We start from the raw sequence: 118,980 nt of genomic DNA on the forward strand, positions 1-118,980 counted from the left end.
AAGAAAAAAAATAGGGTGCAAATATCCAGCTAACTCTAGATGGCAGCAAAATGGTTTTTTTTTAAATCCAACTTTCCATTGCCACCTTGTGGGAATCCAGTTACTTACAGCCCAGAAGTGTTTGTCCCCACAATATTATTTCTCCTTAACCTAAGACCCCAGTTTGCCTAAACCAGGGGTGTCCAAACTTGGGAACTTTAAGACTTGTGGACTTCAACTCCCAGAATTCACCAGCCAGCATGGCTGGCTGGGGAATTCTGGGAGTTGAAGTCCACAAGTCTTAAAGTTCCCAAGTTTGGACACCCCTGGCCTAAACCTTCCCCCAAGAAAGACACAACATGCATTTTAAGATGTGTATATTTATTATACAAAATATTTTTTTGTGTACAAATATAGAAAACACACACTGGGAGATTGTACAGGAGACGTAGGTATCAAAAATAGAACATTTTATTTGTTTAAGTTACTTAAAAATTCTGTTTCATGAAGTCAATTCATCTCTACAAAGGCAAAAGTCTTAAAATGTAAAAAACAAAAAAACAAAACAAAAACCTCTAGATAGCAAATCTGTGCATGAATTCCTCTGGAGAATTCAGTCCTGAACTTTTGTATAAAATCCATATTAACTTTGAAACAAGCATAGAGGTTTATCCGGTATCAGTAACTATAGCTGCAAATATCAAATGATAGAACTTCATTATCATGCATGTTTCCTTGTACCATCTTCATTTTGCCGTTTATTTTTCCATTGTTTTTTTTATTCTTTTTTTTAAAAAAAAAAATCACACATGTTGTTTTTTGGAACAGTTTTAGCTCATGGTAACTGTTCTCCGAAATACCAAAACATCTTCGACTAAGTAAAGACTTAAGGAAGGCTTAAGTAAAGACAAAATCCCCTTCTGTGCTCTATCATTAAATACTATATAAATAACGCATCTAAATATCTCTATAATATAAATTATTATTATTAATATTATTAATGTTGTTTTGTTGTTGTTGAAACAGTCATTGCATTTTACCCCAAACAGGACTCCCAGAATGACTAAAGAAGACCTACCCCAAAGGTCAAAAAAGTCAAGATGGCAGCTACAATGACATGATTTAAGCCGCATCCCCTTTTTTAAAACATGCTTTACATGCAAAGGGGCAGGGTAGGACTCTGATCACATGGTAGAGGCCATTATTTTCACTTTTGGGAAACTGAAGTAGGGAAAGAGAAGGCAAAGGAAATCCGCGCAATGTGGTCAACTTCTTATACAACCCACTGAAATCAAAAGCCTTCTAGTAGCCAAGAATCGCTGATTCAGCAAATGAATTGATCTAACATGTGGTATGACTCCTGCCCCATATATTTGTGTGAGTGCTAAATTCTTCATCCTTGTCCATGTGGGCATCTACCAATGCCTGGCATCACTCTAACCTCAGATGCCAACTTGGCTAGCAATAAAACTCAGCCTCTCACGCCCTGCTATCCATCCAAAGAGTTTGAAAACAACCTCTTAAAATATGTCAGTATAAGCATATAAGGGAGGTCTGAAAGACTTTGTTACACATTTGCCTCAAACCAGAGAATACAGGTAGTCCTCAATTTACGACCAATTGCTTAGCAACCATTCAAAGTTATGACAGATCTCCCCAGAGATACTTACAACCTGGTTCTGAAGTGCCAATGGTCAGGCTCTCCTCTGTGGTCACATGTCCACATTTGAGGTGCTCAGCAATCAGCCCCTACTTATAGCCATTTGCAGAATTGTATGGTCAAGTTTTATAACATTTTTTGGCAAAACCCAGCATTTTTCGCAAAACTGGGCTACGTTGAAAAATTGGTTGGTTTAATAACCCTAATAAGACCACACCTGAAATACTGCAGCCAATTTTGGTCACCATATTGCAAAAAGTATGTTGAGACCTTGAAAAAGTTTAGAGAAGAGCAACTACGATGATCAAAAAGCCTGGAGACTAAAATATATGAAGAATGACGGCAAGATTTGTATTTGGCTAGTCTAAAGAAAAGAGGGACTAGGGGTGACATGATAGCTGTATTCCAGTACTTGAGGGGCTGCCATGAAGAGGAGGGGGGTTAAATTATTCTCCAAAGAACCGGAGGGCAGGACAGGATGCAACGGTTGGAAACTAATCAAAGAGAGAAGCAACCTGGAATTAAGAAGAAACTTAATACCAATGAGGACAATTAACCAGTGGAACAGCTTGCCTCTAGAAATCATGCTCCGGAATTGACTGTTAGTAACATTACAAGAGAGCCAATCAGCACCATGCACAGCCAAGAGAGGCAACCAATTAGCTCAGAGCATTCTTGGTTTCTTCTTAGAACTTGAACATTGGGATTTTTCCAGAACAGAAGTTTGAGTTTACCTAGCAAGAAGGTTCCCAGATTAATCCCATTATGGTGTACTTGTCTTCTGCCTACACATAAATTCCCTGAGAAATCTGCAATGGGGTGTAAGAAACAGTGGGGTGTAAGAATTATCTTCCCCTCCCGAAACACTTCGAATAACTCTTAAACAGGGTGTGTCTTCACAAGAAGATTAAAATCTCGTACGGTCCGATCGATCCATTGCTTATACGTGGAACACACCACGTATCCCCGAACTTTTTTCTCAAAGGTGTTGGTTTTAACTACGTCCAACGTGAGAGGGTCAGTAACAGGTGAGGGTGGGGCCCTCAAGGCAGATATGATGATGGTCAAATTATTAACAAGGCCCTGGACTTGCATCCGGGTATCTTTCAGCATATTTAGAAGGCTATCTTCGGTGGGGTTGAGTTCAAATTGATCATCCCAGACCAACTGCAAGAATTCCGAGATAATGCTATAAGCCTTGTAGTTCTTGTCCAGACGGTTAAGATCATTGAGGATTCGCCATTCCCGGAAAGAAATGGCAGCCACTGGCAATCCGTCATAACTTAGTCCCTGGACTTGGAAGTCTTTATCTGTAAATGGACGACCTTGGTGTTTGAGCTGGGAAGAAAAAGAATGATACAGATATCAGGAGAAAACATAAAGTGACCATGATATACATGCATCTGCATTTCATGTGTCGGATGAGGAGAACACATATTTCTCCTTCTGTCCTGGCCACTTTTTATAGAGGCGCAATTGAGAGCGTTTAAACAAACAGCATCACTGTTTGGTTTGGTAGCAGCAGTGCCTCAGGTAGAAAGTCCATACAGAGAGTAGTAAGGACAACCAAGAAGATTAGAGTAAGCTCACTTCCCATCATTCTGCTTATATTGCTTATAAGCACTATGCGCTTAGCGCTCAAAGCATTGTTAGAGACCCCACACACCCACTTCACAGTCTGTTTCTGTTGTTGCCCTCTGGAAGGAAGTTTCGAAGTATTTCTAGAAGGACTACCAGATTCTGTAACAGCTTTGTTCCCTATGACTGGTAAACTCATAAGATTTGTTTCTCTCACCATGTACATGTATACACATCCAAACTAGATTGTATTTTTTGTCCGTGTCATATAATATATATTGGTCATGGGTGGGTTCCTGCCAGCATTACTACTGGTTTGGCACGTAAAAAAGCCCAAATGATGCCCACTAAAGGGAATGTTGGCAGAAATTATTAGAATACTCAAAGTTTTCTAGAAATAGAGCAAAAACCTTCCAAAAAAATAAACCTTAAGAGAACTATCTCTCTTGGTGTGCTGTTAAAAGTATTAGAATGTCCTTGGAGAGACAGTGATTTTAATCCATTCTCTGTTATGGGCATTCACTGGGTGACTTTGAGCTGTTCTCCTTCTCTATGTCCAGCCTATTCTCTCTGTTGTGGCTGTGGATCAAAAGAGATGCTATGGCGACACAGCTAGGACCATTGGCTTGAGCGCCTAACCAAAATGCAGAGTAAAAATCTAATTTTAAAAATAAACAACATCAGTGGGCACGAAACGGTGATGGAGCTCAAGGGGGAATTACCAGAGAAATAAAACCAGGGCACTCTATTTTACCATGTGTTCTTGGGGGTCTTTTATCAGTTTTTATGATTTCAGGATGTACAATGCAGCCACCTTGTTGAAAATAAGCCAATACGAGTTGGTTCAATGCTCAATCAAAGACCACCCAAGAACCCTTAAGCTCACTTTGCATTGACTGAAAAACTTAATATACAGGTAGTCCTCAACTTACGATCACAATTGAGCCCAACATTTCTGTTGTTAAGTGAGACATTTGTTAAGTGTGTTTTGCCCCATTTTACAACCTTTCTTGCTACCATTGTTAAGTGTATATCTCTCCAATATGCTATCCTATCCCCTTAGATATTGGAGAGCTGCTATCATGCCACCACTAGTCCTTCTTTTCATTAAAGTAATGGTGAGGTTCCCCTTGCACATATGTGCTAGTCGTTCCCGACTCTAGGAGGTGGTGCTGATCTCCGTTTCTAAGCCGAAGAGCCAGCGTTGTCCGAAGACGTCTCCGCGGTCATGTGGCTGGCACGATTAAACACTGAAGGTTGTTACCTTCCCACCAAGGTGGTTCCTATTTTTCTACTTGCATTTTTACATGATTTCAAACTGCTAGGTTGGCAGAATCTGGGACGTGTAACGGGAGCTTACTTCATTATGCAGCACTAGGGATTCGAACTGCCAAACTGCCAACCTTTCTGATCAACAAGCTCAGTGTCTTAGCCACTTCCCCATGTTTCATTAAACTAGACATACCCAATTCCTGCCATCGTTCTTCATTTGTTTTAGCAACCATTCTTCATATGTTTTAAGGATGGAGAGCATCAAGGCAAGAGTCATCCTTTTGAAGGACCTGGGGCCTTAGCCAAACGCCAGTGAGGCTGATTTCAGAAACCTAACTCTTCTTCAAAATTCAGCCTCCTCTTCCCACCCAAATGCCCTGGTAACTTTTGCAGTTCTCCTGACCTTCCTTCTGTTATCACTTCTTGGGATTGCAACAAGAGACACTCCTTCCCATCAACACGAAGACCTGAGATGGGACCAAACCAACAGGGTTGCAAACTCACCTTTGCTACTGCCACCATTGTTAGAATAAATAGAATAAAATAACAGAGTTGGAAGGGACCTTGGAGGTCTTTTAGTCCAACCCCCTGATTAGGCAGGAAACCCTACACCATTTCAGACAAATGTTTGTCTAATCTCTTCTTTAAAACTTTCAGTGTTGGAGAATTTATAACTTCTGGAAGCAACTTGTTCTATTGATTGATTGGTCTAACTCTCAGGAAATTTCTCCTTAGTTCTAGGTTGCTTCTCTCCTTGATTAGTTTCCACCCATTGCTTCTTGTCCTGGCCTCAAGTGCTTTGGAGAATAGCTTGACTCCCTCTTCTTTTGTGGCAATCCCTGAGATATTGGAAGACTGCTATCATGTCTTCCCTAGTCCTTCTTTTCATTAAACTAGACATACCCAATTCCCGTAACCGTTCTTCATATGTATTAGCCTCCAGTCCCCTACTCATCTTTGTTGCTCTTCTCTGCACTCTTTCTAGATCTCAACATCTTTTTAAAATCATGGTGACTAAAACGAATCTTGGTATCAGGTTGTGGACAGTGGGCATTACACTTATCCAACTCTGGAGAACATCACGCGGGCGTGTGTGTGTGTGCGTGTACTTTAGGAATGTCAGTTTCAAGGTGTTAAGTCAGGGGTGTCCAAACTTGGGAACTTTAAGACTTGTGGACTTCAACTCCCAGAATTCCCTAGCCTAGCATGGCTGGCTGGGGAATTCTGGGAGTTGAAGTCCACAAGTCTTAAAGTTCCCAAGTTTGGACACCCCTGTGTTAAGTGAATCACTGCAGTTGATAAGCTTGTAGCCTTGTAGCCTTGTAGCCTTGAATCTGTCTTCCCTATTGACTTTGCTTGTCAGAAGGTGATTCACACGACCTTGGGACACAGCAACGGTCATAAGTGTAAACCGGTTCCCAAGGATCTGAATTTTGATCACAAGATGCTTCAAAGGTCGTAAATGTGAAAAATGGCTATAAGTCGCTTTTTTCAGTGCTGTTGTAACTTTGAATGCCCACTAAGTGAACTGTTGCAAGTGGTCTGTGAAAGCTACCGAGAAAATGACCAAAATCTACAGAATCTCTCTCTCTCACACCCACACACGAAAGTCTACTTCAAGATGGGATTTCCAAAAGTTTCAATATTTTAAGTGAGTTGTCAGGATGTGGATGCCTGCTTTGTCACTTCTCAGTCATGTTGGGGAGAGCATCCTAGCCTCTTCATCCCTTAGGAATTCCTCGCAGAGTGGGCTGAAGGGCCCAGAAACAGATCTGGTTGTTTCCCAGACCACTCAATCACAGTTCCACTTTGAGCAATTAACAGGGATCCCGGAGGCATCTTGGCTGCCTGCCTGGGCCTAGGTGGTAAGATTGTAATGACCTCACTCCGTCTGGTATCTGAGGCCTTGAAGAAACGAGGCATGGGAAATAGTTGGGCACCCAGCCACTCTCTGCGGGATGAAAATAATGCCAATTGAACGGGTGGCAGATTGGAAGGGGAACGGGTTTCTCTTCTCCTCCCACCCACCCCCCATCCCTGATCGTGTTGCAAAGCCAAGACGCACTAAGAAGAACAATAGGCTAGTGACACCCAGCCTTTCTTGGCTGGTTCTGATGGCAATAACAAATTGGATCATAGAATCATAGAATCCTAGTGTTGGAAGTCAGAGGTCATCTAGTCCAACCTTAAGGGGCGTGCATAAGTGCATCATTGTGCCTACCATCCTTGTCCTAATGTTCCCTTTTATTCATACCCATTTCATGCATTCAAAATAATGTTTATACTTGCCTATGTTATCTAATACATGCTTAATTGGAGAACTTTTTTTTTTAAATCGTAGAATCCTAGGGCTGAAAGTCAGAAGTCATCTAGCCCAACCCTCTGCCCAAAGCAGGAGTCCTTATATCATCATGGACAAATGCCTGGACAATCTCTTCTTCAGAACCTCCAGCGATGGAGAACCCACAATTCCAGGAGCAAACTTCCTTCCTTCCTTCCTTCTTCCATCCCTCCCTCCCCTCTCCCTTTTTTTGTTCCTTTTTTATTTATTTTTATTTATTTTGTCAAGCATGTATAAGATAAAGAAGAGGGAGTCAAGCTATTCTCCAAGGCACCTGAGGGTAGAACAAGAAGCAATGGGTGGAAACTAACCAAGGAGAGAAGCAACTTAGAACTGAGGAGAAACTTCCTGACAGTGAGAACGATTAATCAGTGGAACAGAAGTTGCCTCCAGAAGTTGTGAATGCCCCAACACTGGAAGTCTTTAAGAAGATGTTGGATAGCCATCTGTCTGAAACGGTATAGGGTTTCCTGCCTAGGCAGGGGGTTGGGCTAGAAGACCTCCAAGGTCCCTTCCAACTCTACTATTGTATTGTATTGTATTGTATTGTATTGTATAACAGATAGAAGTATAAGCATGATTATGAATACAGGAAATGGATATGAATAAGTTGGGACAGGAGGACAGTAGGCACATTGGTGCGCTTATGCACGCCCCCCCCCTTACAGACCTCTGAGGAATGGGGCGAGGTCCACAGTAGACAGTCTAAGGTTAAAGTTATGGCGGTTTGGGGAAGAAACCGCAGAATCCACAGAATTTCACAGAATCACAGGCTCCTATTGCTGGAAGGGACCTTGGAGGTCTTCTACTCCAACCCCTTGTTCAAGCAAGAGTCCTTATACTATCCTGGACAAATGGTTGTGCAATCTTTTCTTGAAAGCCTCTAGTGACAGAGCCCCATAGCACATAGAGCCATTGTGTAACACGACGTTGCTCTACAAAACCACAAGTTCTCACAAACAGGAAGGGCACACAATGACAGCTGCCATTCTGACATTGCTGTGTAGCCCCAAGGGGGCTCTGGTGGCTGCAGAAGCCCCCCCCCCACCTTCCCTTTTCTCCTGCTACTGGGGGCAGGAAGCCTTGTGCCCAATTTGACGTCCCAAGAATGAGACAGAGCTGGCTGGGAACTCTGGGAGTTTTTAACACACCTGGAAGGCATCCTGTTGGGTACAGAAGTCTTCCGCCAGAGGTGATATCTAGCAGGTTTTGACCAGTTCTGGAGAACCGTTAGTGGAAATTTTGAGTAGTTTGGAGAATTGGTAAATACCACCTCTGTCTGGCTCCTTCACCATCTATTCTCTGCCTACCGAGTCCCAGCTGATCGGGAGGAAATGGGGATTTTGCATTATCCTTCCCCTGTCACGTCCACCAGGCCACGCCCACCAAGCCACACCATGCGCACCAAGCTACACCACGCCCATATAACCGGTAGTAACAAATTTTGAATCCCACAACTGTCTTCAACCCAGAAGCGCAAAACTTCCCACGTGCATTTATCCTTTATTTACAGTATTCAGTTGAGAGGAATATTTCTGGCTGATAGTCTGAAGATGTGTCCCAGCTCAATTCTCCCCAAAAGGCACACCAGGGCCCACCTCCTGAGGTTGGGCATTCCCCCAGTGGTGGGATTCAGCCAGTTTGCACCAATTTGGGAGAACCAGTTGTTAACTTTCTAAGTAGTTCGGAGAACCGGATGTTGGAAGAAATCTCCTTTTGTTTTGTTTTTTTCCACTTTACAGGGCTAATCCTGTAAGGAAGGCAGGAAAGAAACATTCTGGTGTTGTTTCTAGCCTAATCTTTATTGCCCTGCTTACAGAAACTGCCTCTTCGGTTAACCCTTATTACATTGTAACAACTAAGGAGAAGTGCCCATTGACTTGAGTGACGTTGAGTTGGCCATGCCCATCCAGTCACATGACCACCGAGCCACGCCTACCCAGCTGGTCATTAGATCAGAGAACCGGTTGTTAAATTATTTGAATCCCACCACTGGCGTCCCCCCAAGAGGGTCTCAAGTGAGAGGCTTGTGGGGGAAGGACCCATCCTGGGTTCTGCCTTCTCTACAACATATCCAGAATTTTCCATTATAGATAGACCTTGACTTACAACCATTCATTAAGGGACCATTCAAAGTTATAACAGCGGTGAAAAAAAGTGACTAATGCCAATTTTTCACACTTATGACCATTGTTGCAACCTCATAGTCATTTGATCAAAATTAAGACCCTTAATTGACTCATATTTATGACAGCTGCAGTGTCCCAGGGTCATGTGATCACCTTCTGACAAGCAAAGACGGTAGGGAAGCCAAATTCTCTTAACAGCTGTGGCAAGAAAAGTTGCAAAATGGGGCAAAACTCATTTAACAACGACAGTGAGACATCGCACAGCAACAGACATTTCGGGGACAATTGTGGTTGTCAGTCAATAGCTAACTGCATTCAGTTTTGGTCGCCATGATGTAAACAAAATGTAGAGATTCTAGAAAATGTGCAGAGAAGAGTAACAAAGCTGATTAGGGGACTGGAGGCTAAAACATATAAAGAACGGTTGCAGGAACTGGGTATGTCTAGTTTAATAGAAAGAAGGACTAGGGTAGACATGATAGCAGTCTTCCAATATCTCAGGGGTTGCCACAAAGAAGAGGGAGTCAAGCTATTCTCCAAAGCACCTGAGGGTAGGACAAGAAGCAATGGGTGGAAACTAATCAAGGAGAGAAGCAACTTAGAATTAAGGAGGAATTTCCTGACAGTTAGAAGAATTAAACAGTGGAACAACTTGCCTCCAGAAGTTGTGAATGCTCCAACACTGGAAGTTTTTAAGAAGATGTTGGATAACCATTTGTCTGAAGTGGTGCCTAGGCAAGGGGTTGGGTTGGACTAGAAGACTCCAAGTCCCTTCCAACTCTGTTATTCTATTCCTTCACTTGATTCCATCAATGGGAGATCTACACTTTGCCCTAGTATTTTTAGCGTAAGGCAAGATCAGTCTTGCATGTCCTACTGGCACTCTGGAAGGACGTAGGGGCTGATTGGAGACCAGTTTCTAAGGTGCTTAAGGTCCTGGTAGCCCTTCCGGGCAACCTCTCCGAAGGCATGTAGGTGAGCACGAAATATGCCTTACAATACAACCTCTACCCCTCAGATTCCTTTGCGTGACATTTGGGCACCACTACAAAAGAATGCTACCTGCTTTCTGATGCCACAAGACGCATTTCATGATTTTGGCAACACCGCGGTTAGATACAAACACTCCAGAAATGCAATTTCAATTTACAGACTTCTCGGGAACTGATGTTTACTCCCAACGCTGAATGTATGATGACAGAAATCCACTTCAGAGTTTGCCAAACTGCCAAGCTGCCCACTAGATTACAGTGTAAATTGTGGTTTAACAACATATGAATAGTTGCGTGAGCTCCACCACTACTGAGTCAGTCCCTTTCTTAGAACTATTTCCTGACAAAAAGGTACTTATTGTGCAATTACAGAAGGACTGTTGCCTTTTATAATTCAAGTATGAAGCACTTGACCTAACGGCTCCTTGTCAATCAAAATACATGGTAGAGCTAGTTTCTCCTTTCTTTTTCTGATGAAAAGAAAGATGGAAGAAAGAGTGAGAAACATTTTCCTATCTTGCACCCAACCTCTCCTTGGTGTGAACGTTGGGAGGGCCAGTCAAGTAACACATGGATTATCTAGAGCAGGGGTCAGCAACCAGCAGCTCTAATCTTTCTTATTAAGGAATTTTGCAGGATATAACTCAGGGAATTCGCCATAACATTCAGGGTGGGCACACTTAGTACAGGTAATCCTCGACTTATGACCACAATTGAGCCCAACATTTATGTGGCTAAGTAAGAAATTTCTTAAGTGAGTTTTGCCCCCATTTTACGACTTTTCTTTCCACATTCATTTAGTGAATCACTGCAGTTGCTAAATTAGTAACCTGGTTCTTAAGTGAATCTGGTTTCCCCCATTGACTTTGCTTGTCATAAGGTCGCCAAAGCGGATCGCATGACCCCAGGACACTGCAACCACCATAAGTACGAACCAGTTGCCAAGCATCCGAATTTTGATCAGGTGACCATGGGGATGTTGCAAAGGCTTATGACGAAGAAAAATGGTCATAAGTAACTTTTCTCATTGCTGTCGTAACTTTGAATGGGCACTAAGTGAACTGTTGTAAGTCAAGAACTACTTGTACATACAGGTAGGGGGCTGTTCTGTTCTCTTGGACCTTGCATCAGAGGCAGTATTCTGATAGTTCTGACCGCCGCGCCCGAACTGGTAGGGGAAATCACAGGTGACCACGCCCACCCACACCGGCTCTATGACATCCCATTTAGTCCCTTTTTTTAGGCAAAGCACGTGCACGGAAGGCGGTGCGCATGTGTGGACATGGCACAATCAAGTGATGTGAGCACGAGCATGCTCACACTTGCGAACCAGTAGGGAAGGTAAGTGAATGCCATGCCTGCCTAGCATCAATTGAGGATGTCACCTATTAAATACCAGGTAAGGCTTCCTTGTTCCAGTGGGTGCTGAGAACAGAATCAATTCCCAAGGAAGGTTTAGGATTCCCCAAAAAACATTTATGGACTCCCTGATGGGAAAATCTATGCAACCTGCTCAAGGTCTCCAGATCTTTCAGGATCAATGACTTACGTAGGTCTCAAGGAGGACGGAGCTATTGCCTTTCAGGTGAGAAGCCAAGTTGAAGGTTTGCAGGATGACAGTGTTAACAGAACCATTCCTTTCAGGAAAGACAACCTGGATCAGGCTTGCACAAATTAGGCAGAGGCTTGTAACTGGGGAGGGGGGGAAAAGAGAAAAAAGCCAATGAGCCATTGCCACCCATGTGTTTGCTCTCTTCAGTAAGAGGTTTTAAAAGCTTTTTATTAGATAAACATTAAAAACATTGGACATATTGTGACATTTCTGGCATAAACGTTCCCACATAGTGATTAGATCTTACAACAATTACATTTTATATCCATTACATAAGTGTGTGTAGTCAGATTATCTGTCTGTCGATCCTTTCTTTTACATAATTACTCATCATACAAATACATATCCAATTCCTACCTATCACACATTCTCAATTCCATATCTTCCCATTCTTAACTTGTCTGTATTTTTCTACCCTGGCCTTTTCCCCTCGTTTTTAACCATCGGTACCATTTGTCCCAGATTTCGTGATATTGCGTCTCACCCTTGACTTTGGGCTCTAGAGTCAGTCTGTCCATTTCTGCACACAGTAAGACTCATCTTTATGACTACCCAGAAGATCATAAAGAAAAAGGAAGGGGCCATAGAAGGTAATGAACCAGTAACAATAGAAAGAAGGAATAACAGAATAACAGAGTTGGATGGGACCTTGGAGACCTTCTGGTCCAGAGGTCTTGAAACTTGGCAATTTTAAGACTTGTGGACTTCAACTCCCAGAATTCTCCAGCCAGCTCTGGGAGTTGAAGTCCACAAGTCTTAAAGTTGTCAAGTTTGGGGGGTCCTGTTCAAGTCCAACCCTCTGCTCAGGCAGGAAACCCTATATCATTTCAGACAAATAGTTGTCCAGTGTTGGGGCATTCACAACTTCTGGAGGCAAGTCATTCCACTGATTAATTGCTCTAACTGTCAGGAAATTTCTCCTTAGTTCTAGATTGGTTCTCTCCTCAATTAGTTTCCATTCATTGCTTCTTCTTTTTAATATTTTTTTTTAAATTTTCAAAACAAACACAACACATCCTTCTTCACATACTGTAGAAAGTGTATCAGTTGGTTACAAAAAGGCTTTCGTGCATCTCTTCCACAGTCAACAAACATAATTCATATTAACTCAACTATTTTAACTCAGATATTTATACATGTTACCATCATCATACCTCCATTTTCATTTGACTATAATTGTTTAAAGGTCCTTCATCATAAAATATACCAAGATTTAATACATAACCACATACTGGCATTTCATTTACTATTTCTAAAATCCTCCAATAACACTGAATCCTTATGTCCTATTCTAGCTAAACATCCATAATATTTAATAACAAAATTTTCTAATCCTCCTTTCCAAACCACTGTTTACAATTTACATCCAGTTTCCTTATGTTGCACCTATATCTGTATATACGTTGTTATCATTATCCCTCCTTTATTTGACTATATCCTGTATCATAACATTTCCCCCCTAATAATCAAGACTTAACTATATCTAACTTAGTTCTTTTTTATTAACCTTTATATATAATCCAAAAGGATTTCTAATCTTCCTTTCATGGGTACCATTCAATATTCATATCCAATTATTACTTACCATAACATTACACATTGTATACATTATTATCATTATCAATTATTTATTTAACTATATCTATTGTCACTAAATTTCACTAAGTTTAACTAGTTTAAAATTATACTCTTCCATCTATCAACCTGTATCTTTCAATTAGCAAAACAGTCTCATATCTTCTGCCATTTGTGGTGTCAATCCTCTAATCAGCTCCTTAATCAAGTTTGTATGGACTCCTCTTAGCAACTCCTTGCTTATAAAATCTCTCATGTAATTTTGATGCCCTTCTTCTGTTTCCTTAATCAGCTTATCTTTAATTGTCAGTAGTGTTATCAATGATGTTGCTAATAAAATTTCTCTCTTTAAATCCATAAATTCTTTTGTTTTTTTCTTCTTCTGTGTCTTGCCATCTGGGGTAGATTTCCCCTCCACTTAATTCCTCTTTCAGTATTCCACTCTTTCCATTTCCAGAAACAAACCAATCACCATAGATATCAGCAAATTTAATTTCTTTGTGGTCATTATGGTCATTCATTGTTTCTTATCCTGCCTTCAGATGGTTTGGAGGGTAGCCTGACTCCTTCTTCTTTGTGGCAGCCCCTGAGATATTGAAGAGCTGCTATCATGTCACCCTAATTCATCTTTTCATCAAACAGGCATACCCAATTCCTGAAACCATTCTTATTTTTGTTTTAGCAACCATTCTTCATATGTTTTAAGGATGGAGAGCATCAAGGCAAGAGTCATCCTTTTGAAGGACCTGGGGCATTACCCAAACGTCAGTGAGGCTGATTTCAGAAAACTAAGTCCTCCTCAAACTTCAGCCTCCTCTTCCCACCCAAATGCAAAGCCCTGGTAATCTTTGCAGTTCTCCTGAAACTTCCTTTTCTTTTATCTTCTTCTTGAGATTGCAACAATAGACCTCTTCCCATCAACACAAAGAGATGGGACCAAACCAACATGGTTGCAAACCCATCCTCACTACTCCACTCCATCCATGTTGTCTCACGAGGAACAACCTCTCTTCTTAGGAAATGTGAGACCAGAAATTGGTGAATACTGTTAACGTGCAACAGCAAATTGTTAATGCTTTTGCTTATTATTTTAGGCTTTTCCTCATGGGGAATCACCTAGGAGATTCACTTCCAAATATTTCAGGTTGTCTCAGGCATTTACACCTCAAGTAGCAAAGATACAACCGAAAGCTGGGTTTTTCACCTTCTTCATCAAAAGGGGGGGGGGATCGCAATAGATACTCCTCACTTTAAAGATACCAACTCTATCCCCAACAGCAGAGTAACAACATTCTTCAAAGTTTTCCACCCCTTCCCCAAAGAATTTGCAAGCCCCACAGATTTATCAACCTCAAAGTGACCATCCTGAAGACTTACCTAAACACGGACTCATGACTAGCTTTCAAGACAAGTTGGCCAACGTCTTGACTCCCTCGCAAAGACCAGCTCCTATCTGTCACCCCCTAATGGTGGATGAAGGTATCTCTTCTTCCAAAAGAAAAAACTTTCTGAGTGAAAGATGCTCAGGTGCTTTTTCTCCTCCTCTCTGTTCTCTTCCCCCACCCTCTCTCTTCAGACCGGGAGCTCCCTTTGCTGGAGGAGATGGCAGCTCGTGGTTGGTACATGAGTTCCCAAGAGTCAGCTCTTTATAGACAGTCCCCAAGGTGTTATCCCCTCTGAAATTTCCCAGCCCTGAAAGGTCCCTCCCCTTGGTAGCAAACACTCCCACTGCAGAAACAGGGGGGTAAAATAGCCTCATTCTTCCTTCTAGCTCCTAAAACAGGAGCAGGGGGGGGGTGCCTGCAGAGATGCAAAGGCGTGTGAGAAAGGGTGTGGCTGCTAGTGAAAGCTGTTGAATTTCCTGGACAGGTGAGAAAGAAAGGAAAAGTATGCACGAAGGTCACAGGGCAGATTATTTCACCTCCAAATAGTTACGAGCTGTCAAAAGGATGCGATGCTTCAGGTTGCTTTAGCATGATTGGGTTCTCTTAGGCAGGATCTGGCTTTGGATGCTGCAGGCAGGTGCTAAGACCTAACTGCTCAGGACAACCAATCCTAGCCCTTTGCATTGCCTTCCTGCCTTCCTGCCTTTCTTCTTTCTTTCTTTCTTTCTTTCTTTCTTTCTTTCTTTCTTTCTTTCTTTCTTTCTTTCTTTGCATTTTTAAAAATTAAGTTATAGAGTATTATAAAATACAAAGTACAAAAGTTAATAGAAGAACAATGGCAGGGGAGGGGGGAAGGAGGGAAGGGAAGGGAGGAAAGATAGGGAAAAGAAAAAAGAAAAGGAAGCATTGACTTCCACCTCTCCCTGTTACAGTAAAATAAGGCATTCACATCAAATCACAGCCTTTTGCTTTTCCATAATATTGCGAGCAAGCCGTTTTCACATCAAGCATGAAGCTCAGAAGCGGTTTCCACGTGAAAACAAAAGTCCTTAAGTTCTTTTCTTTAATCAAAGTAGCCAGTTCCACCAACTCCACCAACTTCTCCAACTATTCATCAGAAGGGTGTGAGAGTGGCAGGGAGCCAGCCTGTTCATCTTGCACTAAGGATGGGCAAATTGATCACTATCTCTCAAAGCAGCATTCTTTCCTCAGAACTGGTTCCCGAGAGAAAGATAAGCCTCCGGTGTTAACTCCACAATGGGGACAACTCTCCGTCCAGTCATTTGCTATGAGAGGGGCAGCAAATAAATTCAATGAATGAATGAACAAACAAACAAACATTTCTAGCTGCACATAGTGAGTGGCACCTGACAGGCAGAACTCCAACAGCATTAGAAGAGCATATCTGCAGCTCAGGGCTGAACTGTGGGGATCACCAAACTATGTAACATCTTCAGCACTAGTAGGAAGAGGCAGAGAGAGCAAACCCTGTCCCAACTGGCACTGATTATGTTGCCTAGTTTGGTAATGAAATGTCCAAGCTCAGAAAGCAGCAAAGACCCCACAGGAAAAGCTTTTCCTGTCGTAGCCAGTTAATACCCTGTTTAATTTCTGCCCGCTGTTCAAGCCATTCAAGCCACCAGATCAGTGGTGAAATTCATTTATTTTTTTACTACCGGTTCTGTGGGCGTGGTGGTGGGCATGGTGTGGTGTAGCTTGGTGGGCACCGCAGGGGAAGGATATTGCAAAATCTCCATTCCCACCCCACTACGAGGGCCAGCCAGAGGTGGCATTTGCTGGTTCTCCGAACTACTCAAAATTTCCGCGACCGGTTCTCCAGAACCTGTCAGAACCTGCTGAATTTCACCCCTGCACCAGATCTTCCAGCCTTGAAGTTTGAGCCATCCGAGCCTTCAATCAAAACCCTGACACTGTTTTGGTCCAAATGTTTCCAGGAAGAAACACTATTGACATGGATGGTGTCAAGACTCAGATACTGGCACTTCCTCCCCCTGAGAGTGGGGCAGGGGTGGGGGGGGGGAGTTTGCTGCTGCTGCTGCTGTCATACATCACTCTATATACCTGGGGCTTCCTGGACGATGGTGAAATGAGGGAAAGTTTAAATGCCACTTTTACTAACAATGGGCAAAAATACCCTCTCAGCAGGAAATAATCCATGGGGCATCAGAGCTGGGGAAATGAGATGGCGAGAGGGCAAATAACTCTGGACCGGGTTGAGCCATACCAGCTGCCAGTTACAGGCCTCTCCGCACGTCCTGGCATCAGGTTACTATTTGCATAGAAATTGCAGAAGACAGAGAAAGAGGAGCTGCTGAGGGAGCTGGGCAGGCTGCCACTCCTGAGTTTTATTCCAACTCCATGGGGTACACGGGAGGCACTGGGGAGGGGGGGAGCAAACACTGTACCCTTCTTGGCCTGGCCCCAAAGGAGGAGGAGATGCCCGCCTGCTTAATCGTCCTGCAGCCCAGCAAAATATCAGCAGGTGATGCCGAGGTTCCTGGTGCCACAAGGGCATCCAGGTGAGAACAACTAAATCCTCCAGGTGGGAGGAACAGACTTGGCACCTCATGAATGCGACAAAAATAGAAGGTTGGGTTGACACTCCCCACCACTACCAACACAGACACACACACGCGCACACACGCACACGCACGCACCTTCCCCAGACAAGCTCCTAAGCTTGCATGGTAGACCAAAATCCAACAGGTGTGGTTTATTGCTGCAACTGGCTTTTCCTTCTGGCCTATTCCCTTTCAGACTGCCTTTGCCACATTCTCCATCATATGTCAACAGAAACCAGCTGCTGGGAACTTTTTTAGATGCCAGGGCTTATCCCTTAACCGAAGAGGGCAGCAAGTGACATCAGTTCATTGACTGCCTGGATTTCAGCCTATCAAAAAATCAGCCGAATGGCATTTCCACCTTCTCGGTTATTTACAGAAAACTCCTGCAGGGAGATGGGCTGAATTCATCCGTCCAGGAGATTAATCAGATTTGGCAGAAAATCTCACATTATGTCATTGTCCTGTCTCTGACCTCCATCTGTGTGTGTGTGTGTGTGTGTGTGTGTGTCTGTCTTAGCCTCAGTGTGTGTGTCTTCCTTTGGCAGGTCTGCTAGTAGAAATACCCACTCCATCCCTCAGGATTCTCAGCCTCAGTTTCTCCTCCCCAGTCCTTGCAAGTAGATTCTACCAGATAATCTGAAAAACAAAGTAAATTTGATGCATGTTTGGCCGGGCTCTCTCTATTCTCAGAGGGACTTTGTTGTTGTTGTAAGTTGTGAAGTCCTGTCCGACCCATTGTGACTCCATGGACAACATTCCTCCAGGCCTTCATGTCCTCTACCATCCTCTGGAGTCCATTTAAGCTCAGGCCTACTGCTTCAGTGACTCCATCCAGGCACCTCATTCTCTGTCGTCCCCTTCTTCTTCTTTTGCCCTCCATCTTTCTCAAGCATTAGGCTCTTCTCCAGTCAGTCCTTCCTTCTCATTAGGTGGCCAAAGTATTGTTTCATCTTCAGGATCTGGCCTTCTAAAGAGCAGTCAGGGTTGATCTCCTCTAGGACTGACCGGTTTGATCGCCTTGCAGTCCAAGGGATTCTCAGGAGTCTTCTCCAGCTCCATAGTTCAAAGGCCTCCATTCTTTGGCACTCAGCCTTTCTTATGGTCCAACATTCACAGCCATCCATTGCAACTGGGAAAACCATAGTCTTGACTATATACACTTTTGTTGGCAGGGTGATGTCTCTGCTTTTTAGTATGCTATCCAGATTTGCCATAGCTTTCCTCTCCAGGAGCAAGCGTCTTTTAATTTCTTGGCTTAGGGACTTAGCTGCTATCAAATTGTACAAAGTTAGCACCCACCCCTCTCCTAGAAGAATGAAATATTTTAGGAAATATTAAAAAGGCAGAATATTATATTTCCCCCAAAAGAGAAAGAGAAATCTTGAGAGACCGAAACTCAGAGCCACAGTTCCTTGCCCTCAAGTAGATACTAAACTGAGGCTAGCTTTTACAAATGCAGATTTGGTAATCCATTCAAGACAGAATATTTTGAACAAAGGAAGAATTTGGTAGGATGGTAGGATCAGCCCTCACTCAAGATCTAAACCAGGAAAGCCATTAAGACACAATAGGAATGGCTCTTCATTGCATCTCCCAGAAGGCTTGAGTGAATCAATTTGATTCAGACAAACTGACCCCACATGACCACATGGGAGTCTGATTACAGCAAACAATAGAATACATTTATTACACAGGAACAGGAAGCTCAAGGGCAAGGCCCAAGGGTGGGTATAAATACCTCTGTCTCTCAATTCCGTGTGTTCAGCTGCACCAGGATCTCAAACCCTTGTGGTCTTGTCCATCAATAAACCATCTTTGCAATCAGCCTCCATGTTTCCAGTGTCTTTCTCCCCACTTGGAACTGAACCAGATCGATATTTCTTCCAACAAAATGTCAGGAAAGGACAGCGCATTTTGCACCTGTATAGTACTCAGTCAGGATGTGCCACCAGGTAGGTGAAGGTAAGTAGGAAGTAGAGGTATACATCTCCAGAGAGTCAACGATGCTGCCCAAAGATGCAGCAAGATTGGTGATGTAGAGCCAGAGCAGTCTTTCTTAACTTGACAGCATTAAGATGCGTAGGCTGGTTGTTGAGGAATTCTGGGAGTTGAAGCCCCCACATCTTAAAGTTGCCAAGGTTAAGAAACATTGAGTAAAGAGAGCTGGTCTATATCAGGAGAGATGGGTCTCAGCCACCTCCTTTTGTCAGTCATGTTCCCTCAACCTCATTGACTTTATTTGGGATATAAAAAGTGGAAGATGAAAGACAAACAGCCTTGAATTCCTTAGCACACTCGTGATAATTAGTGGTGAGCATTGGCCTTGAACTGCAATTAGATGTACCTGCAGTGCAAATACCAGTAATGATAAAAATAATAAAATATTATTAAATCATAGTCATTGTACTAATGACTTCCAGGTAACGATTTGGTTGGTTGCCCTTTAAATGTTAGCAAACTAATTCTGTATTATATTTTCTGTATTATCCTGGCTCTGCTTAGCACTTTCTTAAACAAATATACTTGTGTATTTTAGTTCTTCTCATTTAACTCTACGATGTATATTTCTATACATTGTATAAGTATATAAGTGTGTGTGTGTGTGTGTGTGTGTGTGTGTGTCAGTGGTGGGTTGCAGGCGGTACGACCTAGTATGCGCATGCTGGAGCCAGCCTGGAGCACCGGATACTGTTCCGGTATGGTGCTCCGGAGGGCCCACCCGCCCGCCCAAGCTCCTTACTGGTGTTTAAAGGCTTTTGCACTTCTGCGCAGGCGCATAGCCCGTACAGCACTTGCGTGACACTCCACGGAGCAGCTAGAGCACCACAGAGCATTGCGGAGGTGCTTGAATGCATGCTCGTGCTGCGCACATCCATGAGGACGCCACCGGCCCCGTATGGAACTGGGTGGAAACCCACCACTGGTGTGTATGTGTGTGTGTGTATATATATTTGTGCTGATAAATAAATAAAGGGAGACTAGTATAGATCCATTTCAAGCTATTTAGCTCTCATCAGCTAGCCATACCCTTACTGGGATTTGAACCTGGGCATGGCTAAGCTGATATATAAGGGTATGGCTAGCTGATGAGAGCTAAATAGCTTGAAATGGATCTATACTAGTCTCCCTTTATTTATTTATCAGCACAAATACAACACAAATATAAAAAGGCAGCATTAAAAATAAAAATATGGTTTTCTGCCTGGATGGTTTTCTGTAATGAGCTGAAGGACAGAAAGAGGGAGTAGTGAGCTTCCTCCCATATTTGAGCATACCAGGAGTTGTAGCACAAATACATATATATAGCGCTGGTTTCCAGATGTTTGGTAGGTGGGAGGTATCATCACGTTTATTCATGCTGTGGGGGTGTTTCTCTATTTCGATGGCTTCCATAATTATTCTCTTGTTGAAGTGTTCTGTTTTGGAGATTAACCTGGTTCCTTCAAAATTGATTTCATGTCCTGTAGCTTTAAGGTGCTGGAAAAGGGAGGAAGTTTTTTTCGTTTTTTTCTTACTGCGTTCTTGTGTTCTGTGATGCGTGCATTTATTCTCCTGTTTGTCTGTCCTATATATGTTGCCGGGCAGATTTTGCATGGTATTTCGTAGACTCCTTGGTTTTCTAGCTGGATTTTGTCTTTGGGGTTTCTTAAGATGTTGGCTATTTTTTGGTCAGTGGTGAAGGCTGTCTTGATATTGTGCTTGTGGAGAATTTTGCTGATTTTATCTGTGGTGCGTTTGATATAAGGGAGGAGGGCGATGCCATTGTCCTGTTCTGTGTCTTGGTTTTTTTGGGGAGTCTCCTTTTGGATTAGGTTGGTGATTGTTTTTCTTTGGAATCCGTTGGAGATTAATACATTTGTGAGTTTGTGTAATTCAGTTTTCAGGTGGTCTTTGTCAGCTAGGCGTTTGGTTCTGGAGATGAGGGTCTTGGCTACAGAGTTGATCTGTGCAGGGTGGTGATGGGATTGTGCATTTAAGTAGCGGTTGGTGTCTGTTTTTTTCTGGTAGATGGTGTGTCCTAGGGAGCCATTGGGTTTTTTGTAGATTAGGACATCCAGAAAGGGAAGTTGTTTGTTTGTTTCTATTTCCATGGTGAATTGTATTTTGGGGTGTAGGCTGTTGAGATGTGTGAGGAAGTTGTCCAGTTTTTCTTTCCCATGTGGCCAAATCACAAAAGTGTCATCAACATATCTAAGCCAGAGTTTGGGTTTGGGTTCAGATTTATCGAAGGCATTGGTTTCAAAATGTTCCATGTATAAGTTTGCAATGACAGGTGAGAGGGGTGATCCCATGGGTGCTCCTTCTATCTGTTTGCATCTTTGTCCATTATGGATGAAGTGTGTGTTGGTTAGGCAGTGGTTGGTCAGGTCCAGGATATGTTTAGGGGGGTTGTGTTTTTTCTGGATGGCTGTCAAGGCTTCTTTTATGGGTCTTCACCTCTTCACCCAAGTACCCATAAAAGAAGCCTTGACAGCTATCCAGAAAAAACACAACCTCCCTAAACAGATTCTGGACCTGACCAACCACTGCCTAACCAATACATACTTCATCCATAATAAAGGGAGACTAGTATAGATCTATTTCAAGCTATTTAGCTCTCATCAGGTAGCCATACCCTTCCTGGGATTCGAACCAGGGCTGTATTACATATTAGTCAGTTGTATTAGCCACTAAGCCACAGGCTCTCCACCTTATCAGCTGAGCCAGGGAAATAGGTATGTATTTGTGTTACAATCCCTGGTATGCCCAAATATAGGAGGGAACCCATATTTGTTTGAATCCCAGTAAGGGTATGGCTAGCTGATGGGAGCTAAATAGCTTGAAATAGATCTATACTAGTCTCCCTTTATTTATTTATTTATCAGCACAAATACAACACAAATATAAAAAGGCAACATTAAAAATAAAAATATGGGTTTCTGCCTGGATGGTTTTCTGTGATGAGCCGAAGGACAGAAAGAGGGAGGAGTGAGCTCCCTCCCATATTTGGGCATACCAGGGGTTGTAACACAAATACATACCTATTTCCCTGGCTCAGCTGATAAGGAGGAGAGCCTGTGGCTTAGTGGCTAATACACCTGCCTAATATGTAATACAGCCCAGGTTCGAATCACAGTAAGGGTATGGCTAGCTGATGAGAGCTAAATAGCTTGAAATAGATCTATACTAGTCTCCCTTTATTTATTTATCAGCACAAATACAACACAAATATTAAAAGGCAACATTAAAAATATGGTTTTCTGCCTGGATGGCCTCCTGAAGTGAGCCGATAGACAGAAAGGGGGAGTAGTGAGTTCCCTCCCATATTTGGGCATACCAGGGGTTGTAACACAAATATATACTATATATATTGTCGACTTTGTCGAGCATACCATAGATTATGGAGATCTATGAAACACAGGTCATAAACTATATCCTCAGCTTCACACAGTGTGCTGAGAGCAAATGTAATTATAATATTAGAATAGAATAGAACAGGGATGGCTATAACCTTTTTGGTGCCGAATGCCCAAAGGGCAGGTGTGCATGTGCGAAATCCCAAAATGCAATGCAAACTCCCCACACACATGGGCCCCACTTCCCTGTGCATGCACCCACCCACCCACCCATTTTCAGCTTCCAGGTTGCTGCAGGCAGCCTTCCAGGCCCAAAATGGGGTGCAGAAGCCCCCCAAATGCAATGCAAGCTCCCCCCAGCACATGAGCCTCCCCCCCCCCCGTGCATGCACCACAGAGACCTGAAGACCAGCTGGCTGACTGGCGGGACAGGCGCGCACATGCGTGGTGGAGCTGGGGTGGGGCGACGGCTGACAGTGCCCACAGAGAAGGCTCTGCGTGCCATAGGTTCGCCATCAGAGGAATGGAATAACAGAGTTGAAAGGGACTTTGTAGGTCTTCAAGTCCAACCCCTGGCTTGGGCGGGAAACTCTATACCAGGGGTGTCAAACTCATTTCATTGAGGGCCGCATCAGGGTTGTGTTTGACCTCAGGAGTGGGGGTGTGGGGCGTGGCCAGCTCAATGTCTGTTTCCTACTGCGACAGCTTCTGCCACAAAAATGGAGATCAGGGGGGAGCATGCAGCTCTCCCAAGCTCCATTTTTGCTGCCAGAGGCACCATGGGCCAGTCCTTTGCTATTTCCAAGGCAGCCCCATGGGCCAGATCTAAGCACCCACTGGCCAGATGCGTCCTGTGGGCCTTGAGTTTGACACCCCTGCTCTATACTATATTAACTAGAGAGTTTGAATATATTTACCGAATGGTACAAGTTGCTTTACGAAAGAGAGGGAATGGTTGGGACCCTCATTGGCCCAGTATCTCTAGGAAGAGTTGGGGAGAATGGGAGTTGTTATCCAATATTCAGAGACACATACAGTTCATTCCCCACACTTATATTGAGACTAAGCCCCAACCGAGTCCAGTAGAAATAAGATGAAACTCCAATGTACAAAATCACTTTGAAAATGTGAAATAGAAGGAACCCAAACAGATTTTAGAGAAACTGGAAAGTCCAGAGGGAGCAAGGAATTAATTTCCATTGCCTGGAAATCCTGGGGGTCCCTTGGTGCTGAGCTAACTAAGCAAAGCAAAAGGGACTTTTTACAAAAAGATTTCCCCTCCCCGTTCTTCCTTAATGCCATCGTTAGATCAAAAGGAAGCTGACGCTTGTCATGAAAGACTTTCAGAGGAGTTGTGTCTGAATGGAGGAGGAAATAAGGTTATGTTTTTACAGCTTGTAAAACAAACAACCTGTCAGGCATCATCCCTTTAATGTTACATTCCCCGGATGATTATTTTATGTTCCTTATCGGTTTCACTTTCTCCACATTCGCTGCTAGAGGTGAGACGGGTTTCTAGGCTGCGCATCTAATGAATAAGATATTCCTGTGGTGGGATGGCACTTTTTCTTATGGGAAGAGAGTAAAAAGAAGCAAAAATATTTCCATACACATTATATTAGAGAAGCATTGATTCGGGTCTGGAACAAAATTAAAGCAAAACACTATATGAAAATACCGACATGGCTTTCCACCATGGAAGCCATGACACACCCCAATACGCTAGATCTATCAAAAATGGTTAGGTATAGTGAAATTTTAGATAACCAGGGAAATCTGAAAACGAACCAAGAACTAAAAGAGAATAATATAAATATAGATTGGTGGCTATACCTCCAATTACAATCAAGATACAAAAAAGACATAAAAGAATATGGAATATATACAGAACTACAACAAATAGACAAAATCTTAATTGGCCCAGAAAACAAATTTATAACGAAAATGTATAAATATTTACTAGAAATAAACTTAGAAGAAGAAATAGTTAAAGGCTGTATGATAGCATGGGCCAAAAATTTTGGTTATAATATAGATCTAGCGGATTGGGAAAAAATCTGGAATACAAATTATAAATTAACGAGATCAGCAACACTGGAAGAAAATATATACAAAATGTTTTATCGTTGGCACCTACCACCAACAAGATTGGCAAAAATGTACCCAACACTGAAACCGACCTGTTGGAAATGTGAAAAAGAATAAGGGACCTATTACCACATGTGGTGGACCTGCCTGGAATCGCAAAAATATTGGAAAAGAATCTGGAAGTGGGCACAAGAAATTACGGGGGAACAAATAAAGTATAAACCCGAAACCTTCCTACTAGGAATAATTAAAGGGAACTATAAAAAAAAAATTAAATATCTACTAACACATATATTAACCACAGCTAGAATAGCTTTTGCCCAATGCTGGAAGCAAAATAATATATCACCGGATGAATTAGTGATAAGAAAAACCTTGGATTGTGCAGAGATGGACAAACTAACCCTAAAATTAAAGGACAAAGAAGAATCGGAATACTACGAAATTTGGAATAAATGGTATGAATGGTTGGAAAATAAGAAAAATAATTAAGCCGAAAACAATATACATAAATAAACATAGAACTGTATATAAAAGTAGGTAAATATGTAAAAGATCATAAAAATGTATAGATAAGATGACATAATGATGTAATAAATGGTAAAGAGAGGAAAACGTATACAGATATGACGATGTAACATTGTACAAACTGTTGATATAAAGATTGTAATATGTGATGAAAAGACAAAAATAATAAAAAATTATTATATATAAAAAAAGATATTCCTGTGGTGGCGAACCTTTGCATGCGCTGGGGTGGGTGGCGGGTCATATGCGCATGCACAGGGGCAGGGAGAAGCGCAAGGGGTGTGGCTCCCTCTCGTGGTCCGTTTTGGTCCCAGGAGGCTTCATGGAGGCCTGCTAGGTCCAAAATGGGGCGCAGGGGGTGCAGGTGCATATGTGAGAGGGCGGGGAATGCATGGGGGTTGCGCACATGAGCAGGGAGCGGCTACGTGGGGTATATCATGCACGTATTGCATTATTGATGTAGGCTAACACACACACGTCCTGTCACGCATGTGCTTTCACGCCCATGCGCATGCTTTCGGCACCCAATGACAAAAAGATTAGTCATCACTGAGATATTCCTTGTGATGTTGGTGACCAAGGCAACTATGTTGATAACAAGAGCGGTGTGGAGGGCCACCAGATTTGGCACTCATTTTTTGGCAATTCAGTTTTTCCCAACCTCAGCAACTTTAAGATGTCTGGATTTCAACCTCCAGAATTCCCCAGGCTGGTTTTGTACATTGATCTGGTCTAGCTATTCACAGCTGAAGTCTGGTTGTCCTAGGAATGGGAAGCATTTAGCAGCAGTTAAGCCTGGAGCAGGTAGCACAGGTACTGCACAGGTACAGTATAGGTGGTACCTTGCTCAGTAGTAGTAACCGTGAAAGGGATCTTGGGGTCCCAGTGGACAACCATTTAAATATGAGCCAGCAGTGTGCAGCAGCTGCCAAAAAAGCCAACACTGTTCTAGGCTGCATCAACAGAGGGATAGAATCAAGATCACGTGAAGTGTTAATACCACTTTATAAGGCCTTGGTAAGGCCACACTTGGAATACTGCATTCAGTTCTGGTCGCCACGATGTAAAAAAGATGTGGAGAGTGTAGAGAAGAGCAACAAAGATGATTAGGGGACTGGAGACTAAAACATATGAAGAACGGTTGCAGGAACTGGGTATGTCTAGCTTAAGAGAAAGAAGGACTAGGGGAGACATGATAGCATTGTTCCAATATCTCAGGGGTTGCCACAAAGAAGAGGGAGTCAAACTATTCTCCAAGGGACCTGAAGGTAGAACAAGAAGTAATGGGTGGAAACTATTGTATTCTTTCCTCCCCGACTTACGACCGGGGAATTCCCCCTGTTGTCAGCCAGCAACAGCCATGCTGCGCCTTAGCCAATCAGGCGCGGCATGGCTGAAGGCGGGCTGACTTGCGCTCCTGATTGGTTCCTTGGCCTGACAGCTCTTTGTATAAATAGCTGTCAGGCTAAGGAAAGGGGCTTCTCTCCTGTATTGCTTGCTATTGTTAAAACGCGTAATAAAATAGAGTTGGACGTTCCTCAGTTGTCAAGCCTCATCTTTCCCCACACGTTTACACTGGCGACGAAGGTGGGATCCTGCTGAGGCGACGACCCTGACGGAACCCGACCTCTGCTACACAGCCGCTTGAGTTTAGCTCCCCGAGCCGCACAACTCCAAGCCGCCATGTCTTCACTGCCCCCGTTCGCTCCCTTCGGCACCGACGGAGAAGGATGGACGGGGTTTTTGGAGCGTTTTGAGTGCTTCCTGCGAGCCAACGGAAAACGGGGTATTCCGATGGAGGAGAAGTGCAGCTTCTTCCTCAGTAGCTGCGGAACCCCGATGTTCAACGCCGCCCGGGCATTGGCAGCCCCTGTGCCAGTCCACGACCTCGACTGGGACACGCTGATGGCCAAGCTGAAGGGACATTACGCCCCGACCCCATCGAAGATCACCAGGCGATACGCTTTCCGCCAGTGCGTCCAGAAGCCGCACGAAGACATCAGCCAGTTCCTCCAGTCCTTGCGGACCACAGCCATTCCCTGCGAGTTCCCTGACTTGGAGGACAATCTGGTTGAACAATTCGTCAGCGGCATCAGGGACCGACGGCTGAGGAGGCGTCTCCTGGCCCGGCCAGAAATCACCCTGTCAGAGGCGGTCGCTGATGCACGGGCGGCGGAGTTGTCGGAGCAATCCGTCGCTGAGATGGACCGCCACCCGTTTCACCCTTCCCCAGCGCAGACCTGCCTCATTGATCAGCTGGTGCCCATTCCGAGCCCGGCTGAGGAAGAGGAAGAACTTGTGGCTCGCCTGGCAGAACTACAGAGACGCCGCAATCCGCGACCTCCGCGCCAGATTGTGACAGCCTGCCTGGGCTGCGGGGGCAGCCACGACCGGTCAGCCTGCCCATTCCGGGCATCCATCTGCCGCCGGTGTTCGAAAAAAGGGCACCTGGCCCAAGTTTGCCGAGCTGTGCTACCACCGCCGCCATCCCAGGGAGCCACAGGCCAGCAGATGACAGCCGGACCGCAGCAGCAGCCCCGCCGCCAGCCACGCTCGAAGGCCAGCTGTTACACCGTGGAGCCAGGCCCTGCAGCAGCCGCCCCTGCAGAGGCTATCTACCAGGCCTCCGCAGGTGCGGACAGAATCAAGGCGTCAGTCCTCATTGAGGGCACGCCTTGTGTAATGGAGGTGGACTCCGGCTCGTCCCGCTCCTTAATCGCCTGGGCTGACTTTCAGAAACTGTGCCCCGGCGTCCTAAAACGCCAGCTGTCTGCTAGCCCCGTGGCCTTGAGGGACTATCAGGGGTCACTTATCCCAACCCTGGGCTGCCATACAGTCAGGGTTGAATACGGGGGGTTTTCGGGGTGCCTGCCAATCCTAGTGGTTGAAAAGCCCCTCCCCGCTCTATTGGGGCTAGATTGGTTCCCCGCCCTTGGTCTCTCCGTGCAGGGGGTGCACTCCATCTCAGACACACCCCCTGACGTAGCTGCTGTCATCTCCGCCTACGCGGACGTCTTTGACGGCCAGCTGGGACTATACAAGGGCACCCCCATCTCTCTTAATTTAGATCCCCAGGTTGCTCCCATTAGGCTGAAGGCCCGCAGGGTGCCTTTTGCCTTAAGGGCCAAAGTTGATGAGGAGATTGACCGCTTGTTGGCGCAGGGCGTACTGGAGCCTGTTGACTACTCGCGTTGGGAGACCCCAATAGTGGTCCCTGTGAAGGCCGACGGTTCCATACGCCTCTGCGCCGATTTTAAGTCAACCATCAATTTGGCCCTTCAGGCAAACCCCTATCCAGTCCCTGTCGTACAGCATCTGCTCCACTCCCTGGGGCAGGGCTGTATTTTTGCGAAACTGGATATGGCGCAGGCCTACCAGCAGCTCCCGGTGGATGACGAAGCGGCGGCTGCGCAGACTATCGTCACCCACCGAGGGGCTTTCCGTTGCCGCCGCCTCCAATTTGGCGTTTCCGTGGCCCCGGGGATCTTCCAGAGCCTCATGGAGCGTTTGCTCCATGGGCTCCCTGGCGTTGTACCCTATTTCGACGATGTCCTGATCGCTGCATCCAGCCGCTCAGGACTCCTCGAAGTACTGGGGAAGGTCCTCGACCGTTTTAGGGGCGCGGGTCTCAAATTAAAGCGCAGCAAATGTTCATTTGCTGTGCCTAAAGTGGACTTCCTAGGCTTCTCCATAGATGCCCACGGAATCCACCCCACCCCTGCAAAAGTCGCAGCCATCAAGAACGCCCCCACCCCCGCCACTAAGGCGGAGCTGCAGTCGTTCTTGGGGCTTTTAAATTTCTACGCGCCATTTTTGCCACACAAGGCGTCACTAGCCGAGCCGCTGCATCGGTTGCTCGACCGATCGGCAGCCTGGCGCTGGGGCAGCCGCGAAGCGCATGCGTTCGCGGCTGTCAAAGACATGCTGACGTCAGAGGCAGTCCTAGTCCAATATAGTGACCGGATGCCCCTGACTCTAGCGTGTGACGCCTCCCCCGTGGGTTTGGGGGCTGTCCTGAGCCACGTCCTTCCCAACGGCTCAGAAGCCCCCATAGCTTTTTATTCCCGGACACTCTCTCCAGCGGAGAGGAACTACAGCCAGATCGACAAGGAGGCTCTGGCTGCCGTGTCCGGGGTTAAAAAGTTCCACGAATACCTCTACGGACGGCATTTCACGCTCTTCACTGACCACAAGCCACTCCTTGGGCTTCTGGCCGGTGACCGTCCGACCCCTCCCATTCTGTCACCCCGGATGACACGTTGGGTGGAGTTCCTAGCGGCATACTCGTATGCCCTGGTCTACCGCCCTGGCAAGCAGCTAGGGCATGCTGATGCCCTCAGCCGCTGCCCCTTGCCCGTCTCCAACCCTCAGACAGTGCCTTGCATGTCTGTTTTGGCCATTGCAGACCTCGCCTTGCCGCTCTCTGCGGGCGATGTGGCGGCAGCGTCTCTGGCCGACCCCACCCTCTCCCAGGTGATGACCTGGGTTCTGCGGGGGTGGCCTGAGGGGCCGGTGTCCGACGGCCACCGCCCCTACAAGGCCAGGCAGTTAGAGCTGTCCCTTCACAGTGGGTGCCTCCTGTGGGGGGACAGGGTGATCATTCCACCCACACTGCGTGACCAGGTGCTATCTCGCCTCCATGAGGGCCACCCGGGCATAGCGCGCATGAAGGCATTGGCGCGCAGCTATGTCTGGTGGCCCCGGCTGGACGACGAGATAGCTACCTGGGTTGCCAGGTGCTCGACCTGCCAGGTCTCCCGTCCAGCGCCTCCGGCGGCCCCGCCGCGGGAGTGGGAGATTCCCCGCGGCCCGTGGTCACGCCTCCACCTGGACTTCGCCGGGCCTTTCCGAGGTCAGGTTTTCCTGGTTGTGGTGGACGCTTACTCGCGCTGGGTGGAGCTCCTCATCATGACCTCCACCACAGCCGAGGCCACTGTCCGAGCACTGACGCGCCTGTTTGCCACCCACGGCTTGCCAGACGTCGTTGTGTCGGACAATGGTCCTCAGTTTGCGTCCACCGTGTTCCAGGGTTTCCTGGCCACCCAAGGCATCAGGCATGCCCTCGTCGCTCCCTATCATCCGGCCAGCAATGGCCGGGCGGAACGCGCTGTCCGCTCGGCCAAAGACGCCCTTGGCCGAATGGACAAGGGCGACTGGCCCACGAGGGTGGCTGCTTACCTCCTGGTTCAGCATTCCACCCCGTGTCCCTTGTCCGGCAAAACCCCAGCTGAGCTGCTGATGGGCCGGCGCCTGCGGACCACCTTAGATAGGTTGCACCCAACCTATTCTGAGGCACAGCCGAGCAACCTGGGGCCCCCTCCCCGTTCCTTCCGTGAGGGCGATCCAGTGTGGGCTAGGGCTTTCTCCGGGGATATTAAGTGGGTGCCTGCCACCGTCACTTTTGTAACCGGCCCCTGCTCTTACAGGGTCCGGACCGCCGACGGTGCAGACTGGCGCCGCCATGTGGATCAATTAAGGCGCCGTGAACCTTTGGATCCACACAACAACCCCGCAGAGTCGGCCTCGCCAATTCCACCCGAGGCCCTGGGGTTGGCGCCGCACCCGTTTCCCCAGCCGTGGCAGTTGCCCAGGCCGCAAGGAGTTTCGCCAGAGACTGTTCCAGGCGCCTTCCGCCTTCCACAGCCCTCCATCGTTTCAGCCCCCGTTGGGCTACCAGCTCCGCCGTTGAAACCGACTTTGGCCTTCCCTCAATCAGGCCAGCCTGTCCCTCGCAACAATTCAAAGTTCCCTGACTCAAGCCCGCCAGCGGCCGCGCCTCCCTGGCCCTGCCTACCTGTTCCTGAGTCTCCGCCTCCTCCTCCGGCTGGGGTAGGCCTTCAAGATGGCGCCCGGAGCTCCACTCCCTTCAGGGAGGAGCTCCCACGGACACCACCTCCTTCTCCGACGGTCTGCCCAGTTCTGCGGCGTTCTGGGCGTGTCCGTCGCCGCCCAGCCTATCTTAGCGACTACGCATGCTCCACTGCTACGCATGCGTACTCGTTGGGGGGGAAGGAGTATTGTATTCTTTCCTCCCCGACTTACGACCGGGGAATTCCCCCTGTTGTCAGCCAGCAACAGCCATGCTGCGCCTTAGCCAATCAGGCGCGGCATGGCTGAAGGCGGGCTGACTTGCGCTCCTGATTGGTTCCTTGGCCTGACAGCTCTTTGTATAAATAGCTGTCAGGCTAAGGAAAGGGGCTTCTCTCCTGTATTGCTTGCTATTGTTAAAACGCGTAATAAAATAGAGTTGGACGTTCCTCAGTTGTCAAGCCTCATCTTTCCCCACACGTTTACAGAAACTAATCAAGGAGAGAAGCAACTTAGAACTGAGGAGAAATTTCCTGACAGTTAGAACAATTAATCAGTGGAACAGAAGTTGCCTCCAGAAGTTGTGAATGCCCCAACACTGGAAGTCTTTAAGAAGATGTTGGATAGCTATTTGTCTGAAACGGTATAGGGTTTCCTGCCTAGGCAGGGGGTTGGACCAGAAGACCTCCAAAGTCCCTTCCAACTCTGCTATTGTATTTTATTGTAGCTACAAAATGGGGCAATTCTTGATGTATACACATTTGTGGATTGTGGGATTTCCAAAACTGGAGGTTTTTAAGAAGAGATTGGACAGTCATGGCTCTCCTTCTTAAGCAGGGCTTGGACTAGAAGACCTGGAAGCTCCCTTACAACTCTATGATTCTGTTAATTATAAATCATAATTGGCTTTAACCAATATGTGTTAAACTAGACACAACAGGTTCAGATTACAAACCAGACAGGCCCCAATGGAAAGATTAACAATAGTGGTTTAAACAATGTGTACAGGCGCCCATCTGATCGAAATGGCTCTGGACAATCTACAAGGATCACAATAAAGCCTACAATAAAAATTAGCAACCCCGCTCCAAATGACTAGAGTTAACAGGCCTAAATACCTGGGGAAAGAAAGGAAGGAAGGAAGGAAGGAAGGAAGGAAGGAAGGAAGGAAGGAAGGAAGGAAGGAAGGATCTGGCAGAAGTCAAAATATCTCCAGGTCAGTGTTTCTCAGTCTTGGAAGTTTTAAGATGTTTGGACTTCAACTCCCAGAATTCCCTAGACAGCTTGTTGGGAAAGTAACAGCAGGCCTAACTGTTGTTAAATTCTTCTCATCCTTAGGGCAACCAGACTTAAGCTGTGAATCACTAGACCAGATCAATGTCAGCCTGGGGAATTCTGCGAGTTGAAGTCCATACATCTTAAAGTTGCCCCTGAACCGGTCCCCTTGCCGCCACTGGGCAGCCGCCATTTTGGTTTTTAGTGATCGCGCATGCATAGTTCACTGTAAATTGTTCTGCACATGCGTGTAGAACAATTTACATTGTTTGGGTTGCTCGCGGGTTGCATGCAGGTTGTGCATGGGTTGTGCACGGGTTGCAAACCAGGAGTAAAACTGGCAGCAACCCACTGGAGCTACCATAGATACCATTCTACTCTTTGAACAAGGCTAGGACAATGTATTCATTTCAGAAGCTCCCGGTGCCTATCCAAAGATTCAGGAACTGCAATTTTCTGGGTTCCTCAGGGGCCTTAATTTCTGAGAAGATCAAATCATTCTTCCAAACATTTCTTCCAACTCTTCGCTGTCTGGTGGTCCACTTAGAGGTGACAGCAATGGCCTCCAAGGCTTAGCACTGCTTAACTTGCACCCAACATTGTAAGATTTGAGACATCAGAGGGCCAGTCTTGCCAATATCATAGTGCGAGAAGAAAAATACATCTGCTTCAGTTCCAAGCCAGGAGAAAAACACTGGAAACATGGAGGCTGATTGGAAAGTGTTAGATCCGTAGTGAGGAGACTGAGGCAGAGGTCAGTTCAACGTATTTATTAAGAACAGGCTAACTGACAACGGACAAAACGCGAGCCGGCTGACAGCTATTTATACTTACAGCTGTCAGCCGGTAGAACCAATAGGGAACCTTGAATTCTCCCGCCGGCTGGAGCGCGCGCCTTGGCCAATCAGAGGGCTTCCTCCGAACGCCCTCTGCTGGCCAGGCTCCTCAGTACTCAACACCCCTTTCCCCCGGATTGCGCATGCGTAATCTTCCAAATATCTTGGTCGTCTGCGCACGCGCTGGGAACGCCTTGGCATAGTTGGAGTGGCGTTCGAAAAGGAAGGAGTGTCGGCCCCGCCCGTGTGACGAGGCCCTGGAGGAGCGGCCGCGACAGGCCCAACCCTAGGAGATGGATGCGTCAGAACAGGTAAGGAACCAAACGCACCGGGGGCAACGTGCGCCGACTCGGAGCTAGAGTTTTCTGTGCTGTTGGGCCGGCAGGCGGCGTTGTTAGGGCCTGGCTGTTTCTGTCCGCTGGTTGCAATTCCGGGAACTTCTGCCGGTCGTCGCCGCAACAGGTCTACATGGCGCCTCCAAGATCTCCCATCGTTGAGGAGGACCCTGTAAGAGCAGGGCCCTGTTACGTCTGAGATCTTTCCAGGCACCCATTTGGGTTCCCCCGCATAATTCCGGGCGAAAACTTCCTCCCCCACTAGAAAGGATCTCGGGGAGGTGGAAGGGTGAAAGGGGGGGGAAGAACAGAGGGGATGCAGGCGGTCTAAAGTAGACCTGAGGCGGCGACCCATGAGTAGCTCGGAGGGGGCTTTACCCGTGGAGGCACAAGGGGTGGTGTGTTGGGTGCGGAGATACGTGTGAATGCGGTCCGGCCAGGGTAGTGCTGCCATACGGGCAAAGGCATCTTTTGCAGAACGGACCGCACGTTCCGCCAGGCCATTGCTGGCCGGGTGATATGGTGATATTGGGGCATGGCGGATGCCCAGGGAGGTGAGGAAGGAAAAGAATTCGGAGGAGGCGAATTGGGGCCCGTTATCGGAAACGATAACATCGGGCAGCCCATGGGTCGTAAACAGGGAATTTAGGACGCGGATAGTGGCCGCGGAGGTGGTAGAGGTCATGGGGAATAACTCAACCCATTTTGACCATGCATCTACCACAACTAGGAAGGAATGGCCATCAAGGGGACCCATGAAGTCGACGTGCAATCGACTCCATGGGCCTGAAGGTTGTTCCCACTCGCGGGGAGGTGCAGTGGGGGGGGCAGCCTGTACTCGTTGGCAGGCAGCACAACCTTGGACGTAGGAAGTGATGTCCGCATCCATAGATGGCCACCAGACATATCCGCGGCCAAGGGCCTTCATTCGGACAATGCCTGGGTGGCCGTCATGGAGGCGAGACAGCACAGAGGCACGCATGGACGAGGGAATTACGACGCGGGAGCCCCAAAGGAGGCAATCCTGCATCACAGAAAGTTCGCAACGGCGGCGGAAGAACGGCAGAAGGAGGGGGTCTGTAGAGTAAGCTGTCCATCCTCGAGTTACGGCTGCCATAACTCGGATAATGACAGGGTCGGTAGCAGACGCCGCAGCTATGTCCGAGACGGACATAGGAAGGGACAAGTCATCAATTAGGGATACTTGAACAGTAGGAGCCGGGTCAAGAATGGGCGTTGGCAAGGGGCAGCGGCTCAAAGCGTCTGCGTGGGAGATATGGCCGCCAGGGCGATAGGCAAGATTATAGGAATAGGCAGAGAGGAATTCAAGCCACCGTAACATGCGCGGGGAGAGGATGGGAGGAGTGGGTCGATCCCCGGCAATAATACCTAGAAGGGGCTTGTGATCCGTAATGAGGGAAAAGTGACGCCCGTATAGGTAGTGGTGGAAGCGCTTTACTCCCGCAACGGCAGCCAGCGCCTCCTTATCAAGCTGGCTGTAATTTCGCTCAGGCCTTGATAAGGTGCGGGAGTAAAACGCTATGGGACGCTCCGAGCCATCAGGGAAGGAATGACTAAGAACAGCGCCCACCCCAAAAGGAGAGGCGTCACAAACCAAAGTTAGTGGAAGGGACTCGTCATACTGGACGAGGACTGGAGGAGTAGTGAGGGATTGCTTGACAGCCGCGAGCGCCTCCGCTTCGCGGCTGCTCCAGCTCCAAGGGACTTTGGTGTCCAGGAGGCGGTGAAGGGGCTCGGCGAGGGAAGCTTTGTGGGGAATGAAAGAAGCATAAAAATTTAGGAGCCCCAAGAAAGCTTGTAGCTCTGCTTTAGACTGAGGTGGGGGGGCAGCTAGGATGGCGTTAAGTTTATGTGGGTCGGGGTGGATGCCCGCGGCATCGATGCGGTAACCTAGGAAGGTTACAGCAGAGACCCCCAGTTGGCATTTTCCGGGCTTTAAGTGGAGGCCCGCAGCGCGGAAGCGCTGTAGAACAGCGCGCAGCGTCTGAACGAGGCTTGCAGTGTCGGGGGCTGCAATCAAGACATCATCGAAGTATGGGGTGACCCCGGGAATGGCATGGAGCAGGCGCTCCATTAATCCTTGGAAAATTCCCGGGGCCACGCTGACTCCGAATTGCAGCCTTCGACATTTGAAAGCCCCGCGGTGGGTTACTATGGTTTGCGCAAGCGCGGTGGCCTCGTCAACGGGCAGCTGCTGATACGCCTGCGCGAGATCTAATTTTGCGAAAATGCGCCCGTTGCCTAGTGTGTGCAGAACATGCTGCACCACGGGCACAGGATAGGGATGCGCTTGCAGGGCTTTATTTAAGGTAGATTTAAAGTCCGCGCAGATCCTCACGGATCCGTCGGACTTAAGGGGAACTACGATTGGAGTTTCCCATGGAGAAAAATCCACGGGTTCCAATATGCCTTGGCGGAGAAGCTTATCTAGTTCCGCGTCCACCTTGGCTTTAAGAGCCAGCGGCAGACGGCGAGCCTTTAAGCGTATGGGGGCTACAGAAGGGTCGAGGTTCAGGGAAATGGGGGAACCTGTATAGCAACCCAGGGAGGGGCTGAAGACATCAGCGAATTCATTTAGGAGAGAAGAGAGAGAATTAGAAGAGGGGAGAGGAGAGGGAAGTAAGGAATGCACCCCCGCTATAGAGAGCCCTAGTGCCCTAAACCAATCTAAACCCAGTAAAGATGATAGAGGGTTTTTCACTATGAGGAGCGGAAGCCTGGCGTGGCGGGAACCGTAGGCCACTTTAAATCTGCCACAGCCCAGTAATTCAATGGAGTTCCCCTGGTAGTCACGTAAGCGACAGTCTGGGGGCGATAGGCTAGACCGCTGGATTTTAGGTAGCAGAGAGTGAAATGTGTCCCATGACATGATGGATCTAGCCGATCCCGTGTCCACCTCCATGGATGTTGTCACTCCCTCTAGGGTAATTGGAATGTGCAGCTTACCTCGGCCCTCCGCAGAGGAAGAGGCCGAGTCCACCAGCCATTCAGGGAAAGCAGCGGCCGGGTCGCCAACGGTGAGGGAGTTTTGGCGACGGCCAGGGAAATTGGCTGGATTGCGGTGAGTGTGAGGAAGTTGTTGAGCGGGTCTTCTGTCAGGAGGCGCGGAGCGGCACACGGCAGCCAGATGGCCCTTTCGGCCGCAATTGTGGCAAAGAGCCTGACGGAATCGGCATTGGGATCGTTGGTGGCGGCCGCCACAACTCAGGCATTGTCGTCCGTCTCTGGTGGTGAGCGACTGGAGGCGGTCGACGGCCTGATCGACCTCATTTCGGAAAGCAGAGTCTGTAGAATGCGCGTATGAGGCGGTTGAAGGCGCGTATGGGGACGGCGGTACATAGGCAGCGTGAGGGTGCTGGCTGATGTGGCTGAAATCTGGGGTGGATTGGTCAGCCATCTCATAGGCTCTGGCATCATCCACCGCGATTTTTAGAGTCAGTTCGGGTCGTGCGAGAATGCGGCGATGTAATTTTACATCGCGGAGCCCGTAGATAAACTGCTCCAGCAGCGCCTCTTCTAGATCGCTGAACTCGCACAGACTTGCCTCAGCCCGAAGAGCAGCGATGTACTGGGCAATGGTTTGGCCCTCTTTCTGGATGCAACGCCGAAAGTACTGTCGGCGGGCGAAACGGGACGGCGCGGGCTCGTAATGATGCTTGAGGCGAGTCATCAGGTCTTCCCATGGTAGTGAATTTGCTGGTTCTGGGGCCGCAAGAGCCCTAGCCGTGGCGAACATTTCCGCGCCACAGTAGTTGAGGAATATGCCGCGTTTTCTCTCCTGAGAGAGGTTTATGAGGTCATGGGCTATGAGGAAGCAATCGAATCTCTCTAAAAACGCTTCCCAAGCCTCAGCCTCTGGCCTGAAAGGCGAAAAAGCGGCAGAGGTAGCCATTTGTGGCACGACGAAGGGGTCCGTGTCGCCCGTCCTCGTCGCCAGTGTTAGATCCGTAGTGAGGAGACTGAGGCAGAGGTCAGTTCAACGTATTTATTAAGAACAGGCTAACTGACAACGGACAAAACGCGAGCCGGCTGACAGCTATTTATACTTACAGCTGTCAGCCGGTAGAACCAATAGGGAACCTTGAATTCTCCCGCCGGCTGGAGCGCGCGCCTTGGCCAATCAGAGGGCTTCCTCCGAACGCCCTCTGCTGGCCAGGCTCCTCAGTACTCAACAGAAAGGTAGTTTGATCACGAAGCAGAACCACATGGATGGTTCTGGTGCAGCTGACCACATGGAGTTGAGAGTGGGGGGTGGTTGGGGGGAATTGTACATTCTCTTGGGCTTTGCACTTGAACTTCCTGTTCCTGTACAAGAACATGTATCCTATTTATTGTATTCTTTCCTCCCCGACTTACGACCGGGGAATTCCCCCTGTTGTCAGCCAGCAACAGCCATGCTGCGCCTTAGCCAATCAGGCGCGGCATGGCTGAAGGCGGGCTGACTTGCGCTCCTGATTGGTTCCTTGGCCTGACAGCTCTTCGTATAAATAGCTGTCAGGCTAAGGAAAGGTGCTTCTCTCCTGTATTGCTTGCTGTTGTTAAACGCGTAATAAAATAGAGTTGGACGTTCCTCAGTTGTCAAGCCTCATCTTTCCCCACACTTTTACACTGGCGACGAAGGTGGGATCCTGCTGAGGCGACGACCCTGACGGAACCCGACCTCTGTTACACAGCCGCTTGAGTTTAGCTCCCCGAGCCGCACAACTCCAAGCCGCTATGTCTTCGCTGCCCCCGTTCGCTCCCTTCGGCACCGACGGAGAAGGATGGACGGGGTTTTTGGAGCATTTTGAGTGCTTCCTGCGAGCCAACGGAAAACGGGGTATTCCGATGGAGGAGAAGTGCAGCTTCTTCCTCAGTAGCTGCGGAACCCCGATGTTCAACGCCGCCCGGGCGTTGGCAGCCCCTGTGCCAGTCCACGACCTCGACTGGGACACGCTGATGGCCAAGCTGAAGGGACATTACGCCCCGACCCCATCGAAGATCACCAGGCGATACGCTTTCCGCCAGTGCGTCCAGAAGCCGCACGAAGACGTCAGCCAGTTCCTCCAGTCCTTGCGGACCACAGCCATTCCCTGCGAGTTCCCTGACTTGGAGGACAATCTGGTTGAACAATTCGTCAGCGGCATCAGGGACCGACGGCTGAGGAGGCGTCTCCTGGCCCGGCCAGAAATCACCCTGTCAGAGGCGGTCGCTGATGCACGGGCGGCGGAGTTGTCGGAGCAATCCGTCGCTGAGATGGACCGCCACCCGTTTCACCCTTCCTCAGCGCAGACCTGCCTCATTGATCAGCTGGTGCCCATTCCGAGCCCGGCTGAGGAAGAGGAAGAACTTGTGGCTCGCCTGGCAGAACTACAGAGACGCCGCAATCCGCGACCTCCGCGCCAGATTGTGACAGCCTGCCTGGGCTGCGGGGGCAGCCACGACCGGTCAGCCTGCCCATTCCGGGCATCCATCTGCCGCCGGTGTTCGAAAAAAGGGCACCTGGCCCAAGTTTGCCGAGCTGCGCTACCACCGCCGCCATCCCAGGGAGCCACAGGCCAGCAGATGACAGCCGGACCGCAGCAGCAGCCCCGCCGCCAGCCGCGCTCGAAGGCCAGCTGTTACACCGTGGAGCCAGGCCCTGCAGCAGCCGCCCCTGCAGAGGCGATCTACCAGGCCTCCGCAGGTGCGGACAGAATCAAGGCGTCAGTCCTCATTGAGGGCACGCCTTGTGTAATGGAGGTGGACTCCGGCTCGTCCCGCTCCTTAATCGCCTGGGCTGACTTTCAGAAACTGTGCCCCGGCGTCCTAAAACGCCAGCTGTCTGCTAGCCCCGTGGCCTTAAGGGACTATCAGGGGTCACTTATCCCAACCCTGGGCTGCCATACAGTCAGGGTTGAATACGGGGGGTTTTCGGGGTGCCTGCCAATCCTAGTGGTTGAAAAGCCCCTCCCCGCTCTATTGGGGCTAGATTGGTTCCCCGCCCTTGGTCTCTCCGTGCAGGGGGTGCACTCCATCTCAGACACACCCCCTGACGTAGCTGCTGTCATCTCCGCCTACGCGGACGTCTTTGACGGCCAGCTGGGACTATACAAGGGCACCCCCATCTCTCTTAATTTAGATCCCCAGGTTGCTCCCATTAGGCTGAAGGCCCGCAGGGTGCCTTTTGCCTTAAGGGCCAAAGTTGATGAGGAGATTGACCGCTTGTTGGCGCAGGGCGTACTGGAGCCTGTTGACTACTCGCGTTGGGAGACCCCAATAGTGGTCCCTGTGAAGGCCGACGGTTCCATACGCCTCTGCGCCGATTTTAAGTCAACCATCAATTTGGCCCTTCAGGCAAACCCCTATCCAGTCCCTGTCGTACAGCACCTGCTCCACTCCCTGGGGCAGGGCTGTATTTTTGCGAAACTGGATATGGCGCAGGCCTACCAGCAGCTCCCGGTGGATGACGAAGCGGCGGCTGCGCAGACTATCGTCACCCACCGAGGGGCTTTCCGTTGCCGCCGCCTCCAATTTGGCGTTTCCGTGGCCCCGGGGATCTTCCAGAGCCTCATGGAGCGTTTGCTCCATGGGCTCCCTGGCGTTGTACCCTATTTCGACGATGTCCTGATCGCTGCATCCAGCCGCTCAGGACTCCTCGAAGTACTGGGGAAGGTCCTCGACCGTTTTAGGGGCGCGGGTCTCAAATTAAAGCGCAGCAAATGTTCATTTGCTGTGCCTAAAGTGGATTTCCTTGGCTTCTCCATAGATGCCCACGGAATCCACCCCACCCCTGCAAAAGTCGCAGCCATCAAGAACGCCCCCACCCCCGCCACTAAGGCGGAGCTGCAGTCGTTCTTGGGGCTTTTAAATTTCTACGCGCCATTTTTGCCACACAAGGCGTCACTAGCCGAGCCGCTGCATCGGTTGCTCGACCGATCGGCAGCCTGGCGCTGGGGCAGCCGCGAAGCGCATGCGTTCGCGGCTGTCAAAGACATGCTGACGTCAGAGGCAGTCCTAGTCCAATATAGTGACAGGATGCCCCTGACTCTAGCGTGTGACGCCTCCCCCGTGGGTTTGGGGGCTGTCCTGAGCCACGTCCTTCCCAACGGCTCAGAAGCCCCCATAGCTTTTTATTCCCGGACACTCTCTCCAGCGGAGAGGAACTACAGCCAGATCGACAAGGAGGCTCTGGCTGCCGTGTCCGGGGTTAAAAAGTTCCACGAATACCTCTACGGACGGCATTTCACGCTCTTCACTGACCACAAGCCGCTCCTTGGGCTTCTGGCCGGTGACCGTCCGACCCCCCCCATTCTGTCACCCCGGATGACACGTTGGGTGGAGTTCCTAGCGGCATACTCGTATGCCCTGGTCTACCGCCCTGGCAAGCAGCTAGGGCATGCTGATGCCCTCAGCCGCTGCCCCTTGCCCGTCTCCAACCCTCAGACAGTGCCTTGCATGTCTGTGTTGGCCATTGCAGACCTCGCCTTGCCGCTCTCTGCGGGCGATGTGGCGGCAGCGTCTCTGGCCGACCCCACCCTCTCCCAGGTGATGACCTGGGTTCTGCGGGGGTGGCCTGAGGGGCCGGTGTCCGACGGCCACCGCCCCTACAAGGCCAGGCAGTTAGAGCTGTCCCTTCACAGTGGGTGCCTCCTGTGGGGGGACAGGGTGATCATTCCACCCACACTGCGTGACCAGGTGCTATCTCGCCTCCATGAGGGCCACCCGGGCATAGCGCGCATGAAGGCATTGGCGCGCAGCTATGTCTGGTGGCCCCGGCTGGACGACGAGATAGCTACCTGGGTTGCCAGGTGCTCGACCTGCCAGGTCTCCCGTCCAGCGCCTCCGGCGGCCCCGCCGCGGGAGTGGGAGATTCCCCGCGGCCCGTGGTCACGCCTCCACCTGGACTTCGCCGGGCCTTTCCGAGGTCAGGTTTTCCTGGTTGTGGTGGACGCTTACTCGCGCTGGGTGGAGCTCCTCATCATGACCTCCACCACAGCCGAGGCCACTGTCCGAGCACTGACGCGCCTGTTTGCCACCCACGGCTTGCCAGACGTCGTTGTGTCGGACAATGGTCCTCAGTTTGCGTCCACCGTGTTCCAGGGTTTCCTGGCCACCCAAGGCATCAGGCATGCCCTCGTCGCTCCCTATCATCCGGCCAGCAATGGCCGGGCGGAACGCGCTGTCCGCTCGGCCAAAGACGCCCTTGGCCGAATGGACAAGGGCGACTGGCCCACGAGGGTGGCTGCTTACCTCCTGGTTCAGCATTCCACCCCGTGTCCCTTGTCCGGCAAAACCCCAGCTGAGCTGCTGATGGGCCGGCGCCTGCGGACCACCTTAGATAGGTTGCACCCAACCTATTCTGAGGCACAGCCGAGCAACCTGGGGCCCCCTCCCCGTTCCTTCCGTGAGGGCGATCCAGTGTGGGCTAGGGCTTTCTCCGGGGATATTAAGTGGGTGCCTGCCACCGTCACTTTTGTAACCGGCCCCTGCTCTTACAGGGTCCGGACCGCCGACGGTGCAGACTGGCGCCGCCACGTGGATCAATTAAGGTGCCGCGAACCTTTGGATCCACACAACAACCCCGCAGAGTCGGCCTCGCCAATTCCACCCGAGGCCCTGGGGTTGGCGCCGCACCCGTTTCCCCAGCCGTGGCAGTTGCCCAGGCCGCAAGAAGTTTCGCCAGAGACTGTTCCAGGCGCCTTCCGCCTTCCACAGCCCTCCATCGTTTCAGCCCCCGTTGGGCTACCAGCTCCGCCGTTGCAACCGACTTTGGCCTTCCCTCAATCAGGCCAGCCTGTCCCTCGCAACAATTCAAAGTTCCCTGACTCAAGCCCGCCAGCGGCCGCGCCTCCCCGGCCCTGCCTACCTGTTCCTGAGTCTCCGCCTCCTCCTCCGGCTGGGGTAGGCCTTCAAGATGGCGCCCGGAGCTCCACTCCCTTCAGGGAGGAGCTCCCACGGACACCACCTCCTTCTCCGACGGTCTGCCCAGTTCTGCGGCGTTCTGGGCGTGTCCGTCGCCGCCCAGCCTATCTTAGCGACTACGCATGCTCCACTGCTACGCATGCGTACTCGCTGGGGGGGAAGGAGTATTGTATTCTTTCCTCCCCGACTTACGACCGGGGAATTCCCCCTGTTGTCAGCCAGCAACAGCCATGCTGCGCCTTAGCCAATCAGGCGCGGCATGGCTGAAGGCGGGCTGACTTGCGCTCCTGATTGGTTCCTTGGCCTGACAGCTCTTCGTATAAATAGCTGTCAGGCTAAGGAAAGGTGCTTCTCTCCTGTATTGCTTGCTGTTGTTAAACGCGTAATAAAATAGAGTTGGACGTTCCTCAGTTGTCAAGCCTCATCTTTCCCCACACTTTTACACTATTGGCTGTTGTAGGGGCCATAGCTGGCTCTGTAGGTTATCTGAGCTCACAGGTTTAGTTGAAGCTTGGACTGCTGATGCAACGAAGGGGCGTTGGGCAATTCCTATTGTGGGTGAGGGCAAATCCTATCTTTGTTCTGACCTTGCTGCAGGAAATTTTTTGCCTATGAATAGAGCTACCTAAATACTTGGCTTCTTCCAATAAGCTCTTTATTGTTTATTTATTTATTTATTTATTTCGTCCAGCATGGATTAGAGAACAGATATAAGTATAAACATGATTATGAATACATGAAATGAATACAAATACAAGGGAATATTAGGATAGGGGCGGTAGGCACATTGGTGCGCTTATGCATGCCCCTTAAAGACCTCTTAGGAATGGGGTGAAGTCTAAAGTAGACAGTCTAAAGTTAAAGATTTGGGTGTTTGGGTAAGGGTATTCACTTACCTTCCCTACTGCTTTGCAAATGTGTGCGTGCACTTTTGGCTAAAAGGGGGCCTAAATGGGATGCCGGGGCCAGAGGTGGATTGCTGCCAGTTCGGCCCAGATTGGCCAAACCAGTAGTAATGGTGGTGGGCGGCCCACCTGCCTGGACGCACTCGCATGCTTCAGAAGCATCGTGCACACGCCGGAGCAAGCAAGGGAGTGCACCCGAATCGGTAGTAAAAGAATTAGCAACAAACCTCTGGCCGGGGTGGGTAGGGGGGGGCTACCTGCAATTTTGCTATCGGTTCTGGCAAACCACTCCAAACCATTAGAACCACCTCTGCTTTTTATCTCTTAAGTGCTGGCATCTGCTGAGGACTATTAAGAAAGGTGGGAGCTGCTTTAAAAAAAACCATGTTTCTCAATTTTTCCCTTTCGGAAAATATAATAATCTGTCCTTTTTAATATTCTTCAAAATATTTCATTCTTCTAGGAGAGAGTGCTAACTTTCTACAATAGAGAGTTACAGTTGGATGCTTGGCCGTAGTTTCTGTAAATCCTTTTTTGTCACTAAATTCCCGCTCCTCTTCAAAGAAAGGAGGCCAAAACATCCTCTTTTCCTTATCTCAGAAAAAATGAACACATTTCCTATTCCTCACCCTTAAAAAAAAAAAACCTCAAAATGATACAACTGCTGAAACAAGAATCCCCTAAACTTTAATCATCAATCAACAGAACATGTCTGATAAACAGCGTAGGCAAGAACCGTGGGTTTTTCAAATCATTCTCTACTGCCCAAAGCAGGAAATGCTTTAATGATTTAATGGACAAATAAACAATTGAGGGTGTCCCTCAGTTCTTTGATGGAATGCTAGATGGCTAAAAATAGATTTCTTTTTCCGTTTAGCAGAATGAATCATCATTGTAACTTTAAGGAAAAAGAATGACTTTAAAAAAGGAATACAAATGAAATTCTTCGGAAAGGACTTACCTGGTAAACTACCGGGTATTTTTTTTTATTTTTAGGTAGGACTGGCTGAACTCCTAAAGCAACTGTTAAGAGCACTTAAAAAAAAGTTGTCATGTTTAAAATATATGGATTTCAACTCCTAGAATTCCCCAGCCAGCATGCTAGCTGGGGAATTCTGGGAGTTGAAGGCTACACATCATAAAGTTGCAAATTTGAAAAACACTGGTTTAAAAAAAAGATTGCCATTGATTGGGAAATACAGGGCAGAGAACATCAACTATAAAATTTATTTTTAAAAAGGGGGAAACTGCTTCAGATTTTTCCTTGGTCTTGGTGATTGCATGGATACATTCATATAGTTTTCTTGGGAAAGTTTCCACCCATTGCTTCTTGTTCTACCCTCAGGTGCTTTGGAGAATAGCTTGACTCCCTCTTCTTTGTGGCAACCCCTGAGATACTGGAACACTGCTATCATGTCTCCCCTAGTCCTTCTTTTCATTAAACTAGACATATCAAATTCAAGCAACTGCTCCTTATATCCAGTCCCCTAATCATCTTTGTTGCTCTTCTCTGCACTCTTTCTAGAGTCTCAACATCGTTTTTACATTGTGGCGACCAAAACTGGACGCAGTATTCCAAGTGTGGCCTTAGCAAGGCATTATAAAATGGTATTAACACTTCCCATGATCTTGACTCTATCCCTATGTAGCCTAGAACTGTGTTGGCTTTTTTAGCAGCTGCTGCACACTGTTGGCTCATATTTAAATAGTTGTCCACTAGGACTCCAAGATCCCTTTCACAGTTACTACTGTTGAGCAAGGTATCACCTATACTGTACCTGTGCATTTTGTTTTTCTTGCCTAAATGTAGAACCTTACTCTTTTCACCATTGAATTTCATTTTGTTAAATAGCACCCAATGTTCTAGTTTGTCAAGATCCTCCTATATCTTAAGCCTATCTTCCGGAATGTTGGCTATTCCTGCTAGCTTAGTGTCGCCTGCAAATTTAATGAGTTTTCCATGTATTCCCTCATCCAAATCATTGAGGAAGATGTTGAACAGTACTGGGCCTAAAACAGAGCCTTAGAGTACTCTATTGATTACTTCCTTCATGCATCACTCCTGATGCAATTCCATTGAGGACTATATGTTGAGTGCGGTTGGTCAACCAGTTACGAATCAATCTGGTGGTGACGCTGTCTAAAGAGGGATGAAATCCACTTACCTTTGCTACCGGTTCAGTAGCAATGTGAGCACACGAATTCCAGTATTGCATGATCACTTACCCCCAAGGTTCCTGTAGCTTCAACACCTTCTATCATTTCATCTCTGTTAGTAAGAATTAAGTCCAATATGGCTGATCCCCTTCTTCCAGGGGTGAAATCCAGCAGGTTCTGACAGGTTCTGGGGAACCGGTAGCGGACATTTTGAGTAGTTTGGAAAACCGGCAAATGCCAGCTCTGTCTGGTCCCAGAGTAGGGTGGGAATGGAGATTTTGCAGTATCCTTCCCCTGCCACACTTACTAAGCCACACCCACTATGCCATGCCATGCCCACCAAGCCACGGCCACAAAACCGGTAGTAAAAAAAATTGAATTTCACCACTGCCTTATTCCCTTCTCTACTTTTTGGGAAACAAAGTTGTCTGCTAGGTTTGTTAGGAACCTGTTGGATCTTCCACTTGGTGCAGAGTTTGACTCTCAGTTGACGTCAGGGTAGTTAAAATCCCTCATTACAATTATGATGTGCTTCCTACATACCTTAGTTAGATGACTAGCAAAAAGCTCATCTATTTCCTCTGTTTGGTTGGGTGGCCTATAGCAGTGATGGCGAACCTTTTTTGGCTCGCGTGCCAAAAGTAGGGGGAGCGCAGGGGGGGCGTGCGCGGGCATGCCACACCCATAATGCTATGCACATGACCCCAGCATGCATGTGCGCACAACCAGAATTCCCCCCATTTTTGGCATGCTTTTTTCGTTCTCCCCAGGCACCAGAGGCTTTATAGTTTCCTCGTAGGATCTTTTTTTGCCCTCCAGAGCCTTTAGGGAAGCCTCCTAAAGGCTCTGGAGAGCTAAAACCGGCCCTACAAGCAAACCGGAAGTACGTTCCTGAACTTCCGGTTTGCCCTTAGGACCGGTTTTTTGTGCTCCGGAGGCTTCAAGGAAGCCTCCGGAGGGCAAAAAAATGGCCTCAAAAGAAGACTGAAGTGCGCACACTGGCCAGCTGACAGGTCAATGCCTCACATGCCCTGACAAATGGTTCCGCATGCCATCTGTGGCACGCGTGCCATAGGTTCGCCATCATGGGCCTATAGTATACACCTATTGCAATGTCATTCCCCCCCCCCCATTAATATTGTCACATTCAAGATAATGGGTCACCTAAAAGAGGGTGAGGTCTTGCTCTCACCCCAGCTCCTGCCAACCTAGCAGTTCAAAACCGTGTAAATGCAAGTAGATAAATAGGTACCACTTCGGTGGGAAAGTAATAGTGTTATGTGATATCATGTTGGCCATGTTACTGTGGAAATGTCTACAGACAGCACTGGCCCAATGGCCTTAAAATGTAGGTGAACCCCTCCTCCATAGTTGGCAACAATTAGCAGAGTAAAATCCTCAGGGATTCCTTTACCTTTGCCTTACCTCCAGAACTGGACACAGTGCAGGTAATCCTTGACTTAACAATAGTTCCTTTAGTGACTTTCAAAGTTACAACAGCACTGAAAAAAAAAGTGACTTATGAACATTTTGCACACTATGACCATTGCAGCATCTCTAGGGTCATGTGATTTAGATTTGGATGCTTGACAACTGGTTCCTATTTCTGATGATTGCAGCATTCTGGGGTCATGTGATCACCTTTTGTGACCTCCTGTCAAGCAAAGGGGAAGCCAGTTTCACTTTACAACCAGGTTACTAACTTAACAACTGCAGTGATTCACTTAAGAACTGTGGCAAGAGAAGTCGTAAAATCGGGCAAAACTCACTTAACAAATTTCTCACCAAGCAACCTAAATTTTGGGGCTCAATTGTGGTCGCGAGTTGAGGACTACCTGCATTCCAAATGGGGTCTGATAAAGCCCTGTATAGTGGGATTAAGACCATCTAGTTTAACATAACTTGCTGGTGCATTGGCACTTGAGTGGCCACTCTGCTGAAAATTTAACCAGGAATACTTTATGATTCTTGACAAATGTATCTTGTCTCTTTATGTACACTGAGAGCCTATGCACCAAATTCCATGTGGGTCCAATCACATTTGGCCAATAAACAATTCTATTGTATTCTGTTCTATTGTATTCTGTTCTATTCTATTCTAATTTTCTATTCTATTCTAATTTTCTATTCTATTCTATTCTATTCTATTCTATTCTCTGCCTGGCCCAATTATTAAACCAAGTAGTGACCTCTAAATGTGTGAAATGTCAACAATGAAATTGCACAAAATCTGACCTGGGTTTTCAAGCTTGAATTCAGGACCCTGAACAGAGTCAAAGCAAACAGCATTTTGCTAAATGCAAACCCATGCAAGAGAGTCGCCAAGCCAAGAAGGAAAGCAGGAGGGTTAACATTGTGCAGGGATGACACAATCAGATTCTTCAGGAACACTCAGGCATTGGTGATGCAACACCGAGGAAAAATTCTATGAATCTAAAGGCAGCTTGTCCAGAGAAAGGGAAGTTAGTCACCTCCTCCTGCTTAAACATAAAGCCTGAATTAAGGGCACTTTCGATGATCGGTGTGCGTGGGTAGATCTGAGTGTTTAGCAGCGGGTGAATAATTGGACACACTCTCCCTGCAATATTGCCATTGCCATACACCCATGTGCCAGGGATTTCAGCACATTTGCGGAGCAAAAGTCCAACAATGATCTCCAGTTTTCATTGAAAGGCAATAAGCAGCAGCTGCTGCCATTTCCTGTAAATTATTTCATAATTGCTCTACTATTGTCATAAGAGTCATGGTGGTGCAGTGGTTAGAATGCAGTATTGCATGCTAATTCTGCTGACTGCCAGGAGTTTGATTCTGACCGGTTCAAGGTTGACTCAGCCTTCCGATGTTGGTAAAATGAGGAGCCAGATTGTGCTGGGGGCAGTATGCTGACTCTGTAAACCACTTAGAGAGGGCTGTAAGGCACTGGGAAGCAGTATATAAGTCTAAATGCTATTGCTATTCATTCTGGTCACATGCAATTATTTGCAATGACCTGTGAGATAGGTTAGGCTAAGAGAGGGCAATTGATCCAATGTTCTCCAGGGAGCTTCTGTGGCTGGAGGGTGATTAGAAACTGGGTCTCCCCACTCCTTAACCAACATAACCATACCCTAGAAACCTAGATAGATCTGCAGGACTTTGGTCCTCTGAATACTTTTTCTATCTGTTCCAAGAGCTTTTCTCTTACTTCTTTTTCATTTGTAGATTATGCCATAAATTTCAAAATGAGTACTCCACACTTTTGACGTGCTCCCAGATTGCACTCTAACATACTTTGCCTAATCATGGTTTGATTCAAATCCTGGTTCCCAATAGGCCAAACCAGTTTTTCAAACTGATCAATTTTAAGAAGAATGAATTTCAAGTCCCAGAATTCCCCAGCCAGCACACTGCTGAGGAATTCTGGGAGCTGAAGTCCATTCATCTTAACATTGATAAGCTTTTGAAATCTGGGCTAAACTACAGGCCTATAATCTTTGTTGCTAAAGAAGTTGCTAAACAAAATCAATCCCATTGCTGTGATGGATGGGTCACTCCCTTCTTTATTTATTTATCAGTTTTATAGAGCCTCTGATAAAACAAGAGATTCTTTTTCCTAGGAATTGAGATAGCTGTGGCGTTCTCAGTGATGTCATAACCTGAAGCTCATCCAATTTCCACCCACCCTCTATGACTTCAATGGAAAGAAATGCATGGTTATCATTCATAGAAACAGCCACACTTCCATTCAGTCACAGTGTTTTTTTGGAGGGGGGGGGGCTATTGTAGATTATACAGATTGCTGGAAACATATCTTAGTTTTGATACTATATCTGAGTGCTGCCCCCTTGTGGACCAGTTGCACAACATCTGGCTCATGATCTTCAACCTGTAGACAGTCATTCAAATAAATTTTCTCTGTGCTGGAGACTTCCAGGTGGATGAGCCGTTCATTCCCATAAAATCCTGCAAGCGAAATTAGCTATGAATTTTGGGGAAACAAGGTTTTTTTGGGTGCTGTTGTTAGTTGCAAAGTTGTGTCTGACCCATGGACAACACTCCTCCATGCCTTCCTGTCCTCTACCATGCTCTGGAGTCCATTTAAGTCACTCCTACTGCTTCAGTGACTCCATCCAGCCACCTCTTTCTCTGTTGTCCCCTTCTGTTCCCCTCAATCGTTCCCAACATTAGGCTCTTCTCCAGTGAGTCCTTTCTTATCATTCAGTGGCCAAAGTACTTGAGTTTCAGGATCTTCTAAAGAGCAGTCAGGGTTGATCTCCTATAGGATTGACCGGTTGGACTGCCTTGCAGTCCAAGGGACTCATAGTAGTCTTCTCCAGCACCAGAGTTCAAAGGCCTCAATTCTTTGGCGCTCAGCTTTTCATATGGTCCAACTTCCATAGCTATACATTGCAACTGGGAAAACTATAGCCTTGACTATATGCACTTTTGTTGGCAGGGTGATGTCTCTGCATTTTAATATGCTGTCTAGATTTGCCATAGTTTTCTTCCCCAGGAGCAAGCGTCTTTTAATTTCTTAGCTGCAGTCCCCATCTGCGGTGATCTAGGAATTTTTTTGGTAACCAACCACAATAAATAAATGGAATTCTTCTATCTACTGTGGAAGACAAAACCCAATGAACTAAAATTAGTTTTAAGGATAAAAGTGGTGATTAAAAGACACCATTATTTTTACATATTACCATAAAGTCGGGTTTTTTTGCACTATTAATCGCAAGTGGCTTTTTCAGGCTCTAAAAGATTAAGAGTTGGAAGGGACCTTATAGGTCATCTAGTCCAACCCACTGCTCAAGCAGGAGACCCTACACCATTTCTGACAAATGGCAGTCCAATCTCTCCTTGAAAGTTTTCAGTGATGAAGCCTCAACTTCTGAAAGCCCACTGTTCCATTGGCTGATTGTTCTCACTGTCAGAAAATTTCTCCTTATTTCTAGGTTGAATCTCTCCTTGGTCAGTTTCCATCCATTATTCCTTGTCTGGCCTTCAGGTATCTTGGGGAATAGCTTGGCTCCCTCCTCTCCATGGCAGCCCCTCAAACATTGGAACACTGCTATCAAGTCTCTCCTGGTCCTTCTCTTCACTAGATTAGTTCCTGTAAAAGTTATTCATATGTTTTAGTCTCCAGTCCCCTAACCATCCTGGTTGCTCTTCTCTGCACTTTTTCTAGAGTCTCATCTTTTTTTATACTGACCAAAACTGGATGCAGTATTCTAGGTGTGGTCTTACTAGGGCTTTATAGAGCGGTATTAGTACCTCACTTGATCTCGATTGTATCCCTCTATTAATGCAATTTAGGATTGCATTGGCTGCTGTTGCACACTCCGGCTCATATTTAGCTGGTTGTCCACTAAGCTAAGACTCCAAGATCTCTCTCACAGTCACTGGTATTAAACTTACCCAGTTTATATGTGTACTTTTGGTTTTTCTTACCTAAGTATAGGACTTTACTTTTCTATACAATTTAATTTGGTTAGATACTGTATGTCTCTGTCTTTGCATTATTCAATTACTATAACTTGTTGAAGTTTTCAAAATGAAAAGTTCCTCCTTTAAACAGGCTGTTAAGTCCAAATTAATAACCAGGACACCAATGCAGCCAACTTTCAATTTAATGGGCTGATGGGAAGCAGAGTGGTGTCCATTAAAGAGAAATGTCCATTAAACACAAATGGGACTTTATGTGTGTGTACAAGCAGCAAATGGGATTTTACACACAGGCAAACACATTTTGAGCAGAAACAGATTTTGTCTGTCACCTGTGTCTGTTAAATGACAAGTCTGATGTCTGTTAAACTATTTACTGTACAGGGAAACAAGAAGAGTTAAAGAATACACAAATAGCCATAAATACATTTGTTGTCTTCTGGAATGGAGAAAGTCCAAAGTTTCCACATTTTCATCTAAAACGGTTTATTCCCAAGCTGGATACCAGCCCCAACCGTTAACCATTAACAATATTTATCCTCCTCCTTTTCCCAAAAGCTTAATGAAAATTGGCAATTTCCAGATGTGTTGGATTACAGCTCTCATAACCGAAGGAACAATTTAATTATTGTCCATTGGAGAAGGGAATTTCCCGTGGAGAATGGAGGGCACTGGAAATTTAACAACTGTAGGAGGGGATGCCTAAATTAGAAGTTGAAAAAATGTCATATATAGTCCTCCACTTATGGCAGTTCAAAGTTATGACGGACCTGAAAAAAGCTACTTACTACCCAGTTTTGAAATTCTGACATCTACTTGCTCTCCCCTCCACCTCGCAGTTCCCACTTCAGGCACTTTATAAGTAATTTGCCGTGACTGTGATTGGGGAGAGGAAAATCAGTGTTTAACTTGTTATCTGAGAAAAAACGCCCTATAGAGAACAATAGGTTTATTTAATGAAAGCAGGAAAAAAAAGGGCGTAACATCGGAACTGGTTACATGATGGCCTGCTTTTGGGCCATCAGGACTTAAGACCGTCATTGCAGAGCTCAATGACTGTCGTAATTCAAGAACCACCTGTAGTGCATAGTAAAGATGGCAACCAAACCTGATTCTTTCCTCTGCCCATTGATTAGGGCAGTGTTTCTTAACCGTGGCAGCTTGAAGACCATGTGGACTTCAACTCCCAGAATTCCCCACCTGACAAACTGGTCTTCTAAACCCCTAGTGATTGTTCTGACCGAGGCTTCCCAAGAGCATGAAGCAAATTCCTGGTCCCCACAAAAAACCCTTTTATTAATTGACTATGAATTCTGCTCATTCATATCCAGCAAAGTCTTTCGAGGGGGGATTTACAGTCACAGACCTTATCTGGCTTGGAGAGCTGCCAAGCCAGTATCTGCAGACCTTGGCAAGGAGTCTAAGAAAGTCACTAACCAATTAAGCGAACTAATTGTCTCCTGCAAACTCCCTTCCCCTTTGGCTCCTCTTTTATTTCCTCTGGGAGGGGCCATTCACCGTCCACCTGTGGCCTTCCTCCCAAGTTGACCCCTGTTCTTTAGCTGTTCTCTTCTTCTGGCAACTCTGCACATGTGCACACTGGGAATAGGCTCCAGCTGTTCCTCTGCCTCACTGATGTCTGACTTTGAAGGCAGCTGATAACTGGCATACGGCTCTGGCCCCCCTCTCTGCCTCCAACACAAAGCCCTCATCAGAGCCTTCCCCAGACTCCAGGACTAGCCCATCTTCCTCCCCAACCTCCTCACTGTCCGAATCTGCTGCCAGCTCCACTGGCCACTGGCAGGCCACAACAGTGATATCCTGGTGTCATACAAATGAAACATTGCTGTGAAATTACCAATGTGATGCTGGGATTCTGACTTTCAAACAACAGCCAATTTCATCCCTTATGCTTCCAAGGGTTTGTAGGAAGATACAGCTAGTCCTTGACTTACGACCACAATGGAGCCCAAAATTCCTGTCGCTAAATGAGACATTTAAGTCAATTTTGCCCATTATATGACCTACTTTGCCCCAGTTGTTAAGTGAATCACTTCAGAAAGGTAGTCTCAACTTACAACATTTCATTTAGTGACCGTTTGAAATTACAACGGCACTGAAAACAGACTTGTGACCGTTTTTTCATGCAATCCTTGCAGCATCCCCCATGGTCACGTGAGCCAAATTCAGACGCTTGGCAATTGAATCATATTTATGACGGCGTCAGTGTCCCAGGGTCACATGAACCCCTTTTGCGACCCTCTGACAAGCAATGTCAATGGGGAAGCCAGATTCGCTTAACAACCATCTTATTCACTTAATAATTGCAGTGATTCGCTTAGCAGCTGTGTCAAAAGATCACAAAGCTAAGTTAACAAACGTCTTGCTTAGCAACAGAAATTCGGAGCAAAATGGTGATCGCAAGTCGAGGACTACCTGTACAATGTTGCCCTACCCACCCTCTCTGTAGCTCTACGCAACTCTGCACAAACAGTCTGATCACACAACGTTGAGATCGTGCAGGGCAGGGCAGAAAGTCTTCCTCCAGGCAATCCTGGGCATGTCCAGGAGGAAGTCAATAGAAGTTCTAATAGAGTAATATGCGCCGCTTAGGTTGGATGACAAGAGACGACGGTGTTGTCTACTTGCGTAGCGAAAACATCTGCAAGCAAACAACCAAGTTCAGAGAGCACCAAGGACTCTGCAGTCAAGAATAAGACCTCCCTGAAGACCCACCTCCAAGCAATGTAGGCAACACCAGGCGTGAATGATCGATGATCCACTCCCTTCTCACAGAGAGCCTAACCCTCTCCAGAAGGACAGTCAAAGACGGTGACGCAAGTTTAGCTCGCCTAACCATTGTGCAGCATGGCTTTCCCCCAACTTTCCACTTTATTCGGGCAACTCAGCAACGCCTAGGCCAGTGATGGCTAATCTTTTTGTCGTCGTGTGCCGAAAGTACACGCATAATGCCACCTCCGGTGCGCCCCGCCCCCTGCATAGGCGCACCTGATCCTCCCCCCTGCGCCGCCACCCCGTGCGTGCGACACCCCCCCCCAATGCCCCATTTTGGGCCTAGTAGGCCTCCCTGCAGCGTCCTTGGAGCTAAAAGGGGCCATGGGGGAGGGCACACCGCACACACCTTATTTTGGGCCTAGTAGGCCTCCCTGCAGCCTCCTTGGAGCAAAAAGGGGCCATGGGGGAGGGCACACCGCACACACCTTGTTTTGGGCCTAGTAGGCCTCCCTGCAGCCTCCTTGGAGCAAAAAGGGGCCATGGGGGAGGGCACACCGCACACACCTTGTTTTGGGCCTAGTAGGCCTCCCTGCAGCCTCCTTGGAGCAAAAAGGGGCCATGGGGGAGGGCACACCGCACACCCCATGCTCCCCCTGCAGATGCATGCGGGACCCCTCCATCCCACCACCCATGCACACATGTCTCCTGCAGGTGTTCTGCCCCCCCCCGCCCCCCCACGTGTGCGGCAGAGACCCGAAAATTAGCTGGCTAGTGGGGGGGGGGTGTGTGCACGCACAATGGAGCTGAGCTGAGGCGACGGCTCGCGTGTCCATAGAGAGGGCATCTCCTAGGCTGACCTAGAGTGATGGGAGTTCTAGTCCTATGCACCTGGAAGGCACCAGCTTGGGGTAGGTGGGTATAATAAACCGGTTAAAGCAGAAGATGCATTTGGATTCCAAATCAGCAAACATCAAGTCTTATATAAGCCTATGCTGACGTTTCTGTAAGCACCACCACATAATTGCTGAACATTTCATCTCAGTCAGCTGTCCTCCCAACCTTTGGTGAAGCAGCCAAATAAATCCAATCATCCAGTCCCTTTATTTCCACCCCTTTAGCCATCCCCCCCATTTCATGTTCTTCTATCGCCATGACAACCAACCATGTACAATGGCATGGCCATTTTTTTTTTAATCCTCCTCTTTCCACAACCAGAAAGGGTTTTTCTTTTTTAATTCTAAAATCTCCACTGCTTTAGTTAACCGGATACCAAGGCAACATTCTTTCCTCAGCTTCCAGCTGCCCAAAACAAACCTATTCTCGCCACGGGATGGCAACTCTCCGTGCAACTGACAGGTCAACAACAGTCTCCGTTTTCAATGTTGCTTCAAAAACCAAATTACCGCCTCACCTTGGCAATCAACACATCCTTCTCCTGGTGGCTAATTTACCCCAGCCAAATCAGGGGACTCAAATTTTGTAACTCAAGTCAATTGATCTTTTGCTTTGGAGTGCTCTCCTGTTGTGCTAAAACTCCGTAGAGATTCTCAAGTCATCCAGGTCATGGTTGTCCCCAAAGGTGCTTTTTTTCAGGAGGCAACTGAACTTCCTTGTTTTTTTCTTTTTTGAAGATGTTTCGCTTCTCATCCAAGAAGCTTCTTCATCTCTGACTGGATAGTGGGGGAATGGAAGGATTTGTATTCCTTGCAGACTGCAGGGCATTTGCCTCCTTTTAGAAGGTTGTTGAAGGAAAAGGATGCAGATTACTTCCATTCCCCACTATCCTGTCAGAGCTGAAGAAGCTTTTTGGATGAGAAGCGAAACGTCTTCAAAAAGAAAAGAAAAAAACAAGGAAGTCCAGTTGCCTCCTAAAAAAGCACCTTTGGGGTGTCTTATGGGGCCTTTCTGATAATCCCCAATATTGAATTATCCTTAATAAGCAAAAAACCTCACCAGTTATTTAACTCTCGTCATTCCCAACTATGAAATACTTCTCAGCTAAGAAGCTGCTTCTACCCTCCATCAGCCTTTTTGACGTGGTCCATCAGCTCTCCCAAGGAGTTATTTCTCCATTGGACCCCCTTAGGTAACCCTAGCAACCAAGGTGATCTCCGCTATCCATCCAATCCTTGGTCCTCCTCTTCCAACAGGCTCAACTCCATTTTGATTCTCTGCCCTTCGACCAGCCTTATTTTTATTCTATCCCCCATTGCCATCCCATAATCCTCATGGAACGGGGGTCCATCTGGGGAGGGGGCGCCAGGGACAGCATAGACGACGCAAGGGATGGCGCCGGTGACGTGGGCTTCCTCTGAGGGGAGAGAAGTGGCTCTGTGTCCCCGTCGCCCGACAGGCAGGCGAATGCTGTCCAAATTCCTCGGGGACATGGTTTGTCCCCAGGGAAAGGCGCTGGTTCCCCGTGGACCCGTTGGTGACGGATGAGAGTCGAGGATCGGCCAAAGCTCTTGCCACAGCGAACGCAGCGGTAAGGCCGAGCCCCCGTGTGAGCTCGCTGGTGCACCGTGAGGTAGGAGCTGTCCCCATAATGCTTGCCGCACACGTTGCACTTAAAAGGTTTCTCCCCGGAATGGATCATCTGGTGGCGAATGAGGTGGGAACTTTCTGAGAAGGATTTGTCACACTGGCTGCAGCGGTAGAGCTTGATCCCGGCGTGTGTGCGCTCGTGGCGCACCAAGTCCGACCGCTGAGAAAAGCTCTTGGTGCAGGATTGGCACCCGAACGGTCTCTCCCCCGTGTGCACCCGCTGGTGCCGGATCAGGTGGGAACTCAGAGTAAACCGCTTCCCGCAATCGGGGCAGTCAAAGAATCGGGGGGAGGCGGTACCCGCATAGCGGTAGCCAGGACGACAGTGTTGGTTACCCCAAGAACATCTCCCTCTGGAAATTTTTTCCCTTTTGGGTCTGGCTTTCCTGTCCCCATTCTGGATACTCCTGCTGTGTAGAGCCTCACATGCCTCCTCCCAGGCCAGGACTTGTGGGGGGACCTTGAGGTCCTGGCCTTCATGGACAACTGGAGATCCTTCCTCTTCCTCCTCCTCTTCTTCTTCTTCCCAGTCTTCATTCTCCATGGTCATTCCATCCTCTAGCAAGATCCAAAAAGATTATAAAGGAATAAATATGAATATGTAGGGTTTTTTTAATGAAATGTCTCTCTCAGTTACTGAGAGAGAGAGAGAAATGGGATCTAAACCTATAAACAAATGATTCAATAAATGTCTTGAACTCCATTTTAGGTTTCTACTATGAGTTGTGGTGGCGCAATGGTTAGAGTGCAGTACTGTAGAGGACTTCTGCTGACTGCCGGTTGCCTGCAATTTGGCAGTTCAAATCTCACCAGGCTCAAGGTTGACTTAGCCTTCCACCCTTCCGAGGTGGGTTAAAATGAGGACCCAGATTATTGGGGCCAATATGATGACTTGTAAACCACTTAAGAGAGGGCTGTACAGCACAGTGAAGAGGTATATAAAGATAGAGGTTCCCCTTTCACATATGTGCTAGTTGTTCCCGACTCTAGGGAGCAGTGCTCATCTCTGTTTCAAAGCCAAAGAGCCAGCGCTGTCCATGGTCATTGGCTGGCATGACTAAACGCCGAAGGCGCATGGAATGCTGTTACCTTCCCACCAAAGGTGCTCGCTATTTTTCTATTTGTATTTTTACGTGCTTTCGAACTGCTAGGTTGGCAGAAACTGGGACAAGTAACGGGAGCTCAATCCGTTACACCGCACTAGGGATTCGAACCACCGAAGGCTGACTTTTCTGATCAACAAGCTCAGTGTTTTAGCCACTGAGCCACCGCGTCCCATATAAGTCTAAGTGCTATTGCTATTGCTACTGCCAATAGTACATACTGTAGATATCATCCACCCATCCATTCATTTCAGAGTTTTGCTGTCCCCTCACCTGTGCGGGCATCTTGCCTGATTTCCTTTTCTTCTGGTTCTTGGCCAAGGTTTTCATTCACAGCCTGTAGTTCTTCCCTTTGCTCCATCAAAGAAATCATGCTGGTTCTTCCTCCAGGAAATCCTGCCCAAGGCAGAGAAAGAAAATAGGCTATGAAATCTGTTCATCTCCCTGTTCCATTGATCTTTCCTCTCCACAAGCATCTCTAGTGGGCCATCTTCTGGGATGCAGGAATGGATGGACCGTCGTCCAACCCAGGGTAACAAAAGTGGAAAGAGTGGAAGATAAAGACTACAGACACCAAATTCAAAATCCTCCATTATCAAGGTTTACCTCCAAGCTTCATAAAAGGTAAATATATTCCTTGGCTGTCAAGCCACCTCTGACCAGCATAGAAAATTTGCTTCCATTCTCAAAGTTGAATTTAGAGCAAGCTTTCTGCTTTCTGCTTCATAAAAAGTTTATATTTTATTTCTTATTTTACTTTCGTCAGGGATTCCCTGCTTTACTTCATTCTTTCCACAAACCCTGAAAATGAGCTGGGACTGAATATGTACTCAACTTGCAACAGTTCATTTAGTAACTGCTCAAAGTTAGAACGGCACTGAAAAATTTGCCTTGCGATCATTTTTCACACTTACGACTGTTGCAGCATCCTCGTGGCCACGGGATCAAAATTCTCATGTTTGGCAACAAGTTCATTGCATCATCCTAGGAGGGGGTTGGCACACAATCCTCATTCACAACTTTCTGACCAGCAAAGTGAATGGGGGAGCCAGGTTCACTGAACAACTATGTTACTAATTTCACAACTGCCCTAAATTCACTTAACTGTGGCAAGTCACAAAATGGAGTGAATGAACAAATTTAGAATAGAATAGAATAGAAATAGAATAGAATAGAATAGAAATAGAACAGAATAACAGAGTTGGAAGGGACCTTGGAGGTCTTCTAGTCCAACCCCCTGCTTTGGCAGGAAACCCTACACCACTTCAGACAAATGATAATCCAATCTCTTCTTAAAGACTTCCAGTGTTGGGGCATTCACAACTTCTGGAGGCAAGCTGTTCCACTGATTAATTGTTCTAACTGTCAGGACATTTCTCCTCAGTTCTAAGTTGCTTCTCTCCTTGATTAGTTTCCACCCATTGCTTCTTGTCCTGCCCTCAGGTGCCTTGGAGAAGAGTTTGACTCCCTCTTCTTTGTGGCAACCCCTGAGATATTGGAACAATGCTATCATGTCTCCCCCAGTACTTATTTTCATTAAATAAGACATACCCAGTTCCTGCAACTGTTCTTCATATGTTTTAGTCCCCATTTCTCCCTTAGCAACATAAATCCAGGGCAGAATTGTGGTCGTAAGTATACCATTTCAGACAGGCAAGTGTCCAGTCTCTTCTTAAAGAGGGAGAGGAAAGGAGGGGGGGAGGAAAAAAGAGGAGGGAGAAGAGAAAGGGGGAGGGAAAGGGGAGGGGAAGGGAGGAGGGAGAGGGGGGAGGGAGAGATACATGGGGGAGGGAGGGGAGCGAGAGATATCTCCCCATTTGCAACCTACCTTCCCAGATGCCACCCACTCACCCACCCCAAATTTTCCAGCTCATGCCCAAACTCTACCCAGCCCAGTTCTGCAGGGCAGTTTTGCTAGGAAAAGCCAGCAATACTCACGCATAAAAAGTCTTTCTTTGCAATGCTGGCTGGCTGGGTGGAATCCAGCTCTTCTGTCCACCCAGCCCGCTCTTTTCTTGGGCAGGGGGCTCTGGGGAGGAGGGGCTCTCAGAGACCTTCTTCCTTTCTCAACCCCCACCCCTCAGCTATTGGAAAGGCACGTAAGCCTCACTGCCTTCTGTGTGCCCATTCGCGCATGCGCACGTTCCAAATACCCCCCCTCACCCGCTTTGACAGGAAGTTCCCGTCCCGATTCAATGTCCCTCCAAGCTTCGTCGGCTTCCTTCTTTCTGTCTAGGAAGTGGAGGAGACTCCAGCTCTATCATTTTAACTCTTCCTTCTGACCCAGAGGAGCTTTTTTGCATCTGATGGTTTGGGTCAGACAGGATCCCTGACAGCGGGGGATGCATTACAGCCTCAGATTTTGCGAGAAAAGAATGCGAGAGAGAGGGAGGCAGGGAGGGAGAGAGAGAGATGGGAGAGAGAAAAAGATGATAGAGAGAATATAAGGTTTAAGGGTTTCCTCTTGAGCAGGGGGTTGGACTAGAAGACTTCCAATGTCCCTCCCAACTCTGTTATCAAATCCTGCTTGCAGAATTTCCACAGTGCTCATTCCAGCTTTGGGAAGAATGTGTTTCATTGAGGATTTGGACTCTTGCAGTTATAGATGCATCCTATGGGGCTTTGGAACAACACTTGAGCCAGGGTTCACACAACCTGCTCAACCAAAACAACACTTTGGCTTAATGTGGCATGTGAACCTGAATGAAGGTGAGAAAGCCTTACACTTCCACATTAGTATATTTTGGGCTGTGGGTGCTGCGTGCCCCCAAATCTTAATTTGAAGCTACTGTATGTGGTGTGCCTGAAAAGGTGTGTGTTTGGTTGGTACCCTCCCTATGACACTTACTTAATTGCTATTCTATAGAATAGAATTCTTTATTGGCCAAGTGTGATTGGACACACAAGAAATTTGTCTTGGGGCATAAGCTCTCAGTGTACATAAAAGATACAAATGATAAATCATGATCATAGTCATCATAAATACATTCATCATGAATAATAAGATACAACACTTAGTGATAGTCATAGGATACTAAATAAGTAATCAAAATTATACCAGGAAACTAATTAACACAATATACATCGTAAAGATGCAAGCAACAAGGTTCTAATCATAAGTAGAAAAGGAGATAGGATTAGGAGGGATGAGAAAAAGAATAGTAATGCAGTCTTAGTAAATAGTTTGACAGTTTTGTGGGAATTGGTTGTTTAGCAGAGTGATGGCATGTGGGAGAAAAACTATTCTGATGTGCAATGCTCTATAACGTCATTTTGAGGACAGAAGTTGAAACAATTTATCCCAGGATGTGAGGGGTCGGTAGATATTTTCACAGCCTTCTTTTTGACTCGTGCTATTCATTCCTAGTAAAAGACTGTAACTTAAAGTAAGTTTTCCTTTGAGTTGAACTCAAGTTTCCAGGAATCCCACAGAGGAGCAGTCACCAACCGGTCAAAAGATTTTGGTGGCCCGCAGATAAATTATTTGCATTTTTTATATTGCACTAAATACTATTTATCTTTTTTTAAAAAAAATCATATTAGTGGTCCATGGGATTTAAAATTATGAATTTAGTGGTCCCTGAGGTCCGAAAGGTTGGTGACCCCTGCCATAGATCAGTGTTTCTCAACCTTGCCAACTTTAAATTATGTGGACTTCAACTCCCAGAATTCCTCAGCCAGCCATTACTTAAAGTAATAACATCTTAAACTTGCCATGGTTGAGAGACACTGGCCTAAATCAGCCATCAGCAGTGAATGTCCTTCAGTTCCATTCATGATAGAGAACATTTTCCACTATTCCTTTGGAAGACTTATCAACTGGTTTAGATGATGGTGCATGTACAGAGGGCATCAGGCTGGTAAAAAAATTATCTTGATCTCTCTTTAGCTTTACATTTGAAGAAGATCTTCATCATAGCATTTGTCCAGCCAAGCCTATCTCTTTGTGGAGAACTATTTAAAAATTAATGTCCTTTCTGTAGGAGCGTCATGCCTATTTAAGAAAACTGTTTTCCTTTGTCAAAAATGTTCAGAATACATATATTCTTGTTTCCTCCTTATTCAGTTTTTCACAATAATTAAAGGCATCTTCTCTCCAATTCCTTCCTTAAAGATAGACCTTTAAGTTGCAATAAGTGGTTAGGGAGCAAGTTAGTTAGGTTAGACTTATAGCAAGCAAGCTAAATTAATTAGTGTATAGAGAATTGTTGATTATTATTATTTTTTCCTGGAGTGCTCAGGCTAAGACAAAATGACTGGTCCAAATCCTCCTTAAATTTAATGGCTGAGTGAGAATTTGAACAGCACATCAGCAGTTTTCCAAACTAGCTTAACATTCTCAATTAAGATACCGGTATGACCCACTATGTAGAAAACAGTGTCTGTAACTGTAACACTGATGATCAGAACTATTTTATTTTCCAGAGTCATGTCTGACAGGTTTCCAGAAAGATTAATATTTACCAGCCTCACTCCATGTGGATGCAGTAGTAAACCATCTATTTCTCACAATGTTGCAGGAGTATTGTAATACTTCTGTAGTACTACTATAGTATAGTACTGTACCAAATCCAGGGCATTATGGGAAATCAAGACACATGTCAGCAACAGCCTCTGCCTTCTTTTATCTCCCAGGCCTATTGGTTATTCTGGAGTAGGATGTAGATATGGCTGTCAGTAAGGCAGAAGCATAGCTGCTTCTACTACTATTGCATGGCGCTGTAGGCTGCTTCTCGTTTAATGAACGGATCACCTGAGAACTTTCAATTTTAGTATGCTTTGAATCTTTCCTGCCTGACCAAGAAATACCTTGCCCAGGATTATCTGATGAGGCCCTGGAAGATTAAGAGAACAGAGCTGTCTACCAACTATATGAATGCAGCAAGGGAGAAGGGAGATTAGTAATGATCAATTGAATTAGAAATCTGTGCCATTAATAATACCCAGGTTTCAAAATTTGTTAATCAATCTTCAAAGGTACCAATTCTCCCGGGCTTTTTGACAGTTTCGGAAGTTATCAGTATGTCTATCTCCATGGTGGCAAACCTATGGCACACCTATCACCGGTGGCACATAGAACCCTCTCTGCAGGCACGCCAGATCAGCACTACTGCGCACGCATGCGCACCTCCCACTGGTCAGCTGGTTTTTGGGTCTCTGCCCAGCATGCATGGGAGGAGGCACGCATGCGGGAGATGCGTGCACACGTGTGGGGGGGTGGAGTGCATGCGGGGGTGCACATACATGCACGGGTGGGGCACAGGGGTGGGTTGTGTGCGCATGCGATGGGGCAAAGCGCACACAGATGGGTCATGCACGTGCTTGGGGCAGGGCGCATGCACAGGGGCGCGGCACACATGGGGGAGAAACTGGAGAGATGCACATGCATTGCATTATGGGCGTGCACGCACGCTTTCGGCACTTGGCACCGAAAAGTTTAGCCATCGCTGGTCTATCTGAAACACTGTCTTTTCTTTTTTCTTCTTTTTTCATAAGGACCAGTTTGTTAAGGTGCCAGGTGGGTTCATATGACCAAGGTATCCACATAAGCTAATGTTTCTCAACCTTGGCAACTGTAAGATGTGTGGAGTTCAACTCCCAGTGTTCATTGTTCTAAACAATAAAAGGAGATAGCTATGTTAGCCTCTGGTGGGAGTAGTACCTTTTCTGACATTTGATTAACGGACAGAAATTTTAGTGCACTCAACTTATGCCTTTTAATAAAATGTGTTTGTTGGAAAAGATGCTTCCAGACTCCTGATCTTTTTCTCTCTGTTGCGATCGTGATTTATCCACTTTCCTGATCACAAGGAGGCGTCTTCTAAACATTTATCAGTAGAATATTTATAGCTCAGAGGAACTGTATAGTTCCTAGTGCTATCTGAGCTTGTTTGTTCACTGCAAACGTTTCATTACCCAACTAAAGAACATCATCAATGCAAGTGTGAGGCTTGTGGCTGATAACAATGATAATGTGCCCTAGCTGGCTAATAAAATGTCTGCAAATGAACAACCAAGATCAGTACCGAAAACATTTCAGACTGCATCTCAGATGGCAAGAACAGACACAGAAATACTGAAAGACCACAGAATCAGCCAATATTGAAGGAGGGCATTGGTGGTATGCAAGATGTCCTTGAGTGCTTTGTCCTTAATGGGGTCTCGACAGTCCAAAAGTGTTTTAAAGTCAAAACAGCTCAGTTGCACATTCAAAACAGGGGATTCAATCTTGCAACTTGGTTGGAAAAAGCACTTTCAAACTTAGAATATTTCACATTAGAAGTCACCACGTTTGACCACTAGGAAGCAGCATTTCATTAGGGTTTATTATTTCCATGAGATTCAAGGGAGAAAATTCAAAGTACTAGAGATTTACATAGGTGAGCAGGTTAAGTATTAATCATAAACACATCAGATACAATTGTTTGAAAAGAAGGTGTGGACAATTGGTGTTACAGCAGAGATAAAGAAATGTAGAAGATCACAAAGTATGAAGCTCTGGAAATTGAAATTGAAAGATTACAGTATGGAATAAATAGGATATGGTAGTTCCAGAGTGATTATCACATTGGGTGCCATGCCAAAAAATCTTGAATGGCACTTTAAAAAATTGCACGGACAAAATTTCCATCAGTCAATTGCAAAAGGCCACAGGCTGCTTGGATCCACGGATAAACTGCACCGATAAATCTGGGTTTTTGGGAATAAATTAATGCAGTAATGCATAGTCAAGCCACAGGTAAACTTATATTGCCAAATTCAGGTTTTACCTTTGGATATGTTGCTATTCAGTTGCAATTAGAATATCCATTCATAATAGAAAAGTTTATCTCAGTGCTTGAAATATTGTTCATGAATTGCATTGTATGTTGCTTAAAGCCGCTGGAATACCATTTGATGATTTTTTAAAACAGATTAACAGAGTTGAAAGGGACCTTATAGGTCATCTAGTCCAAATGGATTTTAAATAGATTAATTACTTAGTCCAATTAAAATGGTCATTATAAATTTGAGTTTTTAGCAAGTTGGAACTGTGTTTTCTATTGTAGAACATGTAACGGTATTAAAAACCATTATTTTCCCCTAGACTTTTATTTTTCTGAATTCACTTTGATAACTGGTCCCTTTTTATTTGTAAGTCCTTTCCCCTTTAAGAAAAAAATCCAAATATCTTCTCCTTCGTAAAGGAAAAAAAAAACCTGCACATGCTCAGACATACCCAAGACCAAATCAGAAAGGGCGGTTCTACACATGTGGATTGGTGTAGGCAGGGTGTAAATTGTTAATTAATATAAGCCACAGTTAATTATTAATTTTGAATTATAATAATTGAAAGTGAGGATCTGGCCAGTCTTGAAAACACTAAAGCCACTTCCCACAATTCTATTCGACTGAATTTCCTCCCTCCCCCCCTCCACCCACCATATTAATTGTAGTCCAGATGCTCTCCAATATCATAAGGATATGAAAGGACGGGCAGTGAAGAGAGAACTACATTCCCATGATGCTTAGTGGCCATCTTACAATGGAGTCCAAATACTTCGCTTTGAAAGCAAGGCGCAATACGATACGGTGGTTAAAGCAAAACTACCCTTCCCATGAAGCAGTGTGGCTCCAGCAGCCGCCCGCCATCCCAGCTGTAGTCCAAAACACCTCCTCTGGCCGTGGCAACGTAAGGCACCCAAAGGCGTCGAGCCGGGAAAATAAAACCACACTCCCCATACTGCCTTGCGCGGAACCTTTGCCTGCCATATTAACCGTAGTCCCTATTTCTCCCCAGCGCTCATAGAGCCGGATGTATCAAGCCGGGTGGGAAAAACTACCGTTCCCATCAGCCGCGCGCGGCGAGTGTTTCCCTTTTGGGCTTCCTGGGGACGCCATGATGGTTTTGTGTGTCTGTGTGTGTGCGCGAAGATGTGTGCATCAGTATGCGCGAATGAGTGAGTGAATGCGAAAGAGGAGAGAATGAGAGAGACGGGAGGAGGGGGCCCCGCCAGGACCGTGGAGCCTCGCTCTCTCCTCTTGGAGGAGTTGTGGCGGGGTCTGAAGCCCACTCCCCCATTTGCCAACCTGAAGGGGGGTGGGTGGGTTTAAAGAAACCCTTATGTGGGAGGAGGGACAGCCGGGCAGCGCAGAGCCCCCTTGAGGGAAGGAGCAGAGGAAGGGGTGGGGGGCACCAGCCTCTCTCTCTCTTAGGAGGGGAGGGGGAGAGCTGAGAGAGCCCCCATCCCGCCCAATCCCGCAGGGGGAACAGACCCCCCCTCCCCAAAATATACCCCCTTGGCATTGCTTTGGAGGGGGTGCCAGGTTGGGAGGGGGGACTCTTTCTGGGGGGTGGGGAGGAGGACCGCCCATGCCCTAGATGAGCCCTTAATTGAAAAGGAGGGAAGGGGCTGTGAGCTGATCCTTGGGGAGGGGGCGCAGCTCCAGACCCCCTCCTCCCCTTCCTGCTGCAAAGTGAAGGGAGATGTAGTTGGAGGGAGAAGCCAGAAAGGGCAGAGCCCCCTCCTCCTCCTCCTCCTCCTCTTCTTCCACCTCCAGCAAGAGCGAGGGGAGTGGTCTTGCCTGCATTTGAAAAGGGGAGGGTGGGTGTTCAGGCAACTGAGGAAAATCTCAGTGGTGGGCAGAAGAGGAGGAGGAGTCAAGAGGGAGCCAGGAGGGCTGGAGGGGGGGGGTTTGCACCCGCCTAGGGAATGCCAAGGATCTAATCCCAAATTAGGGGTGCAGGAGGTGTCCCCCCCTCCCCAATAGGTGTGTGTGTGTGTGTGGCACAGCGTGTGAGCTCCTTCTCTGATTACTGAACGGTGGGGAGAGGTGGGGTGGGGGGAGAACTCTTCTCACATATCATTCCCTTGTTTTCTCCCAAGGGCAAAGCAGGAAATAGTGGAGGATAGAACTGGAGAGGGGGAAGAGAGGTGTGTGTGTGTATGAGTGTGTGTGTATATGTGTGTAGGGGGGGCACCGCTGCTATGAATTTGTAATAGCCTCTTTGGGGAGATTGGCCCGCCCCTCTTCCCCCTTTTCCACCCCACTCCTCATTTTTTGTTGGAGGGGGGGTGACTCTGAGCCGCACGCAAACACAGATCCTTCAGCAACTGGCTGGATCTCCTCTCTCTCTCTCTGTCTTCTCTCCCCCCCCCCCTCACTTCCCACCATGACAACAAATCTAGCATTAGAATCGCCATCCACCCCATGGCCACACAGCAGGTGAGTAACCCATCTCCCCTACCTTACTTCCTAAGCCTTTCCTTGGGATTTTAGGAGAAGGGCGTGGGGGGGGGGGGAGCTCCCCGCCTCCATTCTCCTCCCATCCTTTGGCACCTTTTTTTTTTGCCAGTGTCTGCCTGGGTTGTGTGTGTAACAATTCTAAGATGTGCTGCATCTTTTCTCTTTTGGAGGCTGCTGATGGATGGGGAAGAGTCTTTGGTGCCTAGATGTGCTTCCCAAAGGTAAGTCTGTATCCTTCCTCTGCCTCCTTCCCCCTCTCCCTCCCCTCTACCCTTTTTGGCTTTGCCAAATAATATCCCCCCCCCCCAAGGAATAAAACCTGTTTCTTTCTTTTTTTAGGGACACATTCTTTCTCCTCCCCCCCCCACCTTAATCTTCCCAATTCCAAATTAATTAGCCCTTCTCCTTCCAACCCCCCGTGGAGCTCTGTTTTGAGCAGGATTGCCCATGCTTTTCGAATCCACTTCCCAAAATACAGATTTGTGCATGGGTAGGTTGTGGGGAAATGCACACAGCATGTGAGAAAAGCATCACAACAACTCAGATGCAGAAATCAGGGAGGGATGTTAAGCTATTAGGCTGGTTGCACAAATATTTTTTGCTGATCTAGAGCTTCTATTGCCATTCCTTCCTCTTTCCCCCTCACCCAACCCCCGTGCCTGATCTACTATTGTGTTTTCTCCCTTTTCTTATTCATTTTAATCTCCTTTGTTGTTTTTGTTTTCTTGGATATTCTTCCCTCTCCAGCTTCTTCTGTCACCTTGGGCTGGTGTGTGTTCGGATTTTTGTTGTTCTTCCGTGAAAGGAAAAAATAAAGAAATCAAGATTAGGCTGTATCATTTCGCCAGGTGTTTTTTTCCAAGGGATCTGGTCACCTCTAGGTAGACCCAAGCTGGGAGAGAGCAAGGAGAGGGGATGAGCGGTGTGGCTTTGGGGTACGCGGGGGCAAACGTGGAACCAAAGTTTCTCCTCTATGATTTCCAGGGGAAGGAATTACCAGCCGTAAAACGCTCTTGCCTCTGTGTATTTCTCATGTTTTAACTGGGGGTGGGGGGGGGGAGGAAGGGAAGAGAGGGGAGGTGCCGTTTCATGCCGATTTCAGGGGCCCCTCTGTAGAGGATGGCTCCGGTTATGTCCATCAGGAAGCGGCGTGATCCTGAAGGATTGAGCCGAGGAGGATCGCCGCCGCCAAACAGCTTGACTTAAAAGGCTTTCCGAAGGGAGGGAAAGCAGAAAAAAAGATGTGTCAAGCAGGTTGCAGCTGGCGGAGAGAATTGAGGGGGAACCCAGCAACCGGCATCATGGAAGGCCAGGTTGAGGTGTGTGGGAACCCTTGCCAAGACCGGGCCTGTCAGCTCTGAAGCCAGGCTGGGGCGTGATGAGGTATCTGAGCCAAGTTCCTTATACATACGTTCGTTTTCCCTTTCTGTCTTTTGCCTGCTCTTAAAATGCTTGGGAGAAAGAGGTAGGGGAGGGATGAAAATGATGGCAAGAGACAAAATGTTCCATCAACAGAAAGAGAGAGAGAGTGCGTGTGCGTGTGTGTATGTGTGTGTATATATATATTTGTGTTAAGGAGGAGAGCCTGTGGCATAGTGGCTAAGACTCCTGCCTAAGATATAATACAGCCCAGGTTCAAATCCCAGTAAGGGTATGGCTAGCTGATGAGAGCTAATTAGCGAAATAGATCTATACTAGTTTCCCTTTATTTATTTATAAGTACAAATACAACACACACACACACACACACACACACACACACACATACATATATATATATATTAGGATGAGTACGGGTTGCTCAAGCAGGAGAGATGTAGTCATTCATCATTGATTCTCTTTTACGTGCCTTCTACCTATCTCTTGCTATTTCCTGGGTTAATCTCAGAATAACACACACTTAAAAATTTTTGGGGGTGGGTGGGTAGGTTTAGAAATAGAAAGCTATTTATTCATTGTAGATATCATTGAGTCTGTTTCTCTCCCTTTCTTCTTTATAAGAAATCAGTAGGTTTTTCCTAGCTCTGTTGGGATACTGATAAACTGAGCATGCATATCCCGGGCATGTTTATGAATATGTCTCCTCTTCACAATATTTGTGTTTTATTTTAGTAGTTCACTATTTTCCCTTTCAGTCTGGAATTGGTTTGTTTCATTTCTGATCCTCAGATGAGTCCCCCAGTATAGTTAATTCTTTTTCTGTGTCCTTTCTCTCCTCTCCTGTCATAGTCAAATGCCTTTAAGGGCCCTGCCATATGCTAAATTAAAAATAAATTTTAAGGGTCACATTGCATGGTTTCCTTTTTAAATAGAAACCAAAAAAGCAGTTTGAGATTTGAAAATGGCAACTGTATTTCCCTCCCTCCCTCCCTCCCTCCCTCCCTCCCTCCCTCTCTCTCTCAAAGTCTGAAATAATTTTGTCCTGACTTCTGCCATTCTGTATTCTTCTGTTCCCCTCATAGCATTGATTGGCAGTGATAGGACTTAAACAATGTTGGTTATTTGTGTGAAAAATAGGATTTAAAAAAATCATAATCTGAGCTGCTAATCTTTGATGCTTTTTATATGTTTTTATATGTAAGCATGTCCTTTGTAGTAGTTGATAATAGTGCTTTCTTCTGAATTTCTGTTTTTTCCATTATTCCATCCTTCTCTTATCTTTCTGGACAACAGAAAAAAGGCCTGAGAAATATATTGCTTTTCTATCAGGTTGCCATTTTTTTAAAAAAAAGCAGAGAGAACGCTTTTGCCTTCTAGACGTCTTGCCTTTGGATTCTATAATTCACATATTTTCTGGCTGACAGGTCTACAGGGGGTGTAACTGAGGATTGATCTGCAAAATTTGCACTTGGGTTTTTTCCCCCCTTCCATTATTGTCCTTGCCAGTCCTGACACTTTTCTCAAATTCCACTTTCACCTTTTCAGTTGCACTTTATACTTCTGAAAGTAGAACTCAAGAACTCCTTGGAATCAGTCTGGACCAATGTTTTTCAATCTCAGATACGTTAAGATATATGGACTTCAATTCCCAGCATGCTGACTGGGGAATTCTGAGAGTTGAAGCCCACACATTCTACTTTGCTGGGTGAGCTAGAATAAATCTCAGCTTTGGTTCTGATTTTGATTTGTGTTTCATGGTTAAGCCAAATTAGAGGCTTTTTAAAAAAAAAAACTAGGCTCTGGGAATTTGGGGAACATCATTTACTCTTGTCAATTTGCACAACAAATTTATTTTTTTTATTTTCTATATATTGGCTCTCATAAGATTGAAATAATTGCTGTCAAGGATTTTTTTTTTCTGAAAGAATCCTCTTTTAGATAATGACATCAAAACAGAATCTGCATATCTCTAAACCATTCTAAAGCAATACAGAAAGCAGCTCTTTTTATTTAATTCTCCTTCCTGTTTGTTGTGTCTTGGGAAAAATTGGCTTATCTTCTTTTTTGGCTCCTTTTTATGAAAACAATGTGAGAATAAATATAAACCATGGTGACCTTCGTTGCATTGGTGAGAAGAGAAGACAGAAATGCAAAAGAGCCCTATCATTTGATTTAACATAATAAATAGATCAGGGGTGTCAAACTTGCAGGCTGGATGCATTGCGCGCTGGCCACACCCATGCCCGGTTTAATGAAGGGGAGGGAAAGTTACGATACGTCACGTGATGACACCGTGACCACATGAGTTTGACACCCCTGTCATAGCTCGATTGCATTGTATCTATCTAACCTGTTTCCCTGAAAATAGCCGCAAAATAAAACCTAGCATGATTTTTTTTCAGGATGCTCGTAATATAAGCCCTACCCAAAATAAGCCCCAGTTAAGATCGTCAGCCAGACGGATGCAATTAGTGCTATATTTCCTCCCAAATAAGTAGAAAATAACCTAACTAGAAAATAAGCCCTAATGTATTCTTTGGAGCAAAATATATATATATATAACACCTGGTCTTATTTTTGGGGAAACATAGTATCTATCTATCTACCTACCTACCTACCTACCTACCTACCTACCTACCCATCCATCCATCCATCCATCCATCCATCCATCCATCCATCCATCTATTTATTTATTATCTGAGCTACCCATCTCCCTCAAAGAGTCTTGATAAAGTCCAATTTCTTTTTAACCACCTACAGCATTATTATATATTGTTTGTAATCCATATCTCTCTGAACTCCCTAACAAGATGAGGAATGGTGGCATTAACTGCTTTATGTACGTAGCTATGTGACGGCGTGACTGCACCTATGTCCTAAACCCCTTATGGCTGCCATAAATCTTGAAACCAGATCCAACTCTCTAGCCATCTCAGGATCCCTTTCAGAAAAGCTCTTCTTATATCCGTCTTCCACAATCTGGCGGTGTGGCACTTCGGTTCTCTAATTCACAATGACGTGCTGCCATTTTTATAACTGCGTATTGTTTTCTCCCTTTTACTGTGCCTGCCTCATTTTTTTAAAGGCTTTTCTTTTTTCCCCTCTCTTCGTGTACAGGTAGTCCTTGACTTACGACAGTTCCTTTAGTGACTGTTCACTGAAGTTGCAATGGCTTTGAAAAAAAGTGACCTATGACCATTTTTCACAACTACCGTGTTTCCCCGAAAATAAGACAGGGTCTTACTTTCTTTTGACCTCCGAAATAAGCGCCTGGCCTTATTTTTAGGGAGATCTTATTATTTTTGAGGTGCAGGAAGCGACGAGCATTGTCACCTCATGGCTGCTGCTGTGTTGCAATATTTTTGGGGAGGGCTTATTATCCGGGGAGGGCTTATTTTCAGGGAAACAAGGTACGACCGCTGCAGCATCCCCACGGTCACATGATCAAAATTTAGAGGCTTGGCCACTGACTCATATTTATGACGGTTGCAGTGTCCCGGGGTGGGGGTGGTGTCACGTGATCCCGTTTTGCGACCTTCTGACAAGCCAAGTTAAAGGGAAAGCCAGATTCACTTAACAATGGTGTTAGTAATTTAACAACTGCAGTGACGCACTAAAGAAATGTGGCAAGAAAAGTCATTAAAATGGGGCAAAACTCACTTAAGAAATGTTTCACTTAACAACTTAAATTTTGGGCTCAATTGTGGTCATAAGTCAAGGATTGCCTGTATGTTATTTGCATAATACCCTTAATGAAAGTGGCAGGACTTATTTTGTGGCCATCTGTTGCTAATCACAGTGGCTCTATATTATATTCTTTATTTAGGTCAGGGGTGTCCAAACTTGGGAACTTTAAGACTTGTGGACTTCAACTCCCAGAATTCCCCAGCCAGCCATGCTGGGAGTTGAAGTCCACAAGTCTTAAAGTTCCCAAGTTTGGACACCCCTGGTTTAGGTAATATAGTGCACCAAATATTTTGCCTCCAAAGGAACTCAGGATGCTGTGCCAAAGGGGCTGTCAGAACCAAATATGAATGGTTGCTGGTATCATATGCCCTTAAGACGGGTTCATGTTTGTGACGGTTGCAGTGCCCATGGGTCATGCAATCAGCTTTTGCGACAAGCATGGTCAATGGGGGAAGCCAGATTCACTTAGCAACCGTGTTCATAATTTAACAACTGCAGGGATCAACTTAACAACTGTGGCAAGAAAGATCATAGAATGGGGAAAAATTCACTTCACTGTCTTGCTTAACAACAGAAATTTTGGGCTCAATTGGAGTCATAAGTTGGGGACTACCTGTATACCTGGAAAAACACGGCTGGATTTTATTCACTTCGCCTGAACAATGGCAGTTGCCCTGATATGTTGATCTTCAGAGTTTAAATACCTGTATTTTTACTTTTGCCATGTTTGTAACCATCCTGATGTGGTTGAGATTTGCCTTTTTTAGCTGTACCCTAGTAGCAAAAAATATATTGGAAATTAGGGAGGCTATAAACAAATCACTCTTTTTCCCCCTGCTCTAGCAAAATAATTTATCCCTAAGCCCCGGATACGTTTTTTGAGGAGCAAAGTCAAAAAATAGAGCCACGCAAAAGTGCTGATGTTATTCTTGAGAGGAAAAATGTTTCTCTCTGCATGTTAAGAGCTTCTTCCAGTGAATTTGGATAATTTTCTCCTGTTGCAGAGCTGAATAAGCACTGTAGTGTGTAGCAATGTAAAGAGCAGCCTATTCTACTCTTCGATTAATCCGGTGTTTTTCAAACTTGGCAACCCTAAGATGTATGACCTTCAGACTGGGGAATTCTTGGAGTTGACCTCCACACATCTTAAAATTGCCAAGGGTTGAAGAACACTGGATTAAGTCTGCATTCTTTTAAACAACTATTAGGCAGTGCCAGAGTTCTTTAAACAGGCAGAAGTTTTCACCTAACTAGCTCATAAACCAGTGTTTCTCAAACTTGGCAACTTGTAGACCTGTGGACCTCCAATTTCCAGAATTCCCCAGCCAGATGTTTTCAAGCTGCCAAGGTTGAGGAACATTGTCCTAACTTTTCCAAGGTTGAGGTAGCAGAGAAATTCCAGGTAGCTTTCCAGGAGTTCCTGCTTTTGAGCTCTTTGCATAACGTTCAGCGTTTACAGACCATTAATGATCTATGGTCAACTGTTGAGAATGACTCTTGAAAATTCTGTTGAGTAGAGTAGAATAGAATGGAATAGAATAGAAAATATGGAATGGAATGGAGTAGAGTAGAATAGAATTGAATTGAATTGAATTGAATTGAATTGAATAGAATTCTTTATTGGCCAAGTATGATTGGACATGCAAGGAATTTGTCTTTGATGCAAATGCTCTCAGAGTACATAAAAGAATCATAAGGTACAACACTTAATGATAGTCATAGGGTACAAATAAGCAATCAGATCATATTGGGAAACAAGCCATATAAATTGTAAGGATACAAGCAATAAAGTTACAGTCCTGCAGTCATAAGTGGGAGAAGATGGGTGATAGGAACAATGAGAGGACTAATAGTAATAGTAACGCAGCCTTAGTGAATGGTTTGACAGTGGTGAGGGAATTATTTGTTTAGCAGAGTGATGGCGTTTGGAGAAAAAAAACTGTCCTTGTGTCTAGTTGTTCTGGTGTGCAGTGCTCTATAGCGTCATTTTGAGGGCAGGAGTTGAAACAGTTTATGTCCAGGATGGGAGGGATCTGTAGATATTTTCACGGCCCTCGTTTTGACTCATGCAGTACACAGGTCCTCTGATCAACTGAAAAGTTGAGAATGACCCATGAAAATTCTGTTGAATGGCCCTGCTAGAATTAAATCCTATCATCCAACTCTATGCCCCTGGATTTGGCTTTCTTTTTCTCAACCTCTTTCCTTGGATCAGTGTGCTACTTAATATCATCTCACCTATTTTGTGTGGGAATGTACAGGTAATCCTCAACTTACAACAGCGCATTTGGTGACCATTCAAAGTTACAACAGCACTGAAAAAAGTGACTTATGACTGTTTTTCATTGTTATGACCTTTGCAGCATCCCCATGGTCACATGATCAAAATTCAAATGCTCAGCAACTGTTCATATTACATACAATACATACAATAGCAGAGTTGGAAGGGACCTTGGAGGTCTTCTAATCCAACCCCCTTCCTAGGCAGGAAACCCTATACCGTTTCAGACAAATGGCTATCCAACATCTTCTTAAAGACTTCCAGTGTTGGGTCATTCACAACTTCTGGAGGCAAGCGGTTCCACTGATTAATTGTTCTAACTGTCAGGAAATTTCTCCTCAGTTCTAAGTTGCTTCTCTCCTTGATTAGTTTCCACCCATTGCTTCTTGTTCTACACTCAGGTAGCGTCCCAGGGTCATGTGGCCCCCTTTTGCAACCTTCTGACAAGCAGAGTCAATGGGGAAGCCAGATTCACTTAACAATCAGGTTATTAACTTGTCAACTGCAGTGATTCATTTAACTCTGGCAAAAAAATGTCATAAAATAGGGCAAAACTCTCAACGAATTCTCACTTAACAAATTTTGGCCTCAATCATGGTCGTACATTGAGAACTACCTATTCTCCAACGTTGGTGGAGACAGCGGTCATGCATGGGTTAACTCAGTCAGTAACCAATAGAACTGAGTCTACCAAAGTGATGTCATCGCCTCAGAGGAGTGCCCTCCTGCTTTTTTAGACTCAGTTCGATCTGAACTGGCTGTGCTAACTGCTTTCTCCTCAACTTTAGTAGATATTTTATTTACCTTTCATTAGATATTTTTCTAAATTTCATCCAAATTTCATCCAAATTGGAAGGAATCAGGGGATAGCTCCTCAGAGCTAAGTCTCTCAATTAGCCCGGGCTTTTTGGAGAGACTCACCAGGGCTCCTTTGAGACTTCTGCCTCTTGAGCTTACCGGCAATTCAGAGGCTCTCCTGCAAGCAGCACCTCTCAGCAATGGCCATTGGAGGCTCCGCTTTGCGCTGCTGCCTCTGCTGGCCGCAGCCGCTCCAAGGCCACCAGCAGCCGCTAAAGGCTGCCAGCATCCGGGAAAAAGCCACCAGCAGCCACCGCCGCACTACACGCCACCACCGTCTCTCAGCGCTCCCGCCTCACCGGACCGCCGCTGCTGCTCCTCTCAGCCTCTGAAGCCTCTCCGCAGGGCCCTCGACGCCCTCCCTCGTTCTGCGGCCTAGGCTACCTCATGGCTCTGAAGCCTCAGTGGCCATTTTGTTTTAGCGCGAAGATCTCCGGTGGCCATTTTGGGAGTGTTCAACGAGTAGTGAGTACAGGCCATGGCCTCATCTCCTGCCCTGAGCCACAAATGCCTCTACCTACCAACGAGACCCTTTCTGCTGGGACCCACAAACGCAAACCAGCCCCAGAAGCCTTCCCCGTGGAGCCCTCTCCCTAAACCCCCAGGGAGTCACATGGTGTAGCCAAGCCACAGGCAAAGGACAGTGCCACCCAGGTTCCTCGCAGCAAGGCCAAGTCCAACCATACTGAATGCCATCTATTTCAGGCCCAAAGGCCTTCTCAGCCTAGTCCTCCTCCTGGCATCCTCTGATTCGGAGGATGACTCTTCCCTGCTGCATCCATCATTCAGCCTGAGGAGGCCCGGGGCTCAGGCGACCTCGCCTGCAGTGGGGATGAATCTGAGGGTGGCAGGAGCATCACTCCGGATGAGGAGCCCCGCTACCAGGAGGAAATTTTCCCTCTCCCCCGCCACCGCTGCTGTTCTTACTCATCTGGTATGGCAGACATGACATCTGAGGCCATTGAACGTGGCGTAGCAGCTGCCCTTAAAACATAGGTCTTCTAACCACTCTACCCCACGCAGGTCTGCTTCTTCTGGTTCCAGACGCAGGGATGGTGATCTCTCGGTTTCGTCATCACATGAGCTCCCTGGCACATGCAGTCACCCTTCGGTTTTTGGCGAAGAGGAACGTCCGGCAAGAGATTCAGATATCTCGGAAGACGAGGGTCTCCCCCCTGACCCACCTGCCTTTGTCGGTTTGTTCAAACCTGCTGTCTTTCATTCTCTCCTCTTTAAGGCCAAGAGAATCGCTGGCATCCCTTCTCCTAAAGCCCCTCAAGGAACGGAAGTGGACAAGGCAGACCCTACTGACCCCCTCTTCATCCAGCCTAACAGACTCTTCGTAGACGTGGTACAGAACCAGTGGGCATCATCAGGTACAGATCCCCAATACCTTGGACAAGCGCCTGTATAACGTGGGACCTGAACTCACCAAGGCTTTAGCGGTACCTTCTATCGACTTACCTATAATTGGCCTTTCTTCTCCCAACGCAGCCTCAGCAGCTCCTGAGGAGGCTCTTTGCCCCGACGACAAGAGAATAGAACAAACACTGGTCAAGAGTCACCAGGCCTCAGCTTGGGCCGTTAGGGCGGGTACCTCTGCTTCTTTCTTTAGTCGCTCTGCTCTCTTATGGCTAAGGCAACTCCAGGCAAGGCTTCCGGCCAGGGATTCTAGGGCTCGCAGGGATATTAACACAATAAAGGCAGCCCTAGAATACACTGCAGATGCTTCCTTGGAAGCGGCCCGTTTTGCGTCCAAAGCCACAGCATCCTCCATCTCCACCCATCGCCTGCTTTGGCTAAAGCAGTGGCAGGCGGAGGCCCGTGCCAAGTGGAGGCTTGCCTCCTCTTCCTATTCTTCATCTCTTCTCTTTGGGCCCCCATTGGATCTTCTATTGGTAGAGTCCAAGGATAAGCAGAAGGTCTTGCAGCCGGCCACTAAGAAACAAGAGGGCCACAGTCAATCCTTTTATCACAGGCAGCCCATTCGGGGTCAGGATGGGGGTTCCTCCAGCTCCCGTCCTCAACGTCAGGCTCCCCCCTCCTTTTCCAACAGATCAGGCAGAAACAGCCAGAGATTCCAGCCTAGAAAGTCATTCAGGGACAATACCAACCGATCCTACAAGCGGCAGAAGTGACTTCCTGGAGGATCTCCCCATAGGGGGATGTCTGTCGACCTTCGCAGATCGTTGGGCCGACATCACCAACGACGCATGGGTCAGGTACACGATCAGATTCGGCCTTCTCTTGGATTTGCGCTCCAGCCCTCCGAACCACTTTGTCCCGTGTCCCATATCCAGGGATCCTCAAAGGAGACTCCTAGTAGAGCAAGCCATCCATCATCTGCTCTCATTCGGGCCATTCAACCTGTGCCTCCAGGTGGGACACGGGTTCTACTCTCGTCTCTTTATCATGCCGAAGTCTTCAGGGGCTGGAGAGCGATCCTCGATCTCAAAATCTTAAATCGATTCATCAGGTACAGGAGGTTCAAAATGCACTCTTCTCCTGTCAATTCTAGGGAGTGTGTGCAAACACGATCTCCTAACATCAGTGGACCTCATGGAGGCTTACCTCCATGTACCCATTCACAAGCAACACAGACGGTTACTCCGATTTGTCTATGCAGGCTGTCACTTTCAGTATCGGTCCCTTCCCTTCTGGCTATCATCAGCCGCAAGGGTCTTCACCAAACTCCTGTCAGTCGTAGCAGCTCACTTGCGTGCCAGACCCTTTCGGAACTTTTGCTACCTGGACGACGTCCTGTTGTCCAGGTCACGCACCTAGGCCCTGCGGGATCTTCAAGTCACCTTGCAGGTACTTCAGGAGGTGGGATTCTCCATCAATCAGGAGAAAAGCCACCTTGTTCCCACCTCTCATCTAGTACACTTGGGGGCCCTCATCGACTCCGCTCACGGGAAGGTCTTCCTGTCTCGGGAACGTCAGATCAGCCTCAGGGATTTAACCTTCGAGGTACGGAGGAGACAGCAGGCACCTCTTCTCCAGCTGTCTCAACTGCTGGGGAAGATGGTCTCTTGCTTCTCCGTCGTTCCTTGGGGCGCGGCTTCACAGCCACTGCCTCCAATGGTTTTTGCTGCCATTCCAGAAGACCAACAGCAGCTGTTCCCTAGTGACAGTCAGGTTGACTCCAGAGGTCCTTCACTCTCTGGACTGGTGGATCTCCCCGGCCATCTCTCAGGGGTCCCTCTTCAGGCAACCTCCTTGCCTCATAGTTACGACGGATGCGAGTGACGGGTTGGGGCGCTCACCTGGAGGATCAGATAGCTCAGGGTCTCTGGTCCGACTACGACCTTTCCCACAGTATAAATTGGGTAGAGTTGAGAGCCATCCATCTAGCTCTCCTTCAGTTCCAATCTTTAGTTCGCAACACACATGTGCTAATTCGGACAGACAACACAACAGCCAAAGTACATGTCAACCGCCAGGGAGGGGACAAGAGTGGTTTCCCTCAATGGAGCCTACCTTTCACCTAGGAATCTGGGCAGAAGCCAACCTTTTCTCTCTCCACCGAACACATCTCGGGCTCCAGCAACACCAGAGCAGACTGGTTGAGCCGCACGACAATCGACCCTGCGGAGTGGACCCTCAACCACCGCATCTTCGAATAGCTGTCGGCCAGGTACGGGACCCGGTCCTAGATCTCTTCGCAACGGCATCCAACAATCAGCTGCCCAGGTACCTGTCTCGCTAAACGACACCAGGCACGAAAGGGACAGACGCCTTGAGGTACAGATGGCCCCACGTTCTCCTGTACGCCTTCCCTCCCTTCCCCCTGATACAGTGGATCATTCAAAGGATGATAGAGGAAGAGGCTGAGCTCATCCTACTTGCCTCTCATTGGCCGCGCTGCCCATGGTTCACGGACGTGGTCAACCTCTCAGGGGGCCTAGAGTGGCGTCTTCCCCTGATACTGCCCCTTCTTCACCAGGGATCCGTCCACCATCCCGACCTATCTTGGCTCCTCCTAACCACATAGAGGCTGAGCTGGAGGTCTTGAGGGCGGCAAACTTTTCTGAGACTGTAATCCTAACTATTCAGGCTTCTCGATGCCCGGCCACTAATAGAATCTACGAATCAACGTGGCAGACTTTCAGCACAAGATGCCTCTCCAAAGAGGTCTCGACCCTGGAGGCTTCGGTTCCCCAAGTTTTGGAGTTCCTGCAACAGGGACTAGATAAAGGACCTGCGCCTAACACCTTACGGAGGCAGGTGTCAGCTCTCTCTTCGGTTCTCTCGCTTCACCAAAATGAGCCTCTCTCCTTGCACCCTCAGTACGCCACTTCATTAAGGGCACGTCTAATCTCTGCCCTCCTGTCATTCACCGCTTCCCCTCGTGGGATCTAACTAGAGTCCTCGACTTTCTCACTGGACCACCCTGAACCTCTCAGATCAGCCTCCCTGCATCTCCTCACAATGAAGACAACCTTTCTGGTGGCCATCACGTCTGCACGACGGGTCTCAGAATTAGCGGCCATTTCCATCCGTGCCGTTCCATTGTGTACTTTCCACTCAGACCGCGTGGTCCTTCGACTTGATCCCACCTTTGTCCCAAAGGTCAATTCGGCCTTTCATCAGTCTCTGGATCTCACCCTACTGAACTTTTGCCCTCATCCCTCTCACAGTCTCGAGCGCAAATGGCACAAGTTAGACGTCAGAAGGGCTCTTAAGATCTATATTGCCAAGACAGCTGTCTTCATGCGCACTGAGGCGCTCTTTGTTTCTTTCCATCCCACAAACAAGGGTCTGAAGGCTTCTCCATCTATGGTTGGGCGCTGGATCCGGTCAACCATAACTAGAGCTTACCTGGCGAGTCACCTCTCGCCTCCATCCAACATCACGGCTCATTCCACACGCAGCGCGGCTACGTCAGCAGCGTGGACAAGGCAGGCCTCGGTGGAAGAGATCTGCAAGGCGGCCACCTGGGTGACCCCCCAATTCCTTTATCCGCCATTGTAAGATGGACAGATACGCGTCGGCAGATGTGGCATTTGGACGGAGGGTGTTTCAACGGGTTCTCCCCTCTTCAAGCTCCTAGCCCAGTCTCATTCCCACCCGGGGACACGCCCAGATTTGGTACGTCCCTTGCATGACTGCTGTCTCCACTAACGTTGGAGAATGGGGGGGGGGTTGGTTCTTACCTGATACGCCCCTTCACGAGGCAGGAGGAGACAGCGGTCATCCCCACCCTGGGTTCCTGGCCTAGTTTGCGGAGGGAGTGCTGGAGCTAGCCTAGAGTTTCGGAGGATTGAAAGTAGTCGACAAATGCACAGCAGTCTATTTATCTCCTTCGTCACAAAAGCGGGAGGACACTCCTCTGAGGCGATGACATCACTTTGGTAGACTCAGTTCTATTAGTTACTGGCTGAGTTAACCCATGCATGACCGCTGTCTCCACCTGCCTCGAGAAGGGGCGTATCAGGTAAGAACCAGCGCCCCATTCTACTGATTTTAAACCACTCTTTTAAATCAAAAAGTGATGCAATAATTTTTAACTCAAATTCGTTTTGCTGTGATTCATTTTGACTTTTTTCCCAATGCCCAGTGTTGATGATGGCTGATCATGTGTGACTATGATTGCAGGACATTTTTCTCCTTGCAGTGTGTTTTCTTTTTCTCCCTAATACAGGTAGTCTTCAACTTACGACCATAATTGAGCCCAACATTTCTGTTGCTAAGCAAAACAGTTGTTAAGCGAATTTTGCTCTAGTTTACGACATTCCTTGCCGCAGTTGTTAAGTGAATCACTGCAATCGTTAAGTTACTAGTATGATTATTAAGTGGATCTCGGTTTCCCATTGACTTTACTCGTCATAACGTCATAAAAGGTGATCACTTGTCCCCAGGACGCGGCAACCATCATAAATATGAATCAGTTGCCAAGCACCTCAGTTTTGATCACATGTCCAAGGAGATGCTGCCATGTTCATAAATGCGAAAAATGGTCATAAGTCACTTTTTTCAGTGCTGTCATAACTTTGGACGGTCATTAAATGAACTGTTGTAAGTCAGGGACTACAGTTATATGAGAGTCTTGATTCCTTTGTATTGTATGTCCTTCTCCCCGCCCCCCCCCCCAACCCCTGGCCCCCAAAATCTTCATTGTCCGTATCATCTTGCCAATCTGGAGCGCCATATTTACTTGCCTCTTTTGCCTTTCCTCCTTGCAGCCCAGAGAGTAGCTGAAGCGGGACATAGCCAATGTCGTCCAGCAAAGGGGCAGGGGCTGGAGCTCGCCGGCGGCGGACGCGGTGCCGGAAGTGTAAAGCGTGCCTGCGATCTGAGTGTGGGGAGTGCCATTTCTGTAAGGACATGAAGAAGTTTGGGGGTCCTGGACGCATGAAGCAGTCCTGCCTGCAGAGGCAGTGCACAGCGGTAAGCGAGAGACTCGGGGCAGCCAAGGCCGATGGTGACCTGTGGCATGGAATTCGATGTCTGCCTCTTCGGCTCCTGCATAGCAATAGCACTTAGACTTATATACCGCTTCATAGCTCTTTTACAGCCCTCTGTGAGCGGTTTACAGAGTCAGCCTCTTGCCCCTAACAATCTGAGTCCTCATTTTACCAACCTCGGAAGGATGGAAGGCTGAGTTGATCTTGAGCCGGTCAGGATCGAACTGCTGGCATGCGGCAGAATTAGCCTGCAATACTGCATTCTAACTATGCGCCACCACATCTCTTCAGATCAGTCGACTTGGTGAAGCTCACTAGTTGGGGTGTCTCGTCTTTGGAAACGGGGACAATTCACCACGGCCAACTTGCCACAGTCAACACGCCACAACCAACTCACTGTGGGGCGATTCGACACGGCCAACTTGCCACGCGACAACTCACTGTAGAACAATTCAATTTAATTATTTAAAACAATTTAAAACTGATTTAATTTTTCGTCACTTGCGTTTCGTTTTTTCTTTGGCATCGTTTCTTTAATGATTCTAGTCCACTATTTCTTTGATATTAGTGTAACTCTTGCCCCACAGAAAATTGGCCATGGCGAGTTGTCCCGCGGTTAGTTGGCGAGTTGGTGGGTTGGCCGTGGCGAGTTGTCATAGCCTCTCTCGCCTTAAAGGGCCCAAGTTCCTCATCCTGTTGAGGATGAAGAAAAATGCGGTCCAGATTTGATCTTCCTGGGCTAAATATTCCTGAATCCTCGGATTGGAATAGAAAAGAAACAGAGCACATGTTTTGCCTCCAGCTCTCCCATAGCTTAAATAAAAAGGAAAAATAATGCACATTTCATCCCTAAACTATCTTCAGGATCCCAGTTCTAGAGTTTGTGTACATTTCTCAGTGGGTTTTTAAGAAAAAAGCTTTTAAAGTTCGTGGAAAGTTAATTTGCTCAAAAGAGTTTCAAACTAAGTTTTCTTGACGAAATTAGTTTTTCCATATAGTTCTTGTCTGCGGACTGATGTGGTTTAATCCTTAGCTTTTGCTGCGTCTTTCACGTCTGCTGAGAGCTGTTAAGTAAAGGCAGAGATGTACTTCGCAAAGCAAATAATTCACACTGTGTCACATGTTAGCTTTCTGCATGCAGCCATTTCTTTGTTGAACATTCCCACACACAACTAACTTTCCCTGAGACGGTGCGGCTCAGAAACTGAGTTATCCAAGACCTTTTCTGCATGTATGAATGTTGTGGCCCGTCACCAGCCAGTAGACCTGGCAGCAGATTCGGACAGTGAGGAGGTTGGGGCGGTACATGGCCCAGTCCTGGAGTCTGGGGAAGGCTCTGATGAGGGCTCTGTGTTGGAGGCAGAGAGGGTGCCAGAGCCGTATGCCAGTTATCAGCTGCCTTCAGAGTCAGACAGCAGTGAAGCAATGAACAGCTGGAGCCTGTTCCCAGAGTTGCCAAACAAAGGGAACAGCTAAAGAACAGGGGTCAACTTGGGAGTAAGGCCACAGGTGGATGTGAATGGCCCCTCCCAGAGGAAATAAAAGAGGAGTGAAAGGGGAGTGGCGTTTTCAGGAAACAATTAGTTCGCTTAATTGTTTCGTGAGCCTCCAAAACTCCTAGCCAAGTTTTGCAGATATCGGCCTGGCAGCTCTCCAAGCCAGATAAGGTAAATCCTCCCTCGAAAGACTTTGCTAGATGTGAATAAGCTGAATCTCCAGTAAATTAATAAAAGGGGTTTTTTTTTCGGGATAAGGAGTTTGGTTCAGGCTCTTGGGAAGCCTCGGTCCGAACAATGAAGTTGTTCGGGAAAATCAGTTGTAGACGGACCTCTCTGGTGTCTGTCTGATTGAAGTTAGGTTTCATCTACTGGCTGCTAATGAATCCCTCCTTCTGTTTCCTTTTCTATCCTGTCCCATTTCTTCCTGCAGCTGGGACCCATATTTTAAAAGCAAGAGGAGCAAAATATGTGTAACATATTTTACACTGAAAGTATGTTAAGCTGGAAACACCCTGTTTAGGAGGCTTCTTGTGAGACAAGAACCGGAAAGCTCCCTTCTTTTTGGATTTGTAATGTTTTAAATGCAGCTTTTAGTACAATACAATACAGTACAATACAATAACAGGTTTAGAATTAACCTTGGAGGTCTTCTAGTCCAACCCCCTGCCTAGGCAGGAAACCCTATACCGTTCCAGACAAATGGCTATCCAACATCTTCTTAAAGACTTCCAGTGTTGGGGCATTCACAACTTCTGGAGGCAAGCTGTTCCACTGATTAATTGTTCTAACTCTCCTCAGTTCTAAGTTGCTTCTCTCCTTGATTAGTTTCCACCCATTGCTTCTTGTTTTACCCTCAGGTGCCTTGGAGAAGAGTTTGACTCCCTCTTCTTTGTGGCAACCCCTGAGATATTGGAACAATGCTATCATGTCTCCCCTAGTCCTTCTTTCTCTTAAGCTAGACATACCCAGTTCCTGCAACCGTTCTTCATATGTTTTAGCCTCCAGTCCCCTAATCATCTTTGTTGCTCTTCTCTGCACTCTTTCTAGAGTCTCCACATCTTTTCTACATCGAAACTGAATGCAGTATTCCAAGTGTGGCCTTACCAAGGCATTATAAAGTAGTACCAACACTTCACGTGATCTTGATTCTATCCCTCTGTTGATGCAGCCTAGAACTGTGTTGGCTTTTCTGGCAGCTGCTGCACACTGCTGGCTCATATTTAAATGGTTGTCCACTAGGACTCCAAGATCCCTTTCACAGTTACTACCTTTGAGCAAGGTACCACCTATACTGTACCTGTGCATTTTGTTTTTGCTGCCTAAATGTATAACCTTACTCTTTTCACCATTAAATTTCATTTTATTAGATAGTGCTCAATGTTCAAGTTTGTCAAGATCCTTCTGTATCTTAAGCCTATCTTCTGGAGTGTTGGCTATTCCTGCCAGCTTGGTGTCATCTGCAAATTTGATGAGTTCCCCATTTATTCCCTCATCCAAATCATTGATGAAGATGTTGAAGAGTACTGGGCCTAAAACAGAGCCTTGGGATACTCTTCATACTTTCCTCCATGTAGATGCAGTTCCATTGAGGACTACACGTTGAGTGCGGTTGGTCAGCCAGTTACGAATCCATCTGGTGGTGATGCTGTCTAACCCACATTCTTCTACTTTATCTAGTAGTAGGTTATGGTCTACCTTATCAAAAGCCTTACTGAAGTCCAAGTAAACTATATCGACGGCATTCCTCTGGTCCACTAATTTTGTCACTTTGTCAAAGAATGCAATAAAATTAGTCTGGCATATATGTTTTTGACAAATCCATGTTGGCTTTTGGCTATTAATTTGTTTACTTCTAGGTGTTCGCTAATTCATTGCTTGATTATTTTTTCCAGAATCTTTCCTGGTATTGAGGTCAGGCTGATAGGCCTGTAGTTTCCTGGATCTATTTTTTCCCCCTTTTTTGAAGATAGGAACCACATCAGCTCTTTTCCAGTCCTCTGGTAGTTCCCCGGTGTTCCAGGATCTCTGAAAGATATAATTCAGTGGTTCTGAGATCTCGTCTGCTAGTTCCTTCAGAACCTTGGGGTGTAATCCATCCGGTCCTGGTGATTTGAACTCGTCTAGGGTAGACAGGTGCTCACTTACCATTTTCTTCCCTATTTCAATTTGTGTTCCTAATCTGATTTTTCTAGTGCTGTTTTTGATAGGTTGGACAGTTTTATCCCTTTGTGTAAAGATAGATGCAAAACATGAGTTAAATAGTTCTGCTTTCTCCCTGTTGCTTGTCACCTTCTTGCCACTTTCTCCCAGCAATGGACCAATTGTTTCCTTAACTTTTTTCTTGTTTTTAACACGTTGGAAGAAGCTTTTTTTGTTATTTTTTTACTTTTGTGGCAAGCCTTCCTTCATTGTGAGCCTTAGCTTTCCTTACTTCATCTTTACAGGCTTGGGCTATTTGCTGATATTCTGCCTTAGTTATGTCCCCCCCCTTTCCACTTTTTATACTTATCTTTTTTGTCTTTCAATTTGTCAGAGAGTTCTTTATGCAGCCATGCTGATTTCTTTTGGGAGCTGTTATTTTTCTTCTTCAGTGGTATTGTGCTAGACTGAGATTTTGTAATCTCATTTTTCAAAATTTCCAAGCTTCTTGAGTTGTTTTCCCCTTGAGGATTCTCATCCATGGAATTTTTCCCAAGCTCTCTCTAAGTTTATTGAAATTAGCTTTCTTAAAGTCCAAGACTCTAGTTTGACTTTGTTCTACTACTTGTGTTTGGATAATGTTGAATTCCAATATTGCATGGTCACTTGCCCCCAGGGTTCCTATGGCTTCAACACCTTCTATCATTTCCTCTCTGTTAGTGAGAATTAAGTCCAATATGGCCGATCCCCTTGTTCCCTTTTCTACTTTTTGGAAAATAAAGTTGTCTGCTAGGTTCGTTAGGAACCTGTTGGATCTTCCACTTGGTGCAGAGTTTGTTTCCCAGTTGATGTCAGGGTAGTTAAAATCCCCCACTACTATTGAGGTGTGCTTCCTACATACCTTAGTTAGCTGACTAGCAAAAAGTTCATCTACTTCCTCTGCTTGGTTGGGTGGCCTGTAGTATAGACCTATGGCAGTGTCATTCCCCCCCCCAACCTTTAATATTAACCGAAATGCATTCAAGATAGTTCTCATCATTGTTGTGCTCTATTTCTGTAGAGAGGTAATTATTTTTTAGATATAGTGCAACTCCACCTCCTCTTTTATTTGGTCTATTTCTTTTAAATAATTTATATCCTTCTAACTGTATGTTCCATTTGTGGGTTTCATCCCACCAAGTTTCTGTAATGGCAGCAATATCGTATCTGCCCTCATTTACTTGAATTTCTAATTCTCCCTGTTTATTCCTCATACTCTGTGCATTGGTGTATAGACATTTGAGTCCATTTTGATTGACCCTGTGTTTACTGTCTACATAACCTGTGTTATGCCTGACTGCCCCTATTTCCTTGCCACTTGTTTGATTCATGCACATGGTATGGCACTCACTATTAAATGCTTGGTTTTGCTTGACAGCAGGAGTGATAATCCTACCCGCACAAACATCTGTGTTACATGCACTGATAACCCTATGAGTTTTAGATTGCTGGGGACAGAAATGTTCTGTATCAATGAATTCTCTGTCCCCGCTGTTCAGTTTAAATGTTTATCCAGAAAATCTGTGAATTTAATGCCAAGTAGCTCAGTCCCTTTCTTGGATGGGTGCAGACCATCTCTTTTGTACAGTTTTTCATTGGACCAACTGCATGACTAATAAAACCAAAGCCTTCCCTTTTTACACCACTCCTTTAGCCACACATTAAACTCTGCTACACACCTTTTTGTTCCTTATATACTGGTAAAACCTTTGAAAAGCTAAGCCTGCAACCTACACTACTAAGTTCATACCCCAAGCTCTGGAAATCATTTAAAGTCCAGTTTTATTCATTGCTAAAAGGCGAGCAAAGGAGGGTTTGTGGACGGTATCCAGACTGGCCTCCTATGACTTAGCTGCCTCCAGGAAACTTCCCAAAGATGATTGACGTCTACTAGGGGTAGTAGAAAGAGCTTTCCTGCTTGATTACTGCAGGCTACTTCTGCTGACTACAGTTCAGTTATCACAGGCTCAAGATGGAGTCAGCTTTCCATCCTTCCGTAAAATGAAGACCCAGATTGTTAGGAGCAAGATGCTGACTCTGTGTTCTGGCCAAGGCTTCCCAAGAACATGAAGCAAAGTCTTTGTCCTGGCAAAAAAAATCCTTTTATTAATTTACAGATAATTCTACTCATTCAGAGCCAGCAAAGTCTTTCAAAGGAGGATTTACGGTCACATACCTTATCTGGCTTGGAGAGCTGCCGGTATCTGCAGAACTTGGCAAAGAGCCTCGGAGAGTCACAAACCACTTAGCGAATTTATTGTCTCCTGCAAACTCCCCTCCCCTGTCTCTCCTCTTTATTTCCTCTGGGAGGGGCCCTTCATTGTCTGGCCTTCCTCCCAAGTCGACCCTTGTTCTTTAGCTGTTCCCTTCGTCTGGCAACTCTGCGCATGCGCACACTGGGAACAGGCTCCAGCTGTTCCTCTGCCTCACTGATGCCTGACTCTGAAGGCAGCTGATAACGGCATTCATCACAGCCTTCCCCAGACTCCAGGACTGATTCATGTTCCTCCCCAACTTCCTTACTGTCTGAATCTGCTGCCATGTCTGCTGGCCGCTGGCAGGCCACAACACTCTGTAAACTGCTTAGAGAGGGCTGGACAGCACTGTGAAGCGATTTATAAGTCTAAGTGCTGTTGCTCTTTTGCATTTCTTACGTCTGACCTTCCGTCTTGTGTCTCCTTGCAGCCAGTTCTACCTCACACGGCCGTGTGCCTGGTCTGTGGGGAGGCCGGGAAAGAGGACACCGTAGAGGGTGAAGAGGAGAAGTTCAACCTGTCACTCATGGAGTGCACCATTTGCAACGAGATTGTGCATCCAGGCTGCTTGAAGGTGAGAGAGAGGAGAGCCGCTGGACAGTCGCCACCCCCGCTCAGGGGTATCTCGCACATTCCATTCACCTGCACCTGTCTTTCTCTTTGCAGATGGGAATCGCTGAAGGGGTCATCAACAACGAAATTCCAAACTGCTGGGAATGCCCCAAGTGCAAGAGGGAAGGCAAATCAATGAAAGTACGTGATTTGGGATGTGAGTGTGGGTGGGTGGGGTCATCCTAGAGAAGGGGGAATCAAAGAGTGGGTGGGATAGAAGCCCCCACAGGGTCATTTGCTCTGATCCATTTGGGCGTCCTAGAGGTTCCCCCCCCCTTATTTCGTGCTCTTAATTACTTACTCCCACTCCTTGGATTTGACACCCTTTTTCTACAGTCTCCCCTTCCCCCTGATGAAGAGTAATGCTCTGTAGCTAAGACAAGTAGTCCTGTAGTTATGACTGGCCGCTTAGTGACTGCTCAAAGTTACGATGGAACACACACCCCCTCCTCCCCCCAAAAATGGTTCTTACGGCTACCACCCTTCACACAGTTATGTGATCACATTATGGACACTTTCTGCCTCTACCCACAATGGCCCTTTGCAGCATCCTGCAATCGTGGTCATGATTTATTAGCCTTTTTTTTGGGGGGGGTGGAAACATGGTATTTTCTTCAGGTTTCTGGCAAAAAAAGGCCCCCACCCATTGCAGACAATGACTTAACGATGACAGTCTCTTAACGATCCCAACAAAAAAGATTATAATCAAATGGGGGTCAGTCATGCGACGGCCTGGTTAACAACTGGCACAACTTACGACTGTGATCCCAGGCTCAATGATGTGGTCATAAGCCAAGGACTACCTGTAAGGATGAGGACAGTCTCTCAGAGAGGCCCTCTCTGCTTACGGCCTTTGGGCAGAACAATTCGGTTGGCTCTATTCAATGTGCTGTCCAGGAAATCCCTACCTCTTTTCCCCAGCCCTGCCGCCCAGCAGTGTTTTTGTGTCCTGAAAGCATTGGTGAGGATTGGACACGTTTGGTTAAGTCAGCAGCCCTCAATATTTTGGACTCCAGGAACTGGTTCTGTGGAGAGAGGTTTTTCCGCGGACAGGAGACCTACGGATGGGGCATCACTTGTTTACACGGACTGGTTTATGGCATGCCATGGGCCAGGGAGTTTGGAGACCCGTGGATTAAGCCTTAATATAGTTGTTTGGTTTTGACTGAGCATGCCCGGTGAAGGCATCCTTCTTGTGGCTTATTCATCAAAATGGGATGGGAGAATGAGAATCTACGCACAGCATGTGAGCCCATTTCTGCCTCTCTCCTGTCCACCCACGCAGGATTCAGGGGACGGCACAGGGAAGCGGCGTTCGGATAATGGTGAGGAAGGGGTCCGGTGGAAGCTGACTGATGAGCCTGCTCAGAACAAGAAGAAGTTGCTGCCAGCACCGCCTTTGCCCCCGCCGCCCTCCGAGGAGAGTCCGGTCCAGATGAGTGCTCACAAGCGCAAAAAGGAGCTCCCAGCCCCCGAGACGGGACCCAAGAAGAAGGTGAACGGCCACGGGCTCAGCCTATGACTCTTAGGCCTCACATGTGTCTGCAAGGCAGGGATCCTTCTCATGCCTACTCGATCTGCCCTTATTGGACACACTTAAAGCCCCTTGAAATGTGAGACTAGCCATTTCCTCAGCCCTGGGTATTTTTGGCTTAAGAGAGGATGGGCCGTGTCCTCGAATCCGTCCAGTGGAGCTGCCCAGAAGATTCTTCCTAGACCCGTGATGGCGAACCTACGGCATGCATGCCAGAGGTAGCACAGAGAGCCCTCTCTCTGGGCACACGCACCGTTGCCAGCTGCTCTTCTGGTTTCCGGTGTCCATAAATGTGCTGGAAAACCCGAAGACCAGCTGACCGGTATGCACATGCACACCGGGCAGCTGGCCTTTGGGTTTCCGGCGCACACATGCACACGCATGCATGTGCATTCAGGTTTGGGCACTGAGCGACGAAAAGGTTCACCATCACCGTCCTAGACTGTCCAAAGGTTTTGATTCATTCTGGTCAGCCAGATGATCTCGGCAGACTTATAAGACGGGGGGATATAAAAGCAGTCCTAGGGAATGTGTTTGATAGTCCCAACCTCCACCGCTTCCCCTCAGTTGGACAACCTCCATTACATTTTGTGGTGGTTGCTTCATTACGGCAAAGTAATTTTCTTTGACCTGCTTAACTCTCCTTCAGCTCTGTTTCTCTTTTCCCATGTAGTCCAAAAATCCCCTTCCCCCTTTTTTTAAAAAATCCGTCAGATCTGTGCCTGATAGGCTTCTGGGCCATCGCAAAGAGGCTTTGAAGAATCAAAGCTTTGTTCTTGTCCCTTTGTCTCCCACACCCCTGTGTCTCCTAATGATGTCACGTTTTTATCACTGTGTCTACCTTACTCCCCTTCCAAAAGTTCTTGACATCTGTTACTTGATCCCAATTAAATTATTTTCCCTTCCAACTGAGGCTGTTAATTAGCAAAGCAGTTCAGGCTATGCTTTTCTGCAAAGCTTTTTGTGTGTGTGTGTGTGTGCGGTGGGGGTGATGAATAATTTTTTGTTTGTTTGTTGGGGGAGCTGTTGGCTTGGGCAACAGAAGTTGTTATGGTGTTGCTTGTTAACTCGTTTTAGCAACGCTCCTGTTGTTTTATTGCAAAACTGAATAGGCAGCATGCAAATAACTATTGGGCACCTTGGCTACTACTCGGTTTTTCTGACCTCACCTGTTACACCTCGTTGAGCCACATGATCAAGGGTGGTGTTCACTTACTTTCCCTACCAGTTTGCAAATGTGAGTGCGCGCATGCGCTTTGATTGCACGCACGGCTTGCGCGTATGAGCGCAGCTTGAAAAAGTGCCAAAATAGGACGGCATAGAGCCGGGGAAGATGGGCGGGCTCACCCTCGATTTCCACTATTGGTTGGGGCAAACTGGTTCAAACTGGCTGAATGCCACCTCTGCGCATGATGGATCCATACCCATAGAGATCAGATGGCTGGATCCCTAATTCATGGTCTTTGTGCTACTACTATTAAAGTTGATAGAATAGGAATTCTTTATTGGCCAAGTGTGTTTGGACACACAAGGAATTTGTCTTTGGTGCATATGCTCTCAGTGTACATAAGGAGAATAAAATACATCCATCAAGAATAAAAAGATACAACACTTAGCGATAGTCAAGGTTACTGATAAGCTATCAAATCGTGCTAGGAAACAATAAAAACAATATAAATTGAAAGATACAAGCAACATGGTTATAATCATAAGTGGGAGAGAGACACTAGGAAGGAAGAGAAAAAGAAGGATAGTAATAATACAATACAATACAATAGCAGAGTTGGAAGGGACCTTGGAGGTCTTCTAGTCCAACCCCCTGCCTAGGCAGGAAACCCTATACCGTTTCAGACAAATGGCTATCCAACATCTTCTTAAAGACTTCCAGTGTTGGGGCATTCACAACTTCTGGAGGCAACTTCTGTTCCCCTGATTAATTGTTCTCACTGTCAGGAAGTTTCTCCTCAGTTCTAAGTTGCTTCTCTCCTTGATTAGTTTCCACCCATTGCTTCTTGTTCTACCCTCAGGTGCCTTGGAGAATAGTTTGACTCCCTCTTCTTTGTGGCAACCCCTGAGATATTGGAACAATACATTCATAGTAAATTATTGACAGTGTTGTGGGAATTAGATGTTAAGCAGAGTGATGGCATTGGGGGGAAAATTGTCCTTGTGTCTAGTTGTTCTGGTGTGCAGTGCCCTATAGCGTCATTTTGAGGGTAGAAGTTGAAACAATTTATGTCCAGGATGTGAGGGATCTAGATATTTTCACAGCCCTCTTTTTGACTTGAGTATACAGGTCCTCAAAGGAAAGCAGGTTGGCAGTAATTGTTTTTTCTGCAGTTCTAATTATCCATTGAAGTCTATGTCTGTCTTGTTGGGTTGCAGAGCCAAACCAGACAGTCATGGAGGTGCAGATGACAGACTCAATAATTCCTCTGCAGAACAGAATCAGCAGCTCCTTGGACAGTTGGAGCTTCCTGAGTTGGCGCAGAAAGAACATTCTTTGTTGTGCTTTTTTGATGAAATTTCATCAAATTCACTTGATGATGATTAAGTGAAACTTTCTGATTCTTTGAAGGAAACATGCTAACTACACCAGGGGTTATACTTAGTCCTGCCTTGTGATTTTTCTGCCTCTACATACAATGCACTATTCCAGTTTGTAGCCCCTTATGCAAACTACATCTCTTTCTGCTCCACTTAAAAATAGGAATCTCTAGGATTGAGAGTGTGTTAAATGCTGTAGATTGATTGCCACTCTGGGCTTTGTGCAGCATGCTGAAGGTCACAGTCGAACAAAAATGGTGAGACCAGGATTCCAGTTTTCCAGATTGTTTTGCTTACTTCCATTCTGGGAAAGCTCTGACAACTCCAAAAAAGATGCATTGGCAAGTCATACTTTTTTTTTGCCTATGCACTAAATCGGGTGTCCAACTTGACAAGACTTGTGGAGTTTTAAAATCCCAGAATTTCCCCAGCTGGTGGAAAGACGTTCTGGATCTCTGAACTTTTTAAGAGCTTAATTTGGCTCTCCAGGTTGTTGTTGTTGCTTTTTTTTTACAATATTCTCAATCCTAAATTATTCACTTTCGATATTCGAGTAATGTGTTGTGGTAAAAAAATTCTCACTGTCTTCTTTCTTTCTCTTTCCAGTTGAAAGGTACCCGGGAAAAACATTTGAAAAAGGTGAGTGGTTTGTCTTTTTCCCTCACCTGGCTGGATTTCATTATGCAAGAAGGGACTGTGGATAAGATGCCAAGAAAGGGGGCCGGGGGGGGGGGGCGGAGCTAACACAAAAAAAGTAATGGAGGCAGGTCATGAATCCACCTGAGCTGCCTCTATCCTCCACTAGTATGACTGTCTCTACAAGTAGTCCTCGACTTACAACCACAATTTTCTGTTGCTAAACAAGACAGTTGTTAAGTGAGTTTGGTCCCATTTTGCAACATTTCCTGCCACAGTTGTAAAGTGAATCTTGCTTAGTCACACAGTCGTAAAGTGAATCCGGTTTCTCCATCGACTTCGCTGGTCAGAAGGACGCAAAAGGTGATTGGGGGGCACCATGACGCAGCATCCGTCATAAGTACATGTCAGCTGCCAAGCATCCAGATTTTGATCACGTGACTACAGGGATGCTGCGACAGTCGTAAGTGTGAAAAGTCCCTTTTTTTTTCAGTGGCATTGTAAGTTTGGCCACTAAACAGTTGGTTATAAATTGAGGACTACACGTACAAGATGTGCTTAGATGGCGTTCATCAGCTTTGCACTTACATATTGTTCACTGGATTGGCCCATAAGAAAGGCTGAGCGTTAAAGAATGGAGGCCTTTGAACTCTGGTGCTGGAGAAGACTCCTGCGAGTCCCTTGGGCTGCAAGGCAATCAAACCGGTCAGTCCTAGAGGAGATCAACCCTGACTGCTCTTTAGAAGGCCAGATCCTGAAGATGAAACTCAAATACTTTGGCCACCTAATGAGAAGGAAGGACTCACTGGAGAAGAGATTAATGCTGGGAAAGATGGAGGGCAAAAGAAGAAGGGGATGACAGAGAATGAGGTGGTTGGATGGAGTCACTGAAGCAGTAGGCCTGAGCTTCAATGAACTCCAGAGGATGGTAGAGGACAGGAAGGCCTAGGGGAACGTCGTCCATGGGGCCGTGATGGATCGGACACGGCTTCGCAACTAACAACAACAGTGGTTCACTGCCTGATCTTGCTGGGACTAATCAAAGTGGGAATTAAGTACAGGTCGTCTTCCACTTAACAACAGTTCGCTTAGTGAGCGTTCAAAGTTACACTGGAAAAAAAGGACTTAGACCGTTTTTCACACTTACGACCGTTGCAGCATCTCTTGGTCACGTGATTTACATTCGGATGCTTGATAACCGACTCACGTGTATGGCGGTCTCAGTGTCCTGGGGTTATGTCATCCCCAATTGCAACCTTCTAGCAAGCAAAGTCAATGGGTGAACTGGGTTGACATTAACATCGGTGTTACTAATTTAATAGCTGCAGTGATTCACTTAGCGAACATGGCGAGAGAGGTCGTAAAACGGGGCAAAACTCACTTAACAAATTTCTCACTCGGCAATATACATTTTGGGCTCAATTGCGGTCGTAAGTTAAGGATTACCTTTAGGCCCGGAAGCTGAGGGAGACTGCAGTACGTTGTGGTTGCCCTCCAGGGAGATCATTGCCAGAGTGATATTTACCCTCATGGCATCCACGAGTCCCTCCCACCCTATTCATTTTTTTTTTTTTTATGTATTAAGTAACGGTTGGCATCTCCTTGCCAATTTTTTTTTTTAAAAAAACTTTGGCGCTTTTCCCAAGAACTGAGTCATCAAAAGATGTCTTTTTATTTGTGCGCTGGAAAGATAAAAAACAACCTGCACCACCCTCGAAGGCCATCAGGGGTTCACGGACTCCGTCCCGGCCACTGTCGCAGGGCGAGCACCAAGCTGAGCCCCTTTTTGGCAGCTGCGTGTAAGAAGGTGACTGGCGCCTCCCACTCATCCTTCCCGTCTGCTTTTTTCTTCCTGCAGCCCATTTCACTTGTGCGTTTATTTTTGTTTTAAGGGCGCCGACCAACCGCTTGATGGAAACAAATTGGATTCCATGCAGACCTGGAGCCGCATGGGTGGTGGTGACTTCGAGGTGAAGGGGTCCATCTCCCACCCGTCTATTCACCTGAGCCAGATCACAGCCAGTGACTTAGAGGTGAGCCCGGAGGGAGGGGATCAGCTCATGCCCTTGGCCCAAACAGCGCCCTTACTTAGGACCTTGGTAAATCTGGGGGAAAAAGAGGTTAGCTGTAGTCACGCAGCACTCTAAGCCAGCAACCCCCCTCCCCCAATATTTTGGGCGCCAGGAACTGATTCCGTGAAGAGAGCTTTTTCCACGGACCGGAGGGAGCATGGTTTTGCACATGCACGGATGGGGCTTCGCTTATTTGCCAGTTTCTGGCATGCTGGGGATTGGTGCTGCTTCGTAGGCCAGGGTTGGGGATCCCTGCCCTAAATCACAATCCAGTTCATTTTGCATTGGCACAGCAAGTCGGGCAAACCTAACGTGGTAAAATTTACAAAAGCAAACTCTTTTAGTTAATCAATTGCAATGATTCATTACTTTGAAAGCAGGCTTTATCCTGAACGGCTTCTGAAGAAATGGGAATAGAGCAGGGGTGAAATTCAGCAGGTTCTGGAGAACCGGTAGCGGAAATTTTGAGTAGTTCGGAGAACCGGCAAATGCCACCTCTGGCTGGCCCCAGAGTGGGGAGGGAATGGGGATTTTGCAGTATCCTTCCCCTGCCACGCCCACCAAGCCACGCCCACAGAACGGTATTTAAAAATTTGCATTTCACCACTGGAATAGAGCTCAGCCGCTTGTCCGTGTCAACAGAAATTTTTGGGCTCATGGGTGGTGCCTGGGGAAGAGTAAAAAGAGCAGATTTGAGCCACTTGTCTTCTTCCATATTGCCCACTTCCCCCTTTGCAAAATGACCGCTTGGCTACCAGGCTGGGCAACTTCAGTGTGTTCTGACCGAGGCTTCCCAAGAGCATGAAACAAACTCCTTGGCCCAGCAAAAACCCCTTTTATTAATTTACTGGGGATTCTTCTCATTCACATCCAGCAAAGTCTTTCAAGGAAGGATTTACGGTCACAGACCTTATCTGGCTTGGAGAGCTGACAGGCCGATATCTGCAAAACTTGGCAAGGAGTCTGGGAGAGTCATGAGCCATTTCAGCGAACTAATTGTCTCCTGCAAACTCCACTCCCCTTTCACTCCTCTTTTATTCCCTATGGGAGGGGCCATTCATCATCCACCTGTGGCCTTCCTCCCAAGTCGACCCCTGTACTTTAGCTGTTCCCTTCGTCTGGCAACTCTGCACCTGTGCACACAGGGTACAGGCTCCATCTGTTCCTCTGCCTCACTAATGTCTGAAAGCAGCTGATAACTGGCATACAGCTCTGGCCCCCTCTCTGCCTCCGACTCATCAGAGCCTTCCCCAGACTCCAGGACTGCCCCATGTTCCTCCCAAACCTCCTCACTGTCCGAATCTGCTGCCAACTCCACTGGCCACTGGCGGGCCACAACATGTGAGGGCACATGTGTTCTTGTGACCTTGGTCCGCCTGTGATCATTCCTTGTCTTGCACCATGTAAAGAGTGTGCGGTTGGCATCCAAAGGTTTGCTTTCAGTACTGCCTTAAAAGAGGGGTTGGTGGTCTCGGCTCAAAGTTGCCCTCTGTTCATTCCTCCTCCTTTCCTTGAGTTGGCCTGGCAAGAAGGGCTATTTCCTTTTCTGGCCTGCTTTTCAGGGGTGTGATTCTGCTTAGCTTTATTGAGCAATGTTGCTTGGGTTTGACTTAGCCTCTTGGGGACCCTGGCAAGTCCACATTATTCATCTCCACATGGTTTGGGAAGGAGATTTTGGGAGGTTTTGTCTGTTGTTTTTTTTAACTGGCCGGGGGGTGGGGGGCATCTTTTGAGGCTTCACACGACCGTCTGCCTGTCTTTCCGACCTGGGTAGTTGGGTTTGAAGGCTGTGGCTGCCCACTTCTGGTTTGTGGCTGAATATGTTGTGTGTGAACCCATCCAGCTGTGGTTTTCAGTGTGCTAAGAGTGGAGGGTTGATTCCAGAAGCTATTCAAGATTCACACACCTCTGGTTCCGATGCTGTTGCTCACCGCATTCTGATCAAGGAACTAGAATAGGGGGTTTAGATATGTATATCTATGGCTTAGATACCTTTCAAAGGGTGTCAATTTTTCATGTTCTGCCCCATTTTTCTTGGGCTTCTAGAAGGAGCTGTAGTCATGCAAAACGGGCCGTTTGTAGCACTAGCCATTCTGGAAGTAAGAAGAATGAATGCTATAACAGAGTTGGAAGGGACTTTGTAGGTCATCTAGCCCAACCCCCCTGCCCAAGCAGGAGGCCCCACACCATTTCTGACAGATGGCAGTCCAGTCTTTTCTTGAAAGTTTCCAGTGATGAAGCTCCCACAACTTCCGAAGGCAAATTCTGTTCCATTGGTTGATTGTTTTCACTGTCAGAAAATTTCTCCTTATTTCTAGCTTGAATCTCTCCTTGATTAGTTTCCATCCATTATTCCTTGCCTGGCCTTCAGGTGCCTTGGAGAAGAGGTTGACAACCCCTCCTCTCTCTGACCGCCCCTCAAATATTGGAACACTGCTTTCGTGTCTCCCCTGGTCCTTCTCTTTACGAGTCTAGCCATACCCAGTTCCTTTAACTGTTCTTAATATGTTTTAGCTTCCAGTCCCCTAATCATCCTGGTTGCTCTTCTCTGCACTCTTTCTCAACATTTTTATAGTGAGGTGACCAAAACTGGATGCCGTATTGCTGTGATGAGCCCCTTTCTCAGGACAGGGCCCGCATCCTGCTGAATGAAAGTGGGCATAGATGCACCATAAAGAATTGCTTCTTGAAGGACATCAAGGATAGAAGCATCTTTATTTTTATTTTTAATCAAATTTATATGGCTGCCGATCTTACAGAAAGTGTCTCCGAATAGCATACAACAAATACACAAAATCGGTGAAATAAAATTTTAGCCTGTAGGAGAACAGCATGATTTTCACACGCTTTTGATTTATAATTTCTCTCTACCATAATAAACCCTTCAGGCAGGCCATAACATATCAAAAACATATTTTTAAAGCCCAGTTCTTGGCCTTCATGCTGTTCCTGTCTGCTACTGGCTTTAACAATTGCCTGCTGCTTCTAAAAGTTGAGCCCTGGGGAATTGCAGGCAGTTTTGTTTATTTCAAAGTTATCTTTATTTTACTTTTCTACCACAAGTTCCCCTTACAGATCTGATCAATCAGAATTAAAGAGTGCTTTTTGCTTGGCAGTCCCATAGATAACACATTCCTAGTAGCCTTGACTATCTAGCCATGAACTGTGGTTAGCATATTTAGACAATTGACTAAAAGTTGCCTTCTTCACATGCTGGAAACTTTTGCTTATAAAGTGGTTTGATAATCTGGCATAAAAATCAAAAGAAGTGTGGATGAGGCTTGGCTGAAGCGCAGTGGTATTATCTCTTTGTGTGTGTGTTTTGCTGGGAAGGGCATGTGGTTTATATGAACTAGTCTAGGGACAATAAAGATACTATGAGTAGAATAGAATAGAAAATATGGAACGGAATAGAATAGAAAATATGAATGGAATGGAGTTGGAATGGAATGCAATAGAATAGAATAAATAGAATAGAATGGAATGGAATGGAATAGAATTCTTTATTGGCCAAGTGTGATTGGACACAAGGAATTTGTCTTTGGTGCCTATGCTCTCAGTGTACATAAAAGGTACATTCATCACGAATCATAAAGTTCTGATCGCCAGTTCTGGTCAGTTCTGGTCGCCACGATGTAAAAAAGATGTGGAGACTCTAGAAAGAGTGCAGTGAAGAGCAACAAAGATGATTAGGGGACTGGAGACTAAAACATATGAAGAACGGTTGCAGGAACTGGGTATGTTTAGCTTAAGAGAAAGAAGGACTAGGGGAGACATGATAGCAGTGTTCCAATATCTCAGGGGTTGCCACAAAGAAGAGGGAGTCAAACTATTCTCCAAGGCACCTGAGGGTAGAACAAGAAGCAATGGGTGGAAACTAATCAAGGAGAGAAGCAACTTAGAACTGAGGAGAAATTTCCTGACAGTTAGAACAATTAATCAGTGGAACAGCTTGCCTCCAGAAGTTGTGAATGCCCCAACACTGGAAGTCTTTAAGAAGATGTTGGATAGCCATTTGTCTGAAACGGTAGAGGGCTTCCTGCCTAGGCAGGGGGTTGGACTAGAAGGTCCCTTCCAACTCTACTATTGTATTGTATTGTAAGTTGCTTGTAACAAATCAAATCAATACATAACAAAGATAAATTCAGCCTCCATTGTTGTTGATAAAGTTCAGCACTTAATGATGGTCATAGGGTACAAATAAGCAATCAAATCATACTAGGAAACAATATAAATCATAAGGATACAAGCCACCAAGTTACAGTCCTGCAGTCAAGTGAGAGGAGATGGGTGATAGGAACAATGAAAGGACTATTAGTAATAGCAACGCAGCCTTGGTGAATTCTTCGACAGTGGTGAGGGAATTATTCGTTTAACAGAGTGATGGCGTTTGGAGAAAAAAACACTGTCCTTGTGTCTAGTTGTCTTGGCAGTGCTCTATATCATCATTATGAGGGTGAGGAGTTGAAACAATTTATGACCAGGATGTGAGGGGGTCTGTAAATATTTTCACAGCCCACTTTTTGACTCCTGCAGGCTATAGGTCCTCAAAGGAAGGCAGGTTGGTAGCAATTGTTTAAGAGTCCAAATTCCTAGTTTTAATTTTGCTGGCTACTTTAAGGACAAAAACATCCAGAAGAAAGATTTAAGACAGGGGTGTCCAAACTTGGGAACTTTAAGATTTGTGGACTTCAACTCCCAGAATTCCCCAGCCAGCTGGGAATTCTGGGAGTTGAAGTCCACAAGTCTTAAAGTTCCCAAGTTTGGACACCCCTGATTTAAGACATTATAAGCTGTTTCCCTATCCTGGGGTGTCCTCTCCCCCCTCTTCCCAATATGGCTGTAACCCTACTAGTTGAGGAGAGACACAGATGCTGTCAGCTACAAGGGGGAGGTTGCAAGGTTGCAGAAGGCCAAATTAAGCAGTTATAAGTAATCTGTGACTTACCACCACATCCGAAACCCAAAATTTCTGATGCCGCCAAATCCAGTTGCTAAGTGAGATTTCCTCCCATTGTGGGACTTTTTTCTCGCCACAGTTAAGTAAATTGCTGCAGTTGTTTTCATGATTGATAAGTGAATCTGGCTTCCCCATTGATTTTGCTTGTCAGGAGGTTGCAAAACGTGATCACATGACCCCGGGACATTGCAGCCGTCATAAATGTGAGTCAGTGGCCAAGTGTCTGAATTTTGATCACGTGACCCCGGGGATGCTGCAGTGGCCGTAAAGCATGAAAAAAATGGTCCTGTCATAAGTCACTGCACTTCCTTAATAACTTCGAACGGTCACTATACGGACAGCTATAAGTCGAGGACAGGCCTGTATTGAAATAGGTTGTGAAGTTTTTCACCACGCTCTTTCCTTTCCTGCCAGAAACCAAAGGGGCCACCGGGGCCTTTGGAGCCCTCTACCCAGACAGACAAGTCCCATCAGCGGGAGAAGTTGGAGCGCTTCAAGCAGATGTGCCAGATGTTGGAGCGGGTGAAGAACAGCAGCAGTTCCAGTTCCAGTTCGGACTCGGATTCTGACACGGATTCACGGGGCTCCGACGGTTCCAGCGGAGGGGTGTCGAGCCGAGCCAACTCCCCAACCACACGTTCGCAGCGCTTGGCAGCCCTGGGCTTCAGCGCCAGTGAGGAGGAGGACGACGAGGAGGAGGACGAAGAGGAGGGTGGGCGGCGCAACGGCGGCTCGGAGACAACACGTAACGGGAAGCAGCCCAAAGCTCGGGGGAACTCTCAGGAGAAGGAGAACAATCATCGCCCGTCCAGCAGGGGGAGCGAACGGGCCAAGCAGCAGGCGGGAGGCCGGAAAGCCGGCCGGCCTTCTGGACAGACGGGGCTCCGCATGGTGGCCCGGACTCAGTTTCTGAACTGGCCTTTGGTGCCGTCCCCTCCCAAGCCTCTGCTGCAGCTGGAGAGGCACGTGATCCGGCCTCCCCCGGACAGCCCTGAACCGGACTCCCTGCCCTTGGACAGCGGCTCTGACCATATCGTGCAGCGGGACATTTGGTTGGCCGTCTTCCAGTACCTCAGCTATCGGGAGCTATGCGTTTGCATGAGGGTGTGCCGGACATGGAGCCGTTGGTGAGTGAGCGAGCGAGCGGGCGGGCGGGCAGGATAGCGGAGAGGTTGACCTGGCTAGCTAGAGAAGTAACAGAGGTGGGGAAGAACACTGTGGACTCTCGGGTCAGCTAAGAGGGGGAAAGAGGCCATGGGATCAAATTTGACGCCTGCCTCCTGGCCCATTTCCTTGCAATGAACACCAGACCTCAGAGCTGTCTTGATCCTCTTTGTTTGGCCAGGCTCTCTTCCAGAGAGAGATGAGCCCCGGGTTCAACAAGCACATTCTGTGAACGAAGAGGAGGGGGAGGGGAAAAATGGCAATGTGTATAGCAACAACACTTAGACTTATATACCGCTTCACAGTGCTTTTACAGCCCTCTCTAAGTGGTTTACAGAGTCCGCCTCTTGCCCCCAACCATCTGGGTCCTCATTTTACCCACCACGGAAGGATGGAAGGCTGAGTCAACCTTGAACTGATCAGGACCAAATTCCTGGAAGTGGGCAGAGTTACCAATAGCAACAGCACTTAGACTTATATACCGCTTCGCAGTGCTTCACAGCCCCCTCTAAGCAGTTTACAGAGTCATGATATTTGCTCCCAACAATCTGGCTCCTCATTTTACTCACCTCGGAAGGATGGAAGGCTGAGTCGACCTTCAGCCTGGTGAGACTCAAAATGCAGCCAGCAGTAGTAGCTTGCAGTACTGCACTCTAACCACTGCACCGCCACAGCTCATATACCCAGGAATGTCCTAGTGGACAACCATGTAAATATGAGCCAGCAGTGTGCAGCAGCTGCCAAGAAAGCCAACACAGTTCTGGGATGCATCAACAGAGGGATAGAATCAAGATCACGTGAAGTGTTAATACCACTTTATAATGCCTTGGTAAGGCCACACTTGGAATACTGCATTCAGTTCTGGTCGCCACGATGTTAAAAAGATGCGGAGATCCTAGAAAGAGTGCAGAGAAGAGCAACAAAGATGATTAGGGGACTGGAGGCTAGAACATATGAAGAACGGTTGCAGGAACTGGGTATGTCTAGTTTAATAGAAAGAAGGACTAGGGGAGACATGATAGCATTGTTCCAATATCTCAGGGGTTGCCACAAAGAAGAGGGAGTCAAGCTATTCTCCAAGGCACCTGAGGACAGAACAAGAAGCAATGGGTGGAAACTAATCAAGGAGAGAAGCAACTTAGAACTGAGGAGAAATTTCCTGACAGTTAGAACAATTAATCAGTGGAACAGCTTGCCTCCAGAAGTTGTGAATGCCCCAACACTGGAAGTCTTTAAGAAGATGTTGGATAGCTATTTGTCTGAAACGGTATAGGGTTTCCTGTCTAGGCAGGGGGTTGGACTAGAAGGCCTCCAAGGTCCCTTCCAACTCTACTATTGTATTGTATTGTATTGTACTGTATTGAATCCATGATGAGGCCAACTGTTAATGGGATTAAAAACTGGCAAATGAAGGCAAATAACACGGGTCCCAGGATAATGTTGGGGGTCAGTTACTGGGACCAGAGGTTTCGGACTCGTGCTGGAGCTCATCCTCAGGTGAACAGAAAGGTGAGAGGGAAGTTCCCCCGATGATGAGCTCCAGCACGAGTCCTAAAGCTCAGAAGACTAAACCTATGGTCCCAGTGATCAACCCTGATAGGATCCTTCAATATTAAAAACTTGTCGTATCAATTAACATGGAGGTTACAGAGGCACAATTTATACGCATGCACCGGGGTGTCCTGCAGTGTACATCTCTGCAAGTTACTCCCTGAGCTGTTTGTCACATGTGACGCTCGTCATTCTCACTAAATATCAGGAAATCACCCTTTATTCAGGCACCGCCGTCTCTGTACGGAATGAGTTCTCTCCATATTGAAAAACCTCGCGGCTCAGGCAGCATGTCAGTGTTGAAGACTTTATTTCTATAATCATATGTCACAAAATATAAATGCTTCTGCTCCAGCTTGACCTCAACAGCGTCATACAAATAGATATAAAGGCAATATTTTGTGTACCTGCTTGTGAATAACTTTGTGCTCCCTCGGAATATAGTATGCTGATTAATGAATCAAAGCTTTAATTGAGGGACACGTAACTTTTACCCAGGTGGCTCTGTTTGCATTTTGAATAGCATGTCAGAGACCACAGACCCCAGGAAGAGATGGGGCCAGGACAAAAGTTACCGGTAATTTAAAGGGGAAAAAAATTGTTTTATGGGTAATGTATTTATTTTGTACATTTTATTAGACTGATTTGAGCATTTCAAATGCGTGGGAGAGTAACCATATTAGAAGTGTATTAAAACCAGGGGTGGGATTGAAAAATTTTAGCAACCGGTTCCCTGCTCATTTGCTGGGTGGGCATAGCCATGGAGCGTGGCCTACTCAGTCTCCTGCCCCACGGTGGCAGGGGGGACGTTATTGCCCTCCCCAGGCTCCAGAGGCTTTCCTCGAGCCTCTGGGAGGACGAAAGTGATCTTCCCCTGGGCTATGAGGCCCTCCGGAGCCCAGAAACAGGCCCGTTTCCAGATTTCCTGGAGGCCCATTTTTTGCCCACCTGGAGTCACCATGCGGGCCCTGCACTTACCTGGCATGATGAATGGGCCGCATGGAGACTCCGGAGAGGGAGGGGGGGGCAGCCAGTCCTTCCAACTACCGGTTCAACGAATCAGATGCGAAATTAGCATCCAGTTTGTCCAACCGGCTAAATCCCACCCCTGATTAAAACACATATATACATGCACATGTACATGCACACACAGACACACACACACATATATACACATATGTGTGTGTATGTAGCAGTTCAAGCAATGGAAGCAGCAACCTGCAGAAGTGGTGGGAGACCTTCAATGCATGCATTCAAATGGAGGTTGGACTATCATATCTCTGGGGTGCTTAGGGAATCCTTGACTTACAGCAGTTCATTTAGTGACCGTTCAAAGTTACAACGGCACTGAAAAAAGGGACTCTCGGCCATTTTTCAGTTACGACCGTTGCAGCCTCTCCGTGATCGTATGATCTAAATTCGGACGTTTGGCAGGCGATTCATATTTATGACTGTGTCCCAAAGGTCACAGGATCAACTTTGGTGCCCTCCTGGCGAGCAAAGTACACGGGGAAGCCAGATTCACTTAACGACCAGGGTGCCAGCTTACCAGTTGCTGTGAGCCACTTAACAACTGTGGCAAGAAAGGTTGTAAAATGGGGAGGGGGGAAGTCACTTAATAAATGTCTGTCTTAACAATAGACATTTTGGGCTCCGTTGTGGTTGTAAGTTGAGGACTACCTGTAATTCTTTCCAACTCTCATGATTCTGTGAATCATTTTTTTCCTTTTGGCCATCCTCCCCTCATCCCAGGTGCTGTGACAAGCGGCTTTGGACGTACATTGACTTGAGCCATCGGAAATCTATCACTCCCTCCATGCTGAGCGGAATCATCCGAAGGCAGCCAGCCAGTCTTGATCTGAGCTGGACCAACATCTCCAAGAAGCAGCTAATGTGGCTCCTGAACAGGTTGCAAGGTATTTGGAGGTTGAATTAGAGGTGGGGGAGGCTTAAGGGAGACAGAGATGAAACGGTAGCCAATGCTTCCTTCTTTGGAGCACTTATATTTTATTTCCAAATCCAGAAATCCAGTTGTTCAAGAGTTTGATATGTTGTGGCCCACCAGCAGAGCTGGCAGCAGATTCAGACAGTGAGGAGGTTGGGGAGGAACACGGGCCAGTCCTGGAGTCTGGGGAAGGCTCTGATGAGGGCTCTGTGTCGGAGGCAGAGAGGGGGCCAGAGCCGTCTGACAATTATCAGCTGCCTTCAGAGTCAGACATCAGTGAGGCAGATAAACAGCTGGAGTCTGTTCCCAGTGTGCGCATGCACAGAGTTGCTAGACGAAAGGAACAGCTAAAGAACAGGGGTCGACTTGGGAGTAAGGCCAGACAATGAAGGGCCCCTCCCAGAGGAAATAAAGAGGAGAGACAGGGGAGTGGAGTTTACAGGAGACAATTAATTCGCTAATTGGTTTGTGACTCTCCGAGGCTCCCTGCCAAGTTCTGCAGATTTCAGCCTGGCAGCTGTCCAAGCCAGATATGTTCTGTGACTGTAAATCCTCCTTTGAAAGACTTTGCTGGATGTGAATGAGCAGAATTCACTGTAAATTAATAAAAGGGTTTTTTGTTGGGACAAGGAGTTTTGTTCATGCTCTTGGGAAGCCTCGGTCGGAACATGGCAATTCTGCAAAACTCCCAGATGTCCCCCAGAGATGAGAACCCACTCATTAAATAAATTAAAAAAAGCCATGGCCAAAATCACTATAGGTAGTCCTTGACTTAGAACCATTTGTTTAGTGGTTGTTTTAAGTTACAATGGCACTGGGAAAAGTAATTTATGATGGGTTTTCTCACAACCACCATTGCCTTGTCCATGTGATCAAAATTTGGATGCTAATTATGACTGTTGCGTGTCCAGAGGTTCTGTGATCCCTTTTTGCAACCTTCTGACAAGCAAAGTCAGTGGTGAAGCCAGATTCACTTAGCGAACGTGTCACTAACTTAATAGCTGCAGTGAGTCACTTAACAACTGTGGCAAGGAAGGTTGTAACACGGGGCAAAATTTATTTAGCGAACGTTTCGCTTAGCAACAAAGTTTGGGCTCTATTGCAGTCGTAAGTCGAGGACTAGCTGGAGTGAAGCCAAATCCCACCAGATTTGAATTCCATTTGGAGCAAGGATGTGTTTGAACCAAGAAATGCAAATTCCAAAGGTTATTCCAGAGAATTCAATTCTGCATATTTATTTAAAGAAAAGTGAATCCAGTAGCTTTGTTTAAACCTGAACAAAGTTCTCAAGACTCCCTCTCTTTAAATTGGCTTAAACCCTTGGGATTGGGGGAGGCATTCGCAGTCTGAAGACCCTGCACTTAGTGTTAATCTGGATGTACAAAAAGGTACCATATTTTTCAGAGTATAAAATGGTTCAAAGTATAAGCCGCACCTAACTTTTGGAGAGGAAAACATGGGAGAAAATAATCTGCCTCTGCCTCCCAGCAATTTGCCTCCTTGCAGCAAACAGCCCGTTTCAGTTTCAGCACAGCCTGATTAGCACAAGCAGCTGATTGTCGGTTGGATCAGCCTTCTGACTATCAGCTGTTTCAGGTTGCAGGGATTGCCATTGCCTATTGCTGCCTCGGTGCACTCCATTTTTGGCCTCTGCACCCCATTTTCAGCCTCCGCGCACCACACTTTCTGACCGTTCCAGGCGGCGGAGATTAGAATGGGCGGAAAATGGGGCACACGGAGGCTGAAAACAGGGCGCACATAGGCCAAAAATGGGATGCGGAGGCCAAAAATGGGGCACCGGGAGGCAGCAATAGGCAATGGCAATCTCTGAAACAGCTGATGGTTGGGAGGCTGATCCAACCAACAATCAGCTGCTTGTGCTAATCAGGCTGTGCTGAAACTGAAACAGGCTGTTTGCTGTTTGCTGCAAGGAGGGAAATTGCTAGGAGGTGGGGACCAGTGGGTGGGTGGGGCTACATTCAGTGTATAAGACTCACCCAAATTTTCACCCTCTTTTAGGGGGAGGGGAGTGTGTCTTATACTCTGAAAAATACGGTAATTGAAAGGTCTAGACTTTAAGGGATAGCCAGAATTTCTGGGCACAGAAAATCCTTAATTTGAAACAAATTCAAGAGAAAGCAAAGAACCTGCGCCAGGCTAATTTCCACTGCAGTGATGACCCTGGAGGCCCTAATTCAAATGACAGCAGATGGTGATGGTGGTAGTGGGATGGAAACTATTCAAGGAGGGAAGCAACCTGGAATTAAGGAGAAACTTCTTACCAGTGAGGACAATCAAGCAGTGGAACAGAAGTTGCCTTTAGAAGTTGTGGGTGCTCCATCCCTGAGGTTTTTGAGAAAGAATGGAATGGGATAGAATAGAATAGAATAGAACAAATCTTTATTGTCACTTTAAATGTAAAGTAATCGACATACATTAAAGTGAAATTTCATTACATCCATCTCTCAAAAGATAACCATTATGCATAAATCCACATACACACACACATATGACAGAGAGAAATATCACAATCTAGTTCGAGTGTATACATGTACACGGTGGGGGGGGGGGGGAGAAGAATCCTGCAAATTTACAAGATGGACGGCATAAGGACTGGAGAGACGGGACAACCGCTTGTCTGAAAAAGCACAGGGTCTCCTGTTTGTGCAGGGGGTTGGACTAGATGACCTGGAAGATCCCTTCCAGCTCTATTCTGTTTGGTTGGTTGGTTAAGAATCAAATTGCTGCTTTGCTCTGCTGCTTTGCCAAAACCACAGTCAACAATCTTAAGGTATCTGTGTGGACAGGGAAGGTTTGATAAGATTTAGCAGCTCTGAATCCTGCGGATTTTTTTCTTTTCCACTTGCATCCTCTCAAGTGGAGGCACGGAGGTGGCATGTGGCTGAGAACGTGGTCTTAATATAGGTCGCATAGCTCAGTTGTAAGAAGGGATGAAATTTGAGGACAAGTGCAGAAGCAGGACAGCCATCTTGCTTTGTGGGATAAAGAAAAAGATTGGCCAAAAAAGAGAGAAGAACATGTGAGGAAACATTGTACAGCAGGGATCCCCAACTTGTGGGCCGCAACTTGTGGGCCTGTGACTGAGTTGCAACTGGGCCATGGAAATGGCCGAGCATATGCGTTTGCGTGCTCCATTTGCGTGAGTGGCAGGCAGGCGTGCACACTGATTGTGTAAATGGAGTTGTGCACGGTCACGTTTGCCAGCCATTTGCATGAACTATCCCCACCCCACCCCCAAGCCAATCCGCAAAACAAGAAATGTTGGGGAACTCTGTTGTGTAGGTAGGGGTGGGATTCAGCTGGTTCGGACTGGTTCGTGCGAACCGGATGCTAATTTTGCATCTGGTTCGCTGAACCAGTTGTTGGAAGGACTGGCTGGCTCTACCCACCTGGTCATGCCCCTTCCAAGAGTCTCCACGTGGCCCATTAATCATGCCAAATAAGTACTGGGCCTGTGCGGAGGGTCTGGGAGGGCAAAATGCCTTCTCTGTGATGGGCCCGACCCTCTGGAATGACCTCCCCCTGGACATCAGAACAACTACCGATCTCCACCTGAAGCTTAAAACCCACCTGTTTAGTTTAGCTGGCCTGGCCTAATCCCAGTTTAGTCCCTCAATTCTGCACTTTTAAATTTTTAGGGGTTGGTTTTAAGTTGATTTTTAATTTTTACCATCCTGTACAGCCTTAAGGTTTAATTCGATTTTAAGTGTATTTATTCTTTGTATATGGTTTTTAATATGCCTGTACACCGCCCCGAGTCCCTTCGGGGAGAGGGGGCAGTCTATAAATCTAATAAAATTGGAAATTGGAATTGGAAAAAAACAGGCCATCTGGAAGTCTGGAAACAGGCTCGTTTCCAGCTTCCGGAGACTGGGGGAGGCCATTTTCGCCCTCTTGGAGGTTCAGGAAAGACTCCGGAGCCTCTGGAGGGCGAAAAATTGGCCTCCCGGAAGTCCAGAAACTGGCCCATTTCCACCCTCCCGAAAGCTTAGGGAAAGCCTCCGGAGCTAACATTTTTGAATCCTACTGGTGTATATAGGACAGGATGTGACCTGGGAGTAAGAAATCAAAAGTTTTGGGTAGAAAGGCGAGTTCATGGTGGGGAATACGGAGGAAGGAGCCCGGGGGTGGGGGGGCGTTAGAAGCAGAGATAAATATCTTGTTTGTAAGGTTCTCTTTTTCCCCACTTCACATTCTCCCAACAGGCCTTAAGGAGCTCATCCTAACAGGCTGCTCTTGGTGCTCCGTGTCGGCCCTCGGCACCGCCAACTTCCCCTCCTTACAGCTCCTAGATTTGCGTTGGATTGAGGATGTCAAGGATTCTCACCTCCGCGAGCTGCTCTTGCCTGCCACAGATGCCAAGCCTGGTAAAGCTACCTGAACCGGAGGGAACGGTCTGTAGGACAGAGGGAGGGCAGGGATATCTGGGCAGCAATTTTACCACTATTTTTCTTCCCATCCCAAGGAAGTTCCAGGCAATCCAGACGTACCCCCCAGCACCCCCCTTTCCTTTCCTTTCCCCACAGTTAAAGACGTTTCATAAAATACCTGCATGTAAGAACGGAATACAGGGAATGCGGTAGCTCAGTGGCTGCTGAGCTTGTCGATCAGAAAAGTCGGCAGCTCAGCGGTTCGAATCCCTAGTGCTGCATAATGGAGTGAGCTCCCGTTACTTCTCCCAGCTTCTGCCAACCTAGCAGTTCGAAAGCATGTAAAGATGCAAGTAGAAAAAACAGGAACCACCTTTGTTGAGAAGGTAACAGCGTTCCATGCGCCTTCTGTGTTTAATCATGCTGGCTAAATGACCACAGAGACGTCTTCGGACAGCGCTGGCTCTTCGGCTTTGAAACGGAGATGAGCACTGCCCCCTAGAGCCGGAAATGACTATCACGCATGTGCGAGGGGAACCTTTACCTTTTTATGTTGATAATTCTGCAAACCTTCTGTTCTACCAGGCTTTGGGGCTCTGTGTCAGAGCTGCTAAGCCCAAGACTTCTTCACCTAACAATGGTGCCCAGTCTAAGAGACTTCACTGCACACTAAGGCTTGGATCTTATCACTTCTGGCCTAGGATTGCCTGTAATCTCCACCCCAGCTCTTGTGTCTCAGAAATCTCTCAGCTCATGTAGGGGCCTTTGGGTGCACTGCAGGCTGGAGTGGCCCAGTCTGAGTTCTTGATCTGTGATGTCCCTGGCCTGAACGGCTGCAAATGCTGATGCTGCATGCTTGCTGGAGGCACTCAGCCCGGTGTCCGTTCCATGCCCTGGAATGAGCCTTCAGACCTGGGCTGCTAAAATTGCTAGAGGTGGCTAGCCTGGAGCTCCCTCAGTACGCGTGGGATCTCACTCACCCTGCAGCTGCTGTCGGCAAGTGGCTGGGAGAGGCAGCAGGGCAGAAAAATCTCCTTTTGTGGCCCTCCTGTAGGGAAGAGGTGAGCACGGTGGGAGAAGGCTAAGAGGATCCTTCCCTGCATTGATGGTCGAGGGCTTCCAGGCTGGGAAGCTTCAGCAAAAGCAGCGTGCGCTGGAGATCCTTTTGCCCGGAGTCCTGCCGGAGCAGGGCAAATCTTCACAGACACTGAAGAACATCCTAATTTTAATCTGTCAGAAAGCAGTTTGAGGGGTGCACCTGGTTGGGGACAGCCAGGTGGCCCTTTAATTTTAGGAAAGAAAATCTGATCGACTCCGTGGTCCGAGTGGGTGTCGTTTTGCCAAAGCCTGTTAAAATAAGCTTTCCGAGTCATGCATATGCCCTTTAGGGCAGAGGTCCCGGTTTATCCCGTGAGACTCATTCCCCTTCTGTATTCTCACCCTGCTAGGCCAGACAGACAGCCGGGGCCGGCTCCAGAATGTCTCTGAACTACGGCTCTCCGGCCTGGACATCACAGACGCATCTCTGCGCTTGGTAATCCGGCACACCCCTCAGCTTGCCAAACTGGACCTGAGCCACTGCAACCATGTAGGTGACCAGTCTGTTAACCTGCTGACCGCTGCTAATTCTCCACTCCGAGAGACCCTCTCTGAACTCAACCTCACCGGTGAGTTGAGTCCCTATGGGCGATTCCACCTCTCCTGCATGAATGGGCACCGAAATGATGCCGCCTCTTGAGGGACAAACAGTGCGGTGTAGTGGTTAAGGAATTGAACATCTGCCCCAGTGTTTCTCTATCTTTCTTCTTCTTCTTCCATGGCACACTGTCAACCCTGTTTTTCTCCTGTCGCCCCTTGTCCAGATCCCATTACCAGATAGGGTCTTAGGATAATATTGGTCGTCCTTGATTTAAGATCGCAATTAGAAATGGAACTTCTGTTGTACGTTGCTGCAGTTGTAAATCAAGCCAGACCCAATTTTACAGCAATTTATATGGAAGTTGTTAGGCAAACCTCAGGGTTATTAAACAAATCTGCTTAACAACCATCATAACTTACAACCATGATTCCAGGCACAATTGTGGTCATAGAACCACGGTGGCGCAGTGGTTAGAGTGCAGTACTGCAGGGTACTTCTGCTGACTGCCGGCTGCCTTCAATTTTGCAGTTCAAATCTCACCAGGCTCAAGGTTGACTCAGCCTTCCGAAGTGGGTAAAATAGGGAGCCAGATTGTTGGGGGCAATAGGCTGACTCTGTAAAACCGCTTAGAGAGGGCTGTGAAGCACAATGAAGCGGTATATAAGTCTAAGTGCTATTGCTATAGATTGAGGATTACCTGTAGTGGCCATGACATTGTCCCACCATGCCATTCATTGTCTACGTTCCTAAGAATGTGCCTGTTGCTAATTTGTTGGGGCAAATTGTCTTTCCCACTATAAAATCAGCCCCCATTCCTGCCCGGTTTCCTGAGCCAGGCCCCTTTTCTCCACAGTGCTATCTGATGATCTTAAAACATGGTCTCCAACCAATGTTATTTCATAGCCTCCTGTTCTGGAGGACCCTTGGTGGCGCAGAGGTTAGAATGCACTATTACAGGCAAACTCTGCCCACAGCCTGGAGTTCAATCCTGAGAGGGCTCAGTCTTGACTCAGCCTTCCATCCTTCTGAAATCGGTAAAATGAGGACCCAAATGGCGGGCAGCAATATGCTGACTCCGTAAACCACTAGAGAATGTTGTAAAGTGGTGACCCCAAACCTTTGCGGCACCAGGGACCGCTTCTGTGGAGAGAGGTATTCCACGGACCGGAGTGAGTGTGGTTTTACGTGCTGCCCTGCATCCCGTGGACGGGGCTTCCCTTGTTTGCACGGACCTGTTTCTGGCATGCTGCAGACTAGTGCTGGTCCACGGACCAGGGGCAGGGAATCCCTGCTCTAAATCAGCAGTTACCAACTGATGGTCTGTGGTCCGCAAGAAAATTTTGATGGTCCACAGAAAAATTATTTGCATATTTTATATTGCATTAAATGAGGGGTCCTCAAACTACGGCACCTGGGCCAGATATGTGCAATGAACGCTTGTGTTGCTGCAGAGAGTCTCCCCCTTGGGGGTCTTTTTGTGCAGGTCGCAGGGGGGGCAGAAATTCCAACTCAGGGTCTGCTTCAGCCGCCTGGTGTGGGGCTTTGGGAGAAGGCTGGAGGGAAGCGCCACTGATGGCAAAGAGCCAGAGGGCCTTGTTCCAGTAGGACTGCATCATGGCCTTGAACTGGCTGACCATCTCAGCCCGCTGAGCCTCCAGGCACCGGTACCTGGCCTTGCACTCCCACAGGTCTTGGAAAGCCTATGCTCGTAGTCCTCATTGAGGTGCTTCTACCAAGCTTCCTTCTCGGTCAGATCCAATTTGAACTGAGCCAGCTGTTTTGCCAACTCTTTCTCATGGTGGCTGCTTAGTTCCAGCAACTGTTTCCTGCTGGGGCCCTAAGGAGCCCGGGCGGGCAGGCAAGGAGTGGCTGGGAGGGGAGGGGCGGGGCGGGTAGAGGCTGGTGAGGCACCCCTCAACGTGAGTGACATCAAGTTGCCCATGCCCACCTACAGGACCATCTTGCCACGCCCACCCAGCCAGTCATTAGGCAGATCATATTAGTGGTCCGTGGGATTTAAAATTATGACTTTAGTGGCCCCTGAGGTCTGAAAGGTTGGTGACCCCTGCGCTAAAATACTGTAGGATGGTATATAAGTCTTATTGCTATTCTTTCTTCCTGTCCTGACAGGATGTAACCGGCTGACGGATCAGTGTCTGCCCCTTTTCCGCCGCTGTCCACGCCTCTCCCGTATTGACCTGCGTTCCTGTCACCACATCACGACAGAGGCCTGTGCCCGATTTGCTGAGGACTCGGTCTCCAACAGCAACGCTGTGCCCCCCGCCCCCGGCGCACCCTCACCTCCTTTTCGTTGCCCTGAGGAGAAATTGCTGCTGAAGGACAGCTAATACTCGCCCTGGGGTGGAGGCGCAGAAAGACTCAACTTCACCAATCCGACCGTCGTACACGGACTCTGAGAGAACCTTTTTACTTAAAGCCATGCACTGAACCGGAGTGGCATCTCCACCCCCTTACTTGTGCAGCAAAGAGGGTGCCGGCGGGGGAGGGGGGGATCGTGCCCCCTTCCCCAGGCCCGGCCCGCTGAGGGCCAGGTGGCCTTTTGCTCCATCCACTTGTTCCTGGACAGCCGCGGAGTAAGTGGGGGTCCGAGGTAGCCTTGTCGCTTTACAATGCTGGGGAAAATGCGTATCCCTCCCACCATGCACTGCGTCGTCTCCCTCTTTCACCCTCCCCCGCCTCCAAATATCCTTCCGTGCCACCGTTGGTACACCCCGCTATCTCGGGGCGGCGGGGGAGGGGTGGGAGTTGACATTCAGCCTTGAAATGCTGGCTCGGGAGGAAGGCAGCTTCTTTGATGGGGTCGGATGTATTACGTTTTTCCAGCCCCCCAGTTCCTTGCCCAATGCAAATGTGCACTCCAACCTCATCGGCCCACCCCCCTCCCACATGCTGCCTTGATTGTTTTTAAAGGGTGCGTGAGTGTGTGTGCGCGTCAGCCTTGTCAGCCCGCCCACCCGCTTCCTTTTCCTCTCTTCCCAGTTGTGCATCTGCAGTGTGGTTTTCCAAGGGGGCCAAGCAAGGACCAGCCAGCTGATTTCCGGATTCCCTTTGCCCTGTCTTTCCCCACTGCTGTACCTGCTGGGGCTCCTTCCTGCCTCTTATCTACCGCTGTCTCTTTCCCACAGCACCGGATGGTCTCTGGAGCCGGCACATCCATTTGATCTGCTTCCCGCATCGGTGCCCTTTGTGCCCCTAGTTTTCTCCTCACCCATCCATTGGAGGCCAGAAAGCATCTCTATAGGTATCCTTCCCTTGAGATTCTCTCCTCCTCCTCCTCCTGCTCACTCTCCCTCCCAGCCGATCCCAGTATGCAGCTGAGGCCTCCTGGGGATGCAGCTCCGCCAAACGTCATCCCCGGTGGCTCAGTGGATGCCCACACTGTGATACACACGTGCTGCGTTCTGCACACACAGCGTACCTGCTGCTGTCTTGTCTACGCATTAAACCTACATATGCATGCGCTCGCAAGCCCACCCAATGCGGACGGAGTCCCCCGCCAAGCTTTGGGCCTCTCCTCCTTTGCCAAGTTAACTTTCATCCCACCCACAGACACAACGCGTCAGTGTGTATCTTTGCTGCTTTTGACCAGTGTGGACTGCAGGTGGGGGGAAATAAAGAGTTTTGCTCATGGGAGCGGAGAGACAAGGCAGAACACTTTGTCCAAAAGAAAGGGAGTAAACTAGCATGTGTGAAAGGGAGGCGCTAAACCTGTCTCGCTCGGCGTGTGTTGGGATCCTTCCTGGAGGGAAAGGCCTCTAAAAATCCACTCTTCCCTCTCCTCCCTCCAAGCCCCCTCAGCCCTTCGGCAATGTGTCCACTCAGCACAGTGTTTCTCAGCCATTACGCCGTGCGGACTTAAACTCCCAGAATTCCCCTGCTAGTGTGAATTCTGGGAATTGAAGTCCGCATGTCTTAAAAGTTGCCAAGGTTGAAAAAAAACACAAGTCTACAGTATTGTTTCAGGGCCCTGGGCGCTGTTCCCGGAGGAAATCCCCACCCAGGATGTTTTCATCCCACCTTGGCTGGCTGGATGAATCCCGCAGCTCCTTTCAAACTCTGTTATTCCGCCTTCCGTGGAGCCGCTTTTCCACAAGGCTTCCCATCACTTCTTCCCCAGAAGCGTTCTTCCTCTCTTCGACTTACCCACTTTTCGACTCTGGACAGAAAAGTCCTCACAGCTTCCCTCTCCAGTCTTCCCCTTCCTTGGTTTTTGTTATTTTGGATTCACGAGCTTTAATAACCACTTTAGGGAGCGGGGGGAGAGTGGCGGGAGGTCCGCCTGTGTTCCTTACCCACAGTGCCAACTATGGCTGAGCAGGAGTCGGCGGGGCCTTCTCTTAATTCCGGCCACTCTCCGCGGCCTCCGAATCTCAAACTTGAACCCTCCCATCCAGCTGTTTGGGTGTGTGCGCGTGTGTGTGTGTGCTTGGGTATGTACGCATGTGGGAATCCCCCCTCCCCCCATCTCTATTTTATTTTAAAGGTTGGGGGAGAAGAAATACTGTAGAAAAGAAAAGTGGTGCAAATCGAATGTCCTGGACCGAAGCAGGGCCTGCTGTCGGTCATCTTTGCTCCTTCTGCTGGGAGGCGGGGGTGAGCACGTTGCTCAATGCTGCTCTCTCCGTCCCTTTGGCCATGTCCATCTTTGGGGTCGGGTGGGGACTCGTTCCCTCTTAAAAGGTGCCCAATTCTGTCCATTTCGCTTTCACTCGTTCATTTCTTCTCTCCCCCATCTCTTTGTCTTCCCCACCATCCCATTTTATTTTATTTTATTTTATTGCTGTCCTTTTGTGTTGCTAGAAACAACCTGGACTGGATTGGTGAAGTGCAGCGAAAGAAACCGTTCATCCAGTCCGGAAACCCTCCCCTCTTGGTTAGAATGGGTTTGGGTGGGTTGTTGTTGTTGTTTTTTTAAAGCCCTTCTTTTCTTCCTTTCCTCTTCTCTCCCTCTCTCTCTCTTTCTTTTTCCTCCCTCACCCTGCCCACCATCCTTCTCACCCTGTGCTCCGTCTGCGTTTTCAGATGGCATCAGACACATGCACCGCCTTTTCTATGTGCGTTGGGGAGGGGAGGATGGCACGAGACTGATTTACAATTTGGTCACGTATCTTCTTTTTTTTTCTTTTTCTTTTAATATATACTTGAACGTTCATTTATTACTAAAGCATTACTTGAAAAAAAACGCAGCGATAGCTTGTGGAATCGGAGGCGAGGTTTTCGGTGTTGGGTTGTGTTTTTTTTTATTATTATTTTTTACGGTTCTGTTGGGTGCTTTTTTTTATTGTTTTAAGAAAATTGGTTTTGTTGTTTCCTTTTTTATTTTATTTTTTATTTTTTCCATTTGTCTGAAAGTCAACAGAGTAAGTCCTTCCCTCTCACTCCATTAACCAAAGAGGGCCAAGGTATCTTAATTTTTTTTTTCTCTCCTCCAACTCCAATTTCTGGAGGGTTTCTTTTATTTTTATTTTTATTTTCCCCTTCTGCCTAGTAGTGTTCTGTCCTTTACTCACAACTCTTACAGAACAAGTATTAAATAATTTTGAGGAATGGAGGCTTTGGGGGCTACGTTTGGGTGGAAATATTGTATATTTGAGGGAAGGTCTCAGTGGGTCTTTTCCAGATCTTATGGCACAGCATAAATATGTACTGTATGGCCTGTCCTCAATTTAAGTGGTCCTGCCCACATCCCATCCCCACAGTCCACGGTGCAAAACAAGGAAACTGGTCTTCATTCCACACAACCAGCCTCCTCGTTGTTTTGGGGCCTCCACTCTTCATTTCTCCTTCATGTAAAAGGAGAGGTATACACTAAGAGGGAAGAGCCATCTAGCTACAGATATTTGGGGAGGGGTGGGGGGAGGGCTGCCATGGTGACCCTCCCATCCTCGTCCGCTTCTCCTCCTCTGAAGAGAGTGGCAGCAGCCAAGGGAAATGCTCTTTTCAAGCGTATTTTTTGAGGTTTGTTTATTTTTTTTTACCATTGTTTTTTTTTTAATGGATGTTTTAACTCTTGAAAAAAAAAAGAAAGAAAAATACCTCAGGTTTAAAAAGAAACGGTGAAGAGTGAGAGGGAAAAACGTGGGAATGCCATCCCAGGGTTGCATTACTCTTCTAAAGCAAGGGTGGGCAGTTAGGGCCCTCTCACAACTTGTGAACTTCAACTCCCATAATCCCTCACCAAGGCAGCCATGTTGACTCAGGAATTCTGGGAGTTGAAGTCCACGGGTGGCGAAGAGGGCATCGTCGCCCACTCTTGTTCTAGATTGGTGCTTTAGGGACCGCACATGTTGGGCAGGAAGCCACTGCACCAGGGTGGAGAGGCATCCGTGGCTCAGTGCTCGGGTAGAGATGGACGCAAGTGATTGCTCTCCCTTCCATCGCCCTAACCCTCATCTCAGTTTTCCTCACCCATTATCACTCCAAAGACTGGCGCTTGTATCAGGGTGCAGGCCCGTCTCTCAATCCCAATGGAAAAGGAACATGGGAAAACATGTCCGGTGTCTCCCCTACCCCCAGATGTAGCTTCAGAAAGTATTCCAAGACTCCCGGCAACCACGATTGAACCTCAGATGTGTTGGAGTCTACGTCCCGGTGTTTTCAACCAGCCTCCTTGTGGGCTGCCTAGTGGTAGATGTTGTGGTCCACCATCCCTTAGAGAAGATCAAGTTGGGTAAGGCTGAACTATTCCATAGGTCTCCCCGACCCACAGAAACACACGCACAAACACGCCCACGCATCCCCTCAACTCAGTGGACCAAAGCTGTACTTCCACCACCACCCGCCATCTCCCACCAATTAATAGTTTATCCTCCAGCTACAACTTTAATCTTCGATAGACTCTTATTGCTCCTCACCTAGAAATCGAGACAAAGACTGCTGGGGATGGGAAAGGAAGCAAGTGGGGGTGAAATAAAAATGTAAAAAAAATTATCCAATTTTAGGAGCGATGCGTCTCCGTGATGTTTGACCTGCATATCTCTATCCCAGCCCCCTTCGGGACTCTACAAGTGGGGAGGGAGGGGGACGTGAGACCAGGTTCCAATCTGAATTTCAGGGGTTCTATTGTATAATAACTGTTTGCTATATAAACAAAAAAAAAATCAAAAAAACGAAAGTGTTTTGATCTTAAAAGCTTGTTTTTCATTATTCCCTCCCCCCCCTCCTTTTACACACATATCATGCACATTCAAACATATATATATATATATATATATTCGGTTCTATCTCCTTTCAAAGCAAACGTTGTGAATAAAAAAAAATGTTTCGGGGGGGAATGTTAATTATTATTTTCTTTTTTAATTTTCGATGGGTTTCTATTTTATATTTTCTGGAAATATTTTTTTATAAACTCTTCTTTTGGTTTTTTCAAAGGTTTTATTTTGTTTTGTTTTTTCATTTCTGTTGTTGTTAGCAATGCTGCCCTGAGGTCTCTGGTTCGGGGATGATGGTACAGAGGGTACCTTTAATCAGTTAAATTGAAATTGAAAGGAAGCCTTAGGTGTGAATCGGCACCCGGATTCTTCTGTAACAGTTGTCATTTGCAGATTCACAACATGAAATGATAAGGTTCTTCATGTTTGCACCAAAACTAAGCACTTCCCAAGGGAAATTCAAAAGAGAAGGGCAAGGGAACCAGTGAGATACCAGTCCTTGTTTTGGATTAAATGTGTGTCTCGAAAAGAGCCAAGGATGATGGGCAAAGCATACTTTTCTCACAGTAGCCTTCTGGGGATACATTGGGATGACGGCAGCTACTGCAGTATAGCTTAATTCATTTTAGGAACGATTAGAAGCGCCCCTCCTTCTTTGGCCTTAGTTCTACATGCTGGATATGTTTGCATGTTTAGCCTAGCCACATATTAATCATTATTTTATCAAGCCTGACGTTCTGGATTGGCAGAGCGGTGAATCAAAAGGAATAACGGCAGGATTTGTTAACTGTTAAGCTGTGACCAGCTAGTTCAGGGTAAGAAAAGTTGAGCCCGTCTTGGTTAGATTGTGTACTGGCACTAATACCCTCCATTGTCATTTGTGATTTGGTCCCATAAATACATTGAAATGTCTTGAGATTCAGACTATCTTCCCCAAAGGACACAACTATTTTGACATTTTCACTTGTCGACATTAAACTAGCCAAACCCTTAGTGGAAAGTGAAGTTACGAAGAGCCTTAGTGGAAGTTGCCTCTTTGTATTGAGGCCAGTTTCCAACCATGTTCAGCTTCGCCCCACTCCCAGCCCTCAGAGAAGTCCAGAGGACGAATGAAAAGAGTTCTAACGTTGAACGCTCCCTCTCCAGAGTCACTAAGGTGGTCTGGAGCCCAATTGAAAGTTAATTAGCAAAACCCAGCTTGAAATGTTTCCCTGCCGTCCACCCTAATTACAAGTCTTAACAGAACCTGGCTTGTATTTTTAGAATAGATTAGAGCTGGAAGGGACTTTGGAGATCTTTTAGACCAGGGATGTCAAACTCGTGTCATCACATGACGTATCGTGACTTTGTCGTCGTCCCCCACTAAACCAGGGGTGGGCAGGGCCAGCGTGTGATGCACGCGGGCCATGGGTTTGACACCCCTGTTCTAGCTAATTCCCTCCTCAAACAGGAGACTCTATACTATGTGGTTGCTCAGTCCTTCTTAAAAACCTGCAGTGACAAAAGTACTCACAACTTCTGAAGGCAAGTCGTTAACACTGGTTAATCGTCCACACGGTTAGGAAGCTCCTCCTTAGTTCCAGGGTGCTTCTCTCCTCAGTTAGATTCCATCCATTGTTTCTTGTCTTGCTTTCTGGTGCTTTGACAAGTAAGTTGGGGCCCCTTCTTCTTTGTGTCAGCCTTCAAATACTGGAATACTGCTATCGTGTCATATCTAGACTAGCCAAACCCAAATCCTGCGCACCATTCGTATTTTTTTAGTCTCCAGGTCTTTAATCATCCTAATTGCTTTTCTCTGTGCTTTTTCCAAAGTCTCAACATCTTGTAATGTGATCAAAACTGGATGCATTGATTGTTAGTTGATTGATGGATAGACTGGACAGCCTTTGGTCCAGGATGA

At 47.2% G+C, this 118,980-nt stretch overlaps 3 protein-coding genes across 5 annotated transcripts; 1 reads left to right on the top strand and 2 right to left on the bottom strand.

The window, feature by feature from the left end:
- Window positions 1–2,518: 2,518 nt before the first annotated feature.
- LOC309401342 (cardiotrophin-2-like) lies at window positions 2,519–33,768 on the bottom strand (the record flags this gene model as incomplete). The annotated part of the gene is made up of 3 exons (XM_081970408.1): window positions 2,519–2,977; window positions 11,501–11,643; window positions 33,693–33,768. The coding sequence occupies 3 exons, from the start codon at window positions 33,766–33,768 to the stop codon at window positions 2,519–2,521; spliced, it is 678 nt and encodes a 225-aa protein (XP_081826534.1).
- Window positions 33,769–55,185: 21,417 nt separating this feature from the next.
- On the bottom strand, window positions 55,186–59,212 carry LOC309402044 (uncharacterized protein). The gene is made up of 3 exons (XM_081971539.1): window positions 59,023–59,212; window positions 57,358–57,480; window positions 55,186–56,539 (listed from the first exon to the last, which is right to left on the bottom strand). Exons 1-3 carry the CDS (start codon window positions 59,024–59,026, stop codon window positions 55,632–55,634), a joined length of 1,035 nt encoding a protein of 344 aa, XP_081827665.1. The 5' UTR covers window positions 59,027–59,212; the 3' UTR covers window positions 55,186–55,631.
- Window positions 59,213–64,609: 5,397 nt separating this feature from the next.
- FBXL19 (F-box and leucine rich repeat protein 19) lies at window positions 64,610–117,060 on the top strand. 3 transcript variants are annotated; one of them, XM_081931991.1, is made up of 13 exons: window positions 64,610–64,656; window positions 66,483–66,533; window positions 80,704–80,908; window positions 87,288–87,431; window positions 87,524–87,610; window positions 88,755–88,964; window positions 92,157–92,189; window positions 94,079–94,219; window positions 99,633–100,345; window positions 103,686–103,849; window positions 108,105–108,266; window positions 109,718–109,936; window positions 112,039–117,060. In XM_081931991.1, the coding sequence occupies exons 3-13, from the start codon at window positions 80,735–80,737 to the stop codon at window positions 112,254–112,256; spliced, it is 2,265 nt and encodes a 754-aa protein (XP_081788117.1). In that variant the 5' UTR covers window positions 64,610–64,656; window positions 66,483–66,533; window positions 80,704–80,734; the 3' UTR covers window positions 112,257–117,060. The 3 variants fall into 3 exon arrangements, with proteins under 3 accessions (XP_081788117.1, XP_081788116.1, XP_081788118.1); XM_081931990.1 differs by lacking the exon at window positions 64,610–64,656 and adding an exon at window positions 64,985–66,291; XM_081931992.1 differs by lacking the exons at window positions 64,610–64,656; window positions 66,483–66,533; window positions 80,704–80,908 and adding an exon at window positions 82,505–82,592.
- Window positions 117,061–118,980: the final 1,920 nt, after the last annotated feature.

Source organism: Natrix helvetica, assembly GCF_964273705.1.
Source record: "Natrix helvetica genome assembly, chromosome: Z".
Taxonomy (NCBI): domain Eukaryota; kingdom Metazoa; phylum Chordata; class Lepidosauria; order Squamata; family Natricidae; genus Natrix; species Natrix helvetica.

Coding starts and splice junctions, on each gene's coding strand:
- LOC309402044 (XM_081971539.1), bottom strand. Junction 56,540..57,357: donor CAGGCAAGATGCCCGCACAG/GTGAGGGGACAG, acceptor GGATCTTGCTAG/AGGATGGAATGACCATGGAG.
- FBXL19 (XM_081931991.1), top strand. CDS start 80,735: ATGTCGTCCAGCAAAGGGGCAGGGGCTGGAGCTCGCCGGCGGCGGACG. Junction 87,611..88,754: donor GGGAAGGCAAATCAATGAAA/GTACGTGATTTG, acceptor CCACCCACGCAG/GATTCAGGGGACGGCACAGG. Junction 100,346..103,685: donor TGCCGGACATGGAGCCGTTG/GTGAGTGAGCGA, acceptor CCCTCATCCCAG/GTGCTGTGACAAGCGGCTTT.